Raw genomic sequence first — 130,000 nt, 5'->3', positions numbered from 1 at the left:
TGGTGGTGGTGTCCTCTGTGGTCTTCTCCTCGCTGGACTGCAGGAGGACGACACTCTCAGGGATCAAAGGAGGCTGCAGAGGGGCCGAGGGCGGTGCAAGGGCTTCTGGGACATCCTGACAGGAGCCCTGGTCAGTGTGAGGGGACTGGGTGGGTGGAGGGGTGATGTCAGCAGAGGGGTCTGCGTCAGAGGGGGCAGCAGCTTGGGACATGGTGATCTGGAAGAGAAGAGATCACTGATTTTAGTTAAGAAAGTGTGCATACACTACATAAACACAAACAACAATATAACAAACATTTAAACTTACAAGGTACAAACATATGTTTTAATTTGGGGAATGTAACTAACATCTATGTGTGATTGTGGTGTCTCATGATTACAGTATTTTGTGATGACTTTGGCATCATTTCACAACATCATCAACACTGTCGATCGACCTGCCACTTCTTTATTCCATTAATCATTTGCTCCATAAAAAATAAAAATAAATATTTACAAAATGTAGCTCAAACCAGAGAATTTTAGACCTTATTTTCTTAATAATTAACTTAAATGACCAAAATAGTTGGAACTTCACGTCTATCGACCAACTGAATAATCGACTCATCATTAGCTCTAATTTAAATATGTAAAATAATCACATGCTCAGACGGACACCTTCATATTAGCACAAAGTTCAGATCCTCAAGACATACAGATCAATAGATCAATACAAAGCAAACATTTCTCCTTATTTTAACAGCCAGGTGACCATCATTGCAACATTACTACCGATCACTTCACCACCACCGCCATACACTTCTCTCCTCATCTTTACTTCTAAAAATGTTGCACAAATTGTGTTTTTGTTAATGTGGTTTTATGAACTTCAGCATTACAGATTATTTACCAAAGAGTCAAAACATCAAATGTTTGAGGTCAAACTTTATGGTCGATACAGAACAGAAAACTGTTACAATCATTATTTTTTGCTTTGTATGAATGTTTATTGTATTTATATTTAGAGTAATAATACAGTAGGTATAATAGACAATAAAAATAAATGGTTTTCTAAAGGAAGTCATGCATAATTTCTGTAAAAGGTACATTTATTTTCCTTTGTTGCTATTTGTATCATATCTGAGGAAATAACCATCACAGATTAGCATTATTTGATAATTATGCTACAAAAATTTAAATTAAATGATTAACATTTACAGTTATGTTGCTCCTGACGCGTTCCTATTTTTATTATTTATTTTTTTTGCATGCTATGTTAAATTTTGAGGTCAGAACAGAATTCGTGTTAGAAGTTGTGCACATTAAAAAAGTTAAGCCAAAAACCTTGTTTAACGCTTCAAGGTTCAACACCACCCCCCAGTGGTCGGTCGCTGTACGTGCATCCACATCACTACTGTCATCCCAATGTTTTCAATCACTGTTAAGTTTTTTTAAGCCTGTTTCCTGGCAGCAAAATGTCATTTAGCACAATGTTATCTTCGATAAACGGTATGCAGCAGATGGTGAATAAACCGCTTCATAATATCAACATTTGTCCAGAATAAAAGACTACAGCCTGCCTAACAAGGCACAATGAGTATAAAACGCCAATATTTCCTTTTGATCTGAAGTATTAAGAATTTACATGTTGTACTTATTCCGTAAACTGTCTAAAGAGACTGTAGAAATCAAATTATAGCCTATAACAAACCACTAAAACTGGTTCAATCACAACAATCATTACAAAACATCAATATGCCTTATCTGCGTATTTATAAAAACATCGTCTGCTTCTTTAACACTGTTTAAACACATTATTACAGTGTGACAGCACACACAAGGATGTCAAGCAAGCACTCAACAAAGACCTCTGTTGTGTTTGAAATACGAATACAACACAATTAGGCTATTATTCGCAGCTTTATGATCCACTTAACGAGCGACACAAACACATTTTCAACATTGCAGCACATTCATGACACCGCCAGCTTCTGGTTTCTGTCGCAGATGTTTGTCTTGTCGGTTGTTGCAGGCAAAGGAAAGTTATAAAAGCTCAAAGACAGTTTTGTTTTAGTGAAAGTGACAGTGCAGCTCACCCGCCTGGTGTCAGCCAGCAGCTCTTCTTCCGCCCCGCCACGTCGGCAGGCCGGTAGGTGACTGCACCACGAAGAGTAACGACGGACAAGATCATTCACAGTCTCAAGAGTACACGTCGTCTGTGAGTCTAATCGCATAGACACAACATTAAAGTAAAAGCTGCTAACTACTAACAACTCAGCTTGGTAGTAAGCCACGGCACGCAGCAGCTAATTTAAGACACTGATTAACAGTGTTTTAAAACTGTCCTAATGTCTAATGATGACACGTATTCCCTGTTTGACAATTCATTTGTTGTAACTATGGAGATTCATCCTAGAATGGCTTCTCCAACATGCATTGTTTCTACAATTTTAATGACAAAAGTAAGGTGCGTGTGCATTAATATGTTTGGTTAAATCATGCAGCCAATCAATATGATAAGATATAATATAATTAAAGTCTGTCGGAACATTATTGCTGCGCCCGCTGTGCTAAACGAAGACTCAGGTGTACATGAGTGACTCATCTCGCTTTGTTACGTACTCATGCTTGATTAGGAAGTACAGTTAACTTGTTATGCGTCGTTGCGCTTTGACACTAAAAGCTCAACAACAATATTTTTTTGTATATATACCTTGAAACACAAACCAAAAACACTAAATATTCCGCCGATTATTAAACGTCTAATAGTCTGTTGTTGAGAAGTGATCTCGCGGCTCGTTGGTCTAGGGGTATGATTCTCGCTTAGGGTGCGAGAGGTCCCGGGTTCAAATCCCGGACGAGCCCACCTTGTGCTTTTTCTTGGATCATACAGCGATTGAATGATCATGTATAGGTCAAATAACTGCGTTATGATACGCAACTAGAATGCTACAGTGCTGTACGTACACACACACACACACAGAATAAGTCACTTCTCCCCTTTATACTGTGAATATACTGTTATATTGTTCTGCCTCTGTTTATGATTTATTTTCTTCTCTTGTTTATTTTGACCATTATGCTAACACAAAAGCAAATTCTTTGTATGTGAAAACCTACTTGGCAAAAAAACCCCACTTTTGATTCTAATTCTGATACACCTCACAATATTTAAATAATAATAATAATTCCAATATATTGATAGTTTTAAAATGACAACTCGTAACTCTATTTTGTTTTTGGTGTTGAAGGAATTTCTAGTTTATATACGATACTGCCTGCCTGTGTGACTATGTGCCTCTGTTGGTTCTTACATGTCAAGTGTGCTAAGAACATGAATCTTTAAATGTTATAATATGTATATTATCAGCTTTTATTAGCCCTTATAAGACAGGCCAAGACTCAAATATGAAGAGATTTTGCACTTTCAATAAGCTGAAGATGAAGCTGAAGTCAAGTCTTTTTTCTTGATAAATCACTTGAATGATTTAAAAACATCTACTAACACATAACACACAGCACTCCGTTCTGCAAATATTATCAATAAGTTTATTAAGTGGTATGAATATTCTGTTTTAAAATAAATGCAAAATCGCAGACAGACCTGTACAGTTATATGTTCACAGTTTAACATGTTCCCTTTGAATTGCCAACGTTTAGATTAAAAAGAGATAGGGTTTATTATAGACACAACTTTATAGAAATGTATAATATCCATTACTGAGAGAGTATCAAAATCATGCTTAATAAAAACCTTTAATTGCCCTTTCAGTCTAATAATCAATTATAAAATATATATATTACAACTTATATTTGCAGAGATACAAAAAACATTTACAAGCAAAGAATATCCAGGGGTAAATGCAGATCAGTTGAGCCGCTACATTCGGTGTGTGTGTGTGTGTGTGAGTCTGTGTGTGAATAAAAGAACCTGTTTCTGGCATTAAATGACAAACCAAGACACCTGTTAAATGTTTCAGATCAAACTGACCAGCAGGTCTATTACTGATGTGATTAAAAAAATGTTTGGCTTTGGGAATGTTTATATATATATATATATATAAATATATATAAAGTGCACATTGGAGACATGTACAAAGACGCGATAAACAAACTATTTTTTTCTCCAGAAGCTGTAAAAAGAGAAATTTGTGCTCTAAAATCCTGATAACATTTAAAAAAATTATGCTGTAGTAGAAGAATACTTTTTTACTTATGACTTCTGATTAGGAAAACTGATAAATGGCATTTTCTTTCAAATGACATATTCTGTAGGGAGGGCTAGAATAAAAACTCAACTGCTCCATATTAAAAAAAAAAAAAAAATTAAAGAGCAAATGTTCCTGCTTTGCACTTTCTATTTTTCCCATATAAAAAAGTGTCATACAATAAAAAAAGGCTACCATGGGGTCACATCATAAACCAAACAATAGTTCATATAGATATATAACTCGATATAAGACACAAGACCTTTCATTGCTTCTACCCTTAAACCAACCAAGTGGTGTCTTTTCCTCACTAACACAATAATGCCCCTGTGCAGCAACTTTCACATTTCTGATTGAAAACAAAAAAAAAAAAAAACACTTCACTCTGACAATGAACAAGACCCAGAGTCCCCCCATTTGTTTCAACCCAAATACCAAAAGCACACCAGACCGAGGCTGAGCTGCTTTTATTAAGTGCATGTTTTCTGCTGTGTGTGCCGTGTGCAGGTATGTACAAGAGAAAAGCGAGCATTAGCTACCTGTTGTTGTTGTTGTTGTTGTTTAGTTTTTTTATTTAAAAAGTCACTTCATGATATAAGCTTGTAGAGGCAGATGAGGTGTGTGGTGGTTTAATGTGGCGGGTCCATAAAGGAGGAGTTAGCTTTAGCGTTACGTCACAGGAAGAAAGCTGAAGTATGTATGACACGATGCACAGTAGGTGTGATATGATACATTCTGGAAAGTTTCACATTATATTGGCCTAGCTAGTAAATAACTTGTGTGTGTTTAAGTCCACAATCTTTACTTGAATGCATGCAGAGAAATTAGAACTGATGTTGCAAAAAAAAAAGAAGTTTAAGTTTAAGCATGCCGTGTACAGAGTCTGTGGCTTAAACTGAGCGGCTGTTGATGCTTTTTGGTTCTGCAGTCACAAGAGGGTGCTGCTCTCAGGCCCGCTGAGATGTTGCAGCCTCCCCAACCTCCCTCTCAGAGTCCAATGTGTAAGGCCAGCTCTTTAAACAGCACCCCCCCCCCCCGCCCCTCAAGTCAAAGTGGTACAGTCCGACATTGAAACTAGCACAGAGTTTCTTTCAAGTTGCCTGGTAGAGGGTTTCACACCAGGAGGTGGCGTTTCTTGTGCAAAGCCAGGTGGTCGGAACGGGAGAAGCTGCGTTCACAGTCGGGGCACTGGAACGGTTTGACTCCTGTGTGCTTGCGGAAGTGTCTCGTCAGCTCGTCTGAACGGGCAAACTTCCATGTGCAGCCTTCCCACATGCACTTGTAGGGTTTCTCACCTACACACAGAGAGAACAAATAGGTCAATAAAAAAGGCTTTCAAAAGGTTGCACAGATCGGTAAAGCAGAGCTCGTGTGTGAATCAGGACTCTTACCTGTATGTGTCCTGCGGTGTGCTTTGAGGTGGGAGCTCTTGGTGTACACTTTGTTGCAGCCGGAGAAGTCGCATCTGTGAATTCGCCGCTTTTTCAGCGTGTCAGGAGATTCGGCTGGGAGAGGATGCTGTGTGCCCGGACTGACTATTACTGATGGGTTGTTACCCCTAGAAGAGACCAAAAGAGGAGATTATGATGTTAGAGTTCATTGCTGCTTTATTTGACCAGCAGAGGGCGCTGGTGTCACAGTAACAACCACACCCCCTACATAATGTTGAAATGTAAATGCAAAATCCGGTTGCAGCTATTCTCCCAGTGCAACAACAACTTCCACCAGTAAGGAAGTTGAAAAACACCTCCTGCCTTTTCCAGTCCACCACGCCTTTGCTTTGCCCTGTCTCTCTAACCTCTCTCATGTTTTCATTTATCCATTCAACAAATTCATTCACTGCAATCTGATGCAAATCTTCCGTGCAATGCTGAAAATAAAGAGCTCTGGAAGTCTAAAAACTTTGTGAAAAAGTAGATGCAACTTTACCAAAATCTTTCCAGTCTCAATCTCAGACCAAATTTCACTGAGCCGGAGCAGATTGGGTTTCTAACAGTCCGCACCCTGTGTGTGGTGTGTGTGTGTGTGTGTGTGTGTGTGTGTGTGTGTGTGTGTGTGTGTGTGTGTGTGTGTGTGTGTGTGTGTGTTATTATAGCATTTAAGTCCATCAAACGATAATAGAATACAAAAAAATTGAGGAGAACAGAGCGGAAAAGTGACATTTTCAAGTGTTTTACAGTCAACAAAAGAAAACACAAAGGAGTTGTCTTTCTGCAATATCATTAAAGAGTGTGTGTGTGTGTGTGTGTGTGTGTGTGTGTGTGTGTGTGTGTGAGAGTGCGTGTGTGTGTGTCTAAGTGGCAGTTGAGAGCAGGTGTCGAGTGTTGAAATATGAATCCCTCACGATCAGTTCTGCGTAAAGGAATGCGCAGAAAATCCCCCGCCACACAAACACACACACACACACACACACACACACACACACACACACACACACACACACACACACACACCCCATTATTATAACATACAGAGCAAACTTGACCTATTTCCCGTATAGGACACATACAGTATATTTAATGAGTGAGCTGAGAGGAAAGGTGATGACAGATACAGACGCGCCCACTTTTTTCCACGGCAACGGCGGCTTGTGATGACATGATACCCTGATAACTATAGAGGATGAGGATGGGGTGGGGGTGGGGGGGTTCAATATGTACCGAGAGAACAACAACATCCAAGACTACAAGAGGTATCACTGCAATTATTTCCATTTTAAAGCCGTTACATAGAAGAACCACTCTTACAAAACAGATGACGATGGGAAGTGAGGAGGAACAGGGAGGGAAGAGGGGAAAGGGGGCGGCAAGATGGGAGTGGGAGATGCTGGACAATGAGCTTTAAAAAAATACAGGAAGTGCTGAGCGAGGAAAGAAAGGAGAGATTGGAAGGAAGGAGGAAGAGGAATATGGAGGAGTTGACAAACTCAAGACGGCTGATATGAACCTGTGTGGGTTGATAAAAAGATGCCGGAAGAGGCTGTAATGAGAGGTGTTGCTGATGGACGAGACAGGAAACGACAGAATAAAAGACGCCAAGGTGATAAGAAGGAATCTGTCACACCCCACGCACTGTTCAGTTAGTATGTTTATATATCTTTCATTACAGGTGTTGTGTTACTGGTTCTGTGTGATCTCTGTAAACTCCAAACTTGAGTGTCTTTTTTAGCAGTTTTTAGTAAACATCCGCTCACCCACTGCCAGAGGTGGGACCAGGTCATTGTTTTTCAAGTCTCACGTCAAGACACGCAAGTCCCTAGTCCTGAACTGTGAGTTTCAAGTCCTAAAATTGATAATGTGCTCTTCACCAAATGCCACTTAACAAGTAAGTAATATATTAAAGAGACTATATTATGCTCTTTTTCTTTATATAGGCTACTTTTATGTGGGTGGTCCTCTAGAAAAGCATCAGAACATCTCTATTGGAGAAGCTGTTGCCATCTTTGCATACTTTCCCAGAGTTTTTTTTTAGCACAGTTAAAAGACAAGGAGACAGAAAGGAGTTGACAGGAAATGTATGCCATTATATTTGTGTCTATTACTGAGCATAAGATGAGACATTTCGACCACATACACTTCCCTTGTGACAAATAACAGCCAATTAGAAATTACCTGCTACTGAAGTTGTGGTACAACATTTGTGGTTTGCATGCAACAAAATATAATGTATGGGCTGTTCTGTGCGATAATTGTCCCATTACGCGCTCATGATTGAGACACTAATACAACTCAACTGAAAAGAATGGAGATAGATGGGGAATAAACATACAACCAAGGTCCCCGGTTGGACTTTAACTGGAGATGCAGGGATTAAGGATTCAAGTTGCATGAAAAGTTCAACTTTGAAACTGCCAGAGTTTTAGACACAAAAGACGCACAGTTCTCTGTTACAATGATTGTACTGTGTTTGCTGGATGAGCATCACCTGTTTTTTTTTCTATCCGTGTCACAATCAGTCGGTCTTGTGCTTTACGTGTTGTTTTGTTGTCTGAATAAATCTTGGTCAACTGAATATTGATTGCTCTGCAGGCATTAAAGCACTTTTTATTGGTTATTGTTCCTGTCCCTGACCACTGCACTGAGGTTTCAAAAAGAGGGGGTTGCTTCAATATCAGTACCAGTAAATCATACCAGTCCCACTATCAAAAAACTTCCAAACGATACCCAGCCCTAGTCTTGGGACTCCACCTGAGTTTTGAAAAAATTCACAACAGGAACAGATATGGATCCGGTCGAAAACAAGCCTCTGAACTCCACTTCCATATAAGGTTAAAGGAGAAGTGCTGCAGCGGACAGTGAAACTAATGAAACATTTTCTGCTTCTTTCAAAAATTTGTATGAGTGTGTCAGTGTGTCACTCACCCGTATTCGTGCGGTATCCTGATGACTGATGATGTCATCTCGTGGCTGCTGTGGAGGTCATGAGTGAGCTCAGGACGTGGCTCTGTTTTGATTGGCTTGTGTAGATCGTGGGCGTCGCCTTGCAGCTCCAGGGGTTTCGTAGAGTGAACTGGGTAGAAATTAAATAATCCGCTGGTCAGTATGGTCATTGCTGGGTCAAGGTCAGGATCTTTTCACAGTGACATGTTGTTAATATGTTAAGAAATAAATCTGCAATAATAATCTATATTATTAGATGTAATATTAGTATGTAAACTCATAGTCTTGTTTCTAAATAAATACCCTTTCTCTTAATTATTTTTCTCTCATTTTGCATTCCACATTTTTACGGCAGAATATTTCTTTATTTTAACCCTAAATACTAGTGTTTGTTTTGGTTGTTTGGTTTTTATGCTATTATTTTAGTCCTTGTACAGACAGGCAATACAAAGAGACACTATGATTAAAATGTGTCTGTCAGTTATGTATTTTGTTATTCTCTCTGTAAGTGTGTATTAAATTTAGGAGATTAAGAGATTGGGAACTCTGTGAATGTCAGTGACCTCCATCTGACCACAGAAAGCAGAACAACAAAAAAACATGGGTTCCCTAAGAAACAAATGAAAAAAATGAAAATCACTTCCTCATTTTGTTTTTTTGCTCACAAAATCTGGAGAAAACAGTATTGTGTATTTTAAGAAACTGAATGGGTATTTCCCTATTTGAGGAAAAAGTAATGCAGCACTTTCCCTTGCACACTGTTATGATCCTCTCACTGCTTCCGTTTTAAAAAAAATGCTCTTCTGCAACACACGTTACTAAAGCACCACTCAATTCAAACAATAAATTAGGCTTCACCTGTCTCGTACTCCCTGCTTCGATGATGGTCGTCGTCACTGGCGACAGGTGGGCTCAACATTATCTGCTGATGCAGGTGGAGAGGCGAGGGGTAGAGGACAGGCACCATGACCGGTCCGATGAGAGGACCCACCATCGTGGAATAAGGAAGTGAGGGAGTTGGTGGCGGGAGAGCGTGGGAGGGCGAGGAGTGCAGCTGGGAGTGTGGTGGGGAGCAGCGCGGGGAGGCACGACTCGCTGAGCTGTAGGGGGAAGGCGGGGAGCTGCGTGAGGAAGCCGGGGAGGAGGCGGAGGAGCAGGGAGGGGAGGAGGAAGAAGAGGTGGAGGAGGAACGCTTGCTGACTGACAGGTCCACGGGCTCCAGCTGGGTGTGTGTGGGGTTGCTCGTGGTGTGGGACTGGGTGAAGGCGTGCATGTGCGTGGGGTGGTAGAGGTGGGTGGGATGGGAGAAGATCAATCCGTATGACTCGGGGGTTTTCATTAACGAAGAAAAGAATGACTGCAAGAGAGAAAGAAAGGATGCAGGAGGGGGGGAAGCAGTGAAGGGGGACAAAAGAGCAGAGAGTTAAAAATTTCCGTTCTGCATTGAATAACAGGGAAAACACGTTTCTGCCACACAAACAACTACAGCCAGCCAAAAAATGTTAACCCAGTTCTGTTTGGGAGCGGATAACTGTTATGTCTCAGAGTACAGTGTGTGTGTGTGTTCATTAGCTTGCTGCCTGGCAGTATTTGTACCCATTGTATGCAAATGTCCACTGTACAGCAGCCTGTTTGTCCAGGAAGAGCAGGAATGTGGGAACCAGTCTGTCTAGACACGTAGCAGTGTAGGTGTGTGTGTGCGTGTGCATGCAGGTCAGAGTTACTGTATGGCACCAAAAACATGTTCAGGCATGATGGGAGCACACAAACACACACAACCCCCAAAAGCTACATTTACACAAACATGTGTCTTACCATGTCTGTCTTCAGAGGGTAATCATACATCAGCATGGCTGCACAGGGCAGGCTCCTACAAAATAAAACATATACATACAGCCATCAGTACACATAGTCACAACTCAAGAGTCATTTCAGTGATCCAGAACCAGTGGTGGAAGAAGTACTCAGATACTTTACTTAAATAATACAACAATCTGAGCTATTATACGATGATTAATGGAGAAAAAAAAGTTCTCCTACATCAATTTTGACTCATCTTTCAGACTTTTCTCCAACGTTTGCGAAAATATTGGAGAGTTTTACCTCTTAAGGCCTTAAAAGGGATTGTTTAAAAGAAGGGGAAATCTCTCATAGACGCCTGAAACATGACAACAGACCTCAACACTGATCTTCTGTAGGTGGTCAAAGGCCAAAACGTTTGGGAACCACTGGTTAAATCTTTAATAATGTGATGTATTCTCTCTTATCTTATTTTCTATTTAAAATATGAATATTAATTTAAAATGGAAGTACCCCACAAGTATGGTAATTGAGTAAATGCAATTAGTTACATTTCACCACTATCATTTGTCTTGGTTTTTTTTTATATTTTACTGTTAAAATACTGTAACTAATGAATAAAATAGTATTTTTTTAAAGACAGAAGAAAAAGAAATAAAAAGTAAAACTGCTTGACAGATGTTAAAGTGATGTGTACACACACACACACACACACACACACGAGATGTAAATCACAGAGGGAAAGGCTAGACGACAGTTTGTAGTTAAGTATGGTGCCTGAAAAGTGTCTGAAGTCTGAGTGTCAGCTCTCTCAACCTCACTTCCAGTAAATCACATCAGACAATAGCCATACATAATTCTTCTGTCACATTGTACACATTTTCTCCTCACATCCACCAAAAGCTACACATTTTATGTGAGTTTGTCAAGTGTGTGGGTGTTGTCTCCAGCCGCTCAGACAAAGCTACAGACAACTTTACAATGAGTAAATGAGAGTCATGAGACTTCAAGACAGTTACAGGTGATACACCTAAAAATTGTCCAGTGTCAGAGACGAGACAGTGATTTCTACACACACACACACACACACACACACACCTGAGGCCTGCTGAGTGTTTGGATCAAAAGCGTGTGAGGTTTCAAAGGTGGTTCCAGTTACCTTGGCTTTGAATGGCCAGGTGCAGCTGCGATGACTCTGTGTTTGTGCCTAAACGAGTGTGTTTATGAGCGTGGTTGTGTGTGTGTTCACTGGAGCATTAAAGCAACATGACCTGTCAAAGAATGTACCCTGAGGGAGTCTGTGTGTGTGTGACCTGATTAAAGTCCACAGTCTGGAGACAAGTTAGCCTTTAATTATTAACAAATGGGCAAGTACACAGGCCGTCGCACCCTAGCACACACACACACACAGAGAATCCAGATTGGGTGCAGACCAATAGGAGAGCAGGATGCTTGCTTGCTGGGTCAGGAAGGGTGTGAACATGACGACTGAAGCCTCGCCCTTCGCCCAGCTCCAGAGAAACAAAGAGACTGTCAGGTAGGAACTGTGTGTGTGTGTGTGTGTGTGTGTGTGTGTGTGTGTGCATGCGTATGTCTTTGAGGGTGTGTTTTCTAATCCGGGTTTGTATTGTACTGTAGTTCAACTAGAGGTCAAGCAGTTGTTCTATTGTGAATCACACACACACACACACACACACACACACACACACACACACACACACACACACACACACACACACACACACACACACACACACACACACACACACACACACACACACACACACGATAATAAAAAGCAGGTATGAAGCACAAACACATCGATCACGAATCAGGAAAAGGACAAAAGAAGCGACTTCTCAGCTTGAATGTGCACAGCGCGCAGGTATTTTCCCTACAGATACACAGAATTCAAAATGTCCAAAAGACTGCTTTGAATAATCAGTCCCTATTGTGGAAGTCCCCACACCTTGCGTCTATCCATTTAAATAATTCCCCTCCGCTACTGAAATTGAAAGAGTAGGACACATCGCTACTAGTAACGACTACTATCAATTTATCTGAAACTGTTTTTTTCCCCCAAGTGTACAAAATGTTTGTTAGATTGTTAAAAAATATATCTACCACAAGTTCCCACAGTCTAAGATGACATCTTCAAATACTTGCTTTGTCTGACACAAAGATATTAGGTAACACTGTACTTAACTCCCCCTATAAAGAATTTATAAGATGTAGTATATATATATATATATATATATATAGTACATTTATTAAAAGATTTATACCACATTGTAATGTAGCTATAAAAATATTTAATTATTTAAGTATATTTGTTGCCCCCTATAACCCCTCCTGTTGGCAACAATAAGTGGATGCCAGTATAAACATATAATGTCTGACAATATAGTTAAAACATAGTTGTAATAATTAAATATAAACCATTTATTAAATGTTCATATACTTCTCATAAATATATGGCGGACTTTAAGCGTAACTAGATATTAAGTTTACAAATGTTTTATGTTTTGACAAACAAAAAAAACATCCATCAAACACAAAAATTTATTTGTGGACTCAGACGTGAGTGACTTGAGGCCTCCTTTAAATGCAAATGATCTTGTCACTGGAGGGCTGGGTGCAGTTACATGTGTACCTGTGAACACAGGAGGCATGTGTACATGTTCACCCACTACGAAAAGGTCATAATTAGCTTTTAGAGAACAGGTTATCTGAGGGCAATCTCGCACAAAAAAGTGCAACAATCCCCTGCAGCACTCAAAGTACGTTCAAGTCCTCGAAAGAAGACACGTCGTCACGGGAACATACCATTCCTCTCCTGCTCACCTGTCATGAAATAGTGACACTTCACATGAGGGTGAAGTTGATTTACCATATGTAATACTTGCAGTTTAGTGGGCTAAATAGTCCCGTCAATGGTTTGAGTAAACACGGGGTAATTTGGGAGACAGTGACAGACAGAGATCTGGGTTGTATGGTAGCAGTAGCAGCAGCAGCAGCAGCAGCAGCAGATAATTAATGTTGTTGGCTTTAATCTGCATGGAGGTGTAAGCCAGGTGGTTTGTGTTTACGACAGGGGGAAATGAAGAGAGGAGGGTTATCAGGCAACATGTGACAGCAGGATGGCAAGTGGGGAGACCGTCCTTGTGAAAAAGACAAACTTTCCCCTCGGGGTGTGTCATAAAAGGATAAATACAATGAGACACAGAAAGTTTAGACAATCGCAGGAAAATAAATTCAATTTAGCTGCATAGCATCTTCCTCAGTACACCTCCACAAACCCTGAGACCTCAGGAGAGAAAAGACAACCTGCAGCTGGAGCTTGTTGATTTGTGTATCATGAATCAGAATTGTATTTTCAGCTGCAACGATTCATCGATTAGACAGGAACTCAATCAGCAGCAGCTATTTTGATAACTGAAGCAAAAAAATACCAAACATTCCCCAGTTTGAGCTTCTGAGTTGTAAGGATTTGCAGATTTATTTGTTTTACATTTCGGAAAATGTTTCAATGTTTCATTAATTAATCCAGAAAATTATCTACAGATTGATTAATCATTTAAAAAAAACATTAGTTGCAGCCATAGGTGCACTGGTCTTCTGACTGTTTTGTAACTGATGTCAAACTGAACCTAAACACCAACCAGAAATCAGACAGCTGTTGCACCTTTGATTCATCAGAGCATCTCCAGGTACTGTAGATCCCTCAGATGTTACAAGGACACACACACACATAGTGTTAAAGTCAAGGAACCAGTGTGTACTGCACCTTTTTGGTAAATAAGAAGTCCTACCTGGGTTGTTGAGGAGTATTTTCTCCCTGTGCGCTCTACATGTGGGTGTGTGTTTGTGCATGTCGAGTGTGGTCTGCAAATATTGTCCTTCTATGTCAGTGGAGCTACTGTGTACTCAACCCCAACCCACTCAGCAAACACGTCCTACACCTCTCTCTCTCTCTCTCTCTCCACCCTTACCCTTCTTCTACACCTCTTCTTCACCCACTCCTCAGCAATCACTCACGTCTTTACTACTGTATTTATCTGAACCACACGCCACCCCGCACTCTTTCTCTCCCTCTCTATGAATGATATAAAACAACATGACTGAAGGGGAAAATATTGTGGCTTGGAGTCCCTGGCTACCGACTCAACCACATACACACACGTACTTATACACACTCACAGCCGCACACCAAGTTTCTGCTAGCTCAACAGAATACACACACTAAATCACTAAAAGGACTACATTATTACAGACACGCACACATGTTCAAACACACACAGACACAAACGGGGCTGCACACACACACACACACACCCTCTAATGGCAACAGGCTGGAGATGATGAGATCACCAGAGAGACCAGAAACCTCCAGACAACAGCTTTGTCCAAGAACACGCCGCAACACACACACACACACACACACACACACACACACACACACACACACACACACACACACACACACACACACACACACACACACACACACACACTTAGAGCTTTCAGTTCTGCTTCTGACTCTTTTGCCTTTCTCAACCACCTCTTTTACCTTCTCACCTAACATTAGTCCTGTGCTGTCTTACACCTGACTGTCATTTTAAACACAAATCATCTTAAACAGCAACATCAATTCTCTTAAATACTCTTCATCGCTTGCAGTGTAGAATTTAAACCGTGGCTCGACTCACACCTTGTTGCCTATTTAAACCCCTCAGGGGAGGCACTGATTATTCTTAATTTACAATCCCAATTATGTGACTCATCAAGCTAATATTCCAGCGTTTAACTTTTCCTTTTTCTGAGCTCATGTCCAGTCTCATTGCTCCACATTTCTGTTGCCCTCGAATTTAACCCCCATTGTACCTCCCAGCTCCCTAATTTCGACCCCTTACGCCCCTTTTCACATCCAGACTCCCCTAATGATGCCTCATATGCACTGACTTTGACTCCTCTCACTTTAAGGCCCCTGCTGAAGCCCCCTATCCTATTATTTTGGCTTCCTATTCCCTCATCTGAGCTGCCTGGCCCACTCCTCCCATCGTTCTTCTCCCCCAAACACATACACAGGCATGTAGCCCCTCTCCGCTCCTCTCCAGCAGACTGTGGGGCTGCAGGCCCGCAGACCTCGGGGGGGAAGCCAGAGGGGGCCGTCAGCAGGGGAGAGGAAACAGGATCCATCATCACACACACGCAAACACAGACACATTTGACACACACATTTAAAGACACACTGGAGTTGACATAAGGCTCAGAGACAGACAAAGACACTCACACACACACACACACGTGCACACACCTCGAGCTGTACTTGTCAAAGAAAGCAAAGTTTTGAGGTTTTCCAGACAACTGAGGACAGAGGGAGAACAAGAGACGCTGCCAGGGAGAGAGAGAGAGAGAGAGAGAGAGAGAGAGAGAGAGAGAGAGAGAAGCGGAAGCCCTCAGAGTTTAGTCTGACTGTTATTATTTCCACACTGCGTGATGGGTCGGGGGGTGTAAAGAAGAGGAGGAGGAGGAGGAGGAGGAGGAGGAGAGTGAAGCCAAATGGGGGGTGCTGCTGCAGGGGGCCTGCGGTTTCCTGTCTGACCCCCCCCACATGCACACACACACACTGCACCTCCCTACCCGAAGAATGAGAGGAGAGAGGGGGGAATAGAAGGAGAGAAAGGGCAAAGAAAACAGCCGCTCTGACCAAACTATGTCAAAATGGAAGTGGAAAGAACAAGGCAGAGACAGAAACAGGGAAGAAAACGAAGTGGGTTTCAACCAAAATATGACAAAACTTCAATGAACCTCAAACATGGGGAGGGGGCTGGTGGTAAGAAAAGAGCTCACAGTGGCTCAATCCAGTGGTTTAAAAGCGGTAACAGAGTGTGTGTGTGTGCGCTTTTACATGACTGTGTGTGTGTGCGTGTGTGTGTGTGTGTGTGTGTGTGTGTGTGTGTGTGTGTGCTGGCACGCATGTGAAGTTGTGTAACGAGTTACAGCTTTTTACGTTTATGGCTGTCTGTGGACCACAGTGTCCTTATTCCCTTAACTTCTAATGGAGAGTCACCAACTCTTCAGCATCCAGGAGTTTAATGTTTAGCCCTAATGTTCCCTGGGACATGCCCTTTGAGCAGTGTGTGTGTGTGTGTGTGTGTGTGTGTGTGTGTGTGTGTGTGTGTGTGTGTGTGTGTGTGTGTATGTGTACACACACTCCTGCGCATTTTGTTCCACCAGATAACATCAGCATGTTGATTCAGGGAAAAAAAAAGGCATAGGGGTGGGGTATTTGGGGGCGTGTGTGTGTCCATAAGTGTGTGTCAGCTCTAATGAGAGACAAATAATTAAGAAATAAATTAAAAAGAGAGGTCTACTCATCCGTTTTCCTCTTCTTTTTTACTTCTTTTTTTAAGTAAGACAAAGAGGCAGAGAGAGAGAGAGAGAGAGAGAGAGAGAGAGGTCGCCCTCATTCCACCCGTCCAACCCCCCACATCCACATCCCTCTCTCCTCCCTTCTTTCTCCCTCTTTCTCTCTCACTCCAGGCTCTAAACAGGATAAGGGCTTCATATGCCAAGTGGAATGTGTGACGCAAGCCTCAGCCTTGAAACAAAGCACAGGAAACAGGGAGAGACAGAGACGGAGAAAACACACAGAGAAAGAGATGTGTGTTGTAAAGGATGTAGTGAAACGAGAGGACAAAGAAGTTCAGGTGCGACTGAATGTATGAATCTTTCGCTCTCTCTAACACACACACACACACACACACACACACACACACACACACAAACACACCTGCCATATGTATGTAACACTGCACTCTCAGCTCTGACACCACACTGCAATATGGAGGGTCATCTCTCAGTCTCACACACTGATCATGCACCGGATTCAGCCTTTACTGACCTGTCAATACGATCTACAGCCGAAGCAATCAATCAACTCATGTCAATGATTTGAATGACAGAAAATCAGCAACAATTCTGATAATTAATTAAATGTTTAAGTTGTTTAATCAAACAAAAATGAAAATGTGCTCAATTTAATTGTGGTTTTTCTTATTTTAAACTGATTATTTTTAGATTTTGGACAAAATAAGGCACTTTTTTTTTTTTTTTTTACAGTTTTCTTGGCATTTAACAAAGTCTCTCTTCTGAGTCCTAACACATCACACACATTTTAATATGCGTATTAATCTCTATATCAAAACCATCTTAATCCAGATTAAAAATCACATCTATTGTTAAATGTCATTAAAGAAAAAGAGAGGAACTAACTACACAGAGGGAGACACATAAGAAGGTCCCTCTTTCTCAAGCCTGTACTTCACCACTTATTTTATTTTAATATCATTTAACTCTGTTCTATAAAAGGCTCTAAAGGCTATAATTACCATTGGATCTGCTGCCCTACTGTGGGGTTACATCAGTTATCAGCCAGCGTTGAGATCATTAGTCATCAGACCAATAAATACATTTTGTACTTTCCTTTAATTTAACAACGTGAAATATGCAAAAATATTGATTTAACAAACAAAATCAAGAAACTACCATAAAAAACCACCTTGAAGTAATTAACTAATTAGTCTAATTCATCAGACAGCAGCTTGATCTCATTCTAAAAACCCCACAACCCTGAATTTATGGACTTCTTCCCTTTCCCATAATAGAGTTTGCTTTAACACATAACACTACGACCACATCCAACCTTTTTTTCTTATAAAAAAAAGACCCCGCAGCAATTACAGGCTTTACCACAGCACATCCGATAGGAAATAAGATCAGTGTGCCGGGGTCACCGTATCAAACACACTGTGTAAAGTCCCACGACTCGGAGCAAGACAAGACTTACTTGACTCAGATGGAGGAATACGCAGTCTATTCCTGGATGGGGAGTCGGTATAGTTTCACAGCTGCCTTGCTGAACGGCAAAAAAAAAGGCTCCCTTTCGGTGAGAAACTCAGTGAGGCAACTCCGCAGAAAAAGTGACGCAGGCGACGCTCAGCTCTCCGTTGTGTCACTGACATCAGGCTCAGAAAACAAGACTGTCCACTGATCGATGGCTCCACAAAACTTCCCTAAGTTACGAAAGTCTCTCTCTCTCTCTCTCTCTCTCTCTCTCTCTCTCTCTCTCTCTCTCTCTCTCTCTCTCTCTCTCTCTCTCTCTCTCTCTCTGTGCCTCTCTCTGTGTTTTTTGTCGTTTAAGAAACTGTTGCTGTCACATGATCCGCTGTCTGTCTGTTCTCCATGGGGTCGGGCCGCTGGGCGGGACCGGGGCGGGGTGGTCCAGCTCGTGTGTCTGTGTGTGTGTGTGTGTGTGTGTGTGTGTGTGTGTGTGCGTGTGTTGAAATTTTCTTTTCAAGTTTGGAGAATAAGACAACTGCTAGGAACAACTTGACAGTAGCAGTGAGCTGTGATTAATGAAACTGTAGCTATGTGCTGTGTGTTATGTGATTAATATAATTGACAAAATGTCGCACCTGAATGGTGAAACATTTTTAGTGGTTTAATTATATCACTATTTTTAAATTTAAAGGTCCAGTGTGTAACATTTAGGAGGATCTATTGGCAGAAATAGAATATAATATTCATAGGTATGTTTTAATTTGTGTATAATCACCTGGAAAAAAGAATCATTGTGGGGTTTTTTAACCTTAGAAATGAACTCTTTTTATCTATGGAGGAGCCCGCCATGTTGAACCGCTACTTACTACAGTAAACCAAACACTGGCTCTACTCTACACAAGGCCTTTTGACTTTTACAGAACAGTTGTATTGGATCGCATTAGACTGTACAGTTGTATCTAAAATGTGATTCTGCAAAGTAAAGTAAAAATAAATGTAATGGAGTAAAATGTACAACAGCTGTTACAGTTATGTAAGTTATGAAACATGATTTGTTGACAGTGATTGATGTGCACCAACACGAGGATTACTGGCATACAGAATGACTGTTGGACTACAATTTGTGTGTCTTTGGTAATTTGTCCTATTTGAAAAGTGAGTTTATTCAGTGATTTCAAACATTACTAATAAAGGGGATTCATAGTAGGTTCCACTGCTCTGTGTGTGTGTGTAGAAGGAAGAGGATGTGACAAGCGAGAAACTCTTTCCCACAAGGAAGTGCATTATATTTACAAGGGAATGAAAGGCAAGTATGGAGCAAAGAGTAAAACAGAGATTATATAACAACATATTTTACTCAGAAAATGCTTGTTTCTGATTGGCTGACAGGTGCAAACAATTTAACTACTGATCTAATTCAGTGTCCATGCTAAGTAAGGTAACAATAGCAACAAGAGTTAAGCTTCACTCTACAGCTCCAGGTTAAGATCCATTAAGGCCACATTTTGTTTGTACTACTACTAAACCCACTGAGAATCAACACACAAACTTGTTGGTGAGACTTTTAGATCATTGTTTTGGTTTACCTGTGAGACTGTGCATAGACTGTAAATCAAACAGTTTTACTATCGAAGCAAACCTGAACATTGCAGTCACTCCGAGACAAGATAATGTTGTTAGCAATCAGGTGGAAAAATGTGTGTAAACTAACAAAAGAAGTAATTGACTTATTTATATCTGTATTCTGAAAGAAACAGTCATCAAAAAAACATGTTTTACAGCTGCAAAAACTGATTTTCTTCATCATTACATCGTTTTTTTTAAACTGAAGACCTAGATATTTTTCTCAGAAGTTGGTGAAAGAATTTAAAGCTGAGTGAATAATGGATTGCATTCATCAGGTGGCCGGAAAGAGGACTCAAGTGTATGTCCTTGGACGTCGGCTAGATTAGCCATAAAACATTGGTAATGATTTTTCAGGGCTGAGTTTGTCGTGAGCTTGTTTTGGAGACTCAAAAAGCAAACCCATGCAGTTGTATTTCTCAAGCAAACAAGCAAACTTCGAGAAATGAATCTGGATTTTCGCACATTCTCTGTGTTTTATCAGGTCAGTGGTCATGGTATAAAAGTAAAAATACACTGATACCCTGATGCCCTGATACTCAAAATTAGTTAGCCACTCCATTCCCCTGTCTTCTCTGTGCATATTTTCTTATAGTGCGACACCTGCTCGTTTATTTTCACTTACATGTACAACACGCAGTTTAAACACAGTTGCCTAATGCTGTTTTATTGCTGTAGCCAAAGTTAATATTTGTTAAAGGATCAACTGGCATACGTCCATTAAAATCTCTCATCAGGATGCCTTAAAACGTAATTCCAGTGAACACTTTTTTATCTATGGCATGGGGCCATGGTAAAGTGTAAGTGTAGTAAAAAAACATTGCCACTATAGTTGAGGAGATTGAGAAAGTAACACCTTGTTCATGACAACCACTTTGCCTTATCACTTAATTATATGGTCTATTTCATCCATTCTTTAATACTTTCTTACCATCCTGTGACCCCTCCTTGGCAGAGCCAGTGCAGATGCTCAATAAAATGTTTTGTTATATTGCTTTTTATGCTTTAGTTATACATGCAGGTATTTCCTGATCTGTACACATGTGTGGACTCAAAGAGGCAAAGAGCACAGGATTACAAACTCTTGCTCCCCATTCTTGTGAAAAAAGATGGGTTTAGGCAAAATCCTAAGTGAACACACAGTGCTTGTTTGTATCTGTCATTACAGCTCTGTCCTCCATGCTCTCTGTGCAGCGAGGTGAGGCAGTGCTGCTGCAGATGAGCTTGCTGCAGTGATGATGTGACAGCTGTTATTTCATGGATGGTTTCTATACTAGTGTAGGTGTAAGCCTTTCAAGTCTGAACACACATCCGTTTAGGCTAAGCAGGCTCTGTTTGCATGGGAAGTGGAGCATGAGACATGTTGATGTCTTACAGTGCAGTATGGGAGCATGACGAAGGGCTGGTTGGGCGGGAGAAGTCTCTAAAACTGTGTTTCTGTTTCAAAAGACAGGATATGTCTCACTCCACATTACTCTGTGAGCCTGTAGACAAGAATGAGAAGTAAGAATTTACATTATGTAAGTTAAATATGTTCTGTACCGAACTTTCCCAGACAATGTTTTAATTCTACATTTCTGGCAATGGGTAGAAAGGTATGTGATGATTTGAGATTTCGACAGAATTAAAATTGATCTGATACAAGCCACTATCACTACAAGACCTTGTACACATGACACATCGTACAAATATAAAATAACATCAGAGTTCTAATCTTTCTTGATATTTGCTTTCCACTACCATAATCAAAACGTCAAATTCGGACCCACCTAGGTACATATCAGGTACAGACAAAATACAAACACATTTGGACTTTTTTCTTCCATAGAACTTGTCCATATAAGATCTTTAAATGATACTATCTTATGCACAGTCTCCCAATGTAAACATACCAGGGCATAACCAAAAAATCTGGAGCCAGGGAAAACAGGCACAAACACAAAACATCAAATTCAAGGCCACCTAGATACATATCAGGTTGATAACAATAACAAATACCTAGTACAGTTTACTGCCCCCATGAAAGAAAGGTCTGTTGATTATCAGTTATAAGTTAGGGAGGTTATTTGCTCTGGGAAACCCTTGGTTTGTCATAACTGCTTATATATACTCACTTCTACTGTATTGGGCTGAGGTGGCAGACTTCAGCAGTAGAAATAAAAATTAAAAAACATTGCATATAATACCAAAACATTCCTTGTGGCTACATATAACAGGGATAAAAAGGGATAAAATTGTTGTATAAATTTGAATGATTTTGTTGTTCTTTAATACCACTTTCATTACATCCACTTTAATTACAGTACACTATGATGCTGCTGATAAGCTCCTACAGTCACATTCTTCTTGTGTTTTCTTTTTGCCACTAGTCGTGTGTTACTGCATACCCATATAATGAGTGTTGACTGATGGGGCTTTATATGACACACCCAGGATCATATAGAGACATCCATATATCATACATCTGGGTTGGGGTTAGGTACACACACACATAAGGCATTCTGCAGGCATTGTTTTTGCAGAAATGAGCTATGAAAGTTTGGGGTTTTAAGACAGAGTAGAGTAAGTATCACTTAGTATCACTCACACACCCTGGATCGTTAATTCTTCTCTCTCTCTCTGCCTCTGTTTGGACATGCATGAGCCAGCATTTGCATACAAAACAGAGTTAGCGCCCACTGGCTAAATCTTTAAATCACTTTAGAGCTTTAGATAGATCTCAGAGTGCGCCTTCACACATTCATAGTTATTTTGTATGTCATTTAGTCATCAAGGGATCATGTCTGTTAAGCTGTTGTTTCAGTGAACATCATAAATTGTTGCGACAGTTAAGTTGTTAGGTGTTAAATCAGCTGGCCCGTCCGCCTGCTCAAAGAGCCAATTGTATGTCCTATTGGGTCTTGTTTCATAGATGATCTGGCAACTTAGGCAACATCAAACATACAATCCTTTTATGATGACTATTCATAATAAAGTTTGACATGCACAAAACGGGAGGGCACCATGAGATGGCCTTGAAATACAGGAGAAACCTGGGAAAGACAGCAGTGCTGGCCGGTCTGCACTCACAGCTTATAAATCAGACTAATAGTGAGGTTGAGACTGTCGATGTTATTTCTACATGAAAACAATTATACTGTTGCTTCCCAAGGTAAGGGAAACTTCTATTGGAACAATGAGTGGTAGATTTACATTAGTGATTTAACTATTTGGCATTACTCAATCATATTCATATAAGGAATCGTGACATTCAAAACTGGCATTATATGGTGGCCTATATGGCAGACCATGTCTGTAATGTCCCCAGTTCAAGTGCAGCTGGGGGCCTTTGTTATGCATCACTCCCTATCTCTCTCTCTTTTCTTTTCTGACATCTCTCTACACAAAATAGCCCTACAAAAACATGGACTTAATGATACTCATGACATGTTAACTCTCCTGCCCCTTATTCCTGCTGCCAGCTGAGCCCATGTCATATACTGTGGTGCTCAGTGTAAAGAACGGGGTTTAGGCCAGGAGATGCATTCATATCCTAGAACAATGCCTGATACTTTCACTCTCTGGATCATCCATATTAACAGGAACTAATGATAGGCAGAGCAAAGGTCAGACAACATCCTGTGGCCTTAAGTGATCAGATAATGGAGACCTGCTCTGGCAAATTAAAATGCCCCAGAAGAGAAACTGTTTTATTGCCACCTCTCAACTGAGGTCCTATTCAACCGTTGTTCTTATCTCTCAAGGTTGGGAGAGCAGTATTTAAGTATCAGTAGATAAATCACAAATGGAGGCACAACACCTGCACGGGTAAAACTCCAGAAACTACAACAGGTGCAAATACAAAACGATAGAGTATACCTGAATGGAAATATCTAATAAAGACTGAAGCTGTGTCCTAAATCCACACTCTATACTAATTTTATACGGTATGCACATACTAACCATCAAAGGTAGGACCAAGTCCTTGTTTGGCAGGTCACAAGAAAGTCTCTAGTCTATGCACTCATGTCCCGAGACCTAAACTTTGAGTTTATTAACGGTGACTTTATTAACGGTTACTTAACTGGTACTCAGTAACGTAATGTTTGTTCTTCATGGTTCTTTCCTGCAACTTCACTGGATGTTGTCGTTTCAAACAAAGTGATTCTGGGGAATTTAGTGACAACTTGCTGGGGATGAATAGCGTCAATGTTAGTTGATTCAGGAAAGGAATTCATTTGTGTCAAAGTTTTAAATCTTTGGGTATCAAGTAAGTAAAAGGCTCAAGTAAAGTCACGAGTCATTGATATTAAAGACCAAGTTTAAGTTTAAATGAGTAAACTCAAGCTGACACCTCTGTTGATTGTCCTTATTATTTCATATTATAGTTTGTTTGAGTTCTTAGTCAGCATACTTTACTATTTTATGCTAACAGAATATTCTATAATATGATGTTGGATGTCAATCAAAGTATAACAAAGTATAAGCTACTGCCAATTCAGCACAAATAGAGAAAACAGTTTTTCCTGAGAAGTAAACTTTTCGAGCCATTTAACCATCACCCCACAATTTATTCAAATTTTTTCAAGCTGTTTGCACCTCCTCCGTTTCCTTTGTGGTTTGACTTAATTTTGTCATTGTCCAGTGTGAACAGTCTACAAACTATATGGACTAGTACGGATTTGCGACACAGCACATGTTTGTGCTACCGTCGGCCCTCAGAGTCAACAGGACATGAGCGCTGACCTCTTATTGCATTCAAACAGGTCCATTTTCACCAAACTCATCCCGCTGAAATTTGCTTGTCGATCAGGTTGCTTGTGTGTGCTTGAATGTAATAGAAGAGGTTTCATTGTGCAAAAATCAGACAGGTATTTCATCCAGAAGAATGTGGGGAAGACTCTGCAGTTACTCTTCGTCTGCGTGCGTATGTGTATGTGTGTTCACATTTGCTATTGTCTGTTACGTGTGTATTTGTTTTAAGCTGGAATGTGTTATTTAATGCTATCTCTTGTTGAAAAGGTAAACAAGATTATCTTCTGTGGAACCACACACACAAAACTGGTCACTGTTCCAGGGTATGTGATGCTTCACTGCTCAACAATGAAGAGGAGTTACAAAACACACTCTTCTTTTAGTATATAATACAACAGTACAATACTACTGTTATCACTATTGTTTAATTATGACTGCGCAATTAAGAGCTTATGACAGAAAATATTTACTATTTTAACTATAGTAAACTGAATTTCACCAATTCCTTAACCTTTTCACCAAGAGTGTTACTTTTAGACTTATTTTTACTTTTAGATTTATTTTAAAACCCAGACAGAACACATAATGCTGATGAGGAAGATGTTTTGATTTGGTAATTAGCTGGAGATGAGGAACTGAATTTATCAATAGTAAGATGTGAATATTCTTTCCATTTCCAGGTATCAGCAGGGAGAGTGTGTCTGCAACTCATCTTACATGTCATTTATGACTTGAAATACAAGAAAAGAGGAGATAAAATAATAGTGGACTAATTAATTAGTTGATAATAATGGAAAAAGTGACAAATACTACATAGTTTCAGTTTTGTAAATATGTGGATTTGATGCTTTTCTGCTTTGTGTTTAGTTGCAGCAATAAAAAAAATTATATAGAAATATTATTATGACAAAAGAAAACTAGGCTGTTACTGCATGTCCCTATAGCAATGCTGCTAGCATGGCTAAAAAACAAATATAAATGCTTCCACTGCCACACATCCTGCTATGAAGCTATAACTACAATTATGACTAGTGCGATGACAATGACGGCAGCAAATACTTACAGTGAATTAGAAAAGAAAGCGAAAGAAAAGTGTTTGTGTGTGTGTGTGTGTGTGTGTGTGTGTGTGTGTGTGTGTGTGTGTGTGTGTGTGTGTGTGTGTGCGTGTGTAAACCTGTATTCCCTACAGTCGACCTTGGTGTCATTGTCATTCACCAACAGTGGATTGGCGAGTCTGCTGGGGACATTTTGGAGGTCAACTGTAGGATGTGTTTTAATGCTAAAATCTGTCTACAGCGTTTCAATCAATTTAAAAATGTACCTCGATCCTCAATCTACTCATATATGAACTGAGAGTTGTTCGCCTGACTTTCTTTTAATGTGACATAATGTTTTTTGTGAAAGTGTAAAGCTTCCAGAGTCCCGTTTTGGCTGTCAGATAATGACAGATGTCCCCTGTTCGAGTGATATTCACATTCTAGCACTGATGCATAATGGTCAAGGCACAAGCCAACTGAAGGCAATGATGAGTTTAAAAAAACAATAATAATGACAAAAGGTTCAAACCGTCTTAGAGTCTTTGGTATTAGCTCTCTGACTCGTCCAGCGAGTCCAGCAATTTATGATTTTTTTTCTGTGGTAACTTTGTCCTTCAAAACAAAACCATGAAGGAAGCACACAACACGGATATTGGTTTAATTCAAAATCCATCTGGAATGGGCATTGACATTGCCCGCCTGGTAACCATGGTTACCAGGCAGCCTATGCCAATGTCAGTGTCAATGTCACTTGCAGTCGTACGCCTGACTGCCAAAATCCATTGGCAATGGCAAAAGCATTCCCTTTTTTCTGTTTTGGTCTTGACTCTGTCTCTCTCAATTGGACTTGAACCTCTTTAGACTCGGTGTCGACTAGTCCTGGTCCTTGGACTCGACAAAGGTTGCCTCGACTACAGCACTGCTTCGATCCAAACAGGCCCCAATAATAGCACATAATAACACAGCAAAATGTGAATACCCCAAATAGGAAATTATACACTAGGTCATATACTAATAAAATATAATTTTCTTTATAGAATATGAACATTTATATGTATTAAAGTATGTGTGTGGCAGTAGAGGGAGGAGCACAGTTTGTAAATGTCAAGTTTAGCCAGAGGTGAAGGTGGTGGCACACACACACACACACACACACACACACACATACACACACACAGACGTCATTCTGCACAGACACAATGCACGACACAAATACTCAAATCCGTCCCTGAGGGGAGAGGAGATGATAGACTGGCTGTGTGGGTGTGAGAGAGAATTATTCAGTTCAGATTTTTTTACTAAATAAACCAAACTAGCAGAGTTAAAACACAGCAACAATAAAACAACAATAAAGTCTCTCTCATCCTCCAGTATAGCTGAACTGAACTGAACTGAACTTGTTGTTTCCTCCTGACAGTTTTTTTTTTGGATAAAGTTGAACCTGTTTTTTTTTCTGCAATGTGACGTCATTGGAACAGGAGTTGCATTAGCCAGTTAAATACATGTAAGCTCACATTCCTGGTAATGATAGACTTGTGTGATTAGTCGACTAGTCAGTCAAGCGTTGCTAACCTCGCTAGTCGGTGAAACCTTTTCTTTATTTAATTAATAAACTGCAGCCACTGTAGGCGGCATTAAAACTAAAGTAACAAGCATGTTTTGAAAATGTAAAGTGTAGAAAATACAGATATTTTTGTAAAACTATATGGGTAAAACTAAAAAGAAAGGGGAAAGTACAGATCCCAGTACAAGTACAACCACCTTATTGGTCTCATCCAATGCAAAGACAGAAACGTTGGCACGGAGCACATCACGTAACAGACACATACAACAAAGGTGTTTCTACCAACATTGATCGTGGAAAAAAAAAAGCAATAGCTACAATAGTTACACTTCAGGCTTCTGTCACAGTCAATGTGAGAAATAGACATTACATGACATTTGTTGAAACACAGCACCATGACCATTTGAGCAAATTTATGTTAAAATGCTACCTTCAGGCTCAACTTTAGACAACATGTTTTTATTTAATATTATATTTTACCCTCTGACTCTGGAATCAGAGATAGGGAGGAGGGACAGTTACTGCAGAGCAACTTAAATTGTTTTACTTTTTAAATGAGTGGAATTGTTTTATTTATTTCATTATAAAAATCAATTTAATTTGAAGATGCATTTGATATTTTAATTTGTTGATTTTAATTTGAAGGCTAATGTCATGCATTTGTAACCTGGGTTACAAAGTGATGTCAATGATTGGGCTAATCACATACAAAATGTGCGTTATCCATGCAGCCACAGGAGGGGAAGGATATAATTATTATAATTATCCATTATTAATTCAAAGGTAAATAATAAAGTTTGCTCGCAGATTTTTATTTAATTTTTTATTTTATTAGCTGATGAGAAATTATCCAGGAAAGTATAATCCTGATTTCTTCAACTGAAACTATTTAGTTAGATAGCCAGCAATAGCCAAAATTAAATTATCTTTAAAGGACCCATGAGTAGGATTCAGTGGCATCTAGCAGTGAAGTTGCAGATTGCAACAGGTGCAACTGAATATTGTATAAAAATATGAAAGGTGCTATCTACAGCCAGTGTTTGATTTGACCTTTCTGGGCTACTGTAGAAACATAGTAGTTCAACATGGTGGCCTTAGTGGAAGAGGATCTGTAAAACGGCTCATTTTATGGTAACAAAAACACAACGATTCTTATTTTCAGGTGATTATACACTAATGAAAACATACCTATGAATATTATATTCCATTTCTGCCGATGGATTAAATTAATGTTGCCTCTTGCTCATCTATAATGCACCGGCTCCCTGAGAGTTTTACAACTGATTTGTCAATTACTTTTAAGGCTTTGTGGTCTTGTTCCCAGTGATATTGTTGAATAATGAGCCAGCCTGAACTCTTCTTCTTTTAACTTTATGTTCTTTACTGTTATTCTGTATTTATTTTTACTGGGAAGCACTTTGTCTCTTTCTTCTGAAAATACTTCTTAATAAAGTTATGATTATTTTTTAAAATGAATATCAATAGATTAACTTTATGTGGATAAAACTCAAAATGTAGCTAAATTGCTTTGCTGAAATGAGTTGAAGCTGACACAAGGAACAGAAAAAGCTAAATCTGTTCGTACGTGGAACATGTTACTCCTCAAGGCATAAAAACATACATACCAATAATGGGCAGGGTCAAACTCAAAGACTTCCTGACCCCCCCCAGGGAGGTCACACCCTAAGAAAGTATTACACACACACACACACACACACACACACACACACACACACACACACACACACACACACACACACACACACACACACACACACACTTCAAATGCTCTCTTGCATCTTCTGGATTATATTGTGTTTGCACTGAGAGGTTTCAGTGGTTCCTCTTAGTTTAAGGATGTTTAAGGAAACCAAAGTCTTCTTTGCCACCTACTGTTGCTCTGACGTCAAAGATTAGATTACACTTAACTGCTCTGTCTTTCATTCTGCTGTGAGCACTTTATTTTTTTTACCGTTGTCCAGAAAAATGAGTCAGTCAGAGGAGTCAAAACAAAGTTTTTATTATGTCCAGATCAACCAAGTCAGTTACCATCAGATCAGATCAGCAGGAAAATATCATGTCTCGATTTTACAGTGAAAAAAGTTTAAAAATACAAAGACAAACCAAGTGGTGCAGTTTTTAGGCATTTTTACGGCTTTCATTACCTGCCCAACCAGGCACAATAACACAATAAACCTCCACCAGTGTCAGACGGTGAAGATAAACAATGTCAACAATAACCTGTATAAAAGAATGTGATGCGGGAACGTAGTTCTGTGGAAGGCAGCGAAACTGACAGAGGCCAGATGCCAGGTAAGATTTCACTGGAACCATTCACGTGAACTGAAATATAATGAGACTGTCATTCCTCTCAACAACAGGACAGCTGCCGCCTGCAAAAGTAAATAATTAGCTTTTACAAAATATATGTATGAGGAAGAGATTTTGTTTGTTTCAATCTCTACTAGTGAATTTAACTGTTGTCATTGTGATCCTGATTCACAACTTTGTGATCATTTCTGCATTCCTCGCTCTTCTCAGTCCTTCTGCTTTCAGTTAACATTTGATTTAGTCAGCGTCTTCCTGGTTGGGGGACATGATGTTCTTTCTTAAACTGGAGAAAATCAAGTTTACAGATAATATCACATTTCAAAAAGCTAAAAAGACTTCTGATTGATCAGCCATAACTATCGCACATCTCTTATTTCTCTTACTAGTATAATGTTCTAAAGATCCTAAGTATTTAAAATGTTTGTTTTATTTTGTTATTATTTATTTTATTATACTACTTTTTTCACATTTGATCTATTATTCTGTGTTTGGTGTGCTAGTCCATCTCACCAATTAATATTTGATCCTATCAATGGCCTGTAGGCTACTTCTATTCTGTTTGGTTTATTATAATTATTATTATTATTTTAATTTTTTTTGGTTATGGTGTTGTTTAATGTTTATGTAATGGTATTAAGACACTGAAGATAAAAAAAAGTCTCATTCTAAGGTTACGAAAACACAACATGTCATTTTCAGGTGATTATACACTAATAAAAACATACCTATGCATATTATATTCCATTTTTGTGAATAGAGCCTCATAAATGTTAGACACTGGACTTTTAAATATCATGTTACTCTGTCAATGTTTTAAGTATTAAAGTATTTAATTGTCTCGTATTATTTGTCTGTTGGTTTATTTTTGAGACATCGTTAATGTGATCATGTTTGTATTGTCAATGTGTGTCTGTGTGTTTTGTTTTCTATTTGAAAAGATAAAATATTCTAAAAATTGATTTGCTCCCAACTTGCCATGATATCACCTCAACTTGGCCCACAATAATCTCTCCAAATCAAGATGCTGTGCTTTCCACTGACTGCATTATCTCAGTGCATGATGGGTAACATCCACTGATCTAAGGTTACAAACAGACTAAACACAGCGAGTTCTCCAGGCGCCACCGATGCACCTCCTTCGGTCGATTTCATGTGGGGAGATTAATTTAGCTGTCAATTGCTGTGACGGTTGGGTTAGCTTAGATTAAGTAACAATACATGTCAGTGCAGGACCTGCGTCTAAACTGAGTTTCATTCATTTCAGCAGTAAGATGACAAGTGGCAGGGTACAGTATGCACACAACAGATTCATCTTTATTTCAGTGAATGTGATCTCATCATGGTTTTAGATGATAAACTTTTGGTTTAAGTTGTCCAATTTGTTGAAGGAAAGCAAATATTGCAGTGTGATCTCAGTTCAGATGTTTGATCAGCAACATTACATTTTACACACAATATTTATTTTCTGACAAGTTGTAGCATCAAAAAGGGCACCATGGCAGACAGCTATACATGCCACAACTCAAGTTGAGTTAATTTTATTCTTTAATTTAGGAACCTATAACACATTGTTCATATTATATATATACACATATATATGTCTTAATACAATATGAACAGCAGGATGTAAAGCCCTGACAGCGTATTTATAGCTGACATATCAATTAAAGAAAACTAATATCTCGGATTCATGCTTTTTGCTATATCATGTCCCCGTCGTATGTGTAATAATTTTGACAGCTACACGATGAGAAAAATGCATGATTGTTGAAATCTAAGTGCTGTCATGATTATCATAATATACTTTATGATAATACAAAGTATCACTAGACCATCAATAAAATATTTATAAGAAACTAAATAAAATTTGGATAGGTTAATAATAGAAAAAGGGGGTTGGGCAGTTATATTGTCTTTCCACAAGCAGTGGCTGAGTTGTTTTTTATTGCACTAATAAAATGGTTTGCCTCTGAAGATCAAGTGACAGCCTCGGCACAGCAACAGACTCGTTGAGCGAGCTAACCCAGTAGCATAAACAGGCCAGCAATGGCAGAGAGAGGCAACCTGGAAAAACAGCGTGTAGAGACAAAAATCTTAACATAACTCAGTGAATTAAGGGTTTGTTTCAAACAGCCAGTGTTAATTCAGAAGGTTTGTGTATACATTTGATAATTAGCATTAAATGAAAAGTACAGCTCAGGCTGAGGTCATTAAAAGAAAAAGAAATTGGCCAAACTGAAATTTTCACCAGATGGTAGTGCTAAAGCAAACATCCAGGGATCACCAGCGTGAGTATGATTCATCCTATAGGGGGGGGGGAATGTTTCTGTAAAATTTGGTGCCAATTAATTTAATAGTTTGTTTAGATATTTCAGGCTGGACCAGAGTGGTTGATGGACCTAAACACAGACAAACATCCCCACAGCCATGCCGCCAGCAACTGTAAAACAGCAAGGACACAAACTGGGGCTGTGAGTCAAACAACATCTCACACAGATGCACACACACACACAGATGCACACACACACACACACACACACACACACACACACACACACACACACACACACACACACACACACGCACACATACACACACACACACACACAACCCCACTGTTCAGGGTGTGACCTGTGGGCCACAGAGGACTGTCCAGACAGAGCTATAAAAAATAAACCATAATTATCACTCAGTCAGAGCTTCCCTTTGGGGGAACGATGCTGGCAAAACATACACACACACACACACACACACAACACAGGTAAAATTGACAGAATGACAGAGCGGATATTCTGGCACACTGAGCAGTGATTGCAGAGGTAACTGAACCTCTCTGCCACTTCTTCACAGCCTCCACTGTGTATTGTAACGGGTTGTTTTGTGTGCAGACTCTCACACACGTTAACATTAGTGCAGCTGTTTGATTTCCCACTGTGAAGACTTACTGCAACACTGACAGAATGACGAGAACTCACACACTTTTCTTAAGACTCTCTATTCGAAAATAAAAGTTTCTTTACAGCTCACTGCTGAAAACCTTCCACTTCACAATAACAAAATGCATCATAAACTGCAGGCAGGAGACACACCTTTTCTCATTGTGCTGACAGACAACTATATTATTAGTTTTCATTTGCTTCTAGACAACAACAAACTTGCATTAATGCCTCTATTTGCCGACAGTTGACATGCAATAAGGACAAACTGCCAAATTATCAGAAAAACAAGAAGAAGCTCAAAGACAAACAAAATATTGTGCAAGATTTCACTGAGTGTGTGTGTGTTCTCTTGATCCTTTCATAAACGCAATTAAAGAGATTGAGTGACACTCATAAATTCAGAGATAATGAATTTCAGAGAATGTAAGCGTACAGATTATTTCCAACTTTATCTGACAGATGAGAGGCAGCTGCGTGGAGCTTTGACTTCCATAAAGATGGCTACCATATAATACGTGTGTGACGGAGTAAGATTATGATCCACCTTCAATATGATCTCTGTTTTCCAACATTAGATGAATACTGCTTGTTTTTGTACAATGATGACAGGTGACTCTCACTCTGAGCTATGTTATAGTTTATTAACGTCTCCCTGGGGAACAATCACATCTCTGTCTCTTTATTCACCGCAAGCAGACAGGCAGTATGGCGTAACCGCACACCTAACACTGTAAGAACAAACACAGTAATTGTTCATATCTGCTTTTTTCACTGGCTGCACCTCTCTGCAACTCGACTGCTTGACTCCCATTCCTCTGGCGTCTAAATTCTCCCAGTGCAGGTGTACTCGGAGAATCCGAACAGGTTTGTCTGTGTACATGTAGGTTGTCACTAAAAGTGAGTTTGCCTCGCGGCAATTGAGGTGCGACATCAACATGAAAGGAAATCAGTCCACCCTAATAAAGAATGTAATAAGGAACGTAAACACACACATAGAAAGCAGCTGTTGTTCAGTTATTAATGTACGCTGCGGTTAAAAATGTCACAGGGTTAGTTAGGTTAGTTGGTAATTTATCTGTCTCTTGTTGACAGGCGATAACCCTTATTCACCTTTATACCAAACCACAACATGGGGCTGGACACTAATTACTGTTTATTATTATTATCATTGTTTCAGACCTTACTAATAACTTGAAGAGCAGGTCAACAGTTTCTAGTTGTGACAGTTTGGAATTATGATTGTGGGGTTGAGTTGATATTATCGCTGATACCTGGTCAACACGCAGCGCTCCAAACATCCACATGTGGAAGTAGACTGTTAATGGTTTAATAAAACAAAAAGTAAAATAAGAAAATGTTTTTGTGCTGTACTTACTGTATATGTGGATTCAATAGTTTTGTTCAAATTATGTCAAATGTGCAGAGATTTCTATGAAGGCTGATTCAGTGGATACAGTTTTTATATTGTTGCATTTTTAAACAGTAAATATATTTCTACCCATGACACCTAACATGTTTCCTTGAATGATGTGACCATCGTGGGAAAGATATATATATATATCCATCCATCTACACATAAATCAATGTTTTGCACTAGTTTTTTTATCCATTCATTTATTACCTGTATTTTGCTTGTTTGGTTTTAATTGTGCAATTCGCGTTTTTATTAATTTCTTATTCATCTGTTTATTTATTTATATTTAAATATATATTTATGGATGCTATTCCCCTTTATCAGGCAGGAGAGCTTGAGAGATTGACAGGATGGGGGGGGGACCACAGGTCGGATTCGAACCCACACCCGCTGCAGCAAGGACGTGAGCTACAATCTATAAAAACATTTTAATGTAAAATTATATGGCTTTAAAAATATCCATTATTATTTTTAACTAATAAAAGTGAAAAGAAGTTGCATTGTTCAAACTATAAGATACTCAGAAAGTGAAAATCCCTTCCAGCACTGAAGGAAGGGAATGTATTCTACTGTTCATTTACTTTTTTCTGGCTGGCTGCTTTCCCAGACAGATCAGGACAGGTTTGCAGACTGTGTATCAAACTCTAAAGGTGCAACCAGATTAGTCTAATGCACTTACTGGAAATACACAAGATGGCAGCACGTGGCGTGGTGGCCCCCTGAAACTTCACAGAACACAACCTCGAGAAAGAAAGTGCAGGAATAGTATGAAGTGCAGCAGGCCTTGAGACGATCGCTGCCCACAACTCTTGGGAACTTTGGCACTTCTATGATTTGTGCTCTATTTTGTCTGAATGTCCTGTCAGTCTGTCACTTTGTGTTGTGTTGCTGCTTGAGAATGAGACCCTGTGCCTCAATGAGATAAATAAAATGAAAACACAACTATCATCCACATCCTAGAGCTAAGCTAACCCAACTTGGACCTGAGACCACTCCACTATCCCACCAACCTACCCTCATCTTTACAGTGACCTGTCTCCACTACAACATCCTGGATCATTCAGGATTTAGTACCACAGAACCAAAAACTCCAGCTGTTTATATTGTTATTATCATCAAGTGTTTCAGTGTTTCCTATTTTATTGCTTATTCTATTATTTTATTCTATTCTAAATTTAAATATTTAAATATTCATACATGTTCTGTGTGTGTAGCGTGAAGGGGCTACAACTGCATTTTGTTGTGCAACACTGTATTATGACAATTATATTGTATAATTGAACCTTGCACCTGCCTGAATTTAACCTGTGATCCCTTACGTCACAATACGTCGTTCTTTTCCTCTTTTTCGTTTTTTTTGCTCTTTTCCCTGCCAAGGTTAAATTAACCAGTCAATACACTTGACCTCTGCAGCAGCTGTTCAAAAGTTAAAACTTCATCTAGTTTGTAATTTGTTTATTTATAAGGACTAACTGGGCTAACCAACAGAACTAAGATTACATTTCATTACATTATACAGACTTTTTGAGAAATCCATCGCTTCACTCACAAATATCTCTCTAAATTATGACACTGGAGGGCAAAACAAATGAACCCACAGATTAAGAGTACTTATGTCTACCATCAACCCATGTATACATAAATATAACTGAGCATAAAGTATCCTTGCATTAATGTATTAGTACCATTATCTCTGTTCAATAGTGCAGTAATCAACTGCATTTTTCTACAGACAGACACGCTTTATATACAGCTACAGGCCATATAAACTACAATTAAAGATTGCTTCAAACTCATCACATTACATCTTATACAGTGGGACCTGCAGCAGACCCCGATACAGAGTTAGTGTGAAGCAGACAGAACAGGCCTGAGGGAAGTTACCAAGTAATTCAGAGCTAAGCTGGAATAATGCCTGGCTTTATAATAGATGATTCCTTCCAAGACACAATTACCGATTCTTTTACAAGAAGGGTGTGGCAAGACAGTGAAAGAGACTCAAAGATAGCCAGTGTGTGTGTGTGTGTGTGTGTGTGTGTGTGTGACTTGTGAACTGTGTGGATCAGATCAATGTGTGTGTATTTGTGTGCACAGTGTGTGTGTGTGTGTGTGTGTGTGTGTGTGTGTGTGTTGGGTGGGGGCTCTATGAATCGTCTCCCCACCCTGCAGGGAGTAGTGCTTCCTCTCCAGGGTTCAGAAATAACCAACAGACAGCTTTATTGTTCAAGAAAACCTGCCTGCTGTCTCTGCCTGTCTCTCTCTCTCTCTCTCTCTCTCTCTCTCTCTCTCTCTCTCTCTCTCTCACACACACACACACACACACACACACACACACACACACACACAAACACAAAGACCCCCCTCTCCTTTTACAGATCTGAATAACTGACAAGTAGAGTCTTGGTTACACCCTGGCTCTGAGGAAGGGAGGAAGAAAGAGGGTAAGAGAGGGGAGGGGGAGTGAGAAAAAGAGAGAGAGACAGAAAGAGAGAGAGAGAGAGAGAGAGAGAGAGAGAGAGGCAGGGGGTAGAGGGAGGAGTTTTGTGGACACTCGATGTGCTGACAGGACAGCGGTGGTCACACCCAAACTGTGGCGCCTGACCTTCTACAACAAACAGAAACACCCTCTCACACACACACACAAACACACACACACACACACACACACACACACACACACACACACACACACACACACACACACACACACACAAATCCTGTAACATCATCCTTCTCAGTTTTCCAGCGAGGATGTCTCCACTCTGCTGTTCCATGTTAGCAGTTTGTGACTCAGCAGGATGACTACAATCTGCCTCTTTCATAAATGGGACCTCACTCTTTTACTCTGAGGTCACTGGTAGAGGGTCTGCAGCACACTGTGGGCTTATGTCCTGACTTCTAGTAACTCGTACTGTACTGAAGTACACAAATTTTAGGTACTGGTACTTATTTAGTATTCCATTATAGGCCACTTTATACTTCTAATCCAGAGGTAAAAACTGTACCTTTCTGACACCACTACATTAATCTGACAGATATAGGAACTACTTATTTTACAGATTAAGATTTTTCTCCCACACATATGATGATTTTATCGTTGTTACAAAATATAGTCCCTAACATTATTTAAATCATTAAAATTACCGTCACCTCAATAAACAGTACAACTTTAAAGGACCAGTGCATAGGATCTAGTGGCATCTAGTTGCAGATTGTCGCTTCACCCTCCCCTTCAAAGAGCAAAGGAGAAACTATGGTGACTGCAAAAAGCCTGAAGAAAGCGAACACCCCTATCTAGAGCCAGTGTTTCGCTTGTCCCTCCTGGGCTACAGTAGAAACATGGTGGTTCAACATGACAGACTCTATGGAAGGTAGCCTGTGGTAACAACGATTCCTTTATTCAGGTGATATACACTAATGAAAACATATAAAATGTATAGGTATGAATACTATATTCCATTTCTGACAATAGAGCCTCCTAAATGTTACACATTGGACCTTTAATGGATGCCTATAATAATCCTCCTGACGCTTGTAATTTAATATTTTTACAGTATGGTAGGCTGTTAGCTTTTATTTTAGTCAATAAGTGTTTCATATCATATATTGGCAATAATACCTAACCTGTATTGTCAAATAATTACAGAGGGTTTGGCCCAATAAATGTTAGATTTTTTATGACCTTTGATTTCATAAGTGTTACTGTAATCAGCTCCCATAGTAACAATCATAAATCATTATTCTGTTAAAATGCCAGCTGGATGCTGTAACTTTAACTCTTATCTTATCACATCTGCTCCTTTAATTTATAACACTGTTTGCTATCCAAAACCATTGAGGGTTTATTTTACCTACAGGACATGCAGCACAAATTATAAATGAAAACAATGTTAGAAATCACATTTTTATATTTACAAAATGCTTGATGGTGCTGATTTGTACAGCAATTTGTCTCTTTTATAGTTTCAATCATGTTGTTTCTGTTAATCATATAAGAACAAAGAACAAAAGCTGAAAATTGACACAAAAGGAAGTGTTTTAATGTGTTTTTAATTGTTTACATAAACAAAAAAAATAACCTAGGTTACTCAGGTTTGTGCATGCACATGTGCACAAACACACTGTAAGTCAAATGTAGTCAGATTACAGTGGAATTTGTGCATCATTCATTGTACTCTACATTATGCAACTGTTAACTAGCAGTTTAGACATGCAGGGCTGCAATGTCTGGGTAGTATGATGAAACAGATCCGTGCTTACAGAGACAGTGATGTTGAAACACATAGGGTGGGATATATATGTGCAATTTCCTTGCCAAGTCGTTGACGTTTCTTTGAAAAAGATCTGTAGTTTCTCTTTATAATCAGTTTTTATCTTTAATTTATAGCCGACTGACACTCACACAGACCACATTGCATAATAAATCCCCCTGAACGAGCCAGGATGTTGATTGGATCTTGAAAAGGGAAAAATTAAATGTATTTCTGGATGCTTGTGCATGTTTAAGAAACAAAGGGAACTTATGTGAAGTGGGAGTTTAATTTCATTTCTCATGAAACTTGAAATAAAATACATGGTGGAACGCTCTTACACTATGGCTGTGGTGAGGAAAGAATGGTGTGCAATGAAAGAATATGAATTAGTATTTAAGTAAAAAGCTAGACAGCTAGCTAAAACATTATAAATATGTCATATAAGTATTGAAATGCTGAAGTGTATCTTGGTCTGGTGTCTATGTGAGCTTTGAACTTTTTCAAAACAACCTACAACAAAAATGTGTACATGCTTGAGTGCAAATATGCAAATGTGTAAGGCGTGGCAAAGGACAATGTGGGGTTGAGTCTAGATGGCAACCCTCTTGTTTGTACACATTTTTTCTTCATTGTTGTTTATTTTTGTTTGTCATTACAACCATCAAAAGAGAATATTCTGTAGTGTATATTTAAGATTACCGTGCATTGAAACTACCTTACCTGCAAATGTCTACAACAGTCGATTGTGCTGATCTTACTTTGTATTTATCCGACAACTAGACCAAGGAGCAACGAGGAAGCATTTAAACGTAGCCATATAGCCTACTATTGCTTATGTTTGTCTTTAGTCTAAGAGGATGTAAAGTGTTGAGAGCACATATATAAAGTACTTTAAAGTACACACACACACACACACACACACACACACACACACACACGCACAGACACACACACACACACATTAAAATAGAGCAACACTATCTAATAAATGATGGAATAATTTGATATTTAAGTTAGATATATAAACTACTTAAATGAGTTTTAACTGGTTATGAAACAGTCTTAATGTAATACTGTTGCCTCTGTATGACCTACATAAACCAAAGTTTAGCTATATCTATAAAGCTATTTTTAATGCCCGCTGCCGGGTTGGATTCAGTCAGATTAACCTCGAAATAAAGTGAAATGATGCAATGTAAACACTACCGCTTTTGTCCACAGGGGCTGCCAGAATCAACATAAAGTGAAAGTTCCTTGTGGTCGCTTTAATTATTCACCTCCCCCTGCGACTCCGCCATGGTGAACATAACATTCATAAATGAGACAAAGTTTGTACAAAATGAGAGCACCATTCATCGTTGTGATGACAGAACAGAACAACAACTCACATGTGGCTGTAAGAGCACGTTGGACGTTTAGCTTTTGACAGGCTAATCTTACAACAAATTGTAACATGGTGATGGCCCGAGGGAAGAAACCTCTCTGAATTAATTGAATTCATGAACAACTTGACAAAGTTGAACAAAAGTGAAAATGTGAATGTGGTCTCTAAGAAGCTCTAATATGTCTATTAGTTCACAGTTCTAATAACAAGACTGAGTAAAGAATATGACTTTTAATTCTTATTTTCAGCATTTTTAAGTTAAGGATCATTGTTTTCCTTTTGTAAAACAATAAAACTGTGAAAAGAGGTCTTCTGTTTCCTATTCCTGTTTTTACTCTTTAAGTATGAAATGCTTAATTTCCTGCATAGTAGAAGTTTTCCCCCACGAATGATAAGCCTGATCATAGGTTTATCAAAACATAAATTTATTCAGGTTAATATTCAACAGATTCAACAGACTCGGAGTAAAGGTACACTGACAGGAGCAGCCTGATGTAGTCAGCAGGTCCAGTATAATCAGGAGCTGACTTTATGGTTTCTGAATTATCCAGGTGCTTCAGGTGAAGTAGCTGCTTATCAAGTTTTAGTGCCGTAGTAGTGCCTCATGAGACCTTGTACTGACCAGTACACTCTCCTTTTAGCACTTGAAGTGCCATTACTTGTCCTTAAACAGTGCATCATTAATGATTACATCCACTTAAATTACTTTATACACCACATAAAAGGATGCAGGTGGCATGTGTTGGTGTTTAAAGGTGAGCTGATAAAGACACAACCACAGCTCTATTTTTTACCCTCCTAACTGTATAGCACTGGGGATGGCAATGATCACCCCACCACTTTAGGACAGACCGAAGAATCTATTGGATGGAATGTCATGAAATTTGTTACAGACATTCGTGGTCCCCAGACGATGAATCACACTGACTTGCCGAAACATTTTCCTTTAAAGGGCCAAAACTTAAATGTAATGGCGGGCCACGGGCCATATTGTATTGTATTGTAAAGATGCAAAATGGTATGAAACAAAGTTCCCTTAATTAACTGAATTCCTGCAAAGTGTCTTTCCTTAGAATAGGAAAAATAATAGTTAGAGATACTACATATTAGAATCTGGTAGGGCCAAATCAAACCCTCATGGTGAACCCCACTTTGTGCAGCCCTGCTCTAGCACCAACATGAGGATGTGCAGAATGATATATGGGCAGAGTTTGACACTAGTCACTAGTAGTTTCTCTGTCATCATTGAAAATCTGATCTTTAAGGGGCGGGGCCAATGAGCATTATTTGTGACATCACAAAGAGTTTGGTCCAGTTTGCATCTTATACTTATATATATATATATATATATATATATATATATATATGTGTGTGTGATAAAGAAACATGAAGCCACTAATGCACAAACACTGAGAATGGACTGTACAGTGAAGTAGGAAACATCTTGTGTCTATCAGGAAAATGTAACATCCATAAATTCTGACATTTTAATAGAGTAGATGCCTTTTTAAGGATTTAAATGTATAATATATATATATATATATATTCTTATTTTGTGGAAAAAACAAATCCGACACTCAGCACGCTCTACCAGGTGAGCTACCATGCGCCCCTTAGAGGGGATCTTTAACTTTTAATTTTTCCATCATCAGGGCAAAATTTAAATTTTGCACAACTTCACAGAGCTGCTAACATGGCTGTCGACTCTCAGTCTGGTTTTCTACCAGATGGAAGAGAACCGGAGCTCAATAACTTCAGACATCACACACATATACTGCCCTCCAAAGACTTATTTATAATCAATATGTAATTATCACATCCACAGCTTGAAAATCCCTCACTCAGGCTCACTCAGACAGTGTTGAATAAGGACTGTAGGAGGATACAGGCATGCGGTGGAGCTCGGTGCAGGGCAGGGCAGGGCAGGGCTGAGGTGGAGTGTGGAAGGGTAAACAGGATGCCAAGTCAAATAAAATAAAACTCTGGGCACAACCCCTGGCAGTCTGCTCGGGCCAGCACAGAGACACATAAACATACACACACACACACACACACACACACACACACACTGTACACATACACTGTTTACACACAGCGTAGGCGGCACTCTAGACGACGAGTGATCTGGCACCCTCTCTGTTCACTCAACCAGAGAATTAAGAAAATCTGTACACAGATGCAGCGTTTCAGCCACAGTCACGCGAAAAGCCGCCTCTCCTGAACGGACAGGATCTTTTTGCCCTTTTCAACCTGTAACAGCAGGAGTTCTGACACAGCAGGTGCACACACATACACACACATACTGTACATCACATCTATACAAAATCTTAGCTGTTACAACACTGCATGATAACTGAGCCTTCAACACAGGACCATACGAGATGGGCAGGGCTGCTCGGTCAGGGGTTATGTAACTGTAAAAAAAAAAAAAAAAAAAAGAAATCCACATAAATCCCCAAGAGATTATCACAGATTAGCTGCATCTAACCCCAGTGAGGCTGGTCATGGTGGTCTGCAGGGTGTGGCCACATATCGAGCAGTCATGCAGTTTACCTGCTGATCAGTCTCATTAGCGGAGGAGGGCGTGTTCGCCTTCTGGATGTTATGTAGAGAACTTGACTCCCTTTGTTGCTGCTTCATGGAAATCTCCATTCAGTTTGAGTGTTTGGTTTGGATCACGACTTGAGCACCGCGTCTTTAACGCATGAAGAGTGATCAGTGCAAGAGTTCAGTGGCAGTATTAATTATGGTGCATGAGTAATAACAACGTGGTTCTTGTTTGATCCCTGTGGGGAAAGTCTTTTGTTTTGCACTCATGTAGGGCAGGGCAGGTAATAGGTCATTTACAGAGCAGCATGTCAGCGAGTCAGCAGCTAATGCACATTTTTTATGAGTATTTTTGCCCTTATTTGCAGTTTAAGTAGAGAAGCAGACAGATAATGGGGGGAAGAGATAACGAATATTTAACAAATGTCCCTGACCAGAATCCAACAGTGACAGTTGCAATAACTGAGCAGGTTTATGAGTACGTAGTGTGTCTACATTGGAAAATTATTGTTAGGGCTGAACGTGTTTGGTTGTTCTCTGCTCTGCCCAGGTGTGCTGATTGCTAAATGAGATGCACCTGATCAGTGAATGGGGTTAGACGCTCCTGTGCCAGCAACAGAAGGGAGAGGTTTTTGGAGTGCGGACTGCTGGTGTAACTGCCTGAGCCTGGGATTTTGTGCTGCTTTGTATCTTTTTATTACCTCGATTTACTCTTGATTCAGTGTCTTTGTTGTTTGTATTTCTTTATGTTAGTAAATCCATGGATTTAGTTGTTTTAAAGGTGTATTCCTGTGGTTGTTTTGCGTCTGTGGGGTGTTGTCTGCCCAAAGAGCCACCTATGGGTGGGGGCGTAACATTGAGTATATTTAAAACATGTCATGTGCATACTGAATGATACATTTGTGTTGTTGTTGATGATGATGATGATGACCCTTTTGTCCCACAATGCAATGCACATTGTACACAGAGGAAAAGGAGGCCTGCACAAAATAAATTGTGAATGGTGAACGGCAAACAAACAAAAATAAAAAGGTTTTACATCTTTAGAAAGATATTTTGCTCCACATTCCCATTTCACATCCAGATGTTACAGAGCAACGTTATCATTCAGTTTCTGGCCGATGGATGAATAGAAGTCCAATATTTGCTCTATTTTTGGTCTCTACCAACTCCTGAGGGAAGTATCTGGCTCATCAGCCTCTAAATGCTCCGCTGTGTTCACCAGTTAGTTGCTAACTGTGTCTGTCTACCATTTGGTGCTGGGCAGGTGGTGTACGGAGAGTCTTAAGGGCAATTCAATTCAGTTTTATCTGTATACCGCCAATTCATAACAAAAGTTATCTCATGACACTTTACAGTAGGTCAAGACTGTACACCTTATAAAATTATTTACAGAGACCCAACAGTTCCCACTCTGAGAGCGAACAAAACATTGAAAGACAGTAAAACCAAAACAATGCTAACAGATAACTCTCTGTGGGTCTGTCACCATGAGCGACCTCTTTTGCATTACATGCAATAATTTGATCCATTGTTAATATAAAAATATTGATTAGTGCATCCTTGCGTATGGTAACTTCTTGCTTGGCTCACACACTTCAGAAGGGTGGAAATTAGCCAATAGAAAGAGGCTTCAACCCCATTGATCTATTTCTGCTTTTACAGCGACTGTGTGGCACCAGAGTAAACTGTGTAAATTGATCTTTACGCAAAAAAAGTAAAGTAAATTTTTTCTGTAAACATATAGACTTAAAATACCTGTTATGGCCTTCATCATAGTTATTTTGAACACACAAAAACGTCCAGCTGGTTGATTAATGGGTCCACTCAGAGGACCTCAAACAGGTTTAGGAATGTGAGGAGAAAAGGGTCTCGTTGTTAGCTCTTGTAATTGTATACTCCTTACTTTGAGCTGGACTTGGAGGAAAAAAGGTTCTTCTGAAGAAAAACAAAACAAAAAAGTCACGATCTCCTCGAACAACTGGAGCACTTGGCAGTGGAGCGTACAAGTATGTCGAAAATTATTAGTATGTTTTTAAGGTGTATAAAAATTGTAATGCACAGACCTGAGACGCTGTTTCATTATTTAAAACAAACAAATACTTATTATACCACATTCTCAGTTTTACTGTGTATGTTGATTGTTGTTGCTGTTTCTGTTGTTCGCACACACACACACACACACACACACACACACACACATGCATACTACCAGAGCCACAACGTGCCCCAACATGCTTTTTCTGCGAACTCAAGGGGAGTTCCTGGATAGAAATGCATGTCTGTGTTTTAAATACTGTGTACAGTACATTTCCATATGCCTGAAACCCTGTATGAGCAATGTGGCATTCAAAGTGACTGGCATGTTTAGACAGGAGGTGGTACAATCTACACTATCTTTAACAGTCCGACACCTGTGAGTTCATACTGTATGAAGGCAAACACACACAAAAAGAAAACTGGTTTCAGAGGTGCTGAAAGGGTATGAAATGTATTGTAAAGTACAGAACAATAATAGCAATACTCAATTAAAACAACACACATGTGCAAGGAGAGTCTGGAGTAAAAGCAAAATATCTTTACAGTGTAAATCAACAGATTTGTTGCCATCAGTGAAGTGCACAAGCACACAGACACACATTTAGACATTAACATACACACCGAGCTGCAGCTCGGGTTGAAGGAATTCAGTGTGTTGAATACAGTAAATGACTCATAGCTGACAGATTGTCTCAGCAGCAGAGGTTTCTTATTTGAAGTTTCAGACTTAAGTGTATTTTGCAGTATTTTAAAATAACTGATCTGTCAAACTCTGTACTTTCCCTCACTTGAAAGGTATACTATAAGGTTTTCTGCTTCTATTTATATCTTATATCTATTTCCCTTTCTACATCGATGGATCGACTTGTGCTCAAAGGTGAAAAAACAGGATGTGAAATGGGCTGGATTTATTGTGTCACTCTTCCTGCTAACTAAAGTAAGTTTGAAACGTACAGGATCAGGAAGCAAAATACGTGGAAGACTAGAAATACGAAGGAGAAATTTAAAATAGTTCGCCCCTGACCTCTGAATATGAGCACCACCTTCCAGGATCTAACATAATTTAGCTTACGTCATATTCAACTATTAAAATAGAAAAACAAAACAAAAATATACTTTGTCATGAAGTTTATTTCTTCACCCGTCCCTTCATCTCATTTTGTTGTCACACTTCTCTTATTTGTTCTTTGGAAACATTTCATCTTTGTATTACTCACTTATTGTGTGTAAGCCTGATCAATAAAATGTTCTTTGTTCAAGCTTTTTTTTTATATACATATATAAAGGACATTCTTTGGCTGTTTTAGCCTTGTTTCATCCGACACAAACCCTGTCGCAAGAGCAGAAAACACACGAGTAAAGACACTCACAGACATTCAAAGACACAAACATACAAGTACAGGTGCAAATGTAACTGTTTAGTTTTTACAGTAGAGGCCCAGTGGGACAGTGCTATGTTTGGGGATTGTTGGTCAGATCACATGTTCGTTTATATTCGTTAGAGAGTGGGAAGAGAGCACTCTGCATTTTAGGATAATACTCAAAGGGGGGCATTCCTTTATTTTTCTTTCCCTTTCAACCTCAACCCCATTTTTGTTATATTTCCATTATTCTCCTCCCTGTTTTAGGTCCAACTATATCTGTATTTTCCACTTTTTATTAAAACATTCACAAGCTCGGCTAGGTCGAGGTAGGGAGGCGTCCCAACGTCTCACTTCACCTTCTCGTCCTGGGCCTCGACCTTTTCATTTGGAAGATTATTAGGTGCGGTTATGAACCTTCTGGCAGAGCCAAAGGGTGGGGAAGGGAGTGTCCAGTCCTGTTCACCAGCCCCTCCACCTTTGCTGTTGCTGCGGGGAGTGTGAGTCCATCAGGGGTAGTTTGTATGCCGAGGCTGGTGAGGAGGTCCTGGAGGCGTGTGACGGTGCTCGCAAGCTGTTTCTTCTCCTCCTCCAGTGCGGAAACCTGCTCCCTGAGCTGGCCCTCCGACTGGGCCAAAGCCTCCACTCGGCTCTCCAGGCTGCAGATGCGAGCATGTGACACCTGGGTGGGAGGCAGCGATGGTTGAAAGGAACAAAGTAAAACACAAGATAACTTTGTGTCTCTATTTGTGTGTGCGTGTGTTTACCTGCAGCTCCTCAAGCAGGTCGAGGTTCTGCTGTCGGAGGCTCTGATTGGTCCTCTCCAGCTGTGCAGCTCGCTGGTGTTGGTTGAGGTTTGGGGGCGTGTCCAGCAGTTCATCCTGCAAGACGTGGTACTCAACCTCATAGGCCTGGAGCTGCTTGGACATATCCATCTCACAAACCTAATGCACACAGGAAATGTTCACAATGTGCAGCAGAAATTAAAATATTTCTGACATTTATCAACCTTGAATGAACATTCAGAAAAAGAGTGTAAAAAGATTCACATCCATAAATGCACATGGAAAATTTAAATACAGTCTATATTTTAAATCTTTGTAATATTTCACAGAATCATCAATCAACAATGTGTTTAAGTTGGGAAATTTGCATGCGTTAGGTTTCCCCTCCTCAGTTTGTAGTTATTCCTGTTTTTCACTTACCAATTGTAAAGTAGACATTTGTATACTATAACACATCCTTTGGCTTTATAATTGTTAAAGTGTACCTAGTCCAATAAACAGAAGGCATGTTGTACATTGTGTGTATGTTGTAATAACTTTTGTGAAGTGATAATGAGATGTGCTGTATTGATGTATGTTTTTATGTGATCAGGTGAGACCAACAGGGATTTTCATGCCTCAGCTGGACAATAAAGTTAAATTCTATTCTATAATAGTTTTCTATATGTGACCCAATCAGCTCATAGAAATGTGTAAAACAAGAGAACTTTATTTTGATGAACAGTGATGTTTAAAGGAAAGTTCTGGGTCATTACAACTTGGGTTTTATTTGTGTAGTTAGGCCATTATCTGTTATGATAACATTGTACGCCCACAACACACACAAAGTTTGTCAGGGTAAGAAACGTTCAAATGATAAGGTTTTGGATTTAAGCTGAAATGTGTTGGCCATGTCAGTCATGTAATATTAAAGGCATTTTACTACACTGAGGATTCGGAGTGCTTTGAATTTGTCTTTCTAGTTTTAATTTGAGTCCAGAGAGACCCATAATTCATTGCACTCTGGCTTTTATAAAAAAAACATACTTTTTATTCATAAAGCAAAGATGCAAACCAGATTTTCCTTTTTATTTTGGTTTAGCAAGATTTTTCAACTTTATTTTGAAATAAAAGCCAACCGAGTGCACCAGAAATATCCAGGTGTATATAAAAGACAGGTAGTTGTAATGAGGTCGTAATATCAGCATTTGCCTTTGTTTTCTCTTTGTTTGATTAAACCTTGTACAATTGTCTCACTGCAATGCAATGTTCTTACTGATATGACTGACGGCCAAAACTATGAACAAAAGGTGGCATGAAGCTGGAATTCCCATTAAAGTGTTTACTTCTCATGTTACAAATTTACAGATTGTTGTCCTCTACCCACAAACTCTATATTACTGCATAGTAGAAAATAAGCAACACATCCTGTAAGTACACTCTCTCCTTTTTCCTTTTTGTTTTGGTGAAACTGTGAGTCACAGCGCAGTTAACATATAGACAAACGGAGGTAGATAAGTGACACTCGAGGGAAAGTACCGGCAAGCTGGAGCATGACTCAACACCCTATTGCTATATCATGCAAATTAGAAGGTGAATGCATACTTTCTAAACTATGCCATAACTTGATAATACCACTACGTGTCTATATGTCTACCATCTCAAGACACCAAACAGCCTTCATTACTGTAAAAGTTAATATGAAACGTTCCATCTTGACATCAGTTTACATGAGACTGACTCATTAAAATATTATTTTACTCGAGCGCTCTGATCAGGACTCTGGTATGTTTGGTTATTGGAGTCAATTGAAACACTTGAGCCTGATGTTGTTGACATACAGTAGTTTTCCTGATGTTTTTTTCACCATAAATACTGACGCATGAGGTAAAAGGTCAAATGACTTCACTGACACTCCACCCAACAGCTGTTATAACGAGAGGGTGTGGTTCACATTGATAGCATCTGTCACTCAAGCAGAATATCATTCTACATTTTCTTGTTTAGTCATAAAGACAATTATTTTGTCTCCACCAGTGCCATGAGTTGTAAAACACAATTTTATGATGAAATACATCTGTTTAAATGTTTTCAGGAACCGTTATACTTCGCTCAAGTACACTTAGTGACACAGTATTGTCACATATTTACACACAGATATTTCATACTTATTTTCAAACAAGAGCTTATCTGGTCACTGATCCACAGGAGGTAAAAATCACTGCTGTACGTCACTTTGAGTTAAATGTGGAAGTCTGGTGATATTCTAGATGTTTTATTGTCAACTAAAGAAAAGACCAAAACCGACAATTAATTAATCCTTCTAAATACTGTGTGTGTATCCAAAACCTCAAATATTTTATTCCTCTGCGCCACAGACCTCCATTGTCGTCCAAAAACTATTAACAACACAAATATGCCTTCATTCCGTCATGCTCTTTCATTATGAACATTAAAACTGTAGTCAAGCCCACAAACACTGTCTTCCTCCACTAAATACTCACTAGTACATAGGGGTGGGTAAAAATATCGATTCATCAATGCATTGCAATATATTTTTTCCCAATTCAATATTGATTCATTAAATCCTCTGAATCGATTCAAGCCCCTGGCCAGTGGGGGCGCGATGAGCAACACCATTGTGTGATTTGCGCTGTACGGACGGAGGCCGCACTCAACCACACAACAACAACAACATGGCAACCCGTGGCTAAACCAGTGGATTCAAAACAGACGCAACTCGACAGATCCTTCCTTTGCAAACTGCAGCCAAACTCTGCCCGTGCACAGAAGATAACAGAGTCTATGGCCGTCACGATACGCCATACCAACACGCAAACACATGATGGAAGTCGCCGTCCCGAAGCTGTACACAGGTAAAGACAGCTGTTTTGGAGTCGTTGAAGTCGGCACTGAATCGATATCGAAGCATTTAAATCAATATCGAATCGAAATCGAATCGAATTGTGACCTAAAGAATCAAAATCGAATCGAATCGTGAGGTTCTTAACAATACCCAGCCCTACTAGTGCACTAAATGTGAAAGTGTAAAAACTCTCAACTCCCACTTGAGTAACATTTGTCTGAAACTGCAGTACGCAGCTGTTTTAGGAACTTATTTTGGGTTTCTTATCCATCACTAATATTCCCATTTTGAAAGATTTATGTTCTCAGTAGAAACAAATGGGTTTGGGTACCATAGAGAGATAAAAAGAAGGGTTTTGCTGACAATAAAAAAAATATTACAAACAGACTTATTGATTAACAATGATTAGATTATTAAATATGTCTTGCTTCCCCACAATACGATGAAATGCAATACTATTACTATAATAATCCCCAAATTTACAATAAATAAGGTTCATAAAAGTATTCACTTTGTATTGTATCCCAGTTAGTTGGGGGTAGTTACACATTACTAAATGTTTGTTATTCTAACCTGGTTGATGGTTTTCTCCATCTGCACCAGGCCCAGGTTGGGCAGTGTGGTCTTGATGAAGTCCACTATGGACTCCAGGCTCTCATGCTGCAGGATCAGGGGCTTGTGGCTTCCCAGGAGGCTCAAGGCCACTTTAAAGATGACCTCAGACCCCTGCAGGAACAACATATCTGACAGAGGACACAGAGGAGTCAAAGGTTACAGACAAAGAAAGAGAAATAAAGAAAACAATGAGATTGGTTGGAAAAGGCCATGACGTGATAGTTTGTTTTGAATTATGTAACGTAAAATTAATAATGAGAGGCGCTTACAGCCCAGCTTACTGTGTTGATTGGTGACTTAAAAGGTTATTTTAAATGATAGATGCTTTGACGTCAATAAAGAGGTTTAAGCAAACAGAAATATAGGGCAGGGTGAATCTGGTGAGGCGGGAGGAGTAGGTGTGTGTTTGTATGTGTGCTTTGAATGCATTAGGGTGGGGTAAGGGTTTGGCTGGATTGCATGAGATCATACAGCAGATTAAGGTACGGGAGTGGAGGTGTGGAGCCCCACATGTTGTATGCTATCAAAGACTTCACAGTACTATGATAATGATGCCCTAACTGCAACACACACACACACACACACACACACACACACACACACACACACACACACACACACACACACACACACACACAGTTACACACACACACACACAGTTACACACACAGTTACACACACAGTTACACTTGGATGAGCAAGAGGAGCCAGTACGTCTGGTTTAGTGACTGTGCACCATGCAAGAAATTAGGCATGAAAACAACGGTGAGGAAGAATGTGGGAGATAAAAGCAAATCTATGCCGAAAAAAGACGTATACAAGGGCTTGTGGGTTTGATATTTATAAAAATGATAAAAGGTCATTTCACAGGAAAGGTGTTATCACAGACTCTGTGTACATGACTCACCATTATAGAGCAAACTGCTTTTTAAGTTTGAAGAAAAGTTATAATCATTATCATAAAACTTCAGTTTATACTTTAACAAAATAAAATGTCCCACTCCCGTCTTACTTGTCCCGCTGCCAAACCTATTAGACTTCTTGTATGTACTTTGCTTTACAAGCTTCTGTTTCCTCTAGTTTTGCCAAGTCCTTCAATCATAGTTATTTTCATGCTGCTCCACCACTTTCCTCCCCCTTCTATCACTCTGGGTTCAAGATCTAATTAGAAAAGTTAACTGTGGAGAAAACATCTTTCCACACCCAACCACCCTGCTTCTTTCCCACATCTAAACTGCCAAGGAAGAAGAAACGGAGTGGTGACCAAGTAAAACAAGAGTGTGGTTTATGAGCAGATACATACATACACACTCTCAAAGCTTACCGAAGACTCTGGCCACAAAGCCGAGGGGGAAGTGTGAGGCGAAGGCGGTGAGAAACCAGGGGGTGGCGTATAAGCTGGGCCCGATCTCCTGCTGCTCTAGGTGGCTGTAAAGATCCCTGTGGTAGTCATGAAGCAGCCGCGACAACTGGTACATCTGAATCTGACATGGACAACATATCACAGATTGTTTTTTGTTGGTTTGACTGGGAGCATGTGGTTCAGTGTACATTATGTACAAATTGCTTTTATAATCTTACACATGGTTTTAAAGTTGGGAACCTATGCACGTAGCTGTAGCATGACGTGCTACTGAGATACCATATGGAGACCACAGGTTTTGGTTTTCTTTGACAAGTTTCTGATGCGGGTAGAGATTAAAGAGAACCTCAAGAAAGTTTAAGCAAGGGTCAATTATCCGGCCCTTTTCAGTTAAAGAAACTTCCCACCATTGCCTTCTTTCACAAAGTGAATGAAAGAATGTAAACACAATAACTGTGGGCAACATAATTCAAGCATCACATGGCCTGATCATGTACACGACATCTGTGTAGTGTTGTAATAGTTCTACAAAAGGAAGAAATCTGATACTGAATTATAATTCAAAACCTACATCACAGGTAGGCAGAACTCCAGTTAACCCCTTTTATCAAGTATAAAACCAGCTAAATTATCACGCAAGGCACCAATAACCACGTCTCAATCAAACCAATGGTGACTTTGTTAAAACATGAAAGACAAAAGCCGATCACTATGATTCTGAAAACACAGATGAGGGAGGACATGCATCAAATAGAGTATACATAATGTGAGATGAATGGACGTATAAAAAGATACCCGCAGTCCTCTCTTTGATGTAGTTGAAGTATGAAGTGTGTGAGTCTCAGGGAGAAATGATCTAGATTAAGGTGTGTAGGTAACAGTGACAGATTGAGTACATGTGTCCTATATACGTGGGACAGAGAGACTGTGTTGTGTGTGCATGTGTGTGGATTTTACCTGCAGGATAATCATGTCTGGCCTGTACTGTTTGCGGAGCCCCACGTCATACATTAGAAATTTGAGCATGTTGAAGGCGTCCTCTTCCCCCATGTGTAACAGCAGCACTCCAGCAATGAAGGACAGGCCCTGGCAGTAGCCCACCTACAATAACAACAATAACAAACTTGACGTCCACACAGACAAGAAAGGTGAAATACAGTTTAAGTCTTAAAGACAGGTGACAGTTCCATTTAGTCTATCAAGTGGGGGGTTACATGATACCTCAGGGTCCAGCAGGGAGTAGGCTTTCAGTATATTATACAGAGACAGTTGTCCTGCCCCCAGCTGGGCTTGGAAGTATGGGTGAGTGGGAAAAGTGCGACCTGGGACAGAAGAAAAGAGCGAGACGTGATCTATATTGCAAAACATCTGCACTGTTTATATTTAGCATGAAATTCTCTGCCAGACAAAGTATCTATTTAATATCTGAAATCAACCTGATACGCATCTAAAAACACAATAACACAGTTTTAATAGATTTGATTTACTGGGTTATGTCTGACATACTCCTGGAAAGAATCTGAGTGAATGATCCATAAGCTTCTGGGTGTGCACCACGTGTTTGAACGAAGCATAAACTCTGCCTTAGGGATGGTAGGCTTCACGGTTTGCTGTTGATGTTATAAAAAATGTGCTTGGTGCATGGGCATGTGCCAACCCATTCAAAGTTGTCATACTTACAAACATGTTTATAAAAACCACAACCACACACACACACAACCCCACAACCACACACACACACACACACACACACACACACACACACACACACACACACACACACACACACACACACACACACACACACACACACACACACACACACACACGCACACACGCACACGCACACGCACACACATCCAGCCTCATGACATAAATGACAACATAATGAGCCAGGATCTGTAAAAAAAAAACATTCTTAAAACGTATGGGCTGGTAATTGGCAGGTGTGTGTGTGTGTTTTCCGACTCAAGACTTCTTGACTTACAGAGTATGACACAGAGGCTTTGGCGAAGACAATGACAACGGTGTAAGGGTGTATGTGTGGAATGTGCTGGGGGGGCTTTATGTTTGCGAACAAAAAGTCATGAGTCCCTCCCTTCCCTGAAGGAAAGAGAATGTATATGTGTCTGTTCTGTGTGCTGAATGTAAAATTTAGGAGTGCTGCACTTTAAAACCCTAAATTCTAAACCTTTGTCCTCTTGTCTTACTTATATCAACTTACCTAAACACTGCACTTTTGCACAGCCTTCAAGGTGCTGTACATTTTCTACCTGACAACCTCTTTGCTTGGTGCAATATCACAAACAATGTGTGTTTTTATCGTAGAGCACATAACACCTTCATATTGGGCCAGGGTACCAACCGTCACTGTAAACACCGTTACCTCCGTCCCCACCCTAATTTGATGTAAAGTGAATAACATGATAGTCAGATGAAAGACACAGGGTCAACAGCAAACACAGAGGAGGTTAAGTGCTACAGGCATAGATCTGTGGGTGGATGTGTGTGTATGTGGGTGTTATATGGGTGGGGTGTAGGTACTGTGTGTGTGTGTGTGGGTTTCTGGGTAGGAGGTGTTGTGAACATTTCAGGGTGAAAGCGTTAAAATGAGGTTTGAGACAGTGTTATATACTCAGTGCAGGGTTTCTGCTGTGTTCACCAAATTGAACTGAAGACATTTAAAGACCTTTTTAATATAAGAAGATGTAAAACCTTCTTCAGAATCATTCTTGTCGAAGAACGATAGAAAACCAGAAGGGACAATAAGGTGTACAATCATTTAAGCATGCATTGATTGAAATCTACCCAGATTAAAATTTGATTGATGGATTAACCAATAAAAGAAATAATGAAATGAATGCAGGTTTTGCTAAAATCGAAAGTTGCCCATTATGTGTCACCTCTTTTTATCCGCCTTGCTCGCAAAGAGTTTCGCCCACATCCTCTAACACCACACAGTCATCAACTCCGGAGAAAAAGATATGTTTAATTCTTTAATAAACATATTTTTATGACTTTTCAAGACGTGCAGATTCCCCATCTGCAAAATCTAAAATGTGTCAGTGAATATGAACATATGTGTGTGTGTCCGAGTTACCCAGATCGATGAGAATGGCGTGTTGCTGTGAGGTGAGCTGTTTCAGCAGCTCTTTGTATGGAGTGTCGTTGGCAGGAGGTCGGGAGGGGACCGTCTGTCTGAGCAGGAACTGTTCAGAGAGAAACTTCCAGATCTCGCCTCGATGCTGCCTCGGGACACCTGCCGAAGATGACAAAGATGAAGGAAGATAAAGGTGTGGTTGAGTGTGGAGGGGTAGTGCAACGGTGGAATGCAACCTGCTTTCCGTGACAACTGTTCAGATTCTGATTCTGTATGCAAATCATGCCCGTAATATGCAAATCATAGGGAGTTCTGATGTCAGGAGAAATGTGGTGAGGCTGCTCAGATGAGCCTTAACATGACTGTAGAAACACTTTCATGTCAGTCCAGTAACTGATTTAACTGAGTGACAGTGACAGTGACAGACAGGGAGCAGAGTCAGAGTTTGTCAGAAAATGCAATTCTTAGATTACAAATGTTTGGTTACAGCAGTGCTTCCCCCCCTCATTAGATCTGGTGACTGCGCTGGCCACTCCATTACAGACAGAATACCAGTGCTTCTTCCCTAAATAGTTCTTGCACAGTTTGGAGGTGTGCTTTGGGTAATTGTCCTGTTGTAGGAGGAAATTGGCTCCAATCAAGCGCTGTCCACAGGGTATGGCATGGCGTTGCAAAATGGAGTGATAACCTTCCTTATTCAAAATCCCTTTTACCTTGTACAAATCTCCCACTTTAACAGCACCAAAGCATCCCCAGACCATCACATTACCTCCAACATGCTTGACAGATGGCGTCAGGCACTACTCCAGCATCTGTTCACTTGTTCTGTGTCTCACAAATGTTCTTCTGTGTGATCCAAACACCTCAAACTTAGATTCGTCTGTCCATAACACTTTTTTCCAATCTTCCTCTGTCCAATGTCTGTGTTCTTTTGCCCATCTTAATGTTTTCCTTTTATTGGCCAGTCTCAGATATGGCTTTTTCTTTGCCACTCTGCCTAGAAGGCCAGCATCCCAGAGTCGCCTCTTCACTGTGGATGTTGGGACAGGCGTTTTGCAGGTACCATTTAATGAAGCTGCCAGTTGAGTACATGTGAGTCGTCTATTTCTCTAACTAGAGACTCTAATGTACTTGTCCTCTTGCTTGGTTGTGCACTGGGGCCTCCCACTTCTCTTTCTATTCTGGTTAGAGCCTGTTTGTGCTGTTCTCTGAAGGGAGTAGTACACACCGTTGTAGGAAATCTTCAGTGCTCTGCAATTTCTCGCATTGGAATAGCCTTCATTTCTCAGGAGAGATTTCTAAGTGACCCCAAACTTTTGAACCGTAGTGTATATCTTGTTTTGCTTAGAGCATTGCTCTACATTTCAGGAAACACCCTGTTCACACTCATTTATGCACATTCACACCTGGAAGCTGCCCAGTACACCCACAATGTGAACTGCTGGCTGACGGAGCAGTTGGCGATTAAGACAAAATTTCAACATTAATTTGTGAAATGCACTTGTTAGTTAGATGAGAAGATAGATACCTCTGTCTGTAAGATAAATATTCTGTAAGTCAACAGCAAATAGCCAGTTACCTTAGCTTTCCACCTAGACTGGAAACATGGGGAACCAGCTAGCCTGGCTCTGTCCAAAGTCACCTACCAGAGATATAAAGGGGGGTTTACATCTTGGTTCTAGTACTGACCGTTTGCCTAGTCTGGCACATAACCCCGAATAAAATGACAAATTGTTATTCTAACATTTGGGTGTTTTAAAATGGCAAGATATAATGTGTTTATTGCTTTAGAGATGCTGGTATGTGGAGTTGGGCTAGCTCTTTCCCCCTGGCTGTTTTTTTCTTTACATTGTGATGAGAAAGGGGAGATGTAGAATAAGCCATAACAGTAATACTAATGGCTAATTTCTAAGACTAATTATATCAACATAGGGCCTTTGCATAATAAAGAGCTCGAGATCACCCATCGAACTCTCAGCATGTAAAGATCACAGGAAGAGGTTTAAACATGTGACCTTGCAGCTTTACTCCTGACCTCCTCCTCATCAGATGGTGTGGCCACCATTTTAGTTCTAACACTGCTATTCACTGGCGAGTAGCCTTTCTGTGCGCATTTGTGTTCTGGACTTCCTCGCCTGGTATGTTTGAGACCGAAGGCAGAAGAGAACCCACACATGTCCTCAGGACATGCTGATATTAGAAAATGGACAGAACAGAAAGCCTCGACAATGAGAGATAGACACTAGGGGTAAAGGTGTTGAAGGGAAATACACACTGACTTTACTGTGCGCACAAAAGGTGAATTAAAAACACTTCATGGAATTTATGCTCTTTTCTTTTGCTGTATTTTGGAAAAGGGTCCATGCTGATGATAAGGAGAAATGTCACAACACATATTTTCAGTTTTGGAGCTTTATACATTAAGCTTTAGTCAATATTTGCTAATACCTGATGATTTTGAAAATGAACAAACATTTACAAGAAGCACTGATATATGTATTTGTGGAGCCAAATATGTACCTTGTGCAACAGCCGCATGTATGGTCTCTGTGTCAAATTTGACCTTTGCCCTTCCAGGAGTTCCCAACATCTTCTCCCAGACCAGAGTGACCTCCTTCAGACACGGAGTGATTTCCTCATAGTCCAGCTTCAGACGCTTGTTCTGCAGATCGCTCTCTGAGGCTACAAACAGAAGTACACAGACAATACACGTCAATGATGACAGTATAGTCATAGTAATAGTTACACCCCAGCGCCCTTTGTTTCAGTCTTTTAGTGTGCAGGATGTTGGCTCATTGGAGCTGAGGTGCCATCGCTGTAACTGGGAAACCTGGTCAGTGTTCCTGAGAGCTATTTGAGCCCACCTGTCCAGATGCCACAGTGCTGCTCTCGTTGTGCTGTACTTCTGGTTTTGTTTCGCACTGAGAAAATCTACCTCACATCAGCTACTGCACTCGTGCACTTTCATATATGACTGACACAGCCTTCCACACACTCTTTGTTGTGGCAAGCTAGCCTGTCATAACAATAAAACCAGCATAAAGAAGAAAATGACTCTCTAGCTTCTAAATCCTCCACTATGTTCATCAGCTAGTCTCTAACCGTGTCTGTCTGCTGACAGACGAATCTAATGAAGTGACATGCGAAACGCTCCTTTTTATTTTGTTTTTAATGTAATAAAACAGTCTCAATAATCCTATTATTCTGGTGTGCGCTGGAATATATTTTTGTTGTCTGGTTTACTTTAGTTTGCTCTGCAGAGGAACCCAGAAGAGGAACACTGCTGTGCACGGGGAATTTTCACCTTTGTGTCTGTCAGTTGTTGATGTACAGTAAGTTTTTGGTGATTTATCACTGTGAGCGAACCCTTTCACATTGTTTTTAAATTGCCATATACATTGATACAATATTATTATTAAAATATTTATTGTGACCACTTTAATGTCAGTAGCTGGCTCTGTGCTCATAGCATCACAAGGAATTTTAAATAGGAACACAAGGCAACACCTCTGGGTCTGTCTGACCCTCCATATCCTGTGGCTGGACACAATGCATCACACAGCTGGAATACAGTGTCCAGCTACAGTTTATGACATGTAAAACGCCAGCATTAGATCCAATCATATTGTAATTTGGAAGTTTGTAGATGACTCACAGGTGGACAGAAAGTCAAGGAATATCAGAGAGACCCTTTGGACACAGGGACTTATCAATATAATTACATCATATTCCCCATCTATGATACAACAGATGTTTTTTTTTTTTTTTGTATTCAAATCTGTGGGGGGAACCTTGGACATGGACTGAACAGATTAACACTACGTATGAACTGAACAGAAAGACACAAACTGTGAATTCCGTTGCAACATGTTGACACTAGTGATCAAAGAACGTGAGGGCACACCCAGCGCCCCTCATCTGTTCCTCTCTTTTTTGACAACACCCTTCCTTTCTCCCTCCGCTAATCTCTGAACCCACAGACCTGCTCTTCTTCTCTTTTTTCCAGCAACTCTTTCTTCTTATTTAATCCCACATTTCTCTTGTCCGTTAGCCACACTCTCCCTCTCCCTTCTCACCCTCCTTTGCCCCTGTGGACTTCCCCACCCTTTCCGCTCATGTGTGGCGTCCACCCAGTGACCAGCTGCAGCTTGGCAGAGCTGGGGAGTGACATCATAAGTACAGGACAGGAAAGAGACAGCAGGCCCCTTCACGTTCCAACCTGTACTAACACCTTCCAGGAAACTGAGGGGAAATTAGGTGTATGGCCAACAAGAGGGGTTAAGCCAACAAGGGGGATTAAGCTGTGTGTATTTGCATCAACAAAAGTTTGCAAAAAGTAAAATGGGGCAATTATATTAACACCACAGCTTTATTAACAACGAGAAAATGCTAATTTAGTGGCTTGCAATGAGTGCTTAGCAATGTTTGCATAGAACTCACATTCAAATCCAGAATAAAGGCATTTTAAAATTAACTTGGCACAAGATAAATTGAGAACATCTCTAGAGATCTGAATTCTTTTTATGAAGCGCTGTATATCATGGCCTCAGCAATCGAAGACAAAAAAGTAGCGGGAGTGACCTGGAATGCGTATTATGGATAACAGAGGAAGAAAACTTGGACGGAGCAGTAGCTGACACACCCAGAGTAAGAATAGATGCTATTGGAGAGGCCGTGGCTCTGCTGTCTGTCTTATCAGCTGTCTGGAGCAGGCAGAGTTTAGTCCATCAAGACTCACTCATTGGCTGCGGCCCAGCCAGCGCAGCTCAGTCTCACCACTCTCCAACCTCTCCTCGCCTCCCGCTCTCCATTTCTCTCCTTTTCTGTCACCGGAACACTCCGCCCATGATAACACAACATGATAGGATACCCCACCCTGGAGCGGACAAAGATACACACACACACTTTCACAGTTGACCCATTAACCAGGCAGCAATGAGAGAGATAAACCGAAAGAATGGAGGACAGGGATTGAGCTCCACCCAGACAAATAACGGACAGAAAGGTGGAGCGCACCCTCTGGGAGGAATAAAACACAATTAAAACTACAGACGCCCAAGAAAGCTGCTACACACTGTAGACGTGTATGTTGTTGTGTGTTGCGTGTGTGTGAATTAATGGTTTGTATACAGTGCAGGTAGTTAGGTGTGGCTCAGAGCTAGGTGTGTGTTAAAACGTGCCAACTGGGTCAGGAAAGAGGAGGTGCGCATGGCACGCCCTTAGATATGGATACACAAGCGCGCGCACACACACACACACACACTATATATTATGTAACCTCTTCATTTGAGGTGGGTCCAAATATTTCAAGAAAACAAAACAGGTATGCACTTGATTACCTAACCTGTGTGTGTGTGTGCACATCTGGAAAGAAATGTTGCCAAGACAAAAAAATAGACAAACAAACTCATCATGTGATGTGATTAGGCGTGAATAAATTGTGATGCAGGCTCACCCTGTAGTTTCTGGTTCTCCCTCTCCATCCTCTGCAGGAGGATCTGCTGCAGGATGGCCTTCCTCCAGAGCTCCCTCAGCTCCTCTTTGCTCCTTTTTGTCCTCTCCTCAGGCACCACCCTTATGGATGAGTCCCCACTTCCACCAGCTCCCACCTGGCCCACACACACTCGACCCCCTTCTAGACAGGGGTCCCCCCGCTCTGAAAGACATATGAGATTATATTACATTAGATTCAATCAGATTACACCACATTAGGTGTCTATTATAGCAGTAAATAAGAGATTACAGCAAATAAATAACAATAGAGATAATAAGCATGTGATTAACATATACTCAAAGTATAAATAACACTTTAATCATAATATTTATAAGCAAGTTGTGTGAAACAACAGAGCTTGATAGGAGAAATGAAAATTAAATATAATAAATATCAAACAATATAAAGATGCATACACAAAAAACAAAATAAATGTATATACATTTTCTATATTTACAGAATATGAAAAACACATCTTTTTATTGAAGTTCATCAATTGACCCACAGTCAAAAAACCCAACAACCCACAATCCTTCAGACACTCTCACAAAATTAAAAAAAAAAAAAAGCTAAACACAAGATATATTTGACACAGTCAACGCACACACAGTAAAAAAATGTGTTTGTGTGACTCCACCCAAAAGTACAGGGTGGATCCCAAACCTCAAAATACCCTGTGTTGTTTATAGGAAGGACATAACAACTATCCAGATAGCACTTGCTTCTCTTTCAGTTCGTAGGAACATCACAATTCAGTTTGATCTACACACAAACACGCATTCACATACCATTACTTGGCTTAGGTATGTGAACCTGATGCTTATCTTCCCAAAGACTCTTCTGAGGAAATTTTAGAAATATGTAAGATAAGTCACCCTTTTAATCCTCCAACAGTATGTCTGTTGTATAAACACAAGCATACATCAACTCAATATACACACACATATACGACGACAATAGCCTTCTCTGTGCCAGATGAGGTTAACATTTATGTATGCCTTTGTGTCTGTATCAGGGAGACTTAGCAAGACGTGCGGAAACCAGCAGAGCACATAGCTGAAGAGTTAGCTTTTAGGTGCGAAAATTCATGGATGCACGCACACACACTTGCACAAAGTGGCACGATCCACTCCCTGAGCAAACACTCCAACTTGGCCAGAACCAGGTCCCAAGCACACACACACACACACACACACACACACACACACACATACACACAACATGCAAAGTGGGTCAACAAGGCTGGCGCTTTCCTCTGGCGCTGTCTGTGTGTGGACTGTCAACATGACCTTGAGACACCTCCACCCCCTCCAATACGTACACACACACACACACACACACACACACATTCACACAAACACTCACTCGACACACCCATGACCTCATGTATGTAAGCACACACATAAATACACACCCAACTTGCATTCAACCAGCACAAAGCCCATCACACTGACATGCTTAAAGCACTGTTTTTCCGGCAGTTGACTGTCAAAATAAACTTGAGTTACAGATTTAATTAATGATGAGGAGAAATTACTTAAATTAAATGATGTGACAGGCCTTAACGTCACTAATTCCTCATGAGAAGTGCTCAGGGGGAAGGTGGATAAAAAGGTCACATTAGTCCCATATTCCTGATGCATTTATTAGACCCAAATACAGAATCCAGTGGGGTGAGTGCAGAAGTGAACAAATCAGTGGGAACTCCATACAGTGTAATGTAATAAATTACTCTTGTAAAACATGCTAATTTTATTAAGGTTATAAAGCTCAGTTGTCGAGACTGCATCAAAGAAGAGTCAATTGAACTGTATGGAAACATTTGTAGCTGCTGTGTGTGGAAATTTTAGACTTTGGCACCTCCCAGTGGTGGCATAAACAAGACACAGATGCAGACAGCCAGCCTGTTACTGTCCCTTTCAGTCCGTGTTTGGGGTCTAATAGTGACCAGTCTTCCTTTTTCTAATGAAGCCTTGGTTGTCAGGATTTTGGAGAGCTTAATACCAGTCATTCGTGCAAAGTGCCTTTGAAAGTTTAACTTAACATTTCTTCAGACAAAGACATGTCTGAAATAGAACGTCAGTCCTGTTTGCTTGAATGAAAATTAACAGTATGAGCTTAGAAGACCAAACAACACTGGCATCGTAGGACTGCCATCACTATTATTTTGCCATGGCTTGTACCGTCATGTCTCTAGCTCCTTTCTGTGTGTTTTATATGTGATTTATGTATGCAGGAGGGGTCAAACAAAGTGATATGTTTTGGATTTAAGGGAGTTTACAATGACACAAACAGGTAGACTGGATTGTTAAAGAATTGTGTTATAAAATATGAGAAAATTTCTCAACAAAAAGCAAACACAGATATGTGTTAAACAGTGGTCACCTCTAAACCCCTCTCCAAAACGTACTCAAAGATATTTCGTCATGAGAAACTGTGACCTTTGTGAACACTGTTTTGACTCAAAACCCCTACACAGTGTGAATAAAATACTAATATTCAACTGCATTATACTGTAATGTGATTCTATTATCCACTGTCAGTAGTTCAAATGACTCACACAGAATAATGGGTGCTGTGCAACTGCTGTTGCCTTGTATAACATGGTGAATGATTCTATTTTCTGTAAGAACAGAAAGCAGAAGGGACTTACATCCATAGATGCCACCATTTAAAAAGATGTCGTAGACGTTTTTGGACACTACCGAATACCCCATCAGGGGACTATCTGTAAAGACTTTAATACAACCCCCTTCAAAGGCCTTCAATGTCACTGATAATGGGTGATGAAACTAGCCCTTCTCAATACATTGTTTCAAAAGCTGAACGTACACTATTCCCAACCTAAGTTTGTAAGTGTACCCCCAGGGGTTACGCAATATAAAAATGTGATTTGCATTTTCAGTCAAAATAACATGCAATCTTAAACAGTCTGAATAGCCCAGTAACATTGCTGAAAATACTCTCATATAATACCCTCTAGTGTTCAGCACTACAATTACAATGGCAACAATAGCCACAGGTTACTTAAAACATATGGATAAAGGTTAGCACCTTCGTGAGAATTACACTCGCTGATAACGTGGGTAGAGATGCTCATCCCGGTTGGTGAGTGTAAATGGATGGAGACTCACAAAATACAAACACTGGTCTAATAAAACATAATCACTTAAGTACTTTCTGTCTTTTCCTAACATAAAGGTATTATGTGTGAACATGTTTTATATGAGCATATGTGGATCAAAAATTTCCCTTGTTTTTTTTTTTTTTTTTTTTTTTTACATGGTTTGCTCTTCTTACAGGCGTTACAGTGTGACCAACCCAAATATCTGAACTGTCAACACTTGTTCTGTCATACACACAGTATATGTAATTATCAAAAAGCAGGATCTGAAGACGTGCAAGCACATGCATGATTCCCACGTCTGCTCAGACACATACACACGTTTCTGTGGACACATACTAAGATAAGACTGATGATTGATATTTCAAAGGTATCTGAAGTTAAAGCAATATTTCACTCAATGTAGAACACTGTTTTCTACTTGTATCCTTCACATTTCAAAATATTTAACAAGGCTGTCAATATCCAGGTAGACATACTTTTGATTATTTTTACTCACCAAAGGCATTCAAGCTTCACATTCATTTCACTTCAGCCCTGTGTGCATGTGCACGTCAGTCACTCACAGTCTGATAACAATGGAGATACATGAGCTCCTGGTTATTTTGGTCTTAAGTTTAGACTAACAGGGTGCCCTGCTCTGCTGAGAATGGCATTGGGCTTCCTGGCTTCCTACACATAATGTATGCTTTATATATTTTAATCAATTTTCCCTCAGCACAAAGTTTTTTCGAGTTCTGAGGATAAAATCCTTAGGAACACAAAAGTAAAATAAACAGAAACAAATTACCATTATTACCATTATTATGTCATCATGTCAATATGTGTTTTATGCATGGTTTCTAGACTAGGATTTCAAGAGGAAAGTACATTAGAAGTGGGTACAATAGCCAAAACTGATCCCAAATCCAAACCAAAAATGCTTGAATGAACATGAATATCAGTGTTAAGGAACACCATGGGAAAGATGGCAGGTAGTGGAAAAACTGCCAGGAGGGAGGTGATAATAGCCACTTCAAGTTCATACAGGAGAGAAAGAGCTATGGTAAAGGGATCTATTCTCATTCCCTTCCCCTTTTTTAAACACACACGTACCATGAGATTAAATCAAAGAGTGACACAGAGTGGAAAGGCTTTGTCACTGCACCACTGTCTACACAGGACCTTGGCTGTTTTTAATAATAACACAGGTGACGCAGCAAATGTGGGGAGTCTTGCTCATCTTTTTATTTTGGTAGGATACTAAGCATGCATGAACGCCAAAGAACATGTGTGTTTACACAAGAGCCTTGACCTGTCTTCCTCTAAGGAAGAAGACAGTTCTTCTAAGGAAGACAATATATTGAAGTTTACAACTGGAGCATGTAAAGTAATCCCTGTGTAAAGATCTCATCTGTCAAAGCTCTTTTATGCTACAGACGCTTACACTCACTAAGTGCACGAAGCAGTATTTTTGTTTTTTGTAAAATCTAAAATCTCTAATCTAAGAGACATACGGCATGTTTATTGATGACAGTAAGCAAAATATGTGTATAATTCACTGTTTGATACAGTGAATTATACAAACTTGGTACCAAATGCTTTACCCAGTTTGTGCTAAATATCCACCTTCTCCGAGTTCTTGATAACACTTCCCTCTCTTCTCTTTCTCTCTCTCTGTCTCTGTGTTTCTCTTTAAAAAGTTCAAATGCGTCGCTGGACGTTAAAATACCAGAGTGGCCCACCCAAGTAAAGGCTGACACTGAGACCTTAATATTTCATATTTTGTTACATGCTTAATTGAAGATTTGCATAACCGTTCTAAATAAAAGGAGAAAAATAATCAAATATGATATGATATATAAATCAGTTTGTGAGTGTGATCTTTACCATTGGCTTCTGTGTTCTTCTGAGGTGTAGCCACCCGTAGGAAGATCTGCTGCCTCCACGAGTGGCGGTGGCTGCGCAGAGGACTTTCCCCTACCCAACATGCTGCACTTGGTGTGGACAGAGCTGCTACATCACTAAAACACAAATAAGCGCACACACAGGAATGGCTACATAATATGTCCTGATAAACGTTCAGTAGGTAGTAACACACTCACATTCATTTACATATTAAAAAAATACTTAAATTCATGTGATCAAGTGATCTATGACACAAGGAGCTACAGCTATGCTGGACACACTAACATCGGTGTGATTGTTTGGTGTACATGTTTGTCTACCTGCTCTTTGGCTCAGGACAATCGTTCTCATGGACAGGGGCCAGAAATTGAAATTTCAGAAAATTAGGGACAGAGGAGGAGGAGTGGAGACGAGCACGCAGACCACCCAGAGGACTGAGATGGAGAATTGAAGTGGAAAAAAAGAAGAAGCAGAAAACAGGTAATAAAGAGAAACTTAGGCCCCGGTCACACAGAGAGACACATTGCTTAAGAGAGGTGCTTTTGAACTCCATTGTGGAGTGCTGAAGTAAAAATAAAAGCAGAAAATAGTTAAACTTTTGAAGAGACACAGCTTCCATCACCTTTCAAACTCTACTCAAACAATAACTGACATGTTCAGTATCTCGGTCTGAATGGGGCCTGACATAATAACATAACATGGAAAACAAGGTCAAAAGAAGGCTTGAACAACTAATAAGTGCACATAAAACAGAAAAATTGCATGAGATACTGCATGAGTTTTACAGAAAGCCTGTGCAGTATTCTCACCTTCTTTTATTGAACCGGGCTCCAGAAGAAGGTGAAGAAGGATGATGAGGGAGAAGAGGAGAGGGAGATGAAGGGCAAGTAGGAACAGGTGGAAGGGTGGAGTCAGTTGGGACATTTCTGAGAATCAGTGCAAATATAAAAAGAAAAAGCAAAGAGAAAGAGAGCAAAGACAGTCACAGACATTGAAAAAGTATGAAAACAGAAAATACATAGTGAAGGAAAATGAAAGAAAAAAGCTTTTTGACGGCGGAGTGGTGAGACACAGATTGGGATTTGAAATTAGTAGAGTACTTCAGAGTACTTCACTGATTTAGAATCACACTCCCATAACACTGTCAGACTCATGATGGACAGTTAAAAAAAAATAAAAAATACAAGAAGAAAAGTCAATGCAGCAGAACCAAAGATATCGTTTCTTTTTTTATTCCACGCATTATTCTTCCTTGCCAAAACCTGGTGCCTACGTTACCCACAATGCAACTAGACCGCCGACACTTCAGCTGGAGATTTGAGTGTGTTATGCTTAAAAGCAACTATGTAGCCTTCAGCTGCTAGCCACAAGTAAATATGAGGATCGGGCAACAGAGATCTGGCAAGTTCATTTTCAAACAAGCCCAAACCGATACTGGCTCAAGTAAAATCACTTGAGAAAACTATTAGATTTCACGCAGCTCCCCCTGTAGCCACAAAAGGCTGTATATGCTTTTGTCAAATACTGGTATGCAGTAGTCCTCCCCAACACCTGTAAACAGACTTGGAGGGATAAAATCAGTGAAATTCCGCTTTAATTATAAGGGTTGCTATCACCAAGCACAACTTTACGTCAATATGTTTATTGCTCAGATAAATATGGAGAAGAAGCAGAGTTTGGTTCAAGAGCAGAGAAAACAAAGTCAGTTTTTGATAAGCTTCATAGATTTTAAAGAGATAGAACGTCACTTTTCCAACAAAACTCAACTACTTCATGCATTAAGCTGGCTGTATACTTCAATATGTACAGTAGTTCTTTATACCTGATCTGCAGTGTGTCGTTTACCTTTGACACAAATACCCCTGCCTGTATGACATGCTCTACTGAACATGCGTCACCATTTATAGAGACTCAATTATACATAAACACATAAATCTAACCCCAACATCTACTGTACTTTGTCTCTTACACTTCTCTTGCTTGCCCACTTTTGTTCCCCTGCTTTCTTTAGCCCCTCTTTCTCTTAAAACTCTAATAGAAACAACCCCAACCCTGAAACACATGTTCATCAAAGCCAGGTTGTGTGTAGGGATGGGAGCTGAAAAAATTGTCCAGTCCATCTGAATTGTATGCCTCTGAGCCTATCAGTTCCTTTTATCAATGCTGGCATGTTTTTACAGAGAGTTGTGCATAGCAAAACAATGACATCAAACTTATTGGTCTGTATTACTGTAATCTTGCAACAAGAAGGAGACTTGGCAGAGAGGAAGAAAGGAAGTTTGTGAAGCCAAGTTATGTATGTATGTAGTTATGTATGTAAATACACTAAACTCAGATTTAACCCCTTCACTGTATTGTACCAGGAAGGGGTATAAAATGTTATACAGTGAGGTAGGAAAGTTATTGATGTGCAACATATCAATTATTTAGCCATGGAAATACTTGTGTCCAACACTTGCATGTTGTATTTCACATCTGCTAATGTGATGTGACGCGATCTCAGATCTCATAATATTGAATACTACTGAATAAAATTAAGCAATATTTGAAATAATTTACTGGTTCGTGAAAACACAAATACTGTACAAACACACACACACACACACACACACACACACACACACACACACACTTTCCTTACTTGCTCTGGTGTGGAGAGTCGGTGCTGACGGAGTAGTGTCGTACGAGCTTGGGCTTGGTAGCTGCAGTAGGGTCCTGTGGCGTGTGAGTTAGTGTGTGCACCGGTGAGTACTCTGCTGAGGAAGGGGTTGGTGGATGGCTGAAGGTGCTGGCCCGTCTGCGGAAGCCTTGTGGCTGAGCGTCACCGGGTAAAGAGGAGGAGGAAGGAGAAAGGGTGAGAGAGGAGTCAAGGCGCTTCAGGTCTCCTGTTGAGTTGTGGCACCTGTGGGTGATGAGCAAAGCTTGTGAGGAGAAATGCATGTGTCAACACAATATAACGACCATCTACACAGTATTATGTATGCAAAAATGTTGCTGTGATCCACAATCCCTCTAAAGGGGGGAGTTGAAGACCTTAATGCACATTTGGGTTTACCAGGTTTGTCTGGTAACTTCCCACCATCCCCTGATCCACCAGGTAAGCTCTACTCTAAACCATATCTAGTCAGCAGACCAAAGCTTGGCATCAGAGCCAACTGCTACACCTAATGATGTGGGCAGCCACCCTGTGCTCCATTACAAGCTCAGCTCCCAAGCCCAGCTCCAGGAGTGTCTCCATCAGTGTCTCTTTTTCTGGCAGCTGGTCCCAAGGACACAAACATAGGACTATAAATGGCTCCTAGTGTTTCCCTCACCTGGGAGACCATACCAAGAGCTGTTGTTGCTGTCTAGGGAGATCTGGTCATGACTGCTCTTCAAAGTAAAGATAAAGGAGTAGCTATCACCTTCTTCACTGTTGTCCCTTTGAGCTCAGAGTCACAAAAAACCCCTATAATCATAAAATTCAAATAAACAAGTAACCTTTAAAGCACTGACTGCTCTGACTCATGTTACGAGTCAGTGTGTGGGCATGTGTGTTTAGGTGTGTTTACCTGAGGGGGCTGGTGGGTCGCAGGTGGGCGGAGGCAGGCAAGGGGTCATCCAAGCAAGACTGGTCCTGGCTGCTGTTCACCGTACAAACTGAAGAGCCGCTGTCACTTCCTACACTGTTGTCCCTCTGAGCTCTGGCCTTGCTGCTCCCCTGCAAAAACACAGATGCCGAGGTTGTATACAGTACGTGGCTTTTGCATGCAGTACAGACACTACTACATTAAAGATCCATAAATCTATATCACATATATGACATAAATCTCAATTTATATGTTCAAAATGTAAGGATTTACAGGATTTTTTTCTTTTTATCGAGAGAAAGAATTTCTACCTTCCAGATTCCCTCCAGGGACTCAGTGAGAGAGCGCTTGGCTCGGCTCTTGAATTGCTCAAGCCGCTGCCGACTACTACTCTGCTGCTGCGCCTCCACTGGGGCTGAAGCTGCCTCCTCACACGCCTACACACACATGAAGAGAGAAAGGGAGACAGAAAGGGAGACAGTGAGTGAGAGAAGGCGGTCCTTACAAGTACAGTATGACACTTATTGTCTTTGTGAGATAAAGTGATAAAATACTTTATTCAAGTAATCTTTCCTTGGTGAACTAATTCCCTGTTGACACTATAAACGAACAGTAGGACATAATTGGAATAGAGAGGAAATGAGTAATAGAAAGCTGCTAGAGAGAGAGCTGGTACAGTAGTGCACACAGTTACCTGTTTGCTGTCTCCAGACAGTGTGTGTTGATGACTCCGCTGTCTCTCCTCATACAGATTCCTCAAAGAGGCCATCACTAACTCATTCTCTTCCTGATCGCTCTTAGGACGAGCCCTCTGAAACACACAGAAACCACATATATCCATGACAAATGATATATATTTGAATGTTTTGTGCAGCAGGTTGCTACAGTTTCAGGCTAAATTAAGTATCAATTTCCAAGGTCAAGAGCCTAAAACAAGGTTATGTGTGATGAGTATGAGCAGTGAAGTTGCAGATTGCAACCATTTGAATACAGCTCGCTTCCAAGCGTGTAGCAGAAACTACAGTGGCTGCAAAACTTGCATAACAAACCAAAAGGCCCTATCTAGAGCCCGTGTTTGGTTTGTCTATTCTGGGATATTATAGAAACATGTTGCTTTAACATGGCGGCGTCCATGGAAGAGGACCAACTCCCTCTGTAGATAAAAACGTCTCATTCTACATTAACAAAACACAACAATTCTTATTTTCAGGTGATTATGCACTAATGAAAACATACATATGAATATTATATTCCATTTCTGTCAATATATCCTCCTAAATTTTATGCACTGGACCTTTAACAATTAGTTGCACATTGAATTTGTTGCTTTTTGGGAACAAAACCAATGTTTCCGAATGAATGTTAGAAAGGCAGTAATCTGCTGATGAGACCCATTCAGCACTGTTGGGTGCTGCATTGCAGTTCAAGTACTTCACCAGCAGATGTCAGCTTAGTCATAGATAAATATTTGAGGGCGGTCGCCTCTCAAGACTTTACAACAATCTGTAGTAACAATGCTGGACACATACATTTACATGACAATACGCTTATCAAAGAAATCCACTTGTGTTTCTGGGAAAAGAGACTGAAGCATTGAGTGAGCCAAAGAGAACAAAATAGATCACCAGGGAAACAGAGAGATGAGGTGGCAGAAATATTTAAGTAATGTGTAAAGACAAATCTGTGTGTCAGCGTCCCTTTAAATCCCACATGAAAAACTGCAGCGATTCAGTCATAAGGCATACAATTGCAGACTGAATGGATTGTTTCTGATTGCACTCACCTCAAAGGGAACTCTAGGAATTCGTACCTTGCATTACAGGAGACAGACAGAACAGACCACATACCATAGTGTTTTCAAAGACTGAAGCTTGCTCCTGGTTGTCCAGTGTGGCCAAGTGCCTCTGAAGCTCCAGCTTAGTTTTAGATGGATGTAGACCTGAACAAGACGTAAATACACAATAAGAGTTATCTTTAGATGTGTTTCACATATAGTATGTGTGTGTTTATAGGTTATGTAGGGACTATGGGTGACGCCCCCTTAGTTTCTCTGTTAAGTAGCATAATATTCAATTTTAAAGCACAGCTGTCACACATTTGCACACTTTTAGTACTAAGTACATTCAGAGCACTCAGACAAATTCATCAAAAATTTACACGGGTATTCCTTTTCTAAATTCTCTGAGGGCACTGGAGAGCTGCTTGGTAACTTGAAACATGAAAACCAGCAAATCTGAACTTGCATAAAAGTGCCAGTGTCCAGTCCAATAGCTGCCAAGATTATTTTCTAAATTACTGATGCTGAGACGCAAGTCAGATGACATTGTAAGAGCTTTGTTGTGTGGAAGGTTTGATACGTCTGTTGGGCGTTCAGCTGACAGATCAAGTTTCTGTTCTTCACACAGAGGCTCTGACTATATCAGTCCTTCTCTTTCTTTTATCCATTGAACTGTCAACTTGCAGAAGACATTTTATACAAATATCAAATATTTATGAAATCCAGTGCTAGGAACAGCCTTTGTCACTATATTAAGATGACATAAAGAGGTATCAAACTATCAACATTAATCCAATTAACTATTTCCTGACATGTAGTGTAAAGGAGTGCATTGACAGTTTTCTTTACCTTCTATCCTCTCACACAGTCTGTGGAGCTGCTGCATGGGGCAGCTGTCACACTGCTGACTCTGGGTCTTTGCATTCTGCTGCAGGGCAGCCACAGAGAACGCCTGCTTCAAAGTCAGCATGATCTCATCCACCTACAGAAGCAAAATACAGTCCTTATGCTTACGCACATCCATCCTTCATCAGATAGTCTTTCAATTATTTGTCAGTGCATTTATCAGTTTGATTCTACCAGTGTTCACATAAGCTTCTTTTTAAAACTATGTTTTACTATAGAGAATTATTTGAACAAAACCACACGGTTTTCTTTTGACTAATAATTGTTTAATATTTAGGATCCTATATCAAGGTAAGTTTCAATATATGTGGGAAATCTGGGTCTTTGCAGATATTATATCTTATGCAGTATAAGTTTTTCTTTCTATCTTTATAATTATATTATTACTTACATTAGAAGTAAGAACTAGGGATGTCCCGATCAACTTGTTTTAGCCAATCCGATTTAACATTCCTGATCCGATACTTTTTAAATAATACAGTTGCATAACATATGCTTGACAATTATCTGTATTCTCTGTATTGCAGTAAGAAACAAAATGCCTGCATCAAAGTTGTTCCTCAATGTTTTTTATTTATTTAGCCTACACAATAAAGTATAAAATAACTGCAGGAAGTTTATTTCTCTAGTGTTTGCTGCTTCAGTACATCTTCTACATAAATTACCTGAATGAACTTTATTCATTCTGTATTTTGCTGTGTTTATTTCTGTCGTCTCTACATCTTTTGCGCGGATTACATTAACTAATTACTTTTACTGATGTTTATCAAGCCCAATGACTCATTATTTGAAGAATTACAGGAAGCATCTATCTAGCGTAAGCCAATCACACTGCAGCATTAGCTGACCATTACACATGAGTAGAGTACATCCACCTAACGACCAAGGCTTTTTTCTTTTTTATCAAGCTGACAGTCCATTTGGCACAACATGACTCAGTGGAGCACAGATGGCCTGAGTCATAGGTCTAAAGAATTAGAGCCGAATTTAATCTTGATTGGTGGAAAATATCAGCTTCACGCACTGTGACACTCGAATTTAAATCCAAGGCAAACTTGCAAGGTGTTAAACTGAGTGGGCCAATCAAATATGAACACTGAGTGGGCCACACCGGTATGGGAATAGATGGTTATGTGAATTTAGTTACAGGAAATACACATAATGCTCAACTGTGCACTGTATTCACATAAACAACCATACAAAAGACGTTTCTAGGTGTGTACATGTGCTTTTTTTAAACAAATGAATGAATAAACTGTTCCAACAGAAATGTGCCCATTTGAAATTTTTTGCATTTTTTACTGCTTTGTTTTGAGTAAAAGAAGCTCTGGATAAAGGCAGAAAAAATATACAAATGAGGGCAAAACACATTATTATTACATTTTTTACACAACATGTCCCATCCCCTTCCTGCCATGCTCTGTTTTCCCTTCATTATCCATCGCTCACCAGTGATTCGTCGGTGCACTGGAAGACATAGCAAACAAAGTGGCAGCTCCCTCCTTCCACTGTCTCCCTGCAAATGAAGCCAAAGTGATCCACGTGACGAATACCCTGGAAAGAAAAGATCAGGAGGTTTAAGGATTCAGAATAGGTTTAAACATCACACACAGGCCTAAACAGACAATTACGTGGAAGAAAGGACTTCATACCTGGGAGCAGAAGGAGATTTCTCTGAAACTCTTCTCTATGGCAACTTTCTTAGTGTCAGGACTAACCAAGAAGATCTGAGACCTGCCCACCTAAAACAAAGAAAAACACAAAGACAAAACAGTTAGACTCAGTGTTTAGTGTGTGCTTCTGTGTGTGGTGAGGTTTGTGGTGTTGTTGTGAGAGCAGTAATGAGCCTTACACACAAGACCGCTCACACTGAAACTTCAGTTATTTTGTGACATTTGTCTCACATATAGATATAATTAATGTCAAGAAAACTATCAATTAAACTGCTGTGAACCTCAACTACACGCCTTGATAAATTTAATCTTTTTAGTTATATTCTAAAATAATCGGATGTGTCAAATGAGGCAGTTTAATTTCTTCTATATTCAAAAAGTACCAATGTATTTTAAGACAGTTCCGCTTTAGGGGATAATACCATTCATGTCATCATCAGGACATGAGTCACTACACTCCTAAACCTCAAAAAGGGACTCAGTTGTGATCTCATCTATCGTAAGTCTTCAAGCTCTGAGAGCACAGCTTTTCTTTCTGTGAAAAAGCTTCCCTTTAATTTACTTCTGTATCAAATATGAATCACATAATTAGACTCTGTCTAGAGGAAAAGAGGGGATTTAATCTGTGTCCTCAAAACTGAGGAAGTGATGTCACCAGGATGAGGTCATTCTGTCAACTATCCATGGCAGCAGTAGGGTGTATCGTCAGTGTCAATAATGTGTCTGTATTTGCTGAGAGGGACAGTAACAGGCACTTCTGGTTCCTGTGTCAGAGGTCACCATTTCCTGTCTGGGGGACAAACAGGAAAACTGTTGGCAGAAGGTCACAGAGGTCATATAAAGGCGAATAAGGGGAGCGTATCTAAGCTCATTTTGAAGAGCGGTCAGCAGTTGCTCTTGCTGAGTCATTAGGGGATTTATATTCGTCTGTCTTCAGCTCTTTCCCTCCCTGTCCTTTATGAGCATCTGTGTATAAGGACTTGTTATTTAGGAAAACCAAAATTGCATTTAACTGCACTACAAAGTCTTCTTATTCTTAATCTGAGAAAACCATTGTATGTGAGCTGGAAGAATTCAAACAAACTAAAGAATGTTCTCCTTAAAAGCAGTGCGCTTTCCTATATTTGGAGGTGATAATGAATGTGCAATAATGCTGAATGGTAAGGCTTTTAACCTCTGCCTTGGCTCAATCTTAATCACCCACAAAAATGGTAATTGTTTTTTTTCTCTATACCAAGAACTGAGCATTACTCAATGCATTTTTTTTAAAGGGTACTCCACTCTAAAACAGCTTTTTTGAGAGGGGTTGGCACGTAGCAAAGGGCCTCAGGTCAGACTTGAACCCATGCCCACTGCTGCAAGGACACAGTTTTGGCACATGATGCACCAGCTCCACCAGGTGAACTACCTGGGCATGCATTTAGTGGGGCTGAATATAAAATATCTTTAAAGAAAAGTTTCTGTAATTTTACTGTTAGATTGTGATACGCACACAGAACATGAGACTGCTGCACCACCCAAAATTATTGTAATCTTGCCTGTGCACTATTGTGCGAGTGAATAAGCCCTAGATTATTACACTTTGTGTGTGTGTCCCACTGGGGAGGAGGACCTATATCTGTTTGAATCACATTATTTTAATTATTGGGGACAGATATAGTAATTAACCTGTTAACTTGTTTATATTTTTATGAACATGTTTGGCATTGAGTGTATTTTGGATTTGCACCTTACTGATATTTTTCAATGTATTTGCACACTTTGTACTAAAACTGCAACAGAACAATTTCCCTCGGGATAAATGAAGTTCTATCTAATCTTAAGATTTTGTTTGATATTTTGGAAAATGATTATCAAATAAAGAATATAAAAATGGAAGCAAAGTAATTAGAGCATACCTGCTATTGTTTGTGTGTGAGTGTCCATTCATTAAAATTACCGTAAACAGCATGGTCCTGTTCTCCTGCAGGCTGGTGGGCTGTACTCCAGCAGAGTGGGCGTGTGCGTCAGTAGTGTTGGTGTGAGAGATCTCTGGTGAGAGTCCATTCTCATCCAGGGCCTGTAGACAGGGAAAGCTGGGGTCTCTTTTGAACAGGACTGGACGCTTCATCGTGGTTGGGCTCCCTGCTGCACCATTACCAACGCCACCACTCCCAAGTCCATTGGATGGCAAGGTTAATACCCTCCTTAGCCCACCCACCAATCCCCCACCATTCCCTCCTTTATCACCAAACCCTGAGCCATGCAACTGGCTGAACTTCTCGATGCACTCATCAATCAGGGCAGGTGGGGCTTTCTTGTGAGCGACGCTCACGCGGCCGCAAAACAGCACCTCAAACTTCTTGGCAAAGGTTGTCGGAGACACAGCAATAGAGTGTGCCACGGAGGTTGTTGTTGTGGAGAGAGAAGAAACCCGTGTATCAGAGGGGTCGCTGCCTCCACTGGAAGTTTTGCTGGAAAGGATGGTGACGTCATCGCTGCGTGCCGAGCTCTTGCCAGCCTGCCTCAACGCACTGATGATCTCAGGAACCTGGAGAGAGCAGAAGATAAGAACTTTCAACTACTGGAAAAAAACACACTAACTTCCTACGTACAGGTACAGTAATAAATATGGTTAGTATCCATTTGAGCAAGATAAGATAAACAACCTTGAAAACACTTTACTCAAAATACACAAATGACTTCAGGACTGAAAGCCCATGATACAACAATGAAACTACATCAGATAAGGCATCCAATCCCTCTTTGTTCCTAACCATCAGTTGGACTCAACATGATGAACACATATTAAATTGCTTTAGGTATGCTAGTCTTCTATTCTTCCCAAACCACGTACATCTGAAGCTCTACATTTGGAACCTGTTTAATAGTATTAAACACTTTGAATTTGTTTTACCCAAAAATCCTCATAATTTTTCTATCAACAAGAATTTAGCAAATTCTATCAAGATGATATCGTGGTGCAAATATGGTTCCAATGCACAGATTTTTACCCAGTAAACTTACACACTACCGTCAAGTTCGGGTCTTGGCTAAGACAAAAAAAAAAAAAAAAACACCTATAAACATCTAATATGACACATCTGAGCTGCGTAAGAATTGGCCATGCTTTAAAGTATTTCTCTTGCACATCATATCCGTTACCACAATAAATCTCTTCAGTTACTTCATTTTGACTTTGATTAACTGCCTTCTTCATTTCTAAAGTTTGTACTTGACTGGGTGCTCATGCTGTTTAACTGGTGGCTGGATGTCCAGAAACAGGTGGCTACAGTATTAACACTGAAACGATCACTTAATACAAACTGCACGGATCACAAATGTTCCATTTATCAATGTGGATGCCGCTGCCACACCTCACTATGAGCTAACCTGCCATATGGTGTAATGTGTGTTATGGTTCCCTTGAATAGAGCAACCCTTGTGATATCTTCCTGTGTTGAAAAGAAGCCGAATTGTGACCTTTCGTCTCAAAGCAGGCTTTGTACTCACTTTCCCTTTATTTGATTCCCGTCTCTTTCCTTTCCTCCTGACTCCTCCTTTCCCTTTTTTCTCTTCTCTCCCCATAAACTTTGCACCTATTTTTTCTCTCCCATGGCTCCTTTTTTTCTTATAAAACTATTTAAAGTTGAATGTTTTCCAATATCCCCATCTTGATATATTTGTATTGTGTGTATTTTGGCTCTTTGCCAGCTAAATGCCCTCAGCCGGCCACTGTTTGTGTGTGTGAAAGAGAGACGGATAGATAGACTATCTATTCCAGGTCTGTTCTGAAGATGAATGACCATTTCAGTTGTTCGTACCTACTTATCATTTTGGCATTAACACAAAAATACACACAAACGGGATTATACGAATAGTAACATAGTAACAAAGACTAAAAATGCAACTGACAAAGAGAAGGAGAGTAGAAACATAATTAACTCCAGTGCTCCAAAACACATACTATAAACTCACCAGCTGACATGTCAAGTGCTCTCACAGAGAGATCATAAACACATGGTTGCTGAAACTGGCAATATCAAATTAATTCAATATATCAGATAAAACTCAAAGGCACAAAATTGCTAATGTCAACAAAATGAGGAAGCTTTAGGAGGCCAGTATTCACTGCTACTGTTTACTACAGCAGGAACCTGCCCCTGCTGAACCGGCAACATCCTTCTAAATGCAGCAATAATTGATTTATTTGGCTGTAAACACAACACTGACATACTGCCTTATGAAGTTGCTGCACTGGACAGTTGCATATTTACATATCTAGCAGAAAAGGAGCAATATAAGCATTAATTTGAGTCTTCTTTCTGGCAACCTGGTGAATATAAGTCTAATATTCTCTCTCCTTATAGCTTAGGTCTACATCCTCTCTCAAGGGGCGCTTTAGCAGGCTTCTTTTTGATAAATTCAGTGTTTCCTTCATACTTATCTAATGCAGGATGAAGCTGTTGATCAGAGTGAAGCTGTGTGAATATAGCTTGTGTTTGGGTCTTCTTAAAAAAAAATCTAAACTTTTAAATGAACAATATCATTTAGTTTTCTTCACAGAAATGAATGACATGCTGAGATAAAGGCCTACTATGTATACTTTTTTTTTTTACAATACAAGTTTTCTTACAACCCTTAAAATCAAGAAGGCCCTGCAACCCCCCGTGAACCTTTAATGAAAGGATGTTAAAACTCCTCCCGCAGTTTTGGTTGCACATACACAAAAGGGCATCAAAACGTGCGGCTCAGCCGGGATATTAGTGCTATGACTTTTCTAAGCGTTTCGCCAAACAGTTTGCAGATAAATCGCCAGGCACACTCAAAATTTCTTTCTAGTTTGAACTATTGTTAACATAAAAATATTAATTAGTGCAGCTTTCAGAAATGTGTATTTTTTTTATGAGACCAAACCTCGAGACAGGGGCAGAGGTTCTATTTCATACAGCAATGGTTCTTTATTTGAAATAAGACTATACCATAACCTATTTAAATTGGCACATATAATAAGATGCGGTCAAAATTGTTGCTGTGAAGCAGACATCAGCGAGTGACTTGTCAGGGCTATGTATCATGGATTCAATTTTCATGAATCAATTAAAGTAGGATGTGGCAATGTCAGGGAACAATCAGATTTGCACGTTTTTTCTCTTTCTCAGAAAGGCTCAGTTAATCTCTGTCATCTTGGGATGTATTTAAGGAATAAGCAGTAAGACACAAGCAGCTGGTTCATCACAGTGAGGTAAAGTTTTATATTACATTAATTCAGCAGCTGAACATGTATTTTAATCAACTCCCCATTGATATCAACAATTTCACTTGCATAATAGCAGACAGGACCCCAGTCGTTACTGTCCCTCTGAACACTGCGTCTGTGGCTGAAATCCCAAATGGAGTCACAATGTACCTAGCAATTTATTATTTAAAAAATTGGACACGTTGAGGTGAAAACATTCACTTTCTTTTCAGCAAATACACACTCATGGCGATTCATGAACTTTAATCAGGAAACTGCAATAAATAAAGAGATTATGTGTTATGCTTTTGTATTACTTTTGGCTGTGAATGTAGTTTATATAATCTAAACACTCATTTTAAAACTCACAGAAGGAAGCCTGCCAGGTAATTAAAAAAAAAGGAGCAGTATAGGAAACAGAACAGCAGAAAATGCTTTGTTGCTCTTGTCTGGCTTCCTGGATATTTTCATTAAGATAGGGACGTTCATTATTCCTACACTGCACGTACGCATAAAATAGCTGCTCTGTAAGATAATAAACAATTCCTGCCTATGACAGAATCTAATTCAGAAGTACTTTGTGTTCATCCTTGCAAGTTTATTTCTTTGTTTTGTGATGCAGATGTGTTACTGTTTTTTTTTTTTTTAGCAAGGGCTGGTCTGCAGATAAGTGGACATTGAGGGTTGAATGAGGACAGCCTAAAACAAATGTAACGTAACTCAGGGTTCTCACTCAGACAGAAATCCTTTTCTGTAACCACTCTTTCCATGACTAACACAAGAGGATTTCCATGATCATTAAAACCAGTCTGACACATTGCTTGTGCCAATTTTAAAGTCAGAAAAGCAATGTACAGACAGAAGTAAAACATAAAAAAAGGCTAGGTTAGAAAAACAGGCTTTAGGTCAGCAGCCCCAACCATAATATAACCGTTCAGTGTTAAAGACTACAGGCTTGAAAGGTAGTCATTTTGTTTCTGTGGCTTATTTCAGTTGCAATCTACTAGCAAAATGTATGAAAACCTGCGTACAAACTTCCCCATTCAGTCCTGAAGCATAAACCAATTCTCTGTTATCCAGCCAAATCCTCTGTATTTACTAAGCAGTTAAACACTCACAAAAAAATGAATACACAGTTTTATTTGCTCACGGGCCTGTGGTAAGTCATCCAGTGTGGTTATTGAACTTTGATTTGATAACCGGCAATAACCATTCAGATGGACCACAACTGTGGTTTAATCTGTATCTAATTTGGTCTGAAAAGAACATGATATCAAGCACCGAACTGAATAGCTCGATACACAGGGCACACAGAGAGCTCAGACCTCTGCTATGGTCAAAAGTCCACTCTTATGCAAATCTGCACACCATTCACTTTAATTATGATGGGTTCACGCAGGTTGGACAATGTGGAATTCTAGATTAATCCAGAAAAAAAATCTTATCCTTGATCAGAGATACCTGCTCCATCTGTTTCTACAGTGATGTTTGAGGTGGCTGTTTTGTTGTGTTGTAGGCCTATCTTTAGTCACAGCACAAATTCAGTTCATTTTGCCATTGACACCAAAATATAATTTGTGTATCCGCTCTGTGATTCAGATCCGCTCCAATATTTAATGGGTTCTTCCGTGGCCCATGCTACACCCTTCCACCAAGTTTCATGAAAATCAGGCCAGTAGTTTTTCCTTAATCCTGCAGACAGGCATACAAACCCACAAACCCACAAGTAGCACTGAAAACATAACCTCCTTGGTGGAGGTTGTTTTCAGTGAAAGTCAAGAAATGGAAAAATTGTTATCCAACACGTATCACCTAGCATTCAAAATAAATGCACAAACTGTACAAACACCACAAGTTCCTTTTGGATTGAAAACACTTAATTACACGTCAGCGTGGTCTGCTGGCACACTGATGACCTATAATGTCCGATCTTTCTTCAATACAGCAGGGACGGACATTCTGTGCTGTTGAACAGTTGCAACATCAGTACTGTAACAATTTTAACAGTTTGGCAAACATGACTAAGGTCTTCACAAATTCATCAACATTTCCCAGGCTACTACCTACGACAACTTCCTCTATGTAAATATACATAACAGTAACAGACACACACAAAAAAAGAACCCAGGGTAAGTCTAAGTAGGAAGTTTGCATTCTTGTTTCGTTGTGATTGTGTGTACCACTGACATATTGAGTTCATTAAATCATGTAATATTTTCTTGATTCTTATAATGGTAAGCCAGTTTTGCTTATGTAGGAAGACCAGAGCCCTGGATCATCTGGAAAGAAACACTTCTGGGGTTTGTTAGGATTTTGAGCCTCACTTCCTTGGCTTGGTTTATTAAAGAAAAACATTGGACAAAAGATGCTATGCTACATAAACATACAAGTCAAACTACAATCTGTGGCTGCCAACACGCACATGCTTCTCCTATTGTGGCCCCAGTTTGCTACACCATACTGGCAGCCTACCACACCAAGGAACAAAAAGGAGGAAGTAGACGAGCAAAGCAGAAGCATTGGTTGAGTCACATCAGTGATGTCATTACTGTGTGATGCCTGAGCAGCTACTAAATCTGCAGTCTCACAGACATACTTCCAGCCAGGTCCTGCTGCGTCTTGCTTCGGTATGAAGTGTGCTCACTCCTGTTCTTTTATGAAAACAATACCTGCCTCACAATGGCACACTGGGTGCTCTGTTGTGTCTTAACTCTAAGCTGCCCTACAAAAGTGCATCAGCTAAAGGCCCTGAGTGTAATGAATGGGTTTGACCCTATTTTCAAAATAAATCAAAACAACTGTATTTCAAGTGTAATTCAAGTATTGAATTTGAGTTCAACTTTATACTTTACTACAATTCAGCGGTAAGTAATAATATATTTTCTACTCCACTACATTTACTGTTACTTTGAAGATTAAGATTTTAAGTCAAAACATATAAACAATTTATAAAAAAGAGAGAAAGAGAAAGAGAGAGAGAGAGAGAGAGAGAGAGAGAGAGAGAGAGAGAGGGGATGACACACAGCAAAATGGCCACAGGTCAAACTTGAACTTATGGCCCTGTCCTTGGTACATGGGGGCAATGGTGCTTACATGTTAATGGATTTGTAATAATGATAAAATTATTATTTAAAGACTCTGCACATGGTTGACTTATTGGATCAAGCGGAATCAAGTTGAAGTTGGGCAGAGCTATGTTGGGAAATGTGGTCATTTTGTGGGGTCGCCAATGGACAATGGCTCAGTTCTGTTGAGTGGCCCAGTAAGTTATTAAAGTGAGCCAGTACCCATAATACCAGGACCCCCTCTAAGTGGAATGCAGCCATTAATAATGTTATGAAAAAGATCTACAAAAATGACGGAAGTACAAGTCATTCTTCCTTAACGGGTATACTAGAGAGAGAGGACGTCAGTCCAATCAGGCAGTAAGGTAAATGACCTGTGTGGGTGAACCACGACCGTGTAGGGTCTTTGTACATTAAGATGACACTCTGAAAGGTTGTATTTAAGATTGTGAATGCAGGACTTTCAATAGTGAAGGAGCATTTTTATAGTGTGGTATTGCTACTATTACTTAATAAAAGGATGTGAATACTTTTTCCACCACTGCAGCAGTTAGAGGATTACTCAGTTGTGTGTACATTCCTGGGTGACCTGCCACACAGCATGACCTTCACAAACTCTCTCTGCTACACATGCTACCAACAAGGTGCTAATGCTTTTGGTCTTGGTGGTTTTCAGGGTTTTAGTTAGCAGGATATCTCAAGAACTTGCTGACAGCATGATAGGATTTCTTTCCTTTCTCGATCATTAACTTCATCTAATAAAATCTGGCACGTATCTCATGATTGTCTACCAAAGCAATTGCAAATTACAATTGCAGATTACAAATTGATCATTTTAAATATTAAAATAACAAATATAAAAGAGGGGGCGGCCTTATGCAAGTATGCAGTCTCTGAATGCTTTTTAGATTTAATTCAAAAGCTATTTTGTGTAACATGTTCCTGAAGACATTAAGTGTCTTCAGGAAAATGTTAAATAAATGAGAAACTTGTTGTATAATGAGTGACCAAGGGGATGAAAAAACAAAACATTAAACCAAGAATTCCTTCTTATCCAGATGGCTGATTAGTTGGTTGGCTGGATGGTTTGCTTGCACGTGACGTAACTCCCTGCTGTATTACCTGGATGATGTTATGAGCTACTGTTGGTTCATAAAAGATAAATTCAAACTCTCACAAACGGATATTAACTTCAACAGAATGGCAAAAGAGTAAAAGAGTAAGACATGCACAGAAAGAACAGGAAAAGAGAAGGCTTATACTGGCCCACATCAGGTGTGCTAAGTTCCAACATGAGTCTGAATCACAGAAATTTTACCTCGGGCATTTTAGCAGTTTGTTGACACAAACAGCCAATGCATATGTTCCCTGACTGACAACATGTAACAACTCCAAGTGTATGAAGTGTGCCTGTAAATGTTTTTTAAAATCTACAAAGAACTCTTCCAGGCCTCTGTATATTTACATTCACGAGGTACTGGTCTTACAGCCTCTAAATCTTACTTTGTGTTATAAAGTATCTGAGTGCAGTGCTCTGCTTCCATAAACCATCCATGTTTTGAAGATACGGACCTCGCTCCCAAAGGACGACTGGGCACCAGACATAAACACACAGTCTGATTTACTGTCCTACTGGCTACTTTCCAAGAATAGTTACATACATAGGACATAAACATCCAGATCATGTACCCAAACCGGGTGCGCTGATTGATATTTTTAATAGAATCAGAATGAAGATGTTAATTTACTCTTTATTCTGAGGAAAGAAAGAAAAAAAACCTAAACAGCATGATTATATTTTTATAAATTGAACATTTTAATTTTAAAAGTTAAACTAACTGACTAAATACTAACAAAGCAAGGCTATATTCCATTATAAAGGTCAATATGCTGGTAATGTAAGGCCTTGTTCGAACAGAAAAACACAATGCACAATAAAGACAATAGGTACAGTGATAGTGGGAGACACAATGAAAAACTAGGCAGGAAAGCAGATTATTTTCCTTGACCCATTCTCCCTCCTTAGTTACCAGGTGATTTGCACGGCATCGACTCTATTTACAACTTTACCCTTTAACTTCATGCTCTGCAATAAGAAAGGTGCATCATAGCACCCATTGGAGCTCTGTGATTTTCTTGCATTAGAATACATGGAGCTCAAAGGCATTTTGCTTAAGCAATGGGCCCTAAATGAGCTAAAAAAAAAGCCACAAATTAAGCATATCACTGACAGCAGATGTTTTCGACCTATCTACTGACAACATTAACATATGGCACCAAAACTGCAATACTGAACCACGATTTCTGCATTACATTGCACAACTATTTTTTTATTTCCCACAAAGGTTATGTCTTGAATGTTTGAAGAGGCCGATATCTAAAAAACTGATAAGCCCATGACCAACTGCTGACGTGTTCATTGTGTTGCCCAAACCTTGTTAATGCAGCAGAAATGCACCATTTCTTTTTATTGAAAGGTTTATTCTTCCCTTCTTTTCATCTAAATTGTATCTGTTTTATCTTTTACCCATTGACTTAGACACCTCTGTTTAACCCGTGCTTCATTTACTCCCTGTCCCAACATCATCAGCATCCAGGCACCATGTTTCTCACCCTCTACCTTCTAGTGTCCTCTTGTTTAAATTATCCTGGCATGAGAGTGGAGTCTGCGATCTATCCACGAACAGCAGACCTCTCTCTGTTTTGCTTAACCCCCCCCTCCATCTACCCCTTCCTCTTCCTTCTGCTTTCACTGCATTATGCTCCGAAACACTTGAACCAACAGACGCATTTAGTCCTTGCATGTGCCTCTCCCTCAGTCCTGTCTCTTTTGGATGGAGGAGGAGGTTTTGTTTTCTCAAATTTACTGCTCTAGCCTTTTCTCGTTCAGCCTACCTATCCTAGTTTCACTCCTGCCGCATTGTTTAGCAGATAAAGGCTCTTTAACTGCTCAGCCTAATGATGTTATAGTCTCTCCTGTTTTCTCATTCCGTCACTACCTTCCTAAAGGCCTTTTCAATAGAAATCCCTGTCTGTATAAATACATTCAACTACCTATCACAACTCCACCACGCATTTGAAAAAGTTTAAACTGAAAGGAAAGTAGAGGAAACCATGAGTGAATTAATTGATGAGTTAAACAACACAAAATGAATTGGCAACACTTTTGTTAACTGATTAGTAATTTGAGTAATTCTTAAAGAACAATTTGTAACATTTGCTGGTGCCAGCTTCCTAAATATGAGAGTCTGCAGCTTAAAATTTTTAGGGGGATTTAGAGAGATTTTGAAGGTATCACCTGAGGAAATTGTGATTGATTTTTTTTTAACAACTTTCAACAACAGACAGAAAGAAAATGATCTGCATATTAATCGATAATGAAAATAATTGTTTGTTGCAGCCTTAAAGGAACATTTATTGTTTCTGTGATGATGCAGGAGGAAAAGAACGATGAACTTTTTCCCCAGAAATGACGGCTGTAGTCATGCTGTAGATCTCTCCAACCTTGACGACAGACACATTTCTTTGTACATCATCATCATAAGTCATCCAATCTTCGATTTCTTATTCTTATACTTCTCCTTTTTTAGACCCCTTCCTACAACTTCCTTCCTTTTTTAGATTGCTTGTAGAAGGCTGAAACATCTGATTTAGAGTTGAGGATCAGGGGGATTGAAGGGGAGTAGAAAAAGGGTTTTCTCCTCAGAGTGCAGCCTAAGCTATAGACACACAGTATCTTGTTCAGTGAAACGTTTACACGGGGCTGATCGCAGACAGGAAGGCAGTCGGACACAGCTTCGGGCTGTGATCCACAGACTTGGCCTCTCCTGGAAGAACAACATTGAAAAAGCATGGTGTCTCTCACCAAGTCAGAATTAAATAGAACTACTGTGGTACTGACCTCAAAAAGAAGGAAGTTACACAAGTCCCTCCGGTTAAAGAGAAACAGCGATTCAGTGCGATAAACAAAATAAACTCTTCGTGTTTGTGAAAGAGAGCAAAAAAGGTCAAAGGTGAGGATGTCATATGAAGGGCTTAGTCGGACCACATTATTGGTGGAATTCCTTAAGACTGCTGAACAACAAATGCACAAATTAAATTCTATCTCTCCTACTTTCTCTACTCTTTGGCTACATTCGGCATCTTTCTTTCTAGACTTTGTAAACTATCTAGTTTCCCTCTTACAATGCTGAGGGGCTCCAGTACAGGCAATGTGTCCCACAAAACAGCAGAAGGCTGACACGACAGGCGGTTCGCCCTACAAATATGATGAAAGATGACGACAAAAACACAGCAATGCCTCTCCAATTCTCTACCCAAACATAAAGAAGTTATAGAATTATCAACAGTATGTTCAAAAGTAACTTATAATCTAGTTTTAACCATATTAAATGATTTATGAATGAATAAGAGAGTAAAACAAGGACAAACCCAGAGAAAAATGACTCCCATACATTTTTAATCAAAATACTTTGTGTTAGTCAAATTTGCCACACAAGCCTAAATGGATATTTCACTTGTACAAGCCTGACTAGAGATGCCAGGAGGAAAATTTAAGAAATTACAGAGGAATGTTCCTGTAAACCCAGTGACACAGCGTAGAAAATCAAAAACAACTATGACAAGCCAGCGAAAAGTCCCACTTCTGCACTTCCCATGGTCATGTGCCTCGGCCTTGTTGTGCCCTGTTGTGCATAGCCAGAGCTCATAGATGTTCAAAGTCCAGGAGCCATACAACAGACGAGAAGCATCACTAACAGAAAGTAAAGCACAAAAGAGAGAAAGGGGAACATTTTGAAGGATGGGGGTTAGTCGTAGAGCAGGAAGTGTCACTGGGTGAGCGAAATGGTTAGCCACAAGGGAGTCCAACACACTGACATCACTCTTTTAGGATTAAGGAGCCACTTCACAGCACAAAGACAAGCGAGGCAGAAATGATAAACTCATTCAAATGTGATAACAGGGACACAATGTAGGGGCTTGTTGTCAATGTGCTGTGCTGAGTCAGAGTAAACTCTTGGCTAAGAATAAAGTAGGTCAGAAAGGTTTCACAGACAACCCCAATGTTCTCACCTCATAATACTGAGAGAGGTTCAATGTTATAGGTGTAGCTCTAAGACTGACAGGATGACAGAACAAAGGGAAAAACTAACTGCTAGACAAATAGACAAAAGGCTGACTGACTACTGACGGGGACAGACTTGTCAGTTATATAGAACCAGGAAGGTGCCTCCAGTTTACAGGCTTGTTTTTACTACAGCGCAAAGGAGTGTGTCACATGAAGAGGGAGGGAAAAGCATGTGAGACCAAGGGATTATAAGAAGAGGGTATGGCAGAAGAGGAAAAGGGGGGGATTCAAAACAGTCTCTCTTGGACAATTTGGGTAATCATTAACACCTAATCACTTTTGAAAGTATGTTTTTGTTTTTAAACTCTGCTCTGGGTACTTTCCAACTTGAGAGAGATGGCACACCTAGACGACGTTGTATGTCGGCAGATTTTTTGAGAAGCGATATCTTTCATTCAAACAAAGTAGATATCACTCTTTAGCATCCCCCACCTCCGACATAGTTTTCATCGCAACTCTACAAACTGAAAGATAATTTGTTGAAAGACCCCCTACACTTGTCATCTTATACACTAGGTCACAATCTGTTAACCAAAAGCGGCCATTCTCCCTAACACACTGCAGTCCAAATGGTGGTACTGAGTCCCTTAAGGATACGGCTTTAAGGTGACATGTGTGTGAAACCAGCCATTAGAGAGAGACTGCTGAAGTGATAGCTCGAGACAGACTCTGTGACTAATATGCCATACAAAACGACTTGCCTCCAGTTCCAGGAGGGAAGTCCTGGCTCAGGCACAATGGCTCTTGAGGTGATATCGCCATGACTCACTCACACGCTCACTCGCTCACATAAACCTACATTTGGCTCGTGTTTACAACAGCTAAGCAGGATTTCCATGTACTCAGGTTTATAAAGGGTCTGACAGTCAGTAAGCCACTGTTCAACAGAACCAGCAGCTCCAGTCGAGGAAAAGGAGATATTTAATAAGTAGAATGATTATGTACTATTTCAAAATCCCTGTTGAGCAACACCTGAGCTAGGAGGAGAAGTAGAGAGCCTCCCCAGTATGATGCACTGGGCAGGTTTCTCTGATACAAATGATTGATCTGCAGATTATTTTCTCTTGATTATTAAACTAGAACTAACAAGAAAATAGTAGAGCTGCACAATTCATCAAAATATTATCAAAATCGCAATATGGCCATGTTCAATATCCAAATCTGAGAAGCTGCAATGCTTTGATGAATGTAAGATATTAGCATTATAATGAAGTACTGTAGAGGTCTACGAATCCTTTTCTCCAGATGTTAAAATGATCATTCCCACTAATTGTGTTTTTTTCTCGCCATATCATGCAGCCCTAAATAATAGTGAATGTACTAACTCACAATGACAAAAGGAAGGTTAGTTACTGTTACTGAAAACTACCTGGAAATAGTCAAATTTGGTAAAACTGCAACTCTTTTTGCCAAATGTATAATTACAGATTAATCTCCTGTTGATTGACATCAATTAATCAGATAATTGTTTATCTCTAATAGACTTTTCTGCTAAATATATAACTAATAACAGTGAAGATGTGACAATATTGTTCACGTACACAAACACACACACACACACACTGTGGTCTGCAGCAGAAGCACAATAATAAACCTTATTTACAGCACATGTGGTCCTAAAATCATCACCCAATTACCTGTCAAATCCATAGATATATAGTTAAATACACTTTGTTTAGCTGCCTACAGCACATGAGGATTCATTTCACATCAGTGATGACATTTTCCACCCAGGATTTCTTGCCCAGTTATGGTAACATTGTGGTACTTGACCAACAAACTGCAGAAGCCAAAAACACCACATCACATCCAACTTATAGGACGAGAAACGATACAGCTCCCTGGTTATTTACACTATCAAACAACCAGTACACATAAAAACAAACCTGTGCGTCAACTATTTAGCTAAAACCAGACACTGTCATAACTGAATGGTGAAACTTTAACTCTGCCTCAATAACGAGTAAGGAACACGTTATTAGACGTCGTAAGGACTCTTCAGCTGTAGCTAATGTTAACCACAGCTAACTTGTTGAACTTGGCTAACAACAGGTTGCGATAATTAGGCTAACGTTAATGCTCGCTAACCGCCCCGGTTAACGTTAGCTAACTGTCCACTTAGCACGGCACCCAAAACTAAACAAAATCCCACCACCGAGTCCGCTTCATTAAACTCTACTCACATCTTTCTGCTCTTGTTTAACGTTGAACAGGTTGAGTCGCTGGAGTCGTGCTTTCATCCCATCCGCCATAAACTTTACAAAAGCACAAAAAAGATCCGAGGGGTTACTTCTTTCCTGAAACTCGTTTCTGTCAGTGTGGGACACTTCAATATCATTTCATTGGAAAGTTGATTTTCCTCCCTGAAGCCGAGGATCCTGCGGTCGAGCGTCAAGGTGGCTAACGTAAAACGACAGTACACATTTCAAAGTAAAATCATTCCTATAATTCCTATGGCTATCCCACATACGCTACACGTTCCCTCGCTTTTGTTTTGAAGGCGAACTGACCAACTTCCGATTTTATCCCGTTTAATCGCGGTTAACTTGACGCAGCTGAATCCACCAATACGTTGAGAGAACAGGGTGGACACAGTTCCTGTCCCGGGTCAGTCAAACTTTAGGCGGTAGACTTTTGAGTTTTTTTTTTTTTTTTTTACCGTTACATGATTCAGAGTGTATCCATTATCTTCGTACGCACAATCTGAATATAAACAACATTTCCTGTCTGTAGGCAGAGCAGACCCAATCAAGCAGGAATGAATGCCCCATGGGATGGACTGCAGCTGTGAGCCGGGAATGAATAGTGAACTTCATGGCCCAGAAGTTTTCAACAGTCTTTCAGCCTTTGGCCAACATTTGACACAGTTTTGTGTTAAGCTCCACAGCCTTTATTCTTAATTCTTAAATTTGGATCCACATTAGTGGTCGCTAGTCTTCCTGGGGTCCACAGAGATGTAATAATTAAATTTAAAAAATAATTACATACAGATAATTTTAGTAGTTAGTTAGTTAAATATCAGTTGACTGGGACTACAACAACAAACACAAATTAATTTATAAAATGTTCACACAGAAACATTGTGAACTTTGTACACTTCAGTGGTGACACCCTGTGGTTGCTTTTTTTTTGCCACTCCAGGAGCAGCAAGGAAAACCCCCACAGACCCTCTAAGGCCGTTTCTGTCCCCTGACACAGAAGAGGAAGTTTGTCTTCATCTCTGAAGGGCTTAAATTATGTTAATATTTTTACCACAAACATTATTTGTAACAGACTTCGGGAATCAAAATAACACTTGACGTTCATCCCCATATTTAGCATTTATAAGCATTATACAAACAAATTGTTTACAACAGACTGTAATGTAGTTTTAAGCGAAAACAAATACATTTTTATGTGTTTATTAGTGTACAGTGTTTGCTGACAGTTATTACATCTACTGTGAGGACATATTGTATTTACAGCTGTGTTATAATATTGTTGTTGACAAATACATGACCATACACTTATATCTGCTTGTGTTATGAACCATTTATTATACGTTTATATGCTTATAAATGGTAAATGGTGGTGGGTTGAAGTAAAATGTTACAGGAATAACATCCTCTCCTCCAGGTCTATGCAGTGGTGGTGGTCAGGTTTTTCCTGTGCGCCACAATGTGCTACTTAACTGACTAAAAAGTACAGATTTTGCCAATAAAACTAATTAAATATACATTAAATGTTAAAATTGAAGTGTAATGTCTGGATATTATATTATTATTATTTTCAAGGTAGGTTTTTTCAGACAACAAACACCAGCTAAACTCCAGTAATGCTTTTGAAGTTGAGAACACCTTTGAACAATGATACAGCACATAGCATCATCATAGTCTACCACCACATCTACCACACACTGAACAAATACTACTGTATCGAAGTTCAGGTTGCACTGGCACATATTTCTACATTTTATCTTTCAGAAACTAGTTTTAGTAGATAAAAAATACACATTTAATATCACAAAGGGCTCATTATGTGCCTATTATAACACAGTGCAGAAAAATGTCACTTTTAACTATTAATTTTTACTTCTCCTGAATATCTACACGCTTGAACCATCACCTCCCCCACTTGAAAGTGACAGTAATCGTGGTGCAGAGTGTGATTTTGTGTGTGAGCGTGTGTGTGGTTTAGTGTTTCCTGTGTAAAATGTTTATAGATCTGGCTGTGTGTGCGAGTGGTTTCGGTTCTGAAGGGCCAGTGCAACTCATGCAACTTTATATTAAAGAAGAACTTAGCTCACAAAGTATAGAACAAGTATTACCCCAGCGTTGCACACATATTCAGTGAGCCTGTGTGTGTGTGTGTGTGTGTGTGTGTGTGTGTGTGTGTGTGTCTAAGCCTAGTGTGACAGAGCTAGAACAACAGGTGGTGAGCCTGACATCACCATCACGTTCTTAAAAGGGCTGAAAAGAGAGAGAACAACAAGCGCACACACACACACACACACACACAGCAAACACATCACAACAGGCCCCGGGCCACAGGAAGTAGTTGCCATAGTAACATGGCTCTGCATCCTGCTTGGTTAATGTAAAGCAAGCTCATTTAACTCTCACTCAAGCAACTGCACATGCAGAAGAAATACCTGCACAGTCATCACAACACACGAACAGTGCACATACAAGTTTGCAATGCAGGTGTGTGTATTTATACCACATACAGTAGATGCAGTGATTAATACATATATACACACACATATTATATTAACAGTATATCCTGCAGTACATCCTGGTTGTTCATATATTTGAAACCTATGCAGGTTTTTGTAATCTGAGCCTGTGCACACGTGCCTTGTGAAGAGCAAGAAAAACAGTCCTAGCTCAAGGTCAAGCTTGTATTTTGATGTCTTAATTTAATTTACCGTTAAGTGTCCTGCTTTGTCTCCATCTCTCTATTTTTAGCGAATTGTTTTAAGTATTTGGTATGTTGGGCATGAAGATTCTATCAAATGTCTCTGGCTTGACTCGGACACCAGCTGCAACTTCACAGTGCACAGAGGCTGTTGGCAGAGCACGCCATGTGGAGAAGAGTTGAAAGGATTAGAGGTCAGGAGTGTGTCGGTCAGCAGAGTGTGTGAATGTGTGTTTTTTGTATCTTTGTTGGTGTTTATGTTGTTGAAGGGAGTGTGTCCATGGACTTGCACTGCGCCAAAGCAGGGTCCACTTTCTCTTAGTGGGATGTTATAATAAATACTGATGCGGTCAGACTGAATGCTCAGGCAGCTTTTTCATCATTTAATATAAGGAGATTGTTGCCGGACTGATCCATGTTTCTCTTGTCAATCGAATCTGACCTGCCAAATCTCTGTGAACCTTTATAGGCTGAGCTTTTGTTGCTTTGACATATGTTGTCCTGAGTTATGAGACTGTTCCCCTTGACTTATGAAATCATTTTGCATTTGTTTGAACGATTAATATGCTGTTGGCGAATAGAGAATTGAGCCTTTTTGAAGCTCTTTTAGTTCTGTTGTCTTACAGATTTTTATTTTTCATAGCGGACAAATCCTGCCAACTGGTAATCAACATTATATGACTCACAATTTTGAGTGATGAGGTCTGGAACAGAGTTTTTTCATAATGTGCACCTTATTAAAAAGGTTTGTAGCTGTGTGTTTTTAATTGTGATATTATTACTTTAAAGTATACCTTTTCCATCATTGTTTGTTACTTTGCATACACCTGTATATCGTGTCTCCAGACGAAGACATACTGTTTATTTTCATGTCATCTCATTTACATCCACACACACACACACACACACACACACACCTACCTTGGTGCTGTCCTGGCACTGGAAGACATAGCAGGCACAGTTTGGTGCGTCTCTGACCAGGCAGCCGAAGCTGCTGGGCTCCTGGCTGTTGTGAATTAGCTTCGTAACCTGGTGGGGACGACATTCAAACAGCAGTGTGTGTGTCAGAGGGTCCCAGACAACTCCTTCTCCCAGAATGGACACACATCGCACCCTAGATGTCGACACGCACAGAAAAACTGTCTGATTACGGGTAGAAGGGTCCAGCTGCCCTCCTCTGGAGCACCCAGCACCTATTTCCTTCCCTGCAGGATGAGCCCTGCTTATCTCAGCCACCACCCAGGGCAGCATGGCCATAGTGGTCAGGTGGTGGACTGGCAGAGAACCGATCAGTGTCAGTTTGTATCGTACCTCCTCATCCTCCTCTCCTTCTTCATCCACCTTTGTCCCCCACTTCCTAGCAGAAGTGAGTTTCTCAGGACGTGGTGTGGAAGAGGTGAGATGTGGAAGCGACGGACATGAGCGATGGTTTGAAGTTAAACTAGGCCGAGGTTTGCTTGAGCTTCCTGGCCTGGGGGTTTGATCTCTTCTGGGCTTCACTTCAAAGTAGAGTCCCTCCATGGCTGGTGTGGCCGGAGGCAGCTATGTGCCTCTGCTTTTACCTGCAAAACATCAGGTAGAGAACAGACATTTGAAAAGGGAACATACCAATAGGAGAAAGGACAGCCACGGGCATGTAAAAGGTGCATTTATTGACATATACGATTTTTGCAAGAGGAATCCTGCAGGCGTGCTCCACCGTGTCACCTGTACAGAATCAGTGTTGCAGCGTAGTAGTCACAGGGTCATTTGTAGGGTACTACAAAATGACCACCTGGTGTTGTTTACCCAACCAGAAAGACATAGCTTGACTTTTACAGCCTCAAGGACACACAAACACATGACAGTTAAACTATGAGGATCATATGTTGCCAGTCGGGTGTGTGAGGCAGAGAGGGGAGATAGATGTCCAGCTGACCTCCCCTGCTCTACATAATCAACAACCGTCAACTACATTATAATTACCGGTACAGAGGTGCGGCGTTACAGTTTGTGTGGAAAAAAAACATTAAAATCAGACATGATGGAAAATGTTATGGCGATAAACGGATCACACCAGCTATTGAACCAAAACGTCCACGTCAAGTTACAAAAGCGGCTGCTTACGTACCTCACATTTGACCTTGCAATATAAATAAATCCTCAACTTAAAGCAGCTGGGACAGTGCAGCGTACGATGTAGGTCGGTCTGCTGCACCAGAACAGCGACGGAAGTTAGAAGTGAGATTTTATTTCCGAGGAGAGCAGCCCTACGTGCCCTATTTTATCGGTTATTGCAATTTTACGCACGGAACAAGTCATTTTTACGCACGAGGTTGCGCGGACACCAAAGCGTACATGATTAATATATGTTATTCACAAAGGGCACAGTAGATCACTTTATCAGTTTAATGTTATTTCCCCTTTGCTCCTCATGCCGACACAGCCTCCTTACCTGTTCACTGTAATAGTCTTGTCAAGTGAAACCGAGGAAGCTTGTAGTGTAAATATCAGAGGGACTGCATACGTACACACGGACACTGAAAGAGAGAGAGCTACACACAGCCGGAGATGTGTCTAGTTTGAGTTAAATATAGAAGACAGGCAGACCCTACCTCCCTTCGTCTCTATACTCAGATGGGGCATGACAAGTGCATGCAGCATGCATGCGCTGCCGGAGGATGCAGGAGTGTGTGTGTGTGTGTGTGTGTGTGTGTTTATCCATTTACATTTGTCTCCACATGCACTGTTAGAAAACGTTTTTTATTGAGTATTTCAGCACAGTATTCTGGAATAGGAGGCACATAAGGAAATGCGAGCTGCTCATTACACAATTCCTGAGCAGTCAGTTAAGATCACTTACATGATGGGAAGTAAAATAGTTTGAGGTGTATTTGTGGATGTCAAGAGTCCTTTTGATTGTTAACTACGGATCATGTCAAGTAATGAGCAGTGGGTGCGTTTGAAAAACATGAGTTTACAATATCTCCACTTGGTGGTGCTCTACGCTTTTAGGCTTGGTCATTTTACAAACTAGCGACTCTGCAATGACAGGACCTGGCATGGATTTAAAACTTATATATGAATATATTCAGTCGTCACTTTCAATGTTATACCTCACCATTAACTAAGATATTACACATTCAACAGCAGTTTACAACATCCATTAAAGTTACAGTTAGTTTAAAGTTACATCTGTTCCAGCAGTTCTCATTTACACTCTTCATATCAGCAGCCTTGCAGTTGATGCTAAAGCAGCGTGGGGAATGCATAATTGTTACAAGTGAATATACAGCAATGTAAATGTCACACTCACACAACAGGAAGGACTCTGGCTGTAGACCGGTGAACGTTTTACAGTTGTGGTTTATAATCTCCAGCACTGAGGTAAACTGAATCCAAAATGAAGCTAAGGCTAAAACAAAGTGAAAGTGGAGGTTTGATTTTGCATTAAAGCACTGGAGATTATTCAAATAAAGACAGAGTCATTAGCAGGTAACAGTATCTCTGGTTCAACTGGCAAAAAACTGTGTTAAAATTATTGGTATATCAAAATGAAGCCTGTATTTCAATCAAAAATCCTTTCTGTAGTAAATAAGACATTATGTGAAATGCTGGTCAGAGATATTAGTCATAGCTGGTCCTGTATGTGATCGTATGTTCTCATCAGTGCTACTCCGGCTTGGGCTGTAGCTTATTCTTCTCTGGTTCGAAGAAGTTTTCAACAATGGCATCAACCAGGTCATCCAGTTCCTTTTTCAGCTGCGTCACATCACTGTTAGAGAGCCAAGGAGTTGGAGAGAAAAACAAAAATTGACATAATGAAGTAACTGTGTTCAGGTAACTGGGGTTGACATTTACAGCAAGATATTTAGAGCTAAAACAATCCATAGGAAAGCGAGCAAAAAGGTAACATGTCTTTGTTGCAGCTTCTCCAAGATGAGGATATGCTGCTTTTCACTCTATCATTGTACAGTGGATATCTTTGGGGGTTAGGTTTCAGACTGCTGGTTGGACTAAACCTGATACGCAAAGCCACCAAGTTGGGTTTTAGTAAAAAAAGAGATCAATCAATAATGAAAACAATCCTTAGCTGCAGCTTTAAGACATGTCTCACTGGCCTAACAGTGACCTACCTATTACCAGGAGCAGCACAGAGTTCAGTGTAGTATTTGATTTTTGGCTCAGTGCCACTGGTCCTCATGGTGGCCACACCCCCGTTGGAGAAGGTGAAGGTGATCATCTGACTGGAACTGGAGGTTGGAAGAACCTGCGGAGGGTAGTGATGGATGAATATGTGAACAAAACAAGATCTAAAAAGAACAAACAGTTGCAAACGGCAGGAATGGAGGAACATTATTATTCATTTGGAGTATGCAATATTAGCAATATTAGCTCTCTTTTCCCTCTGGTTTTTGGTTCTACCAAATCCAGAGGGATATAACTTTCTGATAAATGCTCCACTATGTTCACAGCTAGTTGCTAACTTTGTCTGTCTGCTGTTTGCTGCTGGGCAGATAATGTGGAGTGGGTTTCTAGTTAGGGGAGCTGCAGATTCAGGTGAGAATTCTCTGTAGGTTCATCACTACAAGTGACCCCTTTCACACTGTCACAATGTTTTCACATTGCTTTAAATACTTTAAAATAGAACAGAAGGGACAAATTAAATCATTATAACAAGGAACTCAAAGGGTGAACCTGGGGCCTGTCATCATACTATGATCACTTGTCAATGTGACACTGTTACCATTTGTGATTCATGTAAACAGTGCTCACAAAGTGAAAACAGCCACTACTGCAACACTAAAGAATTCATCACCTTTACACCCCCAGTACATTACAGCTATTACTTTCATTATTAAATTCTACTGACAACATCAAGTCTCAAACTATGTTATTTTCATAGTTATGGGTTAAAACAGTTACATCAATTGACAAACAACAAAGCAAATGCCAAAGGTTTGTTGGGCCCAGAATTGTACTTGAGTCCATGCGTGCACTTACAGCCTTGTTATTGGGCTGGTTGCTGTCGTAGCCGGTGGTCAAGTCTCGTACAGCAGAGATGGAGAAGCGACCACATTCAGTGGGATATGAGTCCTTCTGACCACTGTAGTTGCGCAGGCGCTCGAACAAGCTGCGGATCACATCCTGGTCATGGCAGATGAAATAGGAGTTCTTACTGATATGGTAGCCATACCTGCCAATGAGGATCAGAGAGAGACTTAGAGTCTGCAGTTTCAGTTTATATAGAGTGTAATGTGTATATATATATATATATATATATATATATATATATGTATGTCTTACTCATCATAGATGGCGGTGAGTTGTTGAGAAAGGATTGTTTTTTTCGTGGCCAGATAGGAAATCATCTCTCCTGCTATGGCTGCAGCACTCACTCCATCCTTGTCCAATACAGAGGGACTACACATATACCCTGCAACATAAACACACACACACACACACACACACACTTTCAGTTAATACCGAGTATGCGTAAATTCCACTGCTGTAGTCACTTGCTTCTTTTACTAACAGTACGTGCAAAGGCATGAGATTACAATTACAGCATCATAATCTTGTTATATGGGAATGCTCTAAACTATGTGAACTTCTGTCATATTAACCACAAATGTCAAAAACTTAAAATAACTAAAACCAAGGTCCTCAGTTGACCCGTCTGACATTTTCATGCTTTCTCTAATTTAAATGATTGATGTATTAATTTAATAAGTAACCAAGACAACATAACATGGTTAGAACACTAGTGTAAATACACTTCAGCAGACAATTGCTGCTATATGCTTCGTCAGGCTGCTGAAGGAGGCAATAAAGGAAGCTTCTGAAGGAAGAAGAAGAGTGCTAGCTTTTGGCTTTGGAAAAAAGAGAACCAATAATGGCGCAAACAGGAGAAATTGTTAAAGGTTATACTGATTATACTAAAAGAAGACAACATATTTATTGTTCTAAAGAAAGTTCACCACTCTGCATTTGAATTTAAAAGCATTTTTTATGCATTATATTCTTCTTATGCTAACATTCTCCTCCCATTTAATCACAATAACATCATTTACAGAGATCATACAGCTCTTATACAGGTAGGTAGTTCTCAGAGGTCAGAACTGACTTTCATTCAAGCAAGGTTTCCCAGCAGCCCTGACTCCAGTTTAGATCTTATGAGCTGGCGAAACAATTTCGTTAACTTTCCAATTGTAAGTTGCCCTCGACCTTTAACTGATCCCAGATAAATTTGCATCAGATGAATACTTTTAGGTAGATCAAATTAACTCGCTTCTGACATCGTGGAGATCCTTATGTGAACAAACTCTTGTAATGTGATGCCCCAAAGAATTAATTAAAACTGAATTCCTATGATTATGCCCCTGGATGACATTATGTTGTGTGTGTGTGTGTGTGTGTGTGTGTGTGTGTGTGTGTGTGTGTGTATATATACCTATGGCCTCCTCAAAGGCAAACAGAACAGTCTTGCCCTGGTCCAAAAGGTCTCTGGCTCTGTTTCCCATCCACTTGAACCCTGTTAGTGTTTCCTGTTCAAACAGTGGTGACAGTGAGCGTGAAGGGTGGTTTGAATTAGCTCCAGCAACATCCTACTAATAATAGAGTGCATTTAACTGTACCATTAAAATCCATTAGCCACATTTTCTCCCCATTCCCCTTAAAGTACTCTTACTGAAAGCATTTAATGAGCCTTTATTGGAAACTGTCTTCTTGTAGCAGGAAACATAACATAACATTTGGATTATCCCAAATGTTTCCATCTATGTTCAAACCCAGAAAAATCAATGGTGTCATATACCCTTTGCCCATGCGACACCAATGTGGATGCCTGCCAGAAGCTGTCGCAATTTCCTCCAGTTTTAAGCCACATTTTTACGCTTAACTTTTTAGATCTTGGTCATTTTAACTATATATTTTAACTGTATGAAGGATTTTAGTCATCAGTGTCTGGATCTGAAGTTATCAGAGAAACAAGCTGAGCTAATGTTAGCAGCAGTTTGGCTGGCAGGCCCTCCGGGATGTCCATAGACTGCCGAACAGCATCGGAGAAACACTGATTTTTAACAGTTTGCCGGTTTTAATCACTGGGTCTGTTTGGTTTAAAGAGGAGTAGAGCTCTGCAGATAATTCGGTTCCCTGTAAAAACCTCCTAATTGATGAACACTGAAGGAATCCTAACCGGGGAATGCTGACTGCAATGACGGTAATGGTGGTGAAGACAACAACTCCCATGACCCAATGTTACTTCACAACGTCATCAAACCTGTGTATGACCCCCTAATCGGTAGAAATTACTATTCTAAATTGTACGTTTAAAAACAAACAAACAAAAGAGATTTGTTTGTTGTAAAAAACAAAACAAAACAAAGCCCAATGAGTATATATCTTCCCATCCCTTTATCCAGTGCATTAGAGTTTTATTTAGTATATTCTGTGTTTCACATTTGTAACAAATTACAGTCTTAAACGTAAGACTCTGTTACCTCAAAGTGGAAACCTTCCTTGAGAGCGATGGCACGCAGTATCTTGGAGGAGACAGTGCTAGACAGCATGTAGAGGCTTTTCACAGCATCCTTGTCAGAGTTTTGCTGTTTCCAGCAGCGGAACATCCACCAGCCAAGCAACGCTCCCAACTCATTACCACTGAACACTCGCCACTGACCGCTGACACACAGACAGAAAGGAGGGACAGAGGTTAGTCAGAGTCCAGTCTGTTATGTTCAGAACATTTCCACTGTCATAATAATGTGTTCTAATAAGGGCCATAGCTAACCTTGAAGACACAAAAGTTTCTTTTGTGTCTGTTTCTTGCAAAAACTAAAATTCAAACTGAGTAAAAAGAGGAGTTAGTATTTTCTTAATTTAAATTACTGTATATGCTTCACACTGTGGTAAAACGTTCTTTCATCTTTCTAAGGAAAACATGAAGGCACAGAAGCAAATTTTTCAATTCAAGATCGTTAACATGTTAAAGGCTGGAATTAGCATTGTATTAATAAAACTATATTAAAAAAACAACTATATATATATATATCCCCCCCCCCCCCCCCCCCCCCACACACACATATACACACACACACACACACACACACACACACACACACACACACACACACACACACACACAAACAGACCTCTGCTGCTTCTCAGCAATGGCCAGCCGATCAGCATCAGGGTCATTCGCCAACACAAACGCGGCCCCCTCCCTCTCTGCCAGAGCGAACGACAGTGTCTGCAAAATACACACACTACACCTTCAACCGAAAAAACACCATCTATTCTGTATATGACTGCATGTGACGTGAATGTTCAGAACATACCAGGACTCCCTCTCCCTCCTCAGGATTGGGATATTTGACAGTGGGGAATTCAGGGTCTGGATCTTTCTGTTCCTCTACAGCATACGGAGGGTGAAGGTCAAAGGCCTTGAAAGCTGACTGGACAAATGCATGACCGACGCCGTGCACAGACGTATGCACAATTTTCACCTCTGAACTCTTGTTTATGTCCCTGTGAAAAAAAGAGTTGAGTTTCCACGTGTCTGTTTTTCTCTCATTTTAACTCATCTCAACAGTAGCGTTTGTTTGTGTCCTAGTATGGCCTACAGTGGCATCTTATGCAAACATTTCAATTGTACAACAAATTATTACAATCCTTAATGGAACAGAGTATTATGTAGTCCTATGTCATGCGGTGGTCTAGATGCTCAATGCAGCTCAACAGGTAGTTATATATGGAGCACCTGTGATGACAGTGTTTCTGGATGGCTTTGAAGTATTGTGCGTGGATGTCCTGGTAGGGATCTTTGAGCAAAGGGCTTTTCAGGGCCTCCTCTATGTTCCAGGACTCAGGCCATGGCTCCAGATTCTCCTCTATGGCGGTGGCAATACCTTTGTCATGAGGAGACACGATCTGGGCTCCGTTCTCCCAGTACACCTGAGTCACAGACAAAGCAGCAGAGAAATGGCCATCACACTTTCCCAAGGCTGAATGTGATATATATTCAAATGTCTTGTTTTGTCAATATAGGATATATAAAACCCTCACATTTGTGAAGCTCAAACAATTGGAGATTAATTTTCTGTTGATCAACCCATTGTTTCATAAATAAAACTGTCAGTCGGATGTGTGTCATATGAACCAACAACCAATAACTAATTAAATAACAACAAACAGATAATTAAGTAAGTAAGTAGGTAAGTGAAAGGTTTTACCTTGTAGCCATTGTCCTGTTTGGGGTTGTGAGAGGCAGTCACCATGATACCAGCACACAGACCCAGGTGGGAAACCGTGAAAGGCTGCAGGAAGCAGGAGAGAGAAATATGTCCGTTTTTTAATACACCTAGAGATAATACTAGACCAGTGGTTCACAACCCAGGGTCTGGGTCCGCAGACTAATGTGTAACAATTTTGGGGGTCACTGACACAAAAAAGGTTGAGGACCACTGCACTACACCGAGTATGATATGCAGCATATTCCAAGCAAAAGATCTTAAGAACTTGATAGATTTAATTTCATTTATAATAAGAGACAAACGAATAAGTTTTTACTCTTCAAATAGAGGTGATTTCTAGTAATCACTTCTGAAAAATATCTATTGTTTAAGTGTATAGATCACTTCAGTCTATGAACATTAATTACTTTGAGTAACAAACAGCCCTTATGTATTTTTCACCTTCTGTTAGTGGAAGCAAGGTCTGTGCTACCCACAGCAAAAATGGCCAGCAAAATATATTTATTTACTATAAACTAAGGACATTCATGGGGTCTTAAAATCAGTATACACTGATCGACTATTTTAAACTATGCAAATGTGTTTCTGACACAGGATAAAGACCAAATTGAAGCGTCTCAGTGTTTCCACAATTACACAAAGCAATTGAGTAATGTAAAATGAGACTGATGAAAGAGGCCAACAGTAATCCTGACTGGCCTTAGATTGGATTTTTCATAGTTTATAGCTGAGAGCCGGTGGGTCCTTCTGTGTTTAAAATAGCAATTTATACGTAAAAAGTAAGTAAGTATCAGGGTCATGTTGTAAAGGAAGGGCAGGTATGTATCATTAAGTACCTGGTGTCAAGATAAAATATTTGTCTTGGCTGCAATACAAATATTTTGTATAGTTTTATGCTTGATTTGCATGTGTAGTATATACACAAAGTCACGTGAATGAATGGTGCCTCTTCACAGGTTTTAAACTCAGTATAGCCCAGTGGATCATATGTGCGTTATGCAATCTGTGGTATACGAAGGCCAAGTGTGCTTATTGAATGGAATTTGCCCTGTAGCTTCTGTCCCACTGTCACCTGCTCTAGTAGCAAACGTGAAACCAGACAAACTGACCAAAGTTACACATATATAAATGTGATAGTAAGCCTGTTTAAAATGTTAAAGTAAGCAGTAAAATGATACTTCTGTTTTAAGGTATTACATCATCTGTAACTATGACTGCAATTTAAAAAAAAACCCAAATGAGGAAATGATGGCATTCAATTGATTACCACAAAGGGTGTAGGGGTGATGTCAGAGAAGAGGTGGACAGGGACTCCTCGGCTGATGAATACAGCAGCAGCCAGGCTGGAAAACCGCTTGCTGCTGCCCCCGCTGGGAGGGTGGGCCCGGGCATCGTAACCAATCACTACCCCTCGCTCCTTAAGATTCCCAAAATTCTCCTCCAGGTAGCGACAGAAACCCTGTTGGGGGATAATGAGAGAAAAGTTGGAGAAGAGGAAGTGTTTAACGTGCAGCGGAGGACATTTAACGATGGGTAACAAGACGGTGGTGTATCAGCTGTGTACAGTAGTCGACCACGAGAGTCTCGACTGCTTCAAACAGAACAGGAATCAATAACATGTATGCCTGGCTTTACATGTGACCTGATACTTAATGTGCAGTAGCAGTTTATCTATTAACCAACCTGTGTGGTCTGGATGATAGTGAGATCATTCATACAGGATATGCCGGGGCCCATGGCTGCTCTCAGACCTGCTGTACCAAACTCCATCCGGGAGGAGAAACATTTCTTCAGAGCCTCCACTGCTCCTTCTTTCACCATGTCCCGCACCATGGACGCTGTCTTGAGGTTCTGGGAAATAAAAACATGCCCTTATTTTGTTGTACACATGAAGAAATTCCAGACTGTCTACATTTATTAAAAACTATAATGTAGAACTTACAACTGGAGATCGGGTTAGCAAAGTTGGTATCATTTCTACTGTAACATTTAAAAAGAAAGTTTTAGTCTAACTATCATTTATATTCTGCCAATAAGCTCTAAAAAGAAAACCAGCAGCTACTGACACATTTTAGCTGTTACTTAAAAAAAAAAATACTTAAAACAATGAATTGATGATCAAAATGTTTGGCAAGCACATTGAAAGTCCGTTGGCCTTATAATGGGTCACTGAGCAAGCTGCCCTAACGCAATTATCGTAAGACTAATGAACCAGGGTCCCTTTTCTAATGTGCCCTGATTGGTGGCATCCCATGTCTCTTTAAGGCCATGAATGACTGTTTGTGTTGGTCAGATGGCTGGATGCCTGTTAGTATGATTACATATCTGTCTCTGTGCTCTTTAACATCATGTGTGACCTGAGTCTTTCCATGTGAAATTGCTAATGATCAGTAAGTAAGTAAGTAATCAGTCTGTCATGAAGTTTTTTAATTTTCTTCCAAACAGTAACTACATAAATTGATGGTTTAGGAGGTAATAATTTGTTTTAAAAGGTCTGATAGTTTCCTTGGAAGTTACCTGGGAAGAACAATGTGATTTGAACTATTCCTTAAGACTGCTAAATCTTAACCGAAGTAAACAATCATTCATTATCATGAAGATAAGATAAGATGTTCCTTTATTGATCCCCCCTAAGAGATCTTCAAATTAGACACAGCAGCATAGGGGAATGTAGTGCAAAAGTACAATAGAGTCACAAAAGGAAAAAACTAAACTTAATACTTAAATACTGGAGACTTTATTTTGTGCATATGTTGAATTATGTCCTTGCCTTTAGACTAAGTTCTCATTTAACTTGTTCAACCAGACTAACTAAAATCTAATTGACATTAATTACTTGATTGGAAAGAGATCAACTGTACACCATCAGACTACATAGTCCTTTCCAGGATTTGTTTATTTTAATTATCAATAAATAAAGTTGAATTGATTTCTCTCACACAGCAGCAGCTAATACCACATGAGTGTGATTCACAGTGACAGTAAGTGGTGATTATATACTGCTGTTAGTCGTTACTACACAATATCCTTCCTAGTGAATGTTATTAAACAATCCTACATTATTCCTACATTATTCCTACACACAGTTTACGCTACATATTCTGACATGGCATCTTAATAAGTAATAATAATGAGTCACCTATATAAACTGCAGGTAGCTGTACAACCACAGCACATTAAGTTAGCTCGCTAGCTGTCAGCTCACCTTGTCATACTGCAGCCACTGTCTGACAGCCTGGTCCAGCTTTGTGTCACCGGTTGAGGACGAACCGTTTTCCATTTCCCTTCTTTGTCCGAGTCAAGCTGCTGTCCAGCTCAATAACTTTGGTCATACGAGGTAAACCAGCTCTTCCCCCGAAGTCGTTTCCAACACAGAGCTAAAAAGTCCCGACGGTGAACGTGATCACTCGCCCAATGGCTGCCGGCGGGAGGCGGGGCCACGTAATGCGTCACGAGGTTCTCATCCGTTGCGTTCATGGGTTGCCGCAAATGTAGTAATTACTAAATATGAGGGCTTTAAGGACTGTTTCAACAAGTGGCAACCGCAGCTGAAGGAGTGGAAATCTTTTAGTGGTACGTTTACTCAAGTGCTGTACTCACAGCAGTTTACTGGTACTTTATGATGTCTATTTTAAGTTATTCAATACTTCTGCTCTATTATTTTACACATTATTGCATCTTAATAAATGTATATATTTTTTAGGTTTAACTACCCAACAGCATACTTCTGCACCTTTACCCATTACAACAATAACATTCTGATTACTGCAGGGCACCATTGATAAAGATACATTATTTTGATATATATTATATTACTCAGGAAAAGTACTGTACTGTCTTATTAGTTTGTTTTCTTACTTTTAGAACATTAAGTACATTTTGATTATACTATTGTACTTTTACTAGGGTAAAGTTCTGAATGTAGGACTTTTACTTATACCCTTGACTTGGTAAAATATCTGAGTACTTCTGCTACTGCTTAAATAACAGGTTTTAGGCAGCGGAGAGAATGTAACACAGAATAGGTCAACATGTAGTTAGTTGTATTTTGTAAACTAAACTCCCCATGCACTGCCAACAACAGTCAGGTGCTGGTAGGTCACAGGACCATGTAGTAAGAAATCAGAATTAACCACCACACACTGGAGTGACTTCACTGTGATTTATTTACACGCAAACACATTTACTTTTAGTGCATGTTTAGCATTCTTATAAATGATTCATAGTCTACTGTTGTGTTATATCTACAGATGGACAGTCTGAATGGTGACTAGTGGCTTATCTTTGACAGCAGCATTCAGACTGCAGCCAACAATAATTTGAAGGTTGCTTCTAATTGAGTTTTTAAAATTACGTTGGCATTGTCAGTACAGAACTCGCCCATATGTTACAATTTCTGTCAGTTCACATATTTATGAAGTTATCTATATCAACAGGGTGACTCACTTGTGGCAGCGTCACCGCATCTTTCTCAGTTCTAGTTAGGATGAAAGCAGTAATTATACATGCTGCAAGACTTTTGTGTAGCTGATGATACACTTAAAAGATGACTGATATTCCAGTACCTTACAACTACACAAATATACCATCAGGTTGAAATAAAGACACTTATAGATTGGAACCAAATTATTTTAATGAATCATCTTCATAAATTAAATACGTGATTATAGAACTGTTTAAAGTTACTGAATAAACCGATGTGAAGCACACAACTGATGATTCCTCTTCCTGAATCACAGAACTAAAAAGTCAGACAGAGAAGATTCAAGTTTTACTCATCCTTCAGAGACTTCAGGCAACTAGTATTTATGTTTTTAAGGAACTGTCTCACACTCTTTCATGTTATGTTATTAAGTTTTCTTAATGTTATGACCACAACAAATAAGACCATGTACAATTTGAATAGTGGATGGTTAAAAGTTAATACTGTGAGGGCTGCATGTCAGAGAGGTACTCTATCCAGACGAGAAAGGAACTGGGGAGGTGATGATCTGTAAATGTGTGTTTAGATGTGTAATAGATGTATTAACAGTATGTTCATATATTTAGATCATTTATTGAATGAGTGTTATAGAAAAATGCCATCCCTTTAGCTCTAAATCAACAAAAAAGTAATTTCCATGAGTATTTAAAAAAAAAAAATTGAAAACATCCAAATAAAATCTGCATTATTTTTCTGTTTGTCCATTGTACTTCGGTCCATCCATCACCTAGTATCTATCAACTGTGGATGTCTAGCTTTTGTAAACGTTTTCCATGTTTTTAAAACTCCCCATCCTTTGGTTCCAGCTACAAACAGCAGCAATAACTTTGTGTTCAGAGCAGAGGCACTAGGAAATTATCTTACTGTCCTTCAAAGAGCAGTCTGTGTTTATTTTCCAATTTTGCAATTTGCAGAAACAAATGTGAACAAAGAAATGAAAGAATATGATAGTAATGACATTCATAGTCCAATTTTAATCCTTACTTAAGCAATCTACTGAAAACATTGTAGGTCGATGCAACTTCATTAGTCCCTGTTTTACAGTTTCGCTGGTGAAACTGAAAAGGCAGTCAAACACAATAGACCCTTTTCACAGCAGACATTTTGACCTGTCACAGTACTAAAAGCACAGGTGGAACTAATAACATCGAGTCAATATTAAAACAATAATCCTGAGCCCATATGAAGATTAAAACAGGTTTTGCTTGCTGTAATCATCTCTGCTGTTCATACTGGAAATGAAGAGATCCCTTCCTAGAGAGCTTCCAGTGTAGGTGATGGGGAACAATTTCTGCCGTCCTTGTTTGTCTGAAGCTAATATGAGACTTTATAGGTCTGAGTTAGACAAATTAAGTGGATATCTTTCAAAGTCAGTCTTTTTAATATAAAATTCCCCCATTTTACCTCCCTGCTGAGGTGCACTGGAAGGATTTTTACTAAAAATTTAGCAACTTTGAAAGACATCCACATGATTTCTTCAACTCAGACTGCTGAAGCTTCATAATACATTCAGATAAACATTTTTGTCGGAATTTGGTCTCCCATCATTAACACTGAAGGTGCATTAGAGAAGAATCTCTTAATGGCGAGTATACAAACAGTAATGATTACAGAAAGAAAAAGCTGTTCAAATGTTCATATGGACATCTGACTGTTGATTTAGGACGGACTTGAACAATTGTGAACCTATCTGTTAACTATGGCTCCTTTCTGTGTCCCAGTCAACCCTGAAACTGAAGCAGCTAAACTCAGCCATCTTGTGCTTTTCCTACGTGCCAAAACATCTGCTGTGAAAAAGGTCTATGAACCAGGTACTTCCAAGTGTTTGCACCTGAGTGAACAAGATGTCTGAGATATCCCTAAATGCCAAGATGAACACGTACTATACTTTATGTACTGGTCATAGAGATCACAGCCGCTGACACTCACACAAACGGATACTATCTTTTGCGTTTCCTCTGTTTGATGATAAACAGGTTTTCATCTGTCGGGTACATTTGCTCAGCAAGTTTTTTGTCAGTAGTCCTCCGGGCGCGATTTCTCTTCTTCTTTCTTCCTTTCTCTGCCTTTGACTCTGACCCCTGCATCTCTCCAGTTACAGTCCAATGGAGACGGTCTGGTCTGCCGTCTCTGTGTCCTTCTGGTGGCACTTGCTTCGCTTTCCTCATCCTCTTCTTTTTCTTCTTCATCATCTCTGTGTTCTCTCCTTTGCCTCTGCCTCTGGGAAAGTCATCTGCTTCATCCAAAATAAGTTTAGCTGGTGGGTCTCTCGACTTAGGTACCGGTCTCTTGGGTTTCCATGGTTTTACGTTGCTGGTGCTTTCCTGTTGTTTGTACTTATTGTACTTTGTTTTGGGTGTTGGGGCCGTGAAGTCGTGGCTATCATTAAAAAAGATGTGGGTTGGATTGTGTCTGTGGTTGTTGGAGCTTTGGTGAGGTCTATGGTTATGCTGGTGGTTGTTTTTGTGATGGCTGATTTTCTGTTTCTTCTTTGGTGGTCCTGGAGTGACAGGGGTCTCAGAGCTGGCAGGGAAAATGCCTTTTTCCTTCAGTTCTGGGGAAAACAGAAAGAAAGCTTTAATTACTGATTTACTTTTCCTCATGCAGGGATGTTATCACAGCACAGTGAGCACTAAGAGGTAAAGTCAGGTTGGACAACAACTTTTTATAAAGTTATACCTTTGCAACAAGCTTCATTAAACTATAATAATGCCATAATGTGTTAACCAGAGTCATGGAGAACACAGAGTAAGTTTTCAATGAAAGTGCCTGAGCTTAGATTATTTATTGGCCATATACAAATGTGTGAGTGAATTAAACAGTAAGAATTGTGGCACATAATTCAATGTTTAGTGTATGTAATGTAATCTTTTGTTTTCCCACTTTATCAAACCATGACTCCAAAGCCATTGCACATACTGTATATATACTGTACTAAGTAAAAGAAACTATTCTAAATATGTATTGTTGCTTTTCAGATTCTATGTTAAAAATATGATTTTTACAAAATACAATGCAACAATCCCTAACTTTCTTGGCTTGTGACCCCTTAAAAAGAAGTGGTGTTTACAAGTTAGCTGCTAAATTTCTCACATATTTGATTTAAATGACTGTTCAAGACCCAAAGAAGTACAATTAACCAATATTTTAGAGCTTTATTTTTTCTTATTTTCTCTCCTATTTAGCATCTCATGATGCCTCAGATTTTTCTTGTGACCTTTTGGAGAATTTAAACCCCTGAGTTGCACTAAAATATGTATATAATGAAGTAAAACCAGCTCCACCTCAACCAGCAATGCTGCTTACACACAGAAGCACCAGTACTAACAATCTAATAATGTCATATAAAATAATATATCACTCACTGAAATACTTTTTCTGCATAACAAGCACTTTTACTTCTGATACTTTAAGTACATTTTGCTGGTACCTTTAGTTAAGTAGCATTTTAAATGCAGTAGTTTTACTTGTGATGCAGTATGATCACATTAATGTATTTGTACTTTTAGTTCAGTTAAAGAACTGAAACAGCTTTACAGCTAAGAGGGAAGTGTAGTTTCTTTCATAATGAAGAACAGATGTTTATTTGTGTGACTTACCTTTAACCTTCATCTTTATCCTGTGCTGTCTGCGGTTGATGTCTTCCACAGTGTCATAGTGGTTGATGAACGGGGTGGTGGGAAACGTCACTTTGAACATCCTCTGCCGTGTACACGCCTGACAAACAAACAGAAATCACATACAAAGAAGACAAGAAAAGATTAATGACGTGTGGCAACAGATTACAACAAAAGTGCCCTGAAACTTAAGGTGTAATAGATCATGTGTTTAAAAAAACGTATTATTATTAATCTCTACATTAATTCTGTAGTGTGTAACAGCAACACAAATGGAGCTGACTTTATCTTGACATTTTAAAAATATTTTTATAGTAGTTTTATTTTTTAATAGTTCCAAAGGTCCAAGACTGAAAAAAACCCAATAAACTCAGCGTGCTTGTTTTCAACATTTACTTTAAAATTATTGAAGTAATAATCTGACTGCATACTGAAACTCTGTAAGTTGAACCTGATGAACAAACCTGAAACTGGATACAAAAACAAATCATTTGCTCCAAAAATCTCTCTTATCGCAAGCAATAAAAAAGGAAAACATTTGTGAAGACTTATGTGTGGTGAGATTTTAACTACTTAGGGTTTGGATTTGTAGTGCAAAAGTAAACAAACTTTTCAACCCATTTAATACTTGCTCCGATAAATGTTTAATGCTAATCATTCTGGGATTTATTTTGGCTTAGAGACCAGAAAACAACAAGCTGATGAAATATGATAAAATACCTACACATGTAATGTTAAACACAGTTAAATAAAAACCAGACACAGTGAGCTACTCACATGGCCAAAGTGTCCCCTCTTGGAGCAGTTGTAGCAGTAGGCAGGGGTTCGCCCATGGTCCTCTCCCCGCTGGATAACAGGTGTACCTTTCTTAGTCTAAATACGGACAGAGAAAATGAAAGGAGCTTGTTACTAGAAAAGCAATTTTCTCTCTATAAAAAATGTGTTTGTCTCCCATTCACCCTCTTCTTAGCCATCATTCCCATGCTCTCTATTGATACGAGCGGCTGTGTATTGTACGGTGAATATGGGTGCTGATATAAACCAGTGATTACCAGGGCTATAGTTAGAGGCCTGTAATGACCCTGTATGATAAGTAACCGTCTGTGTGTGAGTGTGTTTGTGTGTATTTATGTGTGTGTGTGTTGGACACAGGGTCCCGTCCCCTATGGGCCAGTGTTCTGAAAGCCTTCCATGCTCCAGCGCCCACAGCAAATATACACTGATAAAGAGAGAGAGAGGAGACACAGGCACAGTGCATTTACTGCTAATGTTACACACACACACACACACACACACACACACACACACACACACACACACACACACACACACACACACACACACACACACACACACACACACACACACACACACACACACACACACACACACACACACCCCTAAGGTGCCCCCTCCTTCCTCTCTCAACCCTGATTCCAAGATTACAAATGATTTCTGCCCCATGTCATTTCTTAAACATAGCTTAGCTAACCTCCCCTCCTTTTCTTCTCCTCTCCCTTCCTCCTGCTTCCCTCTCTCCACCGTACACACCCCGCCGTCCCCGCATCTATCCCTCACACTTGTTTTCCGCCCCCCCCCCCTCTCCCTCTCTCTCTTTTCCGCTTGAGTAGTTTTGCGGCAGAAAGGATGAATGCTATTAGAGCGTCGCGTCATTATCGGGTCAGGCCGGCCGGGCTCCATCTCCATCACAAAGGCCAGGAGATCACAGACCTCTTGCAAGTGTGCGCGCACGCACACGCACGCACGCACGCACACACACACACACACACACACACACACACACACACACACACACACACACACACACACACACACACACACACACACACACACACACACACACACACACCCTAAGGAGATCACAGTCCCCGTCTCAAGCCCCCCCACCCCCCCGACCTCCACCCTTCCTACTCCTCTTCCCATTCATCTTTCATGTAAATTGGCTGTAGGTCTCCCCTCTGTCTCCCCCTCCCTGACCTTGGGCTTGTGTTATCTCCACATACTCTGATCCAGCACATAGACAGAATGAATGAAAGCACGAGAGGGGAGAAAAAAAAAAAAGAAGAAGAAATGAAATCCCCTCCTATTCTCCCATCAACCTATGATAGTCGGAAAACCTGGCGTGAATCTGTGTCTCTATGCATGTGCGTGTGAGGAGTTGTCTGCCTCATACAATATTAATTAACTGGATGTACCTTCATCCCTCTCTCATTCCTGCTCTCTGTTTTCATCCGGTGCTTCCTATCAGGGGCATCTAAATTGCTAACGGGGTGAGGGCTCGAGGGATCATATCAGTTTGGTGTCTTTCTCTTCCTTTCTCAGGGGTTTGGAGAGGAGTCCTAGAGAGGCTGGCTGTGCAGTGAAAGTCAATATGACACAGGCTTTTTTTTTTTAAAGATAGTTTTAAAATGTACTTCATATTGGGCATGGGATTTGAGGTTTAGTCTTGACTCTGCAAAAACTAACATTAGTATGTATATTTCTTTGTAAAAGCCAGATGGTAACAAGTGCAATCCAGGACTGTAACTGTTTCTCCTTAAATATCCAAAATAAGTTCTGGATTAATTACTTTACTGTACATTTATAGCACTTGATTTAAAGGGCCAAGATTCAGGAGGGTCTATTGGCAGAAATGGAATATAATATTCGTAGGTATGTTTTCATTAGTGTATAACCACCTGAATACAGTAGTGTTTTTGTTACCTTACAATAGAGGCATATATATTTACCATTGCAAATGTGAGACAATGATTATTGTCTGACTTGCTTTAACTTTCATTATTTTACTACCTGTAGTACTGCTAGAGAATCTCTAATGTCCCATGTCATATTAATATTTTAAGACTGGGTTATGGTTGAAATGAACTAGTTCTTACAAACATGAAACATTTCAAACGACCACACTCAAGGTAAAAAGCCTGTCATAGAGATGGGTGGGATGTGGGGGTAAGGGGGGGCGCCTTGGACAGTCTTTCCCGGTGGGAATTCATAGTGTTGCACATATTTGAGCACAATAAAAGTCACAAAACCAATAGCTGTGTGAACAAGAAATAAGAAGAAATAAAGAGGTTAAGTTCAAATGTCCGGCTTACTTTCTGACCTCAGAAAGGTGTGGAAGGAGGAGTTTTAAGCACTGTTCAACCATCTGAGAATTACTTTGATTGGAGCATACCGATGCTTTAAGGTGTGGTCACTATAAATGGTAAATGGTTACATTTATAAAGCGATTTACAAGGTTTTTGCTGTAGACACACACTGATGGCAGTGAGCCTGACTATCGAGAGCAAGTTGGGGTTCAGTGTCTCATCCAAGGACATTCTGACATGTCAACAGGAGGAGGTGGGGAATCGAACCCCCAACCCTATGATCAGTGGATGAACCGCTCTATCTCCTGAGCCACAGCCAAGCATTGTTAATGAAACTGCTCCCCCATGTAGAACATACATACTTACAGAACAGACATATTTACGTATAAAACAGGTAATGAATAACGTCTCATTTTAATATTCAAAGAGACATTTCCCCTATAGTGGATTGAATTTGGACTTTTCATTTTTGCCACAGAAGCTCCACAACTCTGCATAAGGGGCAGACTGGGACCGCAATGGAAATAAGTTGTAATAACTAACAGTGTTAGTATCCTATGCTTTTTTTTATAATTTTGTTTTAATATTTTTTGTCTTTTGTCCATGTCGGATTCAATTTGTGTTTTGTGTTTTGATGTTACTGTGACAGAACTAAATAAAATCTTATCTAATCTAATAAAAACAATCAATTACATCTACACATTTTCCTGCTTTCCCGAAAGGCGCATAACCTCTCCATTCATAAACTTGTTTGACAGACAATTCACAGCAGGGGAGGACGCATTAAAAACATCTGTCTGTGTTTAACCAACAGTCCTCTTGAGTGCAGAGATGGCAAGAGAGAGATCTGAACCTGATCCACTTCCTGCTGATATGACATGAAGAGCTTCTGGCGCTGGTCAGAGACACTTTGCCAGTCAGACAAAAAGAGGACTGGCGCTTCAGGAAGTGTGTGTGTATAGGAGGGTATTTCGCTGTGTGGACACAGACAACCAGCCATCCGTGGCCTCTCATGCATGCACACACAGACACATCAGCGCTCTCTCTCTCTCTCTTGCGCTCTCTCTGTCACACACACAACCATGTTTTCCCACAGTTGTCCCAACACATACACTGTGTCTCTCTAAGCCTCGCTCTCCTCTGCTCCTTGCCTTAGCTGCTGGTGGCAAAGCCGTGATAATCCTTTGGCCAACACAAAGCTCAGACTGTTGCAGACTACAATCTGAAGGAACACACACACATACACAGAGTTATCAAACACAATCCGAGAAGCAAACAGGCTTGTGTGTGTATGTGTGTGTGTGGGTGGGTGTGTGTGTGTGTGTGGGTGGGTGTGTGTATGAGGTGGATCTGAACAGTAACGGGTGGTGGGGGCCGGGGCCAGCGGAACTGTTTTGCATATGTTATTGCAGCAATGGGGAGAGGTTTGCATATGTTACTGGACCCACAGGGGACCAACTCTGCATGCTTTATCATAAAAAAACAGCCTCACAACACAACACAAGACTACTGGGCTCATACCAAAACAAACAGACCCTTGTGGTGTGTGTGTGTGTGTGTGTGTGTGTGTGTGTGTGTGTGTGTGTGTGTGTGTGTTTGCAGTATGTACATATTAGGTTAACGGGGAGGGTTAATTAGACAGTTGCGAAATGGCTATACGTGAACATCTTTTCAAGGAGAATACAAAAAAGGAACTAGAGGACCATTAATCCACTTATTCTCATGTGGGAATGTTAACTGTGCAATTTTCCAAAATTGTAAAGAATTTAATTATAGTGTTTACTCTCACTCGTGAACAGGAGCGGGAAAAATCAATCGTTCTTAGGATAGCGTTTAAGGTGGAGGTGTGCATGTGTGCAGTTAGGGAGGCTATGGAGGAGGGAGAGGAGGTGGTGGAGGAGGAGGAGGAGGGGGTCCTGCAAATAACCAGATGTGATTCCTGCCCCCTTTGTGTCTGCCAGTTCACAAAGACTCAGACCGAAGCCGTAACCCGGCGCCCTGTGAGGACTCGCACTCACACACAGTGCAATTCCCAGAGGCTCTTCCTATCTCCTCCCGTCAGTCAGTCAATCAGTCTGAACACAATCAGTAGGAGTCCTGATTTTCTCTTTAGAGAGAAAATGCTCCTGGAATGTAATGATAATGTGATGCAGGGGTGAACGGCGATGGGTTGCCACCTCTGGAGGAAACACCCCCCTTCCGCTCCCTCGTTTGGGGCAGCGCCGGGAGGTAATCTGGTCACACCGTGGAAGGCGGAACAGAGGATACAAGCTAATCTATTCAAATCTAGGTCTAAGTTATTTGATTTCTATTCTCAGCACTCACTCCTGAGTTCAGAGGCTTTTTTTAAATATATACTGTTGCCTGTGTGTTTATGGAAATATATCAGTCACGTTAGTCCCTGCAATTAGACAGAGACAACGCATATGAAAACTAGAGAAAGGGATTTAGATATACCATTACACAGCCTCTTATGCCCTGGCCAGGATGTTAAACTCTAATTTTACATCTCAGCCAACAAATCACACACTCACACACACTTTCATACACACACACACAACAAAATCGACACCATCCAGGTAAGCGAAAAGCCACAAAGACCCGCAAAGCCTGCAAGACCTCTGATAACAGTGTACCGCATGTGTGAGTGCACTCACTCACACATGCGGTGCATTTGTGTGTACATTCCTATGGTTTTGCATGTACATTCAGTAGTGTACGTGAAAAAAACACCTGTACCAAAGAATGCACTCCCAATGAAGTGCACCCCCCCCCCAAACAAATACAGTGAACTGGATGCATGGTTTGACAAAGATCATCTTTTTGTTTTTTTCTTAAATACTTACTTCTTGTTATTAACCACTGCTACAGTGTTTTATTTTTTTTTTACTAAGTGATGATTTGTTACAGGGCTGAAATTATTTTCATTAGCTTCATTAAATCAAGGAAATAATCCGCAGATTAATCGTTCTATCTATGAAATGTCAAGAAAAATAGAAAATAATCACATTTCAGAAGCTGGTATCAGCAAATGTTTTGGAATTTTTGCCTGAAAAGTCACTCAACTGATTAACAGATTATGAAAAGAGTTCATGATTAAAACTACTTGTTTCAACTCTTTGTTCTTATTTTGTTTGTTCTATAGACTGTTTTCTATGTATCTAATTTTGCCAAATTTCCCCATGTGGGATGTTAAAGATTTAACTGAACTGAATGTGTTTTGAGCTGTGAGATACCGACTGTTATTAACTGTCATACTCTGCACTGCATATCTGTGCTACCTAAAAGACTTAAACCTGCAGGACTTTTTTTTTTTTGCCCCAATGGCTGCTAATTGTTAATAGAACTGGATTGAAAACATACAAAAGCCATTTCCTTTTTACAAACGTACCCACCGCTCCCTCCTGTGCCATCAGTGTCTCAGTCTGTGGGGGAATAAAGAGTTGAGAGCCTTTTGACATGGCAGAGGTCTGTACTGTACAATGATGAGGCAGCAAAAACAGCTCACTGAATAGATGTGGATTTAAGGGATTTTTACAGAGCACTGACTGAATTGAGCACATTCTTGTAAGAGGAAGGGGGAAAGAAAAAAGAGGTCAGCCAGACAGAGGGAAGGACAGCAGAAGAAGTGGAATAAAGGTCGAAACTTAAACCTGTGATTTCAAATTCAGCAGAAAGAACAGGAGAATTAAGAGTGGTGGGTTGATCATTACTATTTGGATTATGTAATGTTCTGTTGGGTGGAGAACTGAATTATAAATTAAGCCTTTAACTCATATGTGGCTCTCAGCACAGTCACTCCTTTACCAATACGTCTGCGTACAGTATAGCGTGCTACTGTTTCAGGCATTATGTCATTTTGTGAATTCTTTCTGGTGTTTGTTGATTATTCTAGGGTTTTTTACTGCTGCAGTCTCCTTTCATGATGATTTTCAATTGTCTTTTGTTGTGTATGTACCACTAATTATATTGTTATTAATATGACTATACTATAATTTACAGAAATGGAAAGAAAACACCCACACACAGCTGTCTCAGTTCAAGACAGGTTTCTACTTTTTCTTCTTTTCTTCTAAGGACTATTTGTGGTTGAAACACTGTCATGTAAATAAAAGCTGGGGGAATGAGACAGCAGCAACGTGAAGGTATTTGTAACTATGTATGAATGTACAAGCACCTCCTGCTGATTGATTTATATAAACAGCACATCACTTTAAATCTAAAGCTACTGACACTTTATTCTGTCATAAAACATAACACAGAAAATTCCACAAAGAGTAAACTTCCTCTTTTCCTTGTGTGATCAGAGTGCAGTTCTCTGTTTGACCACTGAAGGGCACTCTAACACAGCATTCAGAAAAGGACCTGTGGACGATTTTAACTGCTGAAGTGAGACTGGCTGAGGTCAGAAAAGAAGTAGGAAAAAAAAAATTATTAACTTGTATTTAACACATTAAAACAGCTGTAAACAAACAATGTCATTCCTTCTAATATGAGTCTTTAGAGAGAAATCATTTTTCAAACCTATCCAGAGAAGGACTATGCTTTGGGCTTAGTGACCTGACCTGGTCACTGGGGAGGACAAGCATTTCCAGCTTCAGCTTAATGCACTGGTAGTTTTCCACTTTGAGAGGCAGCCAGTGATATCTCGTTTATATGACAGCAGAAATGCACTTAAAGCTACTTTCTTTGTAGCTGGTCTTGTCCTGCAATTCACCAGGAACTATTCTATCAACCTGGAACACAATGTACCCGACACATTCACAGACATCGTCTCTACAAAGAGCTGGGCATTTAACAATTAAATTTAATATCATGTCTGTGAATACACAACACATGCATTATTTCCTGTTAAGAGATTGTATGAATCATTATCCCACAATACAATAAATATTTGGAAAAATAAATCCAACTGCTCTATATTCTGTCATTGAAGAAATACAAAAATATATATATGTGATTCAAATAAATAATTTTCACATAAAAAAACTTGTATTTAAAAACATATAGTTGTCTTCTGTGAAATAAAATCAGAAAAATGTTGTCGCAAGTGTGCAACAGACAGGCTCTGATACAGGGATATGATTTGTGTTGTTCCTTAAAAAAATTGTTTTTACACTGGAAAAATCCAGTACGTATTTCAGGAATTAAAGCAAAGAATTTAAATGTTACTTTAAACAGGACAGTAAAGAACAAGAACACTGTTCCTTTAAAATAAAATAAAAAGTGATTAAAACTAAATCTAGTATCAGACAAAGTGTCTTTAAGCCTATTTTCAAGTTTCATTATCTAAGGACGGTAAATTCTAAACCATGTTTGACATTGCAAAGGATTTAGACTTCTTCATCTGATTTGTGATACTTAATGAATATTTGCAAGTGTTCAGCTCAGAACAATTATTTAGTTAAACCTATAAAAGTGGAAGAAATGAGCCATTTGAATTATACAGACTAAATATTTTAATATTTTGAAGCACGTAATGCACTACGAGCTTTAATTTGACATGGACAAACTCAAGAGGTCTACTTTGTTAAAAAGTCATTCTTTTTTTTTTTCTAAAGAAATGTAAATGTATTTTTCTTTTCTGAAAAGAAGAGGATTGTAAAAGGGGCAAAAAGACCTAACCTTGGTCTAACAAAGACATGTGTGAACCGAGCATACAGCAAAGAACCTTCTGGAGAAAGACGGTGAGACAAAAAAGGTATAAAAAGGTACAACATACTAAATGAAAAGGGAGGAAAAGGGAGAAAAAAGGGCAGTGAGGTGAGAAAGAGGGACACCAAATGGAGTTTAAGGAAACGGCTTCATTTCTGTGTTGAACAAAAAGGTCACAGACTGTTTTTTTTTTCTTCCACAGGAGCCCCGAGAGACACTGAAACACACACACCTGTCCCTGAGGAAAAGATCGATAGACAGACAGACACACGCCCACACACACACACACACACACACACACACACACACACACACACACACACACACACACACACACACCACCACGAAGAGACAATCCGCTCAATACACACTCACACATATACACCACCGTGGGCAGAGGTACCGATCAATAAACACACACGTACAGGTGTCACAACTACTATCTAAAGAGAGGCCAATCAATGCTCACACACCGATATACCTGTACCAATCAGCTGCAGTGTGCTCACATTCACTCTCTCTGCTCGCTCTCTCCTCTCTCTTTCACCCTTTTAATACACTCAGCCCTGCTGGTTTCTCTTTCTCTCTAACCTCCCATCCTTCTGAATCTTTTACAACACTCATCCCTCTCTCCCCCACCCTATCCAGCTATCTCTGTCTTCCAGTCTCTGGTCCATACAGAGTGATTTTCTCCTATGTAGGTGAATCATGTTGAATCTAATGTGATATGGCCCCCTCTTGCTCCGATACATCACATACAGCTGCCACAAAACACACCAAAAAAGGCTCATAGAACCTTAATTAGTGATTAGGATTTGACCCACATTCAGAGTTTGAACTATAAAAAAAAAAAAAAAAAGGGAAAATTCTCACTTCAAATATTCTTGCCGGGTTAAAGAGACAGACTACACTTCCAGCAGCAGCCAGGGGGTGGCGCTCTGGTCTTAACTCAGCACTGCATAATCTTGAACGCTAACAGGAGGAAAAAGTCACTGTGCGTGTTGTATGCATAAACGCACGTATTTATGCAAGATCTTCACATGCATTAATGCAGCCTATGTAAGGACAGCAGGTTGTTCAACTTGCTCTGCCTCTCCTGCCCCTTCCCGATTTTTCTCCATCCATCCATCCCCCCTTCATTGTACTCCTCCTCTCTTGTCTTCCCACTTTTCCTGTCTTCCATTCCTGTTGTTCTCCCTCTCTGTCCTAAAACCTGGTCTTCTTTCTCTTTGCTGTGTTGTTGGGCTGGTGATGATAAATTAGATTATTTTTTGCCTTTCCATCCGTCAAATATCTCTCATGAAAACACTGCCCCTGTTGGGTTCATATCAGGCTGTGTGGCATACTGAAAATGGCGAATTACGGTGATCTATTAATTGTTTATAGCCTTTTATCGAGGCAATAATTTGCTAGTTTCAGCCTCAGAATTTGCTGTTTTGTTTCACTGTAACTTGAACAATAAATTTGAATATGTCACTTTTCTCTAATTTCTGACATTTTATAGGGAACACGATTAATTGATTAATCTAAAAAATGACAGACCAAATTTATTGATAGTGAGAATAATTTTAGGAAACAGCTCTATGCTATATTTCTGTATCAGTTCATCTCTTGTATTCCTGTTATTAACTGACTCAAAAGACAATATGACATTAAATTTTTTCTGCTGCTCCAATAATGTTTAAGAACAGAAGCATTATCTAAAGCACAAACAATTACCCTCACTCACTCAGAGTCAAAGATCTTCTCTCTACAATCTGCAGTTTGCACAACAATCAGCAGAAATCCAAAGCAGAGGCAGCAATGTGATTCGTTTAAGAAGTGCGGGAGAAATCCTAGCCATGCTCCGATAACAGAAGTGACTCAACCATTCACCCATCTTAGACTGAAAGTAGCAAGTTCACACCTGTTCTTTCGAGTTTGTTCAAAGGCATTCTGAGAAATGAAGGAAAACGCTAACAGAAAGTCAATGTGGCTGGCTGGTAGAAATATGCACAACAAAAAGATTTCACCTGCAAAAACAACAGCTAGAATGCATTAAATGTCATATGGATGATATTTAAGAGGATTTGTCCTATGATATTGTATGTACAGTTCTAAGTGAGAAAAATAAGAAAACACAGTGATGGAAGGAGGCAGGCAACGGAGGTCACTGCAGGAAAAGGAGCGACCCCACACTGTAAAACTGTATGCAAAAAGAAAGAAGTAAAACCAGGGTGTCTGTGGGCGTATGTGTGGGTGAGTGAAAGAGAAAGACCGACTGAGAAAGAGTTGTTGAAATAAACCTGTTCTTGGAAGCAAATCTTTTCTGTGTAAGTATCGCTGTTGTGTAAAAAAATTTCTACAAAACCATATGACAGAGGCAAGATGAAACTGTTGTGGATAGCTTTTTACTCCATTTACTGCTCTATATATATTTGTAGAAGTGTGTGTGTGTGTGTGTGTGTGTGTGTGTGTGTGTGTGTGTGTGTGTGTGTGTGTGTGTGTGTCCATGTGTGTCAGTATCTTACTTTCAGAGTAAATACCCCAGGGCTTTGTGGTCTATACTGTGCGTTTTGGAAGAGTTTGTTAGTCGAGGGCCAGGTGCAGGCAGACAACATATACACTCATGGAAGATAAACGGACCCTGCGCACACGCAAACACACAGACGCACACATAGAGACACACACACACACACACAAGAAGGATAAATGGACCCAGTAGCAGGGAGGTCTGACAGAATGCCTTTTCACACCTGGCTGAGCCCAGCGGAAGGTGACAGAGTCACATCTCCCAAAGCAAACACACATACACACACAGACACAGACGCGTGCACACACACACACACACACACGCACACGCACGCGCCACACACACACACACACACACACACACACACACACACACACACACACACACACACACACACACACACACACACACACACACACACACACACACACACACACACACACACACACACCTTCTCACATTGGGGAGTTCAGGGTCATAAGCAGCATCATGAATAAAATGAGGCTGTCTTAAACAGAAGGAGCCATGTGTATGCATGTGTGTACTGTAGGTGTGAGTGTGTGTTTGTGTCTGTGCGGGGCCCCTAACCCCCATGCCAGTTTGGATCTGTAACGACCTTCTGTTCCCAGTGCTTAAATGGCTTAAATACTTCAATTAGACCTGGGTCACAATCCTCCACCCGTTAAAGCACGGCGTTACACACAAACCCCCACACACACACACGGAAACACACACACACAAAAAAAAGGTGGTTTCATCATCCTCCGCAGCGACCAAAGAATCTTTCCATTGCTTTTTCATCAGTATCTTCTCCTGTCATCTATGGTTTGAAGTGAAACTCTACAGTAAAACATATAGCATCCCCCGCCACCATGTAAGCAACAATTAAACTTAACTCCCATCCTGTCTGCCAGCGTCTCCCCTGGAACTTCTCTGTCGTCCTCCTCCTCCTCCTCCTGCTTCCTCCTCCTCCCTTCGCCTCTCCCGCCGTGCTACCCTTGCGCTAACGATGCTGCCTTTTCATTAGACAGCCCCTGCTAATTAATCTCCATAGAGGAGAGTGACAGACCTCCCCCAACACACACACACACACACACACACACACACACACACACACACACACACACACACACACACACACACACACGCCAAGATATATGCAAACACACACTCTTCTTCCCTCTCTCACTCCCTCGTCCCGAGTGGCGTTGGCAGCCCATTTCATGCTTTATCACGTCTTTTAATTGACAAACAAGCTGCTCTTTTCTCTTAGGCTGAGGTCTATATCACCCCCTCGCTCAGATGCACACACACCCACCCACACACCCACACACACACAAGGAGCCAAGAAAACTAGTTATCTTCTCAGATTTTGGATAAACACACACACACAAATAAGCAAATGCATCCCAGCTGACATATGGCCCACGCGACTGTCACACAGTTTTCTACTCTTTGACACATTTACAAATACACACACACACACACACACACACACACACACACACACACACACACACACACACACACACACACACACACACACACACACACAGACACACAGACAGACACACACACAATGTCACATGTGCACTTAGGTTGAAAATGAGGGGGGGAAAGGGTTCTCATCACTTTTGGCACTTCCTTAATCTTCTGAGATGTTTTCTTCACCATGGTTCACTCATCTGCTACAGGGCAAGGTCAATACCAATCACAACCGACGTATTGATTTTGAGTGATTGTGTGACACCTTTCCCTTAACGATGCTCACGGAAAATAAATTCTTTCCAGTGGCTTTTTTGGAAGATCCACATGCTAAACTACAAACGATCTGGGTTCTTGTGAAAGCCTTGTCACGCTGCTCAAACAGCTGTCACTGTTTGGTTTAATTTGATCGACATTGAAAGATACTACATAAAGCATAAGGAGAGAATGAGGTGAGGGTCAACACCAAAGACCTTGGTGTCATTCCGAGCTCACTTTCAGTGAATAAATTAATATTGTTGGATGTACTATTGGTTGAGGCATATTTTGTACAGTAAGATTTAAAATATTTCTATTCTGATGAGGCAGGTTCTGCATGAAAAAGATTTAAGAAGTGTCACTGGCCCTAAGTGGGGCAGGGTGAGTGTGCTGCTGGCTTAGTCACCCCCTCCATCCCCTTCACCACTACCACCACCTTGTTCTTTTACATTTCTCTGGTTTTAATTGGGACTTTGAGCAAAACTACTATGTCCACTGGGATTTTGCAAAATTTGACACAGGTTAAACTTTTAGTACACTCTTTTTTAAAAATATATATATACATAGTATTGGGGTGAACATCACGGTATGTGAAATTCTTGTGCATCATCTGCCATTTATGTGATGGACTATACATAAAAGCTGAAATAACAGGAAGACTTTTGAGACATTCATTTTTAGCCCCTTTGGTATGCTAAATATGATATAATCATATGATAACATGATTTATCACATAGAGATACTTTAATGTTATGAGCTGTGCAGTGTTCTGTGTACCTGGATTTCATTCTTTGTTTCAGAAAGCTCCCAATCAACCAACTTCTCGTGTCCAATCAATGGCCCCTGATCCTCCGCCCTCTCCCTCTGTCACCGTTTTTTATTTATTCCATAAACATAAATCTTAATAAATCTTAAAACTAACTTTGTTTCCTCCTTTATGCTGCTTCCCCCCTGTAACATAAACCTACCAAACCCCCCTCGGTTTTGTGTGGTCTCCCTTTTGTTTCTTGCACAGTGGGGTACACAGTATCCAGGATTTTAGAAGTAAACCCTGCTAAGCTAGGCGCCAAGTGAATCAGTTGAACTGATTTCTCAGTTTTTCCATCAGCTCGCTACTTTATTATTTTGCCTTTTTTGTTTTGAGGCAATCCTGGGTGGAGGCACTATTCTCTGTTGGGGGTAATGCTGCACGATGCTATTGGCCTTGTCTGGCTGATGGTGCTGTACAGTGTTTTTGCCTCACAGAGGACAGTTAGGCATAGGTTTCTGAAACAGTATCTGTATTTAATTGTTGTACTGAATGTCTACAGCTTGGCAGCTTGGGATTTTGAGTCTTTGTTTTTTTCTTCTTTGTATATGAGCTTTGAGTCGTAGCTGGGTTTTCCTTTTCATCGTATGCATCCTATTTGTGTGCTACCTTTAGTGTTAAGTGCTTTTGTTAAATCAGTTTGGTAGCTTTTCAGTAGCCTGGGTTTTTGTGTAGACAAAACATTGAGTTTGTAGCTTTGTGTAGTTAAGGACCAGTGTGTAGGATTTAGTGGAGTCTAGTGGTGAAGTTGCAGGCCAGTGTTTGGTTTGTCCGTTCTGAGATACTAACATGGCGGACTCTGTGGAAGATGACCCGCTGTAGATAAAAACGGCTCATTCTAAAGTTACAGAAAAACGACAACACCTATTTTAATAATATATTCATGAAAACATAGCAATGAATTTTATATAAATTTTCTGCCAACAGATTCTTCTGAAGATTACAAACTGGACCTTCAAATGCTACGTTGTTTGGACACATTTGGACACAGGTGAGGTGTGAGGTAATAATAATTTTTAGATATATTTTTGGGCTTTTTATGCCTTTATTTGATAGGACAGCTCACGATAGACAGGAAAGGGGGGGGGCCACTGTGGTAAGGACTCAGCCTACATGGAGCGCGCTCTGCCAGGTGAGCTACCGTGCGCCCCTCACAAGTCTTCTGTACACTGAGTAAGTATACTATGAAGTCCGCATGGCAACATGTGTAGAGGATTTTTTGGATTAGCCATGTAAGGAGCTTCTAGACAGTTCTATTAAGGATCAGTTACTGAAAGCAGCCTCTAGTTATGGAATTGAAATCACTAGCAGTGATACGAAGCTTAAAGTGAGCATTAAGGAAGCTCTTATTTTGAATGAAAAAGGGGTACTTCCTGCTAAGAATGAAGAATGAACTCCTTAAGTGCATTTGGCTCTGCTGTTGGTACGTGTGTGTGTTTACTTGATAAACATGCCCTGAAGGTAACAATATAGCTACGTGTGAAAAATGAATGATGAAACTGCAGGAATTCCTATTCTTGACAATGTTGTGTGATTTTGATTAACACCCAGCAGCCACCAGGTATAGTACACTTAAGTAGAGTGGGACATTAGGTAGAGTAGAAGAAGAAGTTAGAATTTCAGTCCACCAAAGTTTTTTTTGGTTGACTACAGCCCATGGAAACACAGTGCAGCAGAACTCAGGTGAAAGTGTGAATAGCACTAGTGTGGAGGCAGTGTTGGTTTTGTGGTAAAACACTCACCGTGATGTGATACTGTCTCCAGATCTCTGGACAAGCCTGAGGAGAGAAAAAAAGGTTTTATATGGTCATCAAATATATTATGTTCATTTATAGAGTAAATAAAAGGAATGACTCAGATTAAAAAGAGGGGAATAAAACAACCTGCAGCTTGTGTGTATCTCTTAATTATGAGTGGGATAGTATAGACGGACGAAACATTTAGGCAGATGCTAACTAACAGACAGGAGAGGACTGAGAGAGGGTCAAAAGGAAACTGAAAACAGACCGTGGTGTCATTTGTTTGCCTGCCAGACTCTTTAAGTCTCTTCCTCCATCTCTCTCTCTCAACCTTTATCACCCTGATTTCTCAGAAATGGCCTGTTTCCCTTCCTTTCTGCAGTCAGTCACTCAAACAGTCAGTAAGTAAGGCAGTCAGTCGTTTTGTCCCGGTGTGGCTAAAGCATTATCTCCGGGGCTTCGCCACGCTGTTCCTTAAGCGTTCCAACATCCTTTCCCAACCGCCGCCACTTCCCACTGGGAAATTGAAAATGCCGCAGTCGCCGCAGGCAACAAGATTTATCTACTTACACACCTACTGAGTGGGAGAGACTGAAAGAGAATGGAGAGAGGAGAGGGAGATCTAAGCTGGTCCTGTGAAGAAGGCCATTTTTGAGTTTTCTCTTGCATACACTAAACAACTTCTAATACAAATTTGCATGATATGCAAATTCTTGTCACATTAAAAAAAAGGGTATTTGGCCCGCAGTGCTCGTTCAAATCCTGACCTTTAAAGCACCCTGTAAAGAACGCTAGGCACTTTTTCTGGCTTAATCTGAGCTGCTTAGATTTGAATACAGAGATGGGCAAATATGAATTTCGATAGCTGTATCCTCCTCTACCTCTCATCTAGCTTTCTTTTCTTCAACAAACCCCCCCACCACCACACCCACACACCCACTCCCTCCCGTTTGCTCTCTCCCTCCAGACCGCCGGGGTAGTGTGTTGTTGTCGAGGGCGACAGGCGAGGCGAGCGACACACTCGCGCTCCGTCAACCGTCTGTCTTTAATGAGAGACACAGAAAGGCCCAGGGGACAGAGACCTGACTCTCTTTCTCTATCAAACACACACACTAACACGTACAGTATCATTTGTGAGTGTAAGGGGGAGAAAAAGTTGTGTGTTCCAAGGAAAGGGTAATTACGATACCACACAACTTTGCATCTTTGTTTGCTGTTGATATGCAAAAGAGAGACAAAGAAGAAGATGAACGTGAGGATCTGGAGAAAGAATGGGTGAGAGAGAGGGCAAGGAAGAGAGGAAAAAAATGGGCGGTGTGTGTCCTGGTCTCCCCTCTCCCTCTGGTGTTCACCTGGTTACTCATCCATTACACAGAGCACAGTACATGACTGACTGGCGGAGAGCGAGGGGGGGGAGACAGAGGCGCAGGCTCTTACATGCACACAGGGTTTTCCATTCTATGGCATTAGTGTAAATGGGCAAGGTAATGAACGTTGCGGTAGGATAATTGTCATTGATGGTCATTAGATTCACCCTTCAGTGCCAACGTACGCACGCGCACACACGCACACACGCACACACGCACACACACACACACACACACACACACACACACACACACACACACACACACACACACACACACACACACACACACACACACACACACACACACACACACACACGATGAGCCCACAGCTGGAATATGCAGCATGGCAGAGACATAACTAAGCTGTAATTGCTGAAGTGTATCAATTAATGTGAACAGCAGCGTGTACTGACCCCTGGTCACTCATTATTACTAAGAGAGAAAGTGGGGGACAAAAAAGGGGGACAAGAGGAAGAAAGGGGTAATGGAGAGAAAATAAATATAGCATAACAGAATGATACTGTATGCACCATACAGTATCGTTCTGTTAGGAAGGTAGTTGGTGCTTCATCATGTTTACAGTAAGCACTAATTGTATTTTCTACAAGCCAAAGTTCCCACACACACAGAGTGCTTGCTCATACAGTAGCATGAAGTTGACTGAATTTAAAGCTTTCTTATTCCTGCAACACTTCATTTCCCTCTTTTTACTATATACAGTATGTCTTCATATATTGAGCATTTGCTTTTAGTGTTAATTTACATTCAGCTCCTGTGAAAAGTGCAGGGCTTCCTTTACATTACACTCAAATGTGGTATTTGGTTCCGTGATAATGTGTTAACTTCCACAGTGTCAAACCAACCATATGCTACGTACTCAATGCTACAGCATACAATGATATCTTGGACCATAATACCATTCCAACTTTGTGGCCACAATTTGGGAAGGCCCTTTCCCGTCTCAGCATGCCCATATCCAAGTTTGGTGTTGAGGAACTGGTCTGCACAGAGCCCTGAACCCCACCCAACAACTTTGGATGAACTGGCACCAGAGCGCAACCTCACTACCTCTCACTAATAATGTTAAGGTGTCCACATAGTGTGTTTGTCTGGAAGAAGGTAAGTCTGTGGGTGCATTTCATTATGCTAACATGTTTTATCGTTTCCCCCCACTCACACCTTACCTCTTAGCTCCTCCAAGTAAGGATGTGAGAGCGATATGAGGAAGAGATGTGACGATGGAGGAGCCGAAGCCACCAAATGAGACATCCCTGCTTCCATAGCGTCAGATTTAAGCAACGTCCGTTATTTATAATGTGATACACAGATGTATCACCTGTTAAATCGATTGGTACGAATGTCACAGAAACCCTAACTTAAAACCTTACAGTACTCAATTAGATTTGTAAATTGTTTAACGTAGCTGATTATTATTTTGTTATATCTCACCCGTGTTCTATTATGAAATCTCTAGATCCATATAAACAACACTACAGATTAGGAACTGTGAGAAAAAAACTGTGTAAATAAGAAATTATAAAATTTTGTTTAGGATAATCAGGTATCAATCAGGTAGTCAATAATGCCAAACACACAAGTAGCACTCATGTTCCACATGTGGAGGTGGTATTTTTAGATCCCGCCCACGCCACATGATAAAAGACTTCTGCGTAAGATACTCTGTGTTTTCTCGCTCTAAGCTCCTCCAGAAGCGTCCTTTCTCCTTGAGCCCCATTTAAGGGATTGGAAGACCCTTCATGATCGCGGAGGGTGAACAATTTCCAGGTCACAAGAGGAGAGAGGACGTGAAGAAGCATAAGTTGGCATAATGAAAAGCACCCTGGCTTTATTTCTCCCTGCCTGCATTGGACTCAAATATGCAGATCCTTCTCTTATTTAAATTACAAACTTATAAAACAGGATGCTATACTCACGTCAAAGAAGTGCCCCGGCATGCTGCAGCGATGGCACTGTTTGTGCCAGTACGCTTTCTCGTTGCAGGACTCGTAGACGTGCCCGGGCAGGCCACAGTTGTTGCAGTGCTTATTGGGACACTGAATGGCCAGGTGGCCTGGGGTGCCACAAAGGAAGCAGGCCAACAACTTCTGCACACATACACAACACAGTAGTTTTACATACTTGTACTCATCAGTGTGTATAAACTGTACATGCTACTGTGCACTGAGTGGAACTGACTTTGGGCTCAGGGCAGTTCTTGGAGAGATGTCCATTCTTGTCGCAGTTCCTACACTGGACATTCTTGCTAGTATAGTATCTGTTTGACAACCGCTGCACCACTATCTTGGCACCCTTGTCTTTGTTGTATATTTGTGCCTGAAACACACACAGTTAATGTATCATTTACAACATGTTAGTAGCAAGAATAAGTACAGCAATACATTGTTAGTGAAAATCTGATAAATATTATTTCCAACTCGCTGTGACTGACAAAAAAAGTCAGATACGAGTGTGTTATACCCTCTTATGATAGCAACATATTGTTTTTAGAAATCAAACATTACTTTGACTTATATCCTTATATAGAACCAGTCCTAACATTGCATTCTGCAAATATATATATATATATTTGCCTCCTACCTCTTTGTCCTTGTCAGAAACCAACCAGCCGCCCTCTTCTTCTCCAACATCTGGCAGAAAAAGGAAAATTAATGAATTACTAAAGTTTAGTATATACTAATCACATACTCTAGTATGATAGCAGCCTTACAAGCAAACATAATGTCATTTTTATGTTTAGCAAGATGCAGCTTTATTGTAAAGGAAATCTTTACACAAAATGATTCCTATCAAACACAGACAAGTTAGGTATCGAGAACCCTTTCTGAATTGGAATTCACAAGAAACCAAGGATTTTATTATGAAATAAGCTTTTTCAAAATATGCTTCTACATTCTTGAAAGCAACGTTGGGATCAACTGTGCATCAACAATACTGGTTACACATGCGTTATGTCTGCTTATGGCAGCATAAATCTACAGAAAATAAAAGGTAATCTTTGCTTTAAATTTTCTTACTGAAACAACATGACCAGACAAGGGACCAGGATTCAATAAGAACCAGAACTGATAGATTCTAGGCAATACCCAACCCTATTAAGAACTCTAAACCCTAAGGAGTAAGTTTAGCTTCCTGTTAAAGAAAGACACACACATACACACACTGAAACTGACACAGTGGCAGCCCAGCACATCTGTATGAGAGTGGCACTAACAGCGCCCTGAGGGAGACCACTGTATTCTCCTCAGGCCCACAGAACTGTAACTGACATCCAGAAATCGTAACGTACACACACACACACACACACACACACATACACACACATACACACACATACACACACATACACACACTACACACACACACACACGAACACATGAACACACAGACACGTGTACTCAGCATAAATTATGTGCTGATAGCAACGACCCACACAGGCTCACATGCTTTCACAAACACATACAGACACACCCACGCATCGACCCCCACGATTAGCTGGTTGACAGTCTTTAGCCTTTGGACAAACATACAGCCTTGAGCCATAATCAAATATTACAGTCTCCTTTCCACCTCTCGCTCTCTTTCCTTTTCTGACTCTCTCTATCCAGTCCCTTATCGCAATTCTGCTCAGTCCTCCTTCCTTTGCTTTTCTCTCTTCTCTTCTACCTCTCTTCTCCCCCCCCCTTCCCTGGGTGTGAGGCTGCAGTGGGAGGTTATCACCTCTCTTCCCTGTCAAACAAATTAAAATGGCTGCTGTTTGGATGGGGCTTCTTTCTGCCACGACCTTCACCTCCAAAAAACACACACACACACACACACACACACACACACACACACACACACACACACACACACACACACACACACACACACACACACACACACACACACACACACACACACACACACACACACACACACACACACACACACACACACACACACGCTCTTGCGAGTAACTCAACGTCGTCGTCATCACAGCAAACGCTAGAAGGATGATTTTAATGTTTTAACATCATTTGAGCGCCCTCTCTGTTTTGATTACTTTGTGAAGATGAAAACCTTCAAATATCCTTTAGATGGTGGTCTAGCTTGGACCAAATCAGTTTTCCAGAGCTACTGAAACATATATATTTGGGAGATACACACACCACTGACCATACAACGTGTACAAGCCAACACAGTCCTGTTTTTAAGAGGGGCGTCTTTCATCTCTGAAAGGAAAAGTTACCCTAATACAGAATTTACACCAACACCACATCACTCCACAAATGCTCGAATTGAGAATGCAATCATGTGCCCCTAATTTTAGGTCTGTCCATTAAAACTGAATTAGTATAGTATAACTATGTTGGACTCAAAATGGGAATTTTACTTTAAGGTATGTTTTTCCTTGAAGATTAATATGAATTTGAAGCAATAAAATAATCAAAATATAAGATATTAATCTTAAAATGTCTTCTTTTATCTGACAAACAGACAAACCCTGAAAGACAGCAATGATATAAAACAGAGAGAAGTAAATCCTCATGCTGGAGAAGCTGGAACAGGCAAATATTTGACATTTTTGTATGAAAAATGACAATTGATTTTCAAAATAGTTTCAAAATCTATTATCTATCAATCGACTAATCAAATAATAAAATAATCTTCAGCTATTTAGGCTAGGGGAACACTTAAATGACAGCTTTTTTTTTAATTTTAGTTTTACACTGATTAGTTTCCATCAAAAAGGTTGCACATCTGCTTTCGGTTCATATAGTAAATCAATTACTGAAACCTCAGATGATTATTGAATGTGTGATTATTGTTGTGGTCTGTTCACTTAGGCT

The 130,000-nt window shown here is 40.1% G+C and overlaps 5 protein-coding genes, 1 long non-coding RNA gene and 1 other non-coding gene across 15 annotated transcripts in view; 2 read left to right on the top strand and 5 right to left on the bottom strand.

Moving 5' to 3' along the window:
* The window catches only part of fam114a1 (family with sequence similarity 114 member A1), a 13,353-nt gene extending 11,125 nt beyond the window's left edge, over positions 1-2,228 (bottom strand). For 2 of the 3 annotated variants that reach the window (XM_051386206.1, XM_051386207.1), the window contains exons 1-2: positions 2,076-2,228; positions 1-217 (exon numbers count right to left, since the gene is read on the bottom strand). The exon at positions 1-217 is cut by the window's left edge and continues 116 nt beyond it. In XM_051386206.1, the coding sequence (XP_051242166.1) occupies positions 1-217; positions 2,076-2,213 (355 nt within the window). In that variant the 5' untranslated portion in view covers positions 2,214-2,228. The remainder of the gene's footprint in view (positions 218-2,075) is intronic. The other variant, XM_051386208.1, reaches the window with a different exon arrangement.
* Positions 2,229-2,772: 544 nt separating this feature from the next.
* Positions 2,773-2,844, top strand: trnap-agg (transfer RNA proline (anticodon AGG)). The gene has a single exon. It is a non-coding gene; the product is annotated as a tRNA-Pro (tRNA).
* A 661-nt stretch (positions 2,845-3,505) lies between these two features.
* On the bottom strand, positions 3,506-18,545 carry klf3 (Kruppel-like factor 3 (basic)). 2 transcript variants are annotated; one of them, XM_051386209.1, is made up of 6 exons: positions 18,219-18,545; positions 10,382-10,436; positions 9,425-9,923; positions 8,549-8,696; positions 5,579-5,745; positions 3,506-5,482 (listed from the first exon to the last, which is right to left on the bottom strand). In XM_051386209.1, exons 2-6 carry the CDS (start codon positions 10,415-10,417, stop codon positions 5,301-5,303), a joined length of 1,032 nt encoding a protein of 343 aa, XP_051242169.1. In that variant the 5' UTR covers positions 10,418-10,436; positions 18,219-18,545; the 3' UTR covers positions 3,506-5,300. The 2 variants fall into 2 exon arrangements, with proteins under 2 accessions (XP_051242169.1, XP_051242170.1); XM_051386210.1 differs by lacking the exon at positions 18,219-18,545 and adding an exon at positions 14,179-14,761.
* A 12,930-nt stretch (positions 18,546-31,475) lies between these two features.
* Positions 31,476-34,975, top strand: LOC127355401 (uncharacterized). Its single transcript, XR_007881756.1, has 4 exons — positions 31,476-31,788; positions 31,858-31,971; positions 34,178-34,256; positions 34,461-34,975. It is a non-coding gene; the product is annotated as an uncharacterized LOC127355401 (long non-coding RNA).
* A 9,525-nt stretch (positions 34,976-44,500) lies between these two features.
* On the bottom strand, positions 44,501-93,465 carry tbc1d1 (TBC1 (tre-2/USP6, BUB2, cdc16) domain family, member 1). Of its 5 annotated transcripts, XM_051383935.1 has the most exons (23): positions 93,318-93,465; positions 91,805-92,445; positions 74,516-75,106; positions 72,556-72,645; positions 72,353-72,457; positions 70,847-70,979; positions 70,068-70,159; positions 68,915-69,031; positions 68,532-68,657; positions 68,203-68,351; positions 67,293-67,553; positions 65,461-65,577; positions 64,972-65,085; positions 64,634-64,767; positions 59,602-59,802; positions 56,667-56,828; positions 54,147-54,305; positions 52,268-52,368; positions 52,004-52,147; positions 51,008-51,167; positions 49,642-49,811; positions 46,206-46,382; positions 44,501-46,120 (listed from the first exon to the last, which is right to left on the bottom strand). In XM_051383935.1, exons 2-23 carry the CDS (start codon positions 92,402-92,404, stop codon positions 45,848-45,850), a joined length of 4,176 nt encoding a protein of 1,391 aa, XP_051239895.1. In that variant the 5' UTR covers positions 92,405-92,445; positions 93,318-93,465; the 3' UTR covers positions 44,501-45,847. The 5 variants fall into 5 exon arrangements, with proteins under 5 accessions (XP_051239895.1, XP_051239890.1, XP_051239891.1 ...); XM_051383930.1 differs by lacking the exons at positions 64,972-65,085; positions 65,461-65,577 and having other exon boundaries at positions 93,318-93,464; XM_051383931.1 differs by lacking the exons at positions 64,972-65,085; positions 65,461-65,577; positions 93,318-93,465 and adding an exon at positions 92,994-93,096.
* Positions 93,466-93,606: 141 nt separating this feature from the next.
* pgm2 (phosphoglucomutase 2) lies at positions 93,607-103,545 on the bottom strand. The gene is made up of 13 exons (XM_051383936.1): positions 103,322-103,545; positions 101,800-101,967; positions 101,384-101,575; positions 100,096-100,179; positions 99,624-99,817; positions 99,202-99,391; positions 99,016-99,113; positions 98,365-98,545; positions 97,317-97,410; positions 96,170-96,299; positions 95,867-96,059; positions 94,999-95,132; positions 93,607-94,637 (listed from the first exon to the last, which is right to left on the bottom strand). The coding sequence occupies exons 1-13, from the start codon at positions 103,394-103,396 to the stop codon at positions 94,535-94,537; spliced, it is 1,836 nt and encodes a 611-aa protein (XP_051239896.1). The 5' UTR covers positions 103,397-103,545; the 3' UTR covers positions 93,607-94,534.
* A 1,186-nt stretch (positions 103,546-104,731) lies between these two features.
* Positions 104,732-130,000, bottom strand: part of zcchc7 (zinc finger, CCHC domain containing 7) — a 53,499-nt gene continuing 28,230 nt past the window's right edge. Inside the window, exons 4-10 of one of the 2 annotated variants that reach the window (XM_051384976.1) lie at positions 127,749-127,798; positions 127,347-127,484; positions 127,085-127,255; positions 123,784-123,819; positions 108,994-109,089; positions 108,199-108,316; positions 104,732-107,153 (exon numbers count right to left, since the gene is read on the bottom strand). In XM_051384976.1, the coding sequence (XP_051240936.1) occupies positions 106,540-107,153; positions 108,199-108,316; positions 108,994-109,089; positions 123,784-123,819; positions 127,085-127,255; positions 127,347-127,484; positions 127,749-127,798 (1,223 nt within the window). In that variant the 3' untranslated portion in view covers positions 104,732-106,539. The remainder of the gene's footprint in view (positions 107,154-108,198; positions 108,317-108,993; positions 109,090-123,783; positions 123,820-127,084; positions 127,256-127,346; positions 127,485-127,748; positions 127,799-130,000) is intronic. The other variant, XM_051384978.1, reaches the window with a different exon arrangement.

The sequence above is a fragment of the Dicentrarchus labrax genome, unplaced genomic scaffold, assembly GCF_905237075.1.
Source record: "Dicentrarchus labrax unplaced genomic scaffold, dlabrax2021, whole genome shotgun sequence".
Classification (NCBI taxonomy): Eukaryota; Metazoa; Chordata; class Actinopteri; family Moronidae; genus Dicentrarchus; species Dicentrarchus labrax.
The sequence above is the reverse complement of the archived record's forward strand: the minus strand, read 5'-3'. Positions and strand labels throughout refer to the sequence as shown.

Coding starts and splice junctions, on each gene's coding strand:
- pgm2 (XM_051383936.1), bottom strand. CDS start 103,396: ATGGAAAACGGTTCGTCCTCAACCGGTGACACAAAGCTGGACCAGGCT. Junction 99,114..99,201: donor AGGAGGGAGAGGGAGTCCTG/GTATGTTCTGAA, acceptor TGTATTTTGCAG/ACACTGTCGTTCGCTCTGGC. Junction 94,638..94,998: donor TGTGCTGCTCCTGGTAATAG/GTAGGTCACTGT, acceptor GCTCTCTAACAG/TGATGTGACGCAGCTGAAAA.
- tbc1d1 (XM_051383935.1), bottom strand. CDS start 92,404: ATGGAGGGACTCTACTTTGAAGTGAAGCCCAGAAGAGATCAAACCCCC. Junction 59,803..64,633: donor GAAGAACACAGAAGCCAATG/GTAAAGATCACA, acceptor TATGTCTTTCAG/AGCGGGGGGACCCCTGTCTA. Junction 46,121..46,205: donor ACCTGCTTGAGGAGCTGCAG/GTAAACACACGC, acceptor CCTCCCACCCAG/GTGTCACATGCTCGCATCTG.
- klf3 (XM_051386209.1), bottom strand. CDS start 10,417: ATGCTGATGTATGATTACCCTCTGAAGACAGACATG. Junction 8,697..9,424: donor AAGCAGGGAGTACGAGACAG/GTGAAGCCTAAT, acceptor ATTTCTACCCAG/TTCACTCTACGAAACCCCTG. Junction 5,483..5,578: donor ACACCGCAGGACACATACAG/GTAAGAGTCCTG, acceptor CTCTGTGTGTAG/GTGAGAAACCCTACAAGTGC.